Source organism: Juglans regia, chromosome 1 (assembly GCF_001411555.2).
Source record: "Juglans regia cultivar Chandler chromosome 1, Walnut 2.0, whole genome shotgun sequence".
Classification (NCBI taxonomy): Eukaryota; Viridiplantae; Streptophyta; class Magnoliopsida; order Fagales; family Juglandaceae; genus Juglans; species Juglans regia.
This window is the reverse complement of record NC_049901.1, coordinates 16,418,020-16,552,307: the sequence shown is the minus strand read 5'-3', so window position 1 is coordinate 16,552,307 and position 134,288 is coordinate 16,418,020. Positions and strand designations below refer to the sequence as shown.

At 36.0% G+C, this 134,288-nt stretch overlaps 8 protein-coding genes and 1 long non-coding RNA gene across 14 annotated transcripts; 6 read left to right on the top strand and 3 right to left on the bottom strand.

Moving 5' to 3' along the window:
- Nucleotides 1-18,573: 18,573 nt before the first annotated feature.
- On the top strand, nt 18,574-19,446 carry LOC109006009. The gene has a single exon (XM_018985145.2). The coding sequence runs from the start codon at nt 18,574-18,576 to the stop codon at nt 19,444-19,446; it is 873 nt and encodes a 290-aa protein (XP_018840690.2).
- Nucleotides 19,447-41,614: 22,168 nt separating this feature from the next.
- Nucleotides 41,615-45,605, top strand: LOC109006057 (B3 domain-containing transcription factor ABI3-like). 2 transcript variants are annotated; one of them, XM_035687230.1, is made up of 7 exons: nt 41,615-41,803; nt 42,540-43,990; nt 44,149-44,241; nt 44,387-44,487; nt 44,607-44,653; nt 44,760-44,836; nt 44,998-45,605. In XM_035687230.1, exons 2-7 carry the CDS (start codon nt 42,725-42,727, stop codon nt 45,157-45,159), a joined length of 1,746 nt encoding a protein of 581 aa, XP_035543123.1. In that variant the 5' UTR covers nt 41,615-41,803; nt 42,540-42,724; the 3' UTR covers nt 45,160-45,605. The 2 variants fall into 2 exon arrangements, with proteins under 2 accessions (XP_035543123.1, XP_018840752.1); XM_018985207.2 differs by lacking the exon at nt 41,615-41,803 and having other exon boundaries at nt 41,818-43,990.
- An 8,131-nt stretch (nt 45,606-53,736) lies between these two features.
- Nucleotides 53,737-57,701, bottom strand: LOC109006054 (LRR receptor-like serine/threonine-protein kinase RCH1). The gene is made up of 2 exons (XM_018985202.2): nt 54,674-57,701; nt 53,737-54,399 (listed from the first exon to the last, which is right to left on the bottom strand). The coding sequence occupies exons 1-2, from the start codon at nt 57,621-57,623 to the stop codon at nt 53,882-53,884; spliced, it is 3,468 nt and encodes a 1,155-aa protein (XP_018840747.1). The 5' UTR covers nt 57,624-57,701; the 3' UTR covers nt 53,737-53,881.
- A 3,639-nt stretch (nt 57,702-61,340) lies between these two features.
- On the top strand, nt 61,341-64,797 carry LOC109006056. Of its 3 annotated transcripts, none has more exons than XM_018985204.2 (4): nt 61,341-61,629; nt 63,956-64,017; nt 64,155-64,259; nt 64,446-64,797. In XM_018985204.2, exons 1-4 carry the CDS (start codon nt 61,410-61,412, stop codon nt 64,578-64,580), a joined length of 522 nt encoding a protein of 173 aa, XP_018840749.1. In that variant the 5' UTR covers nt 61,341-61,409; the 3' UTR covers nt 64,581-64,797. The 3 variants fall into 3 exon arrangements, with proteins under 3 accessions (XP_018840749.1, XP_018840751.1, XP_018840750.1); XM_018985206.2 differs by having other exon boundaries at nt 64,422-64,533; XM_018985205.2 differs by having other exon boundaries at nt 64,403-64,488.
- A 633-nt stretch (nt 64,798-65,430) lies between these two features.
- Nucleotides 65,431-68,666, top strand: LOC109006055 (pentatricopeptide repeat-containing protein At5g48910). 2 transcript variants are annotated; one of them, XM_035683415.1, is made up of 3 exons: nt 65,431-67,918; nt 68,052-68,113; nt 68,285-68,666. In XM_035683415.1, the coding sequence occupies exon 1, from the start codon at nt 65,547-65,549 to the stop codon at nt 67,464-67,466; it is 1,920 nt and encodes a 639-aa protein (XP_035539308.1). In that variant the 5' UTR covers nt 65,431-65,546; the 3' UTR covers nt 67,467-67,918; nt 68,052-68,113; nt 68,285-68,666. The 2 variants fall into 2 exon arrangements, with proteins under 2 accessions (XP_035539308.1, XP_018840748.1); XM_018985203.2 differs by having other exon boundaries at nt 68,052-68,666.
- A 2,606-nt stretch (nt 68,667-71,272) lies between these two features.
- On the top strand, nt 71,273-75,507 carry LOC109006053 (putative kinase-like protein TMKL1). Its single transcript, XM_018985201.2, has 2 exons — nt 71,273-73,289; nt 74,615-75,507. Exons 1-2 carry the CDS (start codon nt 71,858-71,860, stop codon nt 75,253-75,255), a joined length of 2,073 nt encoding a protein of 690 aa, XP_018840746.1. The 5' UTR covers nt 71,273-71,857; the 3' UTR covers nt 75,256-75,507.
- A 10,700-nt stretch (nt 75,508-86,207) lies between these two features.
- LOC109006051 (probable pectate lyase 20) lies at nt 86,208-90,459 on the bottom strand. Its single transcript, XM_018985200.2, has 7 exons — nt 90,319-90,459; nt 90,057-90,110; nt 89,425-89,490; nt 87,417-88,059; nt 87,194-87,297; nt 86,932-87,070; nt 86,208-86,847 (listed from the first exon to the last, which is right to left on the bottom strand). Exons 1-7 carry the CDS (start codon nt 90,426-90,428, stop codon nt 86,626-86,628), a joined length of 1,338 nt encoding a protein of 445 aa, XP_018840745.2. The 5' UTR covers nt 90,429-90,459; the 3' UTR covers nt 86,208-86,625.
- A 7,289-nt stretch (nt 90,460-97,748) lies between these two features.
- On the bottom strand, nt 97,749-123,268 carry LOC109004343 (sterol 3-beta-glucosyltransferase UGT80A2-like). Of its 2 annotated transcripts, none has more exons than XM_035692827.1 (14): nt 122,742-123,268; nt 115,024-115,226; nt 114,701-114,943; nt 112,443-112,554; nt 110,896-111,066; nt 105,789-105,852; nt 105,587-105,644; nt 105,162-105,339; nt 104,206-104,336; nt 99,650-99,752; nt 99,461-99,537; nt 99,169-99,216; nt 98,926-99,075; nt 97,749-98,243 (listed from the first exon to the last, which is right to left on the bottom strand). In XM_035692827.1, the coding sequence occupies exons 1-14, from the start codon at nt 122,908-122,910 to the stop codon at nt 98,076-98,078; spliced, it is 1,875 nt and encodes a 624-aa protein (XP_035548720.1). In that variant the 5' UTR covers nt 122,911-123,268; the 3' UTR covers nt 97,749-98,075. The 2 variants fall into 2 exon arrangements, with proteins under 2 accessions (XP_035548720.1, XP_035548724.1); XM_035692831.1 differs by having other exon boundaries at nt 97,752-98,243; nt 115,024-115,214; nt 122,742-123,267.
- On the top strand, nt 98,198-107,535 carry LOC118349216. Its single transcript, XR_004802170.1, has 2 exons — nt 98,198-98,275; nt 107,212-107,535. It is a non-coding gene; the product is annotated as an uncharacterized LOC118349216 (long non-coding RNA).
- Nucleotides 123,269-134,288: the final 11,020 nt, after the last annotated feature.

The following is a 134,288-nucleotide window of genomic DNA, read 5'->3' as shown; positions in this document are numbered from 1 at the left end:
AATCTCAAAATAATAATAATAATATTAAAAATAATATTCTAACAATATTTTATTCAACTTTCATCTCAATTGATCATTTCATCTCAACTCACTATCCAAACGGCATCGTTTAATGAGCCACCCAATTCCCAAAGTGGCAAAGTTAATGTGGCTCCACCCAACAAAAACCTACGATAGCAGTTGAGTCATTCTTGAAAAGCCTAAAAAGAATATTAACGGTATGTTTAGGAATACAATTATTCTAGTCAGATTACTTTACTACTATTCACAAATGATCTGAGATACTCTATAGCATCCAAACAGAGCCAAAGAGCACCCCTAGGAAAAAAAGACTTTGCAAACATCTTGGTTTGAGCATATCGATAGAAGTCTTTTAGACAAAAAGATTTAGACATAAGAAGTAACTTTTACTGTTTCCATGAGTAAGAAACTCACCACAAAAACAACCTTTTGCATAAAAAATAAGTCGTCGCAAATAATATCATTGAAAAAAGACCAACATGACATGGTCAAAAGTCTTTTACGATGTCACAAAATCACCAATAAAATTAATTTTTAGCACATATCGATAGAAAATCCCCCAACGACATTCCTTACTTTTTCCCATCTCTCTCTCTCTCTCTCTCCTCAAAAAATTTTGCCGACCCTTCTCACACTGTCCGCCGACTACCATGCCGTCACCTCCTTGCTAGAAAAAAGTGAGTCTCTCTCTCTCTCTCTCATCTCTTTCTTCGTCAATCACTCTCACTCTCGTTCTCTCTCTATACCTCCCACTCAGTCCTCTCTCCCTCCATGATTAGGCTACCCCACAGTGGTGTCGCAGTAGCCCATGGCAGTGCGCCACCACATCCACTCGATCCCTATTTCAGTAAGCTCTCTCATTCGCTATTTTTTCTTTATGTATGTTTCTCTTTTTTAAATAAATTCCATCTTGGTACAGCCCATACAATGAACAAGACATTTTCTTACCTTTAAAGGTATGAATAGATGCTTTTGTTTTTAAAAAGGAAATAAATAAAAAATAACCAAATCTTCATTCTTTTTCATTATGGCAAAGGATAATGATTTCAGTCCCCTAATTGTTATAACAACATTAATGGGGTCTTTTAATAGGTTTCCTCTTTCATGAATTCTAGTTCTTGTGTTGTTTTTAACTTTTACCTCTTTCTCTATACTAAATCAGCATAAAAAATAGATAGGAATATATATATTGTCCACATGGATAAGTTTTATATGCCCAAAGCTTTTACTAGTTCTCATATATAATTGGTACCACTCCATTATTAATTCCCTCGGCATTACAAATCCTTCAGCATTAGGTGACCATTTATCCTCATCATTACTAATATATATATATATATATATATATATATATATGATCATGTTCTTCATGGTTTTAAAGCTCCTTTCTCTAGATGAACTAGAGTCTCTAAAGAAGTCTCTGACCTTCATTTCAACACACATAGACAAGATTTTCGAGCTTAATACCATGATTCATTCTCCTGAATTCACAAATCCTCCTGTTAGCCTATGGTTTGTTTCAAAACTTGGGAAATATGTCATTATTGGTGTCTTTGGCAGTGGTGTATGGCCAGAGGCCGGTGAGAGTTCCAAACTTTGGACAAGATTTGGGAATGGCTATGAAAGTTCCAACCAAGTGGAAGGGAACTTGTGAGCTAGGTTGGACAAGATTTCAATTCCTCCTTATGCAACTCAAAGATTACAGGAGCAAGATATTTCAATAATGGTCTCTTAAAAGCTTATCCCAACATAAAAACTAGTTTGAACTCTGTTAGGGATACCATGGGGCATGAGACTTACCTTTCCTAATCTATAGTTATTGGTAATTTTGTGAGTGGTGTATCTTTTTTGGTGAAGCTAATGGAACAAAAAAAGGTGTAGCACCACGTACATGCAAGGTTTGTCATTTTCAAGGTCTTTTGGAGAAAGCCCTTGCTGATGGTGTTAATATAATTAGTTCATCCTTTGAAATGGATGATTTACCACTTGAACAAAATTTACCAGCAACAGCTTCATTAATGCTATGAAGAAGGGTGTACATGTTGGCTACAACTTCAGAAGGAAATGAAGGCCCTAGGCAGCAAGGTCTGGGACTTTACATAATGGATTTCCCTAGGTTTTGACTATTATAGCAGACTTCGTTGATCCTATGTTTACTGGCTCATGGATTCTCGAGAATGGTTTCATAATTGTTGGACAAACAGAGCTATTTCCAAGTAATACCTTTGATGTATTGGGATGTGTTTTGTGGGACTGTGTATCAGCATATGATGCATTGGGTGCAACCTCTAGGAAGATTTAGAAAAGTCAATTTTCACAAGGTAGTTTTAATATATTTTGCAGGATATGTTTCACAAGCTTGACAAGGAAGAAATGTTGGAGCTTTCATTGACTCTTTGGAATTTATGGTGGAGTTTTCATTGACCCTTTGGAATTTATGGTGGATGAGGAATGAACTGGTCTTTAGGAACATATTAGTTAAGCCAAAGAAAGTGATAAACAGAGTTAATCAAATGAAGACTAATTTAGTTGTTGCAAACTCCAGAGACCTCAACATCAACATATCTGCTAATATAAGGGGACTTAATTGGGAATGTCCCCCACAAGAATTTTGTAAGATAAATCGGAATGTGATTGTTGACTCAAGATTGTGTAAAATAGAAATAGGAGTTGCTGTTAGAGATGACCAATGGAACTTTTTGGCAACAATGAGGAAGAAGCAAGCTTCCATCCCAGACCCTCTAATAGCAGAAGCCATGGCTGCTCTTAAAGCAATCATTTTTTGCCTTGAACTGAGTATGTCAAATGTTGTAATGGAAGGTGACTCACAATTGGTGGTCAAAACAATTCAACAAAAGTATCAACAGAACAACTTTTTTGGAATGATTATCTCAGACATTAATGTCTCAGTTCAATTCATGTTACTTTAGACATGTACACAGAGAGGCCAGGCAACTTAGTCGCTCATAAGTTGGGAAAAAATGCTTTAATAGTAACTAAATGCATAGTTGAATTGGAGGAGTCTCCGAGCTATATTTACCATGTGCTTTGGCATAGTTTATCAATGAACCAACGAAGTTTTTTATTTTAAAAAAAAGTAATACCTCTTTACAAAACTTGTCTTTGGTTTATGATAGGAGCTTGTCAATATGTGATGACGTGACATTAACCACATCCCTAAAGGCATTATGGCATGCAACATTGAAAATCTTCACTTGCAAATATTTTTAATGATTGAACAAGATACAATAATTATTCAATATTCTTACATATTTCCTTTAGGAAAAGGAAGTCTAATCATTTTACTGATTAATATATATGGAAGGTTTACAAATAGGAAAACCAATATTCATGTTTTTTTTTTAATTTAAGTTAATTCTAGCCTTGTTGGATGCTAACAACTCATGCCATTTTTGTGGAGTGGGGCCCTTTACTTCGATTAAATGTACATTCTTTATGACTTGGCTCTTTATATCTCCAAATATTGTTAAACTTTTAGCTTTATATGTCTTTTACTATTTTTTTTTACCCATATATGTTTTTCATTGTAGAGAGAGAGAGAGAGACAGAGACCCTGCATGTCCTAAGTGGGCTTCTTATAAAGGTTGCCTTTAAAGACTGGACTTTTCTCCTTAGCTATATTGTTCACTTTTAATCTGTGATTCTTGATAGTTTACAGTTTGAATATTTCATCTTATAAATATCCAAATATTTCTAGCAATCAATAATAAGTTGGCTAAATTAATGGTTTCAAATTGCGTCCTGATTGACTTAACTAATGGGTCATGGGGGGATTATGTAAATATCCTACTAATATTTTTATATATACATGATTGTTAGCCTTGGTAATTATAGTCAAAGTTACTCACACATGAACATTAACTACCCAAATATGACAAATATATGATTTTGTGAGTTGGTGTTACAAATGATCCATTCAAACTAACATTATGCTCAACCCTATCGTAGACCATGTCCAATAAATGGCCTTAATCTTAACTCCTTTTATTGTTAAATTTAATGATTTTAATAACTTTTATTACTTATGCAAGTGCTGAATTAAATTATATCATATTAAGTTTTTAGTACATTCACCTCGTGGATATATATATATATATATATATATATATGCATCTCTATGAAATTCTATTTGAATGAAAATTGTGTAGCTTTTTAGACTTTGTCTAATTTTCGTAAAATGAAACTTAAGTTATTTCACTACTATTGGGCCCAAGTCTATTAGATGAGCCCCATATTTTTGGGCTACTTCATTACATAGAAGTTATCAACTCTGTGATTGACATCGTTTATTTCCGGCTCACCGACATTGCACCCATAGTACTCACTTTTCCATTTTTAACACTTAGCCATTCTTATCAATTTTTTAACCTATCAACTAGATGGCTTGACATAATTGTTATTGGCATTATATGCATTGATCCAAAATACCAATGAAAATTCAGTTGTAAACTACAATATTTAAATGCTATCAAAAAGAAATCCCTATTAGTATCTCACTACTTTGGAAACCGATAATTTTCATTATACACCATTATGCAAAACTTTTATATCTAATTTTCATACTTATGATAAAGACCCAAGGAGGCAATCTTACTACTTAATAGAGGTCTATTTGTTTCATAGATGGATAATAGTTGGATGTATATCACCTATAGATTTAGGCCCCATTTGGAAAGTAAAATATTCTAACAATATTTTATTCAACTTTCAACTTTTATCTAAAATCATCTCATCTCATCTCACTATCCAAACCACACTTTAGATCTAGGAAATATGCCAAAGGCATTACAGAGTTCATTACTTTGGCATGAACTCATGCTTTCGCCACAACGAAATCCATTGTCCACGCAGCCTATACTCAATTCTTCATATCTATAATGGAGGTAAAGAGTCATTTGTTCATTACAGGTATTTATAAAAATTACATGACAAGGATATTATGATCCGAGGAGTCGTCTTTATCTTTTAGTAATGATGATGATTTACATGATGCTGAACACAATGATAAATACATCGATGACCATGATGTGATGCTAGAAGACATTTGGGCTAGAAAATTCATAGATGTTGCTTCAACCGAGTCATTTCATGCTGGGGATTTCATGTCGGTATAAACTGAATCAACCAAATCTTTTGACTAGCTGTTGGTTGATGCCTGACGTCCTCTTCATGAAGGTTGTACAAAGTATTCAAAAACTTAACTCACAATCAAGTTGCTACACATTAAAACAATTGGGGGTTGGAGGATAAACTCGTTCAATATGCGTCTTCAATTGTTGAAGTCAGCTTTTCCCAATGCACTTTTGCCTAACTCATATCAAGTGTCACGCAACTTGAAGAGAAGCCTGGACTTTAATTACATCAAAATACATGCTTGTCTAAATGACTGCATACGTTTAGAAGGAAAATGAAAGAAAGAAGAGTTCTCTAAATGTAAAGTGTCATGGTGAATCTTTAGCAAAAGTAAGCAACGATGGATTCCTCAAAAAGTTCTACGATATTTTTCGTTGAAGTGAAGGTTACAAAGATTGTTTATGTCATAGAAAAAGGCAATTGATACGAGATGGCATAGATACAAGCGCATCAATGATGATGGTATTCGAAGGTACCTTGTCAACTATGAGGTGTGAACGACATTTGATAAAGAGTATGCTTAGTTTGCAAAAGATGCTCGAAATGTGAGACTTGGTCTAGCAAGTGAAGGTTTCAACCCATTTAATAATTTGAGTATATGTTACAGCATAGGGCCAATTATTTTTGTCCCTTATAACTTACCCCCGTGGTCATGTATGAAAGATCCATTTTATATGACTGTACTTCTTATTCCTAGACCAAGATCACCAGAAAATGAAATCGATATTTATTTACATCCACTAATAGATCAATTCATTGATATATGGGGAAATGGCGTAGGTATATATGATGCAATAGTAGCCCAGATATTCCAATTGCATGCAGGCTTTAATGTGGACAATCAACAACTTTCCTGCATATTGAAACTTCTTTAGGTAGAACTATCACACCCCAAATTTTTTAAAATATTAGAGGTGATTATATTGACACATAATGGTAACTTAAATATTAATAAGGGAAAACCTTAATATATAAATTGAGTATAAAACATGAAACCAACTCAAAATGATCTTAATTATTCCATAGACAACACTTATTCCATTACTTTTATTCTAATCCTCACATGTGTTCTCTAAGCCTCTTTTTTGGCATGCTCATTTTTAACATCTGTAAAATTAAGAATTTTATAGGTAGAATGTAACTACATGGCTCAGTAAGTAGAATTGATTAAACTAGGTGTACCATAAGAGCCATATTTATAAATTAAAAAAATAAATGATAATAAAAAATGATAATTGAAATCATGATACTAGCGTAAAAGGTCTTGTACCACAAAAGAAGCTCTTGCAAAAACTCTTTCTCATAGGGAACTACCCCTTCAAGGGTAGTTATCATTCCCATAAACTTATTTTCATTGGGATCTACTCATTCTCAATATCGCTTATTGTAGTTATCATTCACTTTTATTTTTTGATTTAGGGTCTACATAATCTTAGTGTAGTTTTCATCCCACTTCATTTCTCAATGAATGGGTCTACATCTTCTCCAAGTCCTTCAATGTAATTATCCTTCTCATACGTTTCTCATTGAGTGGGTCTACATCTTCTCAAAGTCATTCAGTGTAGTTATCATCCCAAACATAATTTAGTGTTGATGTCATATTAGCATAAAATTCATATATCATTTCATGTAACCATACTATAGATCACATGAAGTTTCTAAAATAAATAATCATCCATGAATAAGCCACAACTACTTACGTAAAAGTTTAGGCTCAAGTCACACATTTCATGAGATCATAATTTTGTTCTAACATTTACATGCAATGCAAAAATAATTTTCTGAGCAATAACACTTCATACATACTTAACAAAAATAAAGTTCTTATAAGCTTTTAAATATCAAATTAATTAAACCTACTTACCTCAATACACGAAATACCACTTGACAAAGACAACTGTATTACTCAAGATCTAAATGATGTAAACCAAACGTAAACACAAACTCACCATAAAGTCAAACCCAACATATTATCAACTGAACGTAAAAACAAACCTAAAATAATACTAATTAAATGTAAAACCAATATCAAAACACGTTCGACCATGACTTATAAACTAAAGGCATAAATGTAACAATTCTTGAGAGTCTATCCTATAGTATGAGTATTACGGAAAAACATGTGGAGGAGAGTCAAACATATTATGCACAATAGAAATTACATCGTCAATTTATAAAGAAACTCATTGCAAGGATTTGTTTCTAAGAATTTAAACCCTCAATCCCCACACTTCCTATACTAACGCTTCCACAACACTGATTTTCATCAAGACTGGTTTTTAATGTAAACTCAATGATAAGTCTTTTATTTTATAAATTGTCGCAAACTAGAGATTTAAATATCTACCAACCAAATAGAAACATATCACGTTTAACATTCAAAATACCCAAAGTTTTAGCAGCCCCACCACATTTGCCATGTGAGACCCTTCTTGTAGGGCCAATATAGGTGGATATATCCTTTTGATATGTATCTTGGCAAATTTTAGAAGTGACTTAAGAATAAAGCTAGCCCTGAATGTTTAGTAATTGAGGCCCAACTCGAGCTAGATCTTCGTGCACAAGAGAACCCATAAATACACCACCAGTTGCTACATTGAATCTTAGAGACGATACTTCATCAAGCTCGGATGACTCGACCGAGCCACTTAAGGTTATCCCGATGTTAGAAACCATTGAGGCCAAGGTCAATTCACCTAGAAGTACAAATGGTATTGGTAAATATAAATTATCATCTATATATACCTATATAAAAGATATGGATTCATTTAGGGAGGTATTTGATTGTTCATTTTTATTATATTATGGTGGTTCATAAAATTTTAGTACCACCTATGCGAGAATGCGGGCATGGATCAATTAAGTGCACAACTTTTGAGAAGCTTCTAAAAAAGACCAAGACTGACGAGACAACACCATGTTGTGAAAACGATACGATTTTTACAAAAAGCACTATATGGATATTGAAGACCATAGTGACTTGAGTCACGCTAGCTAGCACAGTGTACCAAATAATGAGAATGATAATTTGGCTACTTGTGTTCTGGTAATACCTCACCAACTCCATTGTTGTTCTAAAATAGGAGTTGAATTGTAGATGCCTCCTTTAAGTATTAATTTGGAGTCACATTTTATTAAATATTCATATAATTTTTTTGTAGGTTGACTTCATCCTTGACTGGTAAAACAATAATCATCACTCAACAGTAAAAAAGACACTTTGAAAGAGATTCAATGCAATTCAGTATTATCTATATAAAATGTATATGCTGGTCAATTGTCATGAATAATAAAATGATATTATTTGATTATGATTATTCAAATAATACAATGATCTAGTATTTGATAATGATTATTCAAACCAACCAACAAACTAACTATACTGCTGGGAGAACCTCATTTGTGCATCTAATGGTAATGAGGATAAGAATTATATATTGGTTGGTAGATATACATATTGGTCTTAACACCATACACTAATGCTTGGTTTCCTTACAATGGAATTGTATTTGCAATCTGAGACTGAAAGTCATTTTATTGATTTCTTTAAAGACATGCAATGGTCAAAGAAAAATGAGAAATTTGTGACTCTCATAATGGAAGAGATTTATGTGAGTGTATATAAATTTGTAAGTGTAGCCATTTAATTCCATTTCTTATATAAAAAAAAAATCCCATTTGATTTCAATGCAAAATCATTTTGCAAATTTGCATATAGAACTTGATGGTCGCAAAGTTGTTTGAGTTGGAGTCTGAGATCTGCAGTAAAGAGGCATCAACAACACTATTTAGAGAGGTCTTGGATTAAGGGGTTGGGAGAAATGGTTATTCCCAAGTCATCCATAGATCACACGAATAAATAATTGCAGAATTTACAACAGCTACAAAAAAGCATGAGAAAGATGCTCATTATTACAAGAGCCAACTGAATGCATTAAGGAGGATGTAAGGGAACTCTTGAAGAAGAAATTCGAATATGATAAGTTTATGAATACATACATGTCGAAAAGGCAGTCCCGAGGAGGGAGCAACATTGCCATCCTTGGACAAAAAGAAATCACGTTTTGCTATTTTGAGTTTGAAGATGACCATGCTGTCAAACCAGAATTCTTCAAAGATCTAATATTTTGTTGATCATTCAATTGTTGTGGGGGCAGGGTGCAACTTTTGGGAATGGTCTTTTGGAGCTTCCTAACTTTTGTGTTGGCATGTGCATAGCAAAGTTTTGAATACCGTTCCAATGACCGTTTCGATTGAAGCATTGGAATGAAATCTTTCGGTATTGACGCCGTTTCGGGATAGTTTATATATAAATAAACTGATTATATATATATAACTACATTCCAAAACACTTCAATAATATTTTTTATAATCTAAATCTTGAAAACATACATTTCAGAAAAAAAAAAAAAATGGTACAATTGTTCATTAAGATGATATGCTTAATTTGCGTGTAGGACTTAAGAGAGAGATTAGGGATTAGATTCATTAAAAAATTGGAGATAACTTGCCTTCACTAAAGCCTCTATGTGGGTAGGTGAAAAAGAAATAAGAAATTACAAGTGTCCCTCGTGTTTGCCTTTATCGCAGCCTGCCAGCCTCTATGGGTAGGTGAAAAGGAAATAGAAAATGTTAAGCGAGTCCTAATGTTTCAAGAAATTTACCAAAATGCTGTTAACATTCATTCCGGACCAAAATGCATATTCCGGCCGAAATATCAGAATTCGGCTGGAATTGACCGAAATATCCCAAAATGACTGAAATTTGACCCGGAACGGAACACCTACCTAAACTGTACTAGCTATTGTTCCGACACACAACAAAATTAGAAACCTTGGTGCATAGTGTTGCCTTTGGTCAATTAATGAGGGGATCCAACCCTATTTGTGCGTGGTTATGTTGTAAGTCAAACAAGAGTTTGCTCTATATAGGTAAAAAGAATTTTCTTCCAGCATGTTTTTTTGAATGCATTACACACCAATTGAACATTGCATAATTATTTTAACAGCCACATACATGATAGATTAAAGTTTTGTTAGTGCATACGCTTGTTCACATGTTAAAAAAAACTAAAGGTTGTAGTGTTAGAATGCTTGTGTTAAATTCATTATATGGTATGATTATTAGCAAATTGAGTATCAATGTAAGTAGTATTATTGTGTTAAATATTCTGTTTTACCAATAGGTATTATTAAAACCACACATGGTGGCACAACAAGTATTGGAAAAATTTACATACTCTAATCATAGGTTTTGTAATTGGATACATCATAACTGGACCATTGTGACATAGTGGTGGCCGATGTCGGAGGTATTTCTTAGGCTTTTTCATTATGTAATGTCACTCAATTTAATTTAATTTATATTTATTGTTAGATCATGATAATGTCTATTTTGTTAACCATGGTAATGTGTTTCTGTTTAATTTTAACTAGTAATGACTGCATATTCGGTAAGTTACCATTGTTGGCACCTAGTCCTTAATTCATATATTAGTTTAAATAAATTTCATGGTTTAGTGTAAATTAGAGCTTGTAGATTACAGACACTTTTACCTATTTTTTACATGGATTGCATAGGAACGAGTAATGACCATTAATATACTTCCTGTCCCAAAATTTTCATAGGAATAAGTTGAATGAGTGGGTATACTTTTTGTAATATGCTTGTTGATTTGCTGCCCTCACTTTTTGGTTTACAAAGAATGAGCTTATGGTTTCTAAACTATCTTTCTAATTTTTTCACTACAAGAAAATTGTTTATTTGTAACCAGTTATTTATAGTGAAATGACTATTTTCAGATAAAATGAGTCTATTTTCGTCGTAAATAGCCCTTTTCGTCACAAAAAATGGTCACAAATATCCATTTTTCTTGTAGTGTTTGTAATATGCTTTTGGTTTTCTGTTCTTGCTTCTTTCACTTTCTTTTTTAACATACTTATTCTAATTTTTTCAGCATTAACACTTGGTGTCTCTAAAGATATTTACCAGCAAAATAAGGTGTTTTTCAAAAGAGAAAAATCTACAAGGCATTACGGAATTGTTGACAAATTTCTTTATTTGTTTTGCATGATCAATTATTTTACTTTGTTCAAACTTTGCGTATATAGATAAATATGGTAGTTGTTAATCTTATATTTAGAGTTTTCACTTGGTTTATTTGGATTATAATTTGGAGGTCTTGGTCCACATTTGCACTGACATATTTCATGTAACACCACATTCCCAAGAGTTAGGAATGTCACGTAATTTTCATAAAATAAATCCAACAAGTAATAAATCAAACTAAATACTAATTAATTAATGCTTGGACCTAAATTCAATTGTTCCATCTAAGTCTAGTCCGCCAGCTCGTACTAATCTTCATTAAATACCTGGGTGGTTAAAAAATAAAATAAAACTAAAATGAGTCAAAAACTCAATAAAAAATCCATCACAACATAAACGTAATAAATATAGGATTTTTCGTCAAACATTTCATGCTGAGAATTTAAATTCATTCTCATTCATATGTATGCTCATGTTATGCATGACTCATCTTAAATTATATGATTTATCTTACTTATCATACTGGCCAACACACTTAATTCTGTGTGTGAGATTATGCACCAGTCCTGTCCTACATCCTATGGTCACATGGGAATCCGTTAATAGTATTCTAGCATACTATGGTAAATCACACTTAGGTCTGTGGCTCGCCCGTCCACTCATAAAATCGCATTGGTACCAAGCATTTACATGGTCATCTTATAAAGCTTAACTTATCTTACACTTAATCATAAGAAAGCTTTAGTAACTTGATCATTAAAAAATAAAAAGGCTTTCTTTTCTTTATGCATTGTGAGGTGCATGATATGCATAATACATACATAATTATAAAATGATGAATTAAATGTGATGCAAAACTTAACATGGTCATGAACTAAGATTAATGTTATGCTTGCATAACTCATGACATACGAGATACATAAAAAGAGGTTATCAAAAATTGGCTTTACTAATAATTTATCTAAAGCAGCATGTGATTACTCTAATTTGTGATCAAATTACTTAGCTCGATGCACTATTTCCTAAATCTCACTTCGTAACTCATTACTTATACAAAATATTAAATGTCACTAAATATGTCTAGGAAACATGTCCTAATAAGGCACGCACTTAATTAAATTCATACTATAGAAAATAATCCAATAAATATTCTGTTTAACAAGAAAATTAATGAATGTTGATATCTTAACTTATTTAATTACTAATAACATAATTTCACTTCAAATTGTAATTTAGTAAAGCATTTAAATTTTATATAAATCCATTAAAACAAGTTGTGAAATCTAAATTCTTAAAATAAGTTTACTTTCTTATACTTAATATAATTATTTAATATTACAAGAAATCTAATAAATATTAATATTATTTAAATATTCTTAAAATATTTCTTCATTTTCAATTTACAACTTTCATAGCATAATTATATCAAAATCTATTATAGTAAATAGTAGAGAATTCATTTCAAACGGTAGATATTGAACTTAAAGTAGTTAAAATAAAAGATTAAACACTTACTATTGGGAAAATTTAATACTAAATAATATAATTTAAATCCTTAATTTTTTTTTTTGTAGGGAAAAAAAGTTTCTAGACTACCTGAAGTAAATAAGCCCAACATAAAATATTAGGTCCAAACCAACTTAAAAATGATATCATAGTTTCTATAATAAAATAAAATCAAGCTCAACCCGATTTAAGAAAACTAGTCCAAATTTAAAAGTCAAACCCAATCCAACTCAATATGTATCCTGCCAAAGCTTACCTCTAAGGACAATAATGTAAAAATAATAAATAATTCTTCTAGATGCTTTATGGAAATCACATGAAAAAAGGGCTGGATGGCATTTTTGGGCATTAGCATTCACTTAGTCAAATGTCAATTTATCTTCAAAACTTAAAGAAATAGAGATGAAATCATTTGTATTGAAGTAGTCAAATACTAGTGGCTTCAAATATGAGCTACAATATTTCTAAGGCTTTCTTCATATTTGAAGATGTACAAAGTGATATTTTTATTAAAAAATATCAGACCCAACTATTCATAACTGATTCATATCGTTCCGCCACTCACTGCCTTTCTCTCGGTGATCCCCAGACCCTCTATCGCATGACATCTTTTCTCCCTTGGTGAGTCTCGAACTCCTCTTCTGTTGCACGATCGTTTTGCTTCAAGTTGAATGTTTTGCTTGTATTTTTTTAAAAGTGAATCTGGTACTTTGTTGTAAAGCTTGCTACAGATATCCCGGTGGGTTTTCCATAACAATTCTTCTACACATACCCCGCTTGGGTACCTTTTGAGGAATCGGCTAACGTGGCCGATATTATATATATATATATATATATATATATATATATATATAAAGAAAGAAAGCTGGAAGCATTCGTTGTTTAGGACCCAAGAACACCAACACCTCTTTTCCTCTCTACTTTTCGTTCTTTATCTTTTCCCACAATCACTCAGTTGCCAAACGAGAATATCAAAACCCATCAACTACCATTGACAAATTGGCTACTAAAAATCAAATATTTTCTTCATGAAAATCAAAGAACCATTGAAATCCTTGAAGATCAATCATGAATGAGACAACCCCAAAACCTAATTTCATCTTCATCAGAAGCAAAATTCCTCGAAGTTGAAACCCATCATAGCCCATCCAAACATAGACCTCCCAGACATCAGAATTTGCTCATCACGGCCAAACCCAACAAACCCTTTTGGCTTCAAAGTCAAATCCCACATTCCGTAAAAGATTGGAAAATTCCAAACAAATACCCACTAAAAAAATCAATAATAATACAAAAAAAACTCGTCTTCATGCTTCATCTTCGTGGTCATCTGTGGGAATGCTTGCTTCCGAAGTCGAATATGTTAGTATACGAAAGAGAGTTCTGCGTTTCAGATGAGAAGGTGAAAATGAGAAGTAGATGAGAAGAAAATGCGAAGAAGATGAGAAGAAGAAGAAGAAGAAGAAGAAGAAGAAGAAGAGAGGTATCCGAATTTGAACGAAACGCCCCGTTTCATTTTTACACGTGGATGGACGTGTATGCGGATGGTTCCCAACCCTGGGTGCGAGTAGAATTTTTCTCATAAAGCACATGTAAATCTAAAGTATTAGAGGATTAGCATTGGTTTCAACAATGTAATTTATAAAATTTAGCTAAAAACATATGTTTTCCATAAATTCAAAACTATTCAAACCATACCCTACATTGGATTAGTCAAAATAATGATATAATATTATTTTTTAATAATAATAATTATAACTTTTGTTTTTCATATTTTGCAACTACACTAACCATCTGTTAATTAATAATTTATTTTTTACTTAAATTATTGTTTCCCAACTATTTTTTTTCCTCAACTTAATTCACAAAATCAACTTATTCTTGAAGACTGCTAACTTCACAAAAGAAAGATTGGATAGAGGACTAGTAAACTGTGCATGGCAGGACCTTTTTTATTCTAATTCAGTTTCCATCCTACCTACCATTTGTTCTGATCACAACCCTCTTCTCATATCCAGTTCCTCATTTACTCCATCTTTTATCAGAAAAAAAAAGAGTTTTTAGATATGAAGCTTCGTGAGCCAAGCAGGAGGATTGTGAGTCTGTGATTAAAAGGGCTTGGCAAGGCTCACTACAATCGGGTTCCAAGGCAGATGTCACTAGAAGGGGACTTGAAGAGATGCTTGGCAAGGCTCACTACAATCGGGTTCCAAGGCAGATGTCACTAGAAGGGGACTTGAGATATGCATATTCCAATTGAGAGAGTGGTATGATTTGATTAGAAATTCTCATCAACAAGACCTAAATACCAAAACTGACCTGTTGAGATCTTTGCAAGCTTCCAATTCTGGGTTGGATAATGACCAGATTCGAATTGTTCAGAAGAAATTGGATGTGTCTTTAGAGGCAATGGACCTTAAGTGGAGGCAAAGAGCCAAACAGAAATGGCTCAAAGATGGTGATAGGAACACCAAAGTTTTTCACATATCTGCATCGATTAGAAAACAGAAAAATTTGATACAGAAACTCCAAACTGGTCTGGGACAGACCTTGACAAATCCGGATGATATTGGGTGTGAATTCCAATAAGTTTTTAGAGATCTCTTTACTACCTCCAACCCTACAGCCCCTGATTCTCTATTGGAAAACTTCAGACCAAAGGTCACACAAGAGATGAATTCTTCCCTAACAAAAGCTTACTCTAGAGAGGAGATTCAGCTAGCCATTTTTCATATGAATCCTCTGGGTTCCCCGGGACCGGATGGATTCCCTGCTATTTTCTTCCAAAACCACTGGCATATTGTTGGTGATGATGTGGTTGCTGCTGCTCTAGAATTCCTTAATTCCAAGTCAAATTTCCAATCAATCAACCACACTTTTATCACCCTTATCCCCAAGAAGAAACTCCCTTTGCTTGTTTCAGACTTTAGGCCCATAAGCCTTTGCAATGTTTTCTACAAACTCATTACAAAGGTTATGGCAAATCGGCTTAAATCCATTCTGCCTCTTGTAATCTCAGACACCCAAAGTGTGTTTGTTCCAGGAAGGATGATCTCTGAAAACACAATCGTGGCATATGAACTAATGCATTCGATGCAGAACCAAAGAAAGAATCACAAAGAAGGTTTCATGGCACTCAAGCTAGATATGAGCAAGACATATGATAGGCTAGAGTGGTCTTTTGTACAACAAGTGCTTCAAAGGATGGGGTCTGTCAAGGAGTGGATTGAGCTGGTCATGCAGTGCATTAGCACGGTCTCTTATTCTATTCTTCTTAATGGTTCACCTCAGCCTTCCTTCAAGCCCTCGAGGGGTATTCATCAAGGAGATTCACTCTCACCCTACCTGTTCATTCTATACTCAGAAGTTCTCACTTATGCTCTGAATCAATCTGAACAAAAGGGCTTAATATCTGGCTTCCCAATTACTAGAGGTTCTCTATCTGTTAACCACCTCTTTTTTGCAGATGATAGTCTGGTTTTTTGTAAAGCACAATTGCAGGAATGGAACAGGCTACATAACATCATCTCTTTGTATGAATCAGCTTCAGGTCAAAGGCTAAACCTAAAGAAGTCTTCAATCTTTTTTAGTAAAAACACAAGGCAAGAGACCCAAAATTCTATACTGTCTACTGCTGGAATTAAAGCCTCGGGGCCTTTTAAAAGATACTTGGGGTTGCCTTCTTACATAGGAAGGAGTAAATCAAGGGCTTTCTTTCCAGTCCTTGACAGAATCAAAGCTCAAATGAGTAGCTGGAAAACTAACCTGCTTTCCCTAGCAGGTTAAGAAGTCTTATTGAAGTCAGTCATTCAATCCATACCTACATATTGCATGGGCATTTTTCTAATTCCAAAAGGCATATTGAGGAACATTAATAAACTAATGCAGTCCTTTTGGTGGGGTATCAAAAACCAGAAATCTAAGATGCATTGGCTAAATTGGAAAGGTCTTGAAAAAGGAAAACAGGTTGGAGGTTTGGGGTTTCGAGATTTTGAAGACTTCAATAAGGCTCTTTTAGCTAAGCAAGGGTGGAGGATCATTACTAATACTCAATCACTGGCCTCTCAAGTTCTAAAAGCTAAATATTTTCCTTCTACTGACTTCTCCTCAGCTAGAGTCTGAAGGGGTGACTCCTTTGTGTGGAAGAGTATCCCAGCAGGTAGACAGTTACTCTTTGAGGGCCTTATATGGAAGATTGGTAATGGGAACAAAGTGAAAATCTGGTCAGATAGATGGCTGCCTATGCCAACATCTTACAAGTCTCAGGGTACGTTTGGGTGTTGAGAAGTGTTAAAAATATTTGTGAATAGTTATGAGTAGAGATTGGAGTGAGTTTGTGGGTCCCATTGAGAGTATTTTGAGTTGTTTGGATGTGTGAAGTATGTTGAGTTGTTGACTTTTGAGTAGGTAGTTGAAAAATATGTGGGTCCCATAAATATTATAGTGATTTTCATTTTAGTAATAAATATTATAATGATTTTATTATAGTGATTTTTTAATATTAATAAATATTGTAGTGATTTTATTTTACTTTTATATATAATAATGATAAATATTATAATGACTTTATTTTTAATTTATATATAATAGTGATAAATATTATAATGATTTTATTTATATATATATATAATAGTGATAAATATTATAGTAATGTTATTATTTATTTATATATTATAGTGATTTTATTTTTAATTTATATAAAATAGTGATAAATATTATAGTATTTTATTTTTTATTTATATATAATAGTGATTTTAATTTTATTTATATATTAATAGTGATAAATATTATTAATGTTATTATTTATATATATTATAGTGATTTTATTTTTTATTTATATATTATAGTAGTGATAAATATTATAGTGATTTTATTTTTTATTTATATATTATAGTGATTTTATTTTTTATTTATATATTATAGAGATTTTATTTTTTATTTATATATAATAGTTATAAATATTTTTTATTTATATATTATAGTGATTTTATTTTTTATTTATATATAATAGTGATAAATATTTTTTATTTATATATTATAGTATTTTATTTTTTTATTTATATTTAATAGTGATAAATATTATAGTGATTTTATTTTTTATTTATATATTATAGTGATTTTATTTTTTATTTATATATTATAGCGATTTTATTTTTATTTATATATAATAGTGATAAATATTTTTTATTTATATATTATAGTGATAAATATTTTTTATTTATATATTATAGTGATAAATATTTTTTATTTATATATTATAGTGATTTTTATTTATTTATATATTATAATAATTTTTTTATTTATATTTAATAGTGATAAATATTATAGTGATTTTATTTTTTATTTATATATAGTAGTGATAAGTATTATAGAATGTTTGTGAATAGTTATGAGTAGAGATTGAAGTGGGTTTGTGGGTCCCATTGAGAGTATTTTAAAATTTTTGGCATGTGAAGTATTTTCAAAAGTACGAAAATACTTGAAAAGTGTTGAGGAATGTTTGGTACCCAAACATAGCCTCAGTCTCCACCCAAGGTACTATGTCCTGAAGCTACTGTTAACTCTTTCATTGACCAAGATACCCACTCGTGGAACATGCATCTAGTTCAAAATGTTTTCACTCCTGAAGAGGCTATTATTATTTCTAGAATTCATGTTAGTCCTTACAACAGCAATGACAAGCAGGTTTGGAGGTGCACTAAGAATGGAATCTTCACAGTTAAATCAGCTTACCATCTCCAAGTTTCTATGAATGATATCAGTAAGGGATAAGCTTCAGATACTTCCAAACATGAGGCCCTTTGGAATCTACTATGGAAGCTTAAAGTGCCTAACAAAGTTAAAATGTTTCTCTGGAGATCAGTTAAGGAAATCCTTTCCACCAGAGTTAACCTGCACAAAAGGAAGATCATTGACTCACCATTATGCCCTATATGTTTACTTCATCCAGAAACCGTATCCCATGCTCTATGGATGTGTAAAGTAGTTCAGAATGTTTGGAATATTAGCTCAAGAAGAATTCAAAAAAGTAAAACTGAGGAGGCACCTTTCTATGATTTACTTTCAAACCTCCTATCCACACTTCCACCAGAGGAACATACTAAATTAGCTATCACAGCTAAGGAAATTTGGTTCAGAAGGAACAAGTTCATTTTTGAATCCAAATTCGCCTCTCCCCAACAAGTCTTAAAACTGGTCTCCACTAGCATTATTGACTTGGAAGAGCTTGAAAGGAACCAGCAGAGGACATCTCCTCAAATTCAACGCACAGTTAGGTGGTGCAAGCCTCCAAACAATTTCTACAAATTAAACTGGGACGCAGCCATTGACAATGCTAATTGCAAGGTGGGTATCGGGGTATCAATTAGAGATTGGTTGGGTCTCGTGACAGCAACTCTCAGAAGCCCTTGTAATTCCTTTCATGATCCACTCTGGGGAGAAGCTTTAGCTGCCTTGCGAGCAGTACAGTTTGGTATTGAACTTAGTCTGAAATACGTCATTTTCGAAGGGTACTCAAAACAAGTGGTACATGGCATAACTGGCGAAGCTGAAGACTGGAGCATGGTGGGGTTGATTTACCAAGATATCAAGAAACTTTTAGGCACTTACATTTCTTGGTCTGTTAACCACGTTCCTAGACAAGCCAACACAGTGGCACATTGTTTGGCAAAACGTTCTCTAGATTTATCTGAGGACTCAATCCATGTAGAAGATTAACCTCATTGTATTCACAGTTATCTCTATTGAGATTTTAATATGAAGTCTCTTTTCTCTCAAAAAAAAATAATATTTAACTAGATGCTAAAAATAATTTAGAATAGTATATTATGATAACATATAATTAGACACTATAGTATAAAAATAAGTTAGATATTGGTATAGAAGTAAATTAGTGGTCAATGATTTAGTTTTAGTTTTTACTTTTTTGGAAAAATTTCAATTTTGAAAGCCCACATTAAAAAAAAAAAGGCTAAATATGAAGCTAGAAAAGAGTCCAAAACTAAAATTTCAAATCTGACTCCGCTCCGACAAATCGGAGTCGAAGTCAGATCAGAGTCTACATAAATCGAAGTCAGAATCATAGTCAAATTTAAAGGAATTTGAGTCCTACTAAGTCGGTGCTCAACCCTAAATATTACAACCATATGTAATTTCAGCAAATCTTGAACAAATTCTATATTGATCAGATAGATCTAGTAGTGTGTGGTGTGGTATGATTAGCAGTTACTTTTCCTCAGAGCCAATCATGTGGGCTTAGTATCTTTGTCTTCATGACAATTAAGGCTAGCCGTGAATAGGCGGGCCTTGGCTCATGAATCAATCGGGGACCAATCCATACTCCCTTTGCAATCATGGGAAATGGGGAAATAAAAATGGAAGTTCACGGCTCCCAAGAGGAGATCATCCTAAAGTGGTCATTGTGAATTTCTGATATAGATGAAATGATGGCAAAGATAAAAGTGTTATAAAACATTAGCCTACTACTTCCTTCCGTACAAGAACAATAAGACTGGGCAGCACCTGTTAAGAGGTGGCTTGAATCTAGTTGAAATAGTGTCTCTGGTGTATGTTCACTCGAACGGTGGTTCTTCAGCTCGAACGAAATGCAAGTTCGAGAGTTCGCTCGACATCGCTCGAAATTTAGCTCGAGTGAAATGCAAGTCCTAGACTTCGCTCAACACCGCTCGACAGTCAACTCGAGCGGAATGCCAAAACCCTACGTTCGCTCAACAGCTCCCTAAAGTCAATGTTCTCAGAAATGAATATGCATTGTTTTCTATAAATAGGAAGCGTCACCTCTTGTTTTTTCTTCTTAAGTCATTTTGTTTTATAAGAGTGATTTTCTTGTGAGAGTTGAGAGCTTAGAGAGATAACTTCTTTGTGAAAGAAGTTTTGTATTAATTCTCCTGTACTCCATCATTGTTTATAGTGAAAGCTCTGATACCGACCCCACTAGTGGATGTAGGCTCACTTTGAGCTGAACCACTTAAATCTTGGTATTTTCTGTATGTGATTGTCAGTATTTTCTTTTGCTTATTTCCGCTGATATACTTCAAGCTAGTCTTCGATATACAATTATTCCCAGCAAACTGGTATCAGAGCGTGGCTCTGTGCGAGATCTGGTGGGATAGTTTGAAGTAGAGAAATTTGAAGGTCAGAACAGTTTCAGTTTATGGCGCATCAAGATGAAGGCTTTACTACCACAACAGAGCTTGTCAAAAGTATTAGAAGAGAAGGTGTATGATGATTCTCCGGCTCTTTCAAAAGAAGAAGAAGAAAAGGTACATAGTACTATTATTTTGTCATTATCAGATGGAGTTTTAAGGGAGGTTGTTGATGAGGAGACTACAACTGGTCTTTGGTCTGCACTTGAGAATCTTATATGAAGAAATCTCTCACAAACCGTTTGTATTTGAAACAACGGTTATACACTCTCAAAATGAAGGAAGGTACTCTAATCTCTGAACACTTAGATGAATTTAATAAAATTATTATGGATCTGAGAAATATTGACATTAAGCTTGAAGAAGATGATCAAGCATTAATTGTTTTGTGTTCATTACCCATGTCATTTGAGAATTTTGTGAATTCCATGTTGTATGGTAGAAATACAATTTCCTTAGTAGATGTGAAATCTGTTTTGAATTCTAAGGAATTAAGGGATAAATTGAGTATGAAGGGCACTAATGAACAAGCCAGTGGTTTGTTTGTTAAGGGTTCCTCAAGCAGGTGTAGATCCAGTGATAGGGGTTCAGAGAAGTACAGGGGTAAATCCAAGAGCAGTTCACAGTCGAAGTTTAACAAGAAAAATGTTAAATGTCATTACTGCCATAAGTTTGGTCATTACAAAAATGAGTGTCCAAAACTAAAAAACAGAGAGGAAGGCACTAGTTCCTCTAATGCATTTAGCGTTGCTGATGACAAGTCTAACGGCTCATATATTGTTTTAGCAATTAGGGACTCCAATAGTCGCTTCAGTGACAAATGGGTCATGGACTCAGCTTGTACATTTCACATGTGTGTCAAGAGGGACTGGTTCACTAATTATGAACCAATCAACGGTAGTTCCTTTCTGTTAGAGAATGGTATGGCTTGTAAAATTGTTAGGATTAGTTCAGTCAGGATAAAGATGTTTGATGAGATTGTCAGGACATTGTCTAACGTCCGACACATCCCAGAGTTGAAGAAAAATCTTATTTCTTTGGGCACTCTTGATTCTTTGAATTTTAAGTACACTGGTGAAGGTAGAACTATCAGAGTCAGTAAGGCTCAATGGTTGTGATGAGAGTAGATAAGACAAATGGTCTTTATTTTCTTAAGGACATTACAGTGATAGGTGCAGTTGTAGTGTCTATTTCAGATGATCCAGACTCAGATGTCACCCGTTTGTGGCACATGCGTTTGGGTCATATGAGTGAAAATGGGATGTCTATTCTGAGTAAGCAAGATTTGTTATGTGATCAGAAGATAGAGAAATTTGATTTTTGTGAACAATGTGTGTTTGGAAAACAGTGCAGGGTTCAGTTTTCTACAGGGGTTCACAGAACTAAAAGTTCTGTGGACTATATTCATTCTGATCTTTGGGGTCCATCTTCTGTTCCATCAAAAGGTGGAGCTTAGTATATGCTTACATTCATTGATGATTTCTCACAGAAAGTTTGAATTTATTTTCTGAAGCAAAAAAGCGATGTATTAAGTGACTTCGAACTGACAATGGTATGAAATTTTGCGGAGGTGAGTTTGATGAATTATGCAAAAATGAAGGTATTGCCAGGCACCGCACAGTTAGACATACTCCACAGCAAAATGGGGTAGTTGAACGGATGAACAAGACTCTCTTGGAGAGAGCCACCAGTATGCTTTTTAATGCATGCTTATCTAAAGATTTTTGGGCTGAAGCAATCAACACAACTTGCTTCTTGGTCAATCGTTCTCTAGCCACAATTATTGGTTTGAAGACTCCAAATGAGGTATGGTCAGATACTCCTGCTGATTATTTAAATTTAAAAATTTTTTGTTGTCCTGCATATTTTCATGTTAATGATGGAAAACTTGAGCCAAGGGAAAGAAATGCATCTTCATTGGATATGATAGTGGGGTTAAAGGATATAGGTTGTGGTGTATTGATCCTAAATCACATAGGTTTGTAATCAGTAGGGATATTGTATTTCATGAAAAATCTATGCTTAATCCGACAAAGGAGATTATTGTGTCTACAGGTAAAGAACAGGATATTGGCAAGAAGGTGGAGTTTCAGGTGGAAGTGCCACAAGGGCTGCCCAATGGCGCCCAAGATCATGCTATAGCAGATGAGCATGATTCTGATTCTGATAGTAGCGCACAAGGTGAGCAAGACTACAATATAGCTACTGTTAGACAGAGGAGGCAGATTAGACTACCGCAGAGATATGCTCATGCAGATATGGTGATGTATGCTCTTACTACGGCAGAGGATATTGTTGGTCAGGAGCCTTCCAGTTGTTCAAAAGCTGTCAAGAGTGAAGAATCTGCACAGTGGTGCGCAGCTATGATTGAAGAGATTGAGCCTCTTCACAAAAACCAAACATGAGATTTGGTTATGTTGCCAAAGAAGATGAAGACTGTTGGCTGCAAATGGGTCTTCAAAAGAAAAGAGGGAATCTAGGGTGATACAAATGCAAGATACAAGGCACGCTTAGTTGCTAAGGGCTTCAGTCAGAGAGAAGGCATCGACTTCAATAAAGTTTTCTCTCCAGTTGTGAAACACAGTTCGATCAGAGTGTTACTTGCTATTGTAGCATTGTATGACTTAGAGCTACAACAACTTGATGTTAAAACAACATTCCTACATGGTGAGCTTGACGAGACCATTTACATGCATCAGCCAGAGGGGTTCATTGTTGAATGTAAAGAAGATCATGTGTGCAGATTGAAGAAATCATTGTATGGTTTGAAGCAGTCTCCAAGGCAATGGTATAAACGTTTTGATTCCTTAATGATTGATCATGATTATTTGAGAAGTAACTATGATAGTTGTGTTTATCATAAGGAGTTATCTAATGGGTCTTTCATTTATTTGCTACTATATGTTGATGATATGATTATTGTTGCTAAAGGCATATCTGACATTGGTTTGTTAATAACCCAACTCAGAAATGAGTTTGAGATGAAAGACTTAGGTGCTGCAAAGAAGATTTTGGGGATGGAGATCCACAGAGATAGGAAAGCTGGAAAGTTGTACTTGTCCCAGGGAAAGTACATTGAGAAAGTTCTTCAGAGATTTGGAATGTCTGATTCCAAACCAGTAAGTACACCACTTGCTATACACTTTAAACTTTCAGCTTCCCTATCTCCTCAGACAGATGAAGAGGAACGGTTCATGGCTAGTATTCATTATTCCAATGTAGTTGGCAGTATAATGTATGCAATGGTTTGCACTCGTCCAGACATTTCACAGGCAGTGAGCGTTGTTAGCAGGTATATGGTTAATCCAGGTAAGACTCATTGGCAGACTATGAAATGGATACTCAGGTATTTGAGAGGAACTTTGCACTTTGGCTTAATATTTGATAGAGATGTTGATTTCAGTTCCAGAGTTAGTGGTTATGTTAATTATGATTATGCTGGGGACTTAGATAAAAGAAGATTATTGACAGGTTATGTTTTCACTTTGTGTGGGTCTGCTATCAGTTGGAAAGCAACACTGCAATCCACTGTTGCTTTATTAATTACAGAGGCAAAGTACATAGTAGCAGCAAAGGCTGTTGAGGAGGACATTTGGTTGAAAGGCTTGATCAGTGACTTGGGATTACAACAAGATGAGATTTCAGTATTCTGTGACAGTCAGAATGCAATACATTTAACCAAAAATTAAATTTATCATGAGAGAACGAAGCACATTGATGTCAGGTATCATTTTCTCAGAGAGATTGTTACAGAGGGTGTTATAGAGATTCTAAAGATTGCTACTACTGAGAATCCAGCATATATGATGACAAAGCCAATTGCAGTGTACAAGTTCAAACTCTGTTTGGACTTGATTGGTGTTTGGGGTTTGTGATTCCCTTAGGTAATTTGGTGGAGGGGGTGGGTTCTGTGGTCAGAGGTTTTTTGTCTTAGGATTGGTAGAGTTCAAGTCAAGATGGAGATTTGTTAAGAGGTGGCTTGAATCTAGTTGAAATAGTGCCTCTGGTGTATGTTCGCTCGAGCAGTGGTTCTTTAGCTCAAGTGAAATGCAAGTCCGAGAGTTCACTTGATATCGCTCAATATTCAGCTCGAGCGAAATGCAAGTCCGAGACTTCGCTCGACATCACTCGATAGTCAGCTTGAGCAGAATGCCAAAACCCTATGTTCGCTTGACACTCGCTCGACAGTTCACTCGAGCTAATGTTCTTAGAAATGAATATGCACTATTTTCTATAAATAGGAAGCGATGCCTCTTGTTTTTTCTTCTTAAGTCATTTTGTTTTATAAGTGTGATTTTCTTGTGAGAGTTGAGAGTTTAGAGAGATAACTTCTTTGTAAAAGAAGTTTTGTATTAATTCTCCTGTACTCCATCATTGTTTATAGTGAAAGCTCTGATACCGACCCCACCAGTTGACGTAGGCTCACTTTGAGCTGAACCACTTAAATCTTGGTGTTTTCTATGTGTGATTGTCAGTATTTTCTTTTGCTTATTTCCGCTGCTATTCTTCGAGCTAGTCTTCGATATACAGTTATTCCCAATAGAACCCACCATCCACCTCCCTGACCCCACAGGCTAGGTTACCCCACATGCTAAATTATATATATATATATATAAATATAATTCATTACTAAAACGACGCTATTTTGATAATGAATTTATGTTATTTTTTTCAAGTGAAACGAAAAAATGAGGTCATTTTGGGTAACATAATTCCCTCTCCCCCCAAATCTCTCTTTATCCTTCTTCTCTTGCGACCGTGTGACAATAAAGTCTCAAAACTATCGTGCTCATTGCCACAGCTCAGCTTGTTGCCTCATCTCCTCCTCTTCTCCGTCGGGGTTTGCTCACAATTTTTGTTTTTTTTTTTTTCCGATTTTTTTGTATTGTGTTGTGAATTTTTTGTATATTTTGTTGGGGATTTGTTGTTTTCTTTTAAATTTATTTCTCCTAGTTGTGACTGCCATACTTGGCAGTGGATGCAGTGGGGAGGAGGGGGGACCAGGGGTCTGCTCGCGCACTCTGGCACACGAACGGTGGGGCAACCCCCCCTCCCTTCGACCATGGGCAAGGTGAGGGAAGCAGGTAACCCCGCCCTGGGGTGTGCAGGTAGCACCCCCAAAGAACAATCAACGCAGAGTAGAAATTTAAAAATAATGTTAGACACAGTTTTATAGTGCACAAATCTCGCTCATTTAATTTTTTAAAAATGAAGTTTATTATTAAAAAATAATTTTTTTATTTGAGTTTTAGATTTGTCTATTTTTTTTCAAAATGAGTGTGTGATGTTTGTACATCTTAAGATAGTACAAACTATTTTAGGTGGATAAAAAATTATTAAAACTATTGTGTTGAATTAAGTTTTTTAAAATAATATTATTACTCGTTTTCTAAAATTTAGGGGGAGTTGCCGCCACTACGTAGTTCCATCCCATCCCTAAGAGCAATCCCAACCGATCATGTAAAACCTCTATTTTTGTATAATTTAAAGAAAATAGTCTAAAAGTTGCATCCAATGGATTATCTATTTCATCTCTAATTTACAATTGACTACAATATTACTGTAATGTCTAGAGGTAACTGTTCACGATTGTAAATTATTTTTTAATCATTTCTCTCTCGTCTATCAATCTCCCACGCACTGATATGCACGATATTGCACCTCTAACATTAATTTTCATATGAAATATACTTGTCTGCTACTCTCCTCAGCAACGCAACATTAATTTTAATATCAAATATATATATATATATATATTTATTAGAATTGCTATAGGTTATACAAAAATATCAAATATATATATACTCTGTCCGGAAAGAAAATACCCTCTAATTTGGATTAATTTAAAATAAAACATAATTACATGATATTATATATGAGGAGATATTATAAATATCAAAAGATATGAGGATATTATTAGTAGTTAGAAAAAATATTTGAAATGTATAAAAAAGATTAAAAAGTATAATATTTAAATGATATGAAGAAAAAATAGATAATCTGATTTATGGTATATTGTAAAAATTAATATGTAAAATAGAAAAAATAAATTTTAATGATGTATTTTAAAAGATAGGATGAATGATTCATTGAGAGTACTCTAAGGACAAAAACGACAAATCCCTCGTAAATGCGCCTACAATGAGTAAAAAGAATAACAGATCACAAATGCGGGTCACCTAAATTTAATTAGGGTTGTTTGCTTCTTAGAAATTTATAACAATTTATAAACTAGTTTCAACGGCAAGTGGGGGCGGAACTCTGTACCATGCCATTATAAGCCTTAAGAAATAATAATTAAAAACGATATACATATAATTATTTTTTTACAACTGTATTTTTTTTAAAATACATATATATTTTTTGATAAAATTATGATACTCTTGTAATTAGTTTAAAATTTATTTTATAAAAACATATTTAATTTAAAATAGGGTTATAAAAGTAATTAATAAAAGAACTATATCTATGTTATTATTAGAAAAATACCTGATCAACTTTAAGAGAAAAACAGAGCAATTACGAGAGAAAAAAAAAAAAAAAAGGAGAAAATCCACGGGTTGCATGCAACAAATTTTAACGTAATTGATTGTACAAAGACTCACCATTCATTTGATTATATAGATGAGATATGAAAATTAAAAATTAAATAAAATATTATTATATTAGTATAATTTTTATTTTTAAATTTAAAATATTAAATTATTTATTATATTTTATATAAAAAATTTAAAAATTATAATAATTAAATTAGATAAAATGATTTGTTTAAGCAAAGGAGAACTCAGACAAGTTACCTGTTCGTAACGGGCAGAATCCCTCTAAAACAAATCCAATGCAATCCTTCAAAGGCAGGCCCAAAAGTAAGGCCTAGTCTCTACAACAATGACATGGAGCTAGCTAGGGAAAGCTCCGAACACCGTTATTGCTTTAGATTACGCCTACTCTCACAAGTAAGTTGATTTGTCTTCTTCGTATTTTTGGTAAAATATGTACGAACGTGATTTATATCGCTTCAAAATGCATGCTAGGGCTTCAAGATTTGTTTTCTTTCGCTTCGATCTCTATATTCATGTGCTATGTTCTTCTTCATAATATATATATATATAGATATAAGTAATATTATTGCATTTTCATTGCACTGATTCCACTAATTAATAGTGGGATTTGAGGAATGAAAGATGTTCGATCAATACTAAAAATAATTTTATAAAAAAACTACAAAGTTATAGGACTTTATATTAGTCGAGTTACATGCTCCTTGCATAGAATCCAAATCACACACACAACTAATTTAATAAAAAAATTACGTAGAATTTGAATAATAATTTGTTGAGTAGTCTTGTTTATTTATTGTCATGCATTTTTTAAGTTTAATATCATTACAAAAATATGTATGTCTTGTGATCAGTATATACTAGAGATGTAAATTAATCAAGTTGGAGTAAGTAGTAGGTGATATTCTTTGCTCATTTAATTTTGAGTCGTCATCAATGTTTTGAATATCGTACTGAAAGTCGTACTGGTCAAAACACTGGAACAAAATATTTCGATACCAGTACCGTTTTGGAATAGTCGATATATGAATGAATAAATTATATATATAAATATATATAAAAATTATATTTTGAAATAATAGTCTATATATAAATAAATTATATATAAATACATATATATAAATTATAAATAGCTTAATCTGAATTGGGGGTTAAAAATAAACTTGCAGTTTGAAAAAAAAAAATTGAAGGCCTAAATATAGGCCGGTACATGCCGAAATTGACGTCGGTACAACCGGTACTGGCCAGTACAGCCGGTATTTGGGCCGGTATAAAACATATATAGTACCTGTTCTGGCTCAGCGACCGATACAAAAAATTTCAACCGTATCGACCGGTACAGTACGAAATTGAAAACAGTGGTCGTCATTCTATTTGGAAGTCAACATAGAGCTAGGACATACCATTCATACATTTCAAAATAGCAAAATTTGATTTACAAGATTTAAGATTTTAAATTTATCTTATAAATCAAATCATATCACATTAATGATATAATAAATATACGTGTTTTATCTACAACGAGTTACAACTAAAATATTTCTTTAATTTTTATTAGAATACAAGTCAAGCTTAAACTTGTTGACGAATTGTATTTTATATTCACAAACAATTTATTATTCAAAAAACTTCTAGATTGTTCACGAACTACTTAATTATAACATAAATAATCTTATAACCTTATTTACAAATTCTAAGAGAAGGATTTTTAAATATATTTGCATATATAGTTTAATACATATATTTATATTTACATATACGTATTGATTGTATTCATGATCTAGGATTAACATGTAAAGTATTAAAACCATAATTTTCTCTTATCTTTTGAAGTAATAAATATGAAATTATTTGACTTTATACGAACTTATACGGGTCAACCCAAGTTTTATATAAATTATATTGTTTAATAATTTATCATAATATTTTTGTTCACAAAGAATTTGTTTAATAAATAAATTAAACTAGACCTCAATGACTCAATTCGACCGAAAGGATCTCGAGTGACTTAACAAGTAGTCTCATTTATTTTCAACTATAATTGTGAGGTTTTTACCACATCAGAAGTTTAATCGATCATGTTAATGTATATCTTTACAAAGTCCCACATTGGTTTCGTAATGCTCTTGTATAGTCTTTGGCTTCCTATATATAGGCCACCTTGTACAACATAATTAATATATACATAATTGATCAATATAATTCTAACATGGTATTAGAGTTACTACTCTGATCCTTTTAATATAAGGAGTTTTCATCCATCTAAACATTCTTCCGCTGCCTCTTTCTTCTACGGCTAAACCATTCAGGTGTTGCTCCTTGCCATCAGATAGTTGCAATTGCTGTGAGGACTACTACAAAATTCCAGAATCATCATGCTTGGAGCTCTGGTTTGATTACGTGGCATATTGTTAGGAAGACCTCATTGAGACCAACTCAACACTGGCTAAATCAATCAAATCAGAGCTCGAACACGCCACACACTCTCTGCAGCTCCACTTCCACGCCGCCACACACGCACCTCAAGTCACTGACGTCAGCCCTAGTCTTGTCAATAGCCACATCATCCTGCAAAGTTAGCCTCTAGGTTCCATGTCAACAGTCGTCCACATCAGCACTGTTAACCGTTGACTTTTTCTATCCATGTGTTTTCTGCATATTTTCCTATGTAGATCTCATTATTGCAGTCTACTTTTGCATATATGATCTCATAATGGCTCAAAACAATGAGATTCTTCGTCCTATTCATGTTATATTAAATGGTAGAAACTATTTTGTGTGGTCTCAATCTTTTCGCAGCTTTCTTAAAGGTCGTGAAATTTGGTTCTATTGTCCGGGTAATTGGACCAAGCCAGTACAAAAAGGAGATAAACGAGCAGAACAATTTCTACAACACCTTCTCAAATGGGATAGCCATAATCACCAGATCCTTACTTGGATGTGCAACACATTTATTCTGACTATCTCCAATCTACTTGGTAGCTATGATGATACTCTATCTGCATCAACCATATTAGCCAGGTGTTATGCTACTCCTCATGAGTCCAGAGAGTACCAGCTTATGGTCGAGTTATATCAACTCAAATAGGAGCTTGGTCAATCCATCAATGACTTCTTTGATCGTCTTTGTCAAATTTGGAATCAGATTGATCTCTCTAACCCACTCTGGAAGGATTCCACTAATGCTGACATGTATGCCATTTGTCTTGATTAGCATCATCTCTATCAATTTCTCATGGTCCTATAGGATGCATTTGAGCCCATCTATGATCAACTGCTTAATCCCACTCCAACTTCTTCCCTAGACATTGCTGTCAATGAGTTGATTCGTGAGGAAACTCGACTACAGACGTTACAGACTCATAACAAGCTCAATAACTTAGTTACCATTCCGTCAGTTGCCTCCTCTGACCAACCTCAGTAGTCTAGTTCTGGAAAGGATGGTCCTAGCAACCGCTGCTCCAATAAGTTGTTTTGTCATTATTGTAAACATCATGGCCATGTCATCGAGACATGTTACCGTTGTAACAAGAAAGGAACTCCTACTACTGCTGTTGCTAGTTTAGACACTCCTCAGGTCTCTGAATCCTTTAGAGATGTGCCTTAGTCTTCTAGATCCACCGTCACTCTCTCTATAGTTGACTTGGAGAACCTCCTCAAACAGGTCTTGATCCGGTCTAGGAATGCATCATCCTCCTCTGCTCTTTCTGTTCCGCCTGGTAAGTCTCTCTCTTGGTTTATAGATTCTACCTGTCACAATCATATGACACCCTCATCGTCCTTGTTCTCTAAAATGCATTATGCACATCCACCAATTGCTATACACATTGCCAATGGATCCACTATGCTTACTCCTAGTAGAGGCCTTATCTCCACATCCAACATTTCCATTTCTGAAATGCTTCATGTTCCTAAACTCTCTTATAACTTGATATTTGTGGGGCAATTGGCTTAACTTGGCTATCGTGTTATTTTTTACTACTCTGGTTGTATTGTACAGGATCCATGAATGGGACAAGCACTTTGGACAGGCCCTAGAGTGGAGCATATGTTTCCAATGAGCACTTTGCATCTTCCCTCAATCAGTTCCTCTTGGTCCACCTGCTGGTGTTTTTGTTGTCACTTCTGTTTCTCCTTCCTTCACCCTCTAACACTCTCGACTTGGTCATGCATCCTCTTCCCAAATACAACAGTTAGTTTCTTGAGGTCTTTTAGGTTCTATGTCCCAAGACATCTTTGATTGTATTTCTTGTCAGTTAGGAACACAACTTGCATTGGTTTTTACAGTAGTGAGTCAGTGTCTACTAATATTTTTTATTAGTATCTTACAAACATATGGCACTAGGATAATGATAGGTTTATTACCTCCTACCACTTATTTAATACTCTCTTCATTTTTATTTTTATGTTTTTAATTAATGGTTAAGAAAGTAACTATTAGTAAAATTGTATATTTTTTAAATTTTTTCTTAGTGATTAATGATGTTAAAAAAATACTTAAAAGAAAATAATAAATAAAATAAAAGTTTCAAATACACTATGGAGAAGTAAATGGGTGGTAGGTGGTAGTAAGCTCTTAATTATCCATGGCACTATCCATCAAGCCTCCTGTCCAGACACCTCTTAGCATAATGGATGAGCTGAATGAAAATTTCGTCATATCATTGACATAGTTCGGACTCTTCTCCTCTCTGCTAAAGTCTCTGTCCTATTCTAGGGGTGAAGCTACCCTTACTACAGTTCATACCATTAAACACCTTCCAAGTCCAGTCATCTCAAATTAGTCTCCATATAAGCTTTTGTTTGGATCTCCCTTGACTATCAACACCTTTGGTCCTTTGGTTTTGCTTACTTTACCCTTTTCAGTCTCATGAACATACAAAGTTGGAGCCACGTTCTCAGATTTGTTGCTTTTTTGGCTATAGAGAGACTCAGAAGGGTCATTGGTGTTATGATCCTATTGCTCATCGCCTCTACATTTCCCGTCATGTTGTGTTTTGGGAACACCGTCTGTTTAGGAAGGTAGCTACTTTTAGTCCCTCTATTTATCAATCCCATACCTTATAGCTTTTTCTATATGAGCAATCTAATCATTCTCTGCCTGTGTCCATATTTGATGTTCCATACATTCCACCTACTTACTCTTTGGACACTTCTAGGCCAGAATCTTTGTCTCTTGAGCTGCCTCCCTCTCTGGCTACAATCCTTAAACTTGCCCTTCCTGTGGATCACACAGCCGAACTTTCCCTTCGCCGTTCTTCTCAAGTAAGATCTATTCCTACTCATCTATATGATTTTCATTGTTACACTACCCTTGCTACTTTGCACCAGCCTCACTTCTATCGTGAGGCATCCACTAATCCATTATGGCATGATGCAATGACTGAGGAACTTGATGCATTATCTAAGAACCATGTGTGGGATTTGACTGATTTGCCTCCTGGAAATTCTGTGATTTGTTGTAAGTGGATCTATAAGATCAAGACTCTCTCATATGGTTCTATTGAGAGGTATAAAGCTCGACTTGTTGCCAAAGGTTTCAAACAGGAATATGACATTGACTATGAGGAGACTTTTGCCCTAGTTGCCCGTCTCTCCTTTGTTCGCACTCTCTTGGCTGTTGTGGCCTCTCGTCAGTTGAAGTTCTTTCAGATGAATGTCAAAAATGTCTTCTTGAATAGTGATTTGTGTGAAGAGATCTATATGCAGCCTCCATCTAGTCTCTCTCTTCCACTAGCCATGGTCTGCCGCCTTCGTTGTGCTCTCTATGGCCTTAAGCAACTTGCTAAAGGCAACACACTTTTATTTTAATATCATCAATGATTCTTCACTCCTACAATGTAGGTCAATATATAGGTGCCCAAGACAGTAAAGAGATTCCTTTTAAATTGGAAAGTAACGACAAAATAAGAAGGAAATAAATCAATTTATTGTCCAAAGAAAATTTGCAGAAAAATCAGCACATAAGCGGCAATTTGGAAGATTCAATATATAACCTTGTCAAGGCTTAACTTAGCATCTTTCATCTTCAACGATCTTCCAAAAGAAATTCAAATGTGTTGCCACGTTTATTGCCTTATTTCCTTACCATGTTATCTCAACTTAGCTCGTGAACTTCATCAGTTCTCCCCCACTTAAAACAAAACTCAACCTCAAGTTATTGTCAGCATATATGGGTTCGTCTGGTGGGTAGTACTCAAAGAGGTCTGCCACATTAAAAGGGGAGGAAATGGACATGTTTCCAGGAAGCTCAACCACATACACATTAGCGTTATTTATTATTATTATTTTTAAATTCGGAAAGGTCTATATTTCTTGTTCTTCAACTTCCTGTAAGTGCGTGCAAGGAATTGAGACTTGCGTAAGTGGACCATCAATAAGTCGCCTTCTTGAAAAATGTTTGAGCGCCTGTGCTTGTCAATTGTGGTTTTATATCTTTCACTAGCTTTTTCCAAATTGTTATGAACTTCTGAATGCACTTGTTGGATGTGCTTGGCCATGTGCTCAGTTGCCACACTTAAGCCAGGGAGTTTGGGAAGGCGAACAAGGTCCAGAGTATGCTTCGGTGGTTGGGTATACACAACCTCAAAATGTGTTTTCCCAGTGGAAAGATTGCACATATTATTGAAAGCAAACTCCACCTGTGGAAGGGCAACGTTTCATTGCTTTAGTTTGTCTCCTGAAATGCAACTGATCATGTTGCCCAATGTGTTGTTAGTCTTATATATTGTATAATTAAAATTTTAAGTGTAAATATTCTTAAAATATTTAAGATTGCCCCCCAACACTCAAACACACAGTATATCACTCAAATATATTTAAATTCATTAACAAAATAGTCTTGATTTGACATATCTATCTCTCTTTATTTACCTTTGGTGTGCATTGTGCGGTTTGTTTAATTTCATATTAATAATATCATATAAGTTTTTCTTGTCTTTCCGAGCTTACATAGTTACATGATTTTTTATTTTTTATTTCTCATCTGGGTCATTCTCGGCTTCATTGAGTTTCTTGCCTATCACTTGTACATAATCTTCCTTTACAACATTTGAGATGTTTTTAACCATATATTAATTAGTTAACTAGCTAGAAGTTTTAAGAGAGGTTATCTAATAGTTAAAAAAAATATGGAAGATTCTTGCATATGGGAGGGAGGCATTAGATTTATTTAGCTAGATGATTAATGAGACGTTGCTAGAGAGATAGAGAGAGTATGTGAAAAATTTGTTTTCTTTTGTGAAGAATTTATTAGTTATTCACTTGTTTTTTTTTTGGCTCACTTATTAATAGTAATACAATTATACAATAAAAATCTAATAACTTTTATATTATTAGATACTTTTTCAGGTTTATTTTTTATCTATAAATTTTTATTAAAACTTAGAAAAATATGAGTAAGCCGAGAATAATTGTATAATTTTATGACGGATGATTATTATTTTTTATATAGTCACGTGCAAAAAGTACATATTACATATGCTGACACATACCACATACTTTGTTGATCACCCCCCCAATCACCAAATACTAGTTCCCTGCATTTGGGGGTGGTAGGTAGTGTTATATTTAAGCAAGGTGCCAAACTTCTTCCACAGTGTTACCTAAAAATGACTTAAAAACTTAACATCTCTATTAGAAATTATTGACTTTGGCACCCCGTGGAGGCGAATGATTTCTCTGAAGAAGAGATGGGCTATATTGGAGGCATCCGATATCTTTCTGCAAGAAATAAAATGCGTCATTTCGGAGAATCGATCAACAACGACAAAAACTGAATTGGCACCCCTTTGAGTATGTGGCAAGCCAAGCACAAAATCCATACTCAAATCTTCCCATATGTTCTCAGGGACTGGTAAGGGATTATACAACCCAGTGTTTTGTGTTTTCCCTTTTCCCCACTTGGCACACAGTGCACCTTTGAACAAACATACCCAAGTTGGGGCCAAAAGTAATGCTCAGCTGCAAGAGAGATGGTCTTGTCTTGCCCAATGTGACCAATTAAGCCTCATACATGCAAGTCAAGAAAAATATGCTCCCATAAAGAGGTCCTAGGGATAAAAAGTTGGGTGCCGCAAAAAAGGAACTTGTCTTGGATATGGAAGTCAGCCAGAGGTTGTTTTGTGATACACTTCCTCCATGTGTTAGCAAAATCCTCATCGTCGACATATAAATCTTTAAATTTCTCAAAGCCAGTAACTTTTGCTTGTAAAGTTGCAAGTAATGCCATAATGCGGCCTAGTGCATTAGTTACTCTGTTTTGCTTGCCAGACTTGTGTTTCAGCACCATGGTGAATTTCTGTATAGAAGTTATCCCACGAGCATGCATTCGATTTAAATGGCTTTAAGTGTTGATGAATTTCAAAGCTTGGTGGTCACTATACAACACAAATTCATGTTGAATTAAGTAATGCTCCCAATGCTTTAGAGACCGAATGATGGCATAAAATTCCAACTCATAGGCAGTCCATTTTCTTCTTGCTTCATTTAATTTTTCACTAAAAAATTCAACGGGCCTTCCTTCTTGAGAAAGAACAGCTCCAATGCCAATAACGAAAGCATCGCACTCTACTTCAAATAACTTTTCAAAATTGGGCAAGGCAAGTATTGGTGCAGTGGACAGTTTTTCTTTTAAGACTTTGAAGCAGGTTTCCTGGTCTTCTCCCCATTGAAACTTCCATTTCTTTGTGCATTCTATGAGTGGTGCAACAATAGTGCTAAGTTTCGAATGAAACGTTGGTAGAAGGTTGCCAACTTATGAAAGCTTCAAACTTGAGTAAAGGTGGTAGGATGTGGCCACTCTTGAATGGCACAAACCTTTTCTTGATCTACATGGATGCCTTTAATACTTACCACAAAGCCAAGAAATAACAACTTGTTGGTGATGAAAGTGCACTTTTTTAGATTGACATACAAATTATTACTATGTAAGACTAAAAATACCTCCCTCAAGTGCCCTATATGTAGTCGTTCATCTTGGCTATAGAGGAGGATGCCGTCAAAATGAACAACGACGAACTTTCCAATAAAAGGCTTGAGAACTTGATGCACGCATGAAGGTGTTAGGCGCGTTGGAGAGGCCATACGACATTACTAACCATTCATATAGTCATTCCTAGGTTTTGAATGTCGTTTTCCAATCGTCACTAGGCCAAATTATAATCTGATGATATCCGCTTCGCAAGTCAATTTTGGAGAAAACTTCGGAACCTACAAGCATATCCAACATGTCCTTTAGCCTAGAAATGAGAAACCTATATGTCATTGTAATTTTGTTAATAGCACGGATATCCACACACATCTTCCAACTCCCACCTTCCTTTGGTCTGAGTAATGATGGTACGACGCATGTGCTCATGCTTTCTCAAATCAAACCCTTGCGGATAAGTTCTTCAACTTGACCTTGCAGGATCTGGTTTTCATTAGGGCTCATGCGATAATGTGGGAGATTTGGCAGACTTGCTCTTGGAACCAAGTCTATATGGTGTTGGATCCCCTATATGGGGGGAAGGCCCTCGGGTAATTCTTGTGGAGCGAGTCCCTCAAATTCATCCAGCAGATGCTGCACTTGTGGAGGAACCTCAGAAACCTCAATCTTCTACTCTCACTTCACAATTTAGGACCATACTTCCCTAGCCTTTTTAACGTCTCTCATGAATTGGTCCTCAGCCACTGTTAGGAAGGACTTCTTTTCTCCCAATAAGATTTGTTGAATCATGCAGTTTACCATCTCACCCTCCTCTCCCTCCACCAACTCACCTAACTCTTCCTCGTCACTAACTTCTTCATTCGAGTCACTTTCTTCTTTTTTTATCATATTGACTGGTCGACGTGTGGGGCACTCATTGGAGCAATGCCCAAGTTGGTTAACCGAAAACACTCGCCTGTCATGGGTTTGGTGTATGGATTATTGCTGGAGTTTCCTCTCTGTATGGGCGGCACAACAAAGGTCCTTTGTGCTTGGTTACTACTGCAGCTCCTTTGTAGCCTACAGGTTGATGGCATCTGTGGGTTGTTGAGTTGTTGGTCTGCAACTTTGGTTGATGGCACGAAGCTTGGGGTTCACAGTGATGGGCGAGCTAGTTGCATGTCAATCTTCATGGCTAAATTGATAGCTTCCGACAAAGTCCATGCAATGTGCAATGTCACTTTGTCTTGAATAGCTACTTGTAACCCCAAAATATACCTTGCAATCTGTTGTCCTTCAATTTCAAATAAATTGTTTCGTGAGTTTTGTCGGTAAAATTCCTCTGTATACTTATTGATAATTCTAGTTCATTGTCGACAATTCTGATATCGTTGGTACAAATTTTGCTTATAATCTGGTGGAAAAAATCTTGCTCTCATTAAATGCTTCATTTTTTGCTATGCACGAATTGGTTGTTTGCCTTGACGCCTTCGATTATTTTGCATTTGCCCCCACCAAGATGATGCACCACCTCTTAATATTTACGCCACTAACTTCACTTGTTGTGCCTCAGGAATCTGTATGTAGTCAAAGAAATTCTCCAATTCTATCAACCAGTCAAGGAAGTTTTCCACGTGGAGATGACCATAGAAACAAGGCAGATTGATTTGTATTCGATAATTACTCATATTATCAGGGGCTTTCCTATTACATTGGTCTCCCCTAGCAGGGATTTCAATTTCTTCATCGCTGGAAGAGTCATTGACTGCTTGGTGCCTTTGTCATGATAAGTAACCATGACCTCCACCCAGTCGGTCCCGACCTCCATCATTGCGATTTCTGTTACCATCAACCTGAACATCTGTGATGGTCCATTGTATCTCCAATGGCATGCGCTCAATTCCTTTGAAACATTGTTGATTCTGTTGGCTTCACGTTCTGCATCACTAGAGTGATTGACCTCATCTCTCGCCATTAGGCCAGGTGCGACTTGCTCTGATGCCAATTGACATAGCGTAAGCTAAAAGAAAAACAAAAGCAGAGGAAGAACTTTGTCTTCCAGAGATAAAAAAAAAAAAAAACTAGCTAATGGCAACACACTTTTATTATAATATCATCAATGATCCTTCACTCCTACAATGAAAGTCAATATATAGGGGCCCAAGACAGTAAAGAGATTCATTTTAAATTGGAAAGTAACGGCAAAATAAGAAGGAGATAAATCAATTTGTTGTCTAACGAAAATCTGCAGAAAATTAGACGTAAATGGAAATTTGCGAGATTCAAGGTATAACTTTGTCAATGCTTATCCTAGCATCTTTCATCTTCAATGATCTTCCAGAAGAAATTCAAATGTATTGCGACGTTTATTGCCTTATTGCCTTGCCACATTATCTCAACTTAGCTCGTGTCCTTTATTAATTCACTTATACGATTTCTCACTTGGGCTACTCCCTTAGTTCCTATGACTCGACCCTCTTCATTCGTTCTGACCAAGGTCTCATTTTGCTACTACTATATGTGGATCACATGATTATTACTGGTAATGATCTTAATGTCATTCAAGAACTTAAGGACTTCCTCAATCAGTAATTTGAGACAAAAGATCTTAGTCACCTCCATTATTTTCTCGGCTTGGAGATCACTTCCTAAGCAAATGGGTTCTACTTCACCCAAGCCAAGTATGTCTCTGATCTTTTTTCTTGAGCTGGCCTTACTGACAACAAGGTTGCTGATATACCCATCGAGTTTCGTGCACATCTGACCCTCTCATGTGGGGAATTATTGTCTAACTTCACATTTTATCAACAGTTGGTTGGCAGCTTGGTTTACCCTAAAGTCACTCGTCCAGAAATTTCTTATGTTGTGCATCAGGTGGCCCAGTTCATGTCTACCCTCGAACAGCCCACTATGTTGTTGTCCTACACATTCTTCGATATCTTAAGGGCACTCTCTTCCATGGTCTGCATTTCTCTGCTCAGTCTCCTCTAGTTTTTTTAGCATACTCTGATGTTGATTGTGCAGGTGATCCCACTAATCTTCGTTCCACCACTAGTGACTGCTTTCTTCTCAGTTCCTCATTGATCTCTTGGTGTATCAAGAAACAGACTGCTCTCTCTCGATCTAGTACTGAGGCCGAGTATCGTGCCCTGGCAGACACCACCGGTGAACTCATTTGGCTCTGATGGTTATTATAGGATTTACGTGTACCTCTCACCTCTGCCACTCCTATTTACTGTGACAATCATTGTGCCATCTAGATTGCTCACAATGATGTTTTCCATGAGCGGACCAAAGTACATTGAGATTGATTGTCATCACGTTTGTCATCATTTGCTATAGGGTTCTCTTCAGCTACTCTCTGTCTCCTCTCAAGATTAGCTTGCCGACATCTTTATAAAGTCTCATCCTACAGCTCGGTTCCGTTATTTGGTTGACAAGCTCAATGTGGTTTCTCATACACCTTGAGTTTGAGGGGGACTGTTAGTGTATATCTTTACAAAGTCCAAATTGGTTTAGTAATGCTCTTGTATAAGTTTGGCCTCCTATATATAGGCCATATTGTACAACACAATTGATATATATAAAATTGATCAATACAATTCTAACCAATCAAGAGGTTCGATTGACAAAACTATCAAAGTCAATAACAAAAATAATAAAAATTAAAACCTCTAGAAGCAAAAACAGATAAACATATGAAATCTGGATATTTCATATTTGGTAAGAACACTGCATAGAATAAATTTTCATGACTTGACATATAACTTTTTGAGATATGAAAATTATGTGGTGTGTGGCTGGACCCACGTGAGAGGGAGCCCACCATCTGGAGAGAGAGAGAGAGAAAATTAAGAGCAATATTAGGTATAATTTTTATTTAAAAATTATAATGTAAGTTTAGGCTATTTTAATTTTAAAATTTTTTAAAATTATAAAATTATTATTCCTAAAATAATATTTTCTCTTATTTACTAATATACCTGGAATTACAAATATAATTTCTCGAAAATCAAACGACAAAAATCCCAAAGGTTTGCTGTAATGTACGGAAGTGTAGAAGCCCCGAGCCACCCAATCAAAGAAAAAAGCAGGTCGTCAGGTTAAAGACGTGGCAAGACTTTACATGTCCGTGAGATTAAAATATTGATGAATGCATGTGAAAGTATCGGCTCTGCAGCGTGGAGATAAAGACGGATTGAAACGGAAGAGAGCACGGTTATTGGTGGATAGGGTTAAAATAGGTTACGTCAGTGAGGGAAGAAGTGCATGGAAAGGGACACGTAGCACAAAACTACGCACTCCGCCGCTTCGCCCCCGAATCCATACAAACTACCTTACGTACTGACACCAATACAAACCCCCAACTCCCTCCATTTTTTCTCACACATAAAACTAGTATTTCTCTCTCTCTCTCTCTCTTGAGATAAACAAAACCGTGGCTGCATTTATGTGCTGTTTACTGTGTACAAATAAAATTCATTGGGTCCTCGGGCTCCATACAAAAAGAAAAAATAAAGTCAAATTTATTTATTTTTTATTTAGAAATTTAGATTTTTTTTTAATAAAAAGAGTAAAAATTTTAAATTCAAATCGGATTATATGTCATCATGCTATCAGATTCTTGATATTAAGAATTTAGATATTTGAACACTGAGAAACAAGGTTTTTAGTATGACTTTGGTACCTTTGTCACCTTATAATTATAATATGTAATATTGATAAATTCGAAATTATTTGAATATAACACCAATATTATTGCTCATGAATTTATATTTTGACATGCATATATATATATATATATATATATGTTTGTGTAATTGATGTTATTGTTAGGGTAAATATGTTTAAATATATAAATTTATTGTGAAATTAGAAGTTGGGAATTGTCATATATAATGGGAATGAATTTAGGGTTGCTCACATGGGTGATGGAGTTACATGACTACTAGTACTGCTTGAAAAACATAACCAATCGTACAAAGTTTTCCTGTAATTTTTAATTTTAAGTTGCGCCATTAACTCTGTTACTCTCTATCATCATGTTGCTCATAAAGGTTAATGCACCGTTGGTCGCACCACTCAGGTGGGAACGTATGGCTGGTGGCACAGAACCAGGAGTGAGGCTGAGAAACTAGTGGCACGAGGTTTTGTTTTCTTTAATTATCTCTCTCTCTCTCTCTCTCTCAAAAACAGACACTGAAGTTATTGCGTAAAGAGAAACCTCCTTAAAAACAAAAACAAAAACGTTTTTTGAACTTATCTGCAAAACAAGGGAAACTTCCCAGAAGAAACCAGAACACGCATGGCCGGGTGAGGTTCGAGTTTTGGAAATGTTTAGGCATGTGGGGGTGTCCCGAAAGCCGCTGCGTTGATTGGTTTGCCAGATTTGAAGCCTAGTCGTCCCTGCCGCGTTTCTCTTGATAATTCTATATATGTAAAAAGTAAATATCTTTATTTAATTTTGTTTCTTTCATGTGATCTAGTTTTATTGATCGGTATCGTATACAACTCTTTGATCACTCATGTCTCTCATAAACGATGCAATTAAAAAACAACAAAGTTGTGGGTTAGAGAAGAGAGGTCGCTTTCCTTGTTGCTATAATTGGATATAATTAATATTGTTTATGTTATCTTTGTTGTGTGGAGATAGACCCAGATGCTTTATGTTGTACTCTGTTTGAGGATCTGATCATGGGAAAAGCGGACCCTTCTCTCTCTTGCTTCCTTAATCAGATACAATAAAATCTCTCTTGCACTTCTCCGTACACAGAAAACATCCTTCCCTTTCTTTCATTTTCCTCTTCATTCATACTTTCTCTCTCTAAACTCTATCTGATCAGGGCAACAAACACAAAAAAGGGTTTCCGGTTTCAACTTTTTTTTTTTTTTGTTCTTGTTTGGTTGATTTTATCGTTTCTGGGAATAGAAAGATGAAGGGTGAGGAACTACAAAGTGAAGATCTCCAAGCAGGGGTTAGGAATTATGGTAACCCTACCGGGTTTGATGCCATGAAGGAAGAAGAGGCATTGAGTGTTGATGAGAGACAGATCTGGCTTTCAAATGAACAAGATCATCTGCTTGCAGATGTCCATGATATTTCACTCTTTTACACTGACTTCCCTCCTCTCCCTGATTTCCCTTGCATGTCATCATCTTCATCATCATCATCCATTCCAGCACCAGTCAAGGCTATCACGTGCTCCTCGTCATCGTCTTCGGCCTCTTCGTCTTCTTCCGCAGCTTCTTGGGCTCTTCTGAAATCAGATGCAGAGGAAGATGTGGAGATCAAGAAGAATCATCATCACAACGGCCTGCATGATCCAGTGGATGCGCCGCCTGGAGCCTTGTCTTCCACCGCCTCCATGGAGATCCCTCAGCCGCCTGACCACGGCCTTGAAGATGTGGACTGTATGGATGTGATGGAGACTTTGGGGTACATGGATCTAATTGAAAGCAACGATTTCTTCGATCCATCATGTATCTTTCAGAGCGAAAACCCCCTGGAGGATTTTCAACAGGAACAAATGTCTCAAGTAGAACATGCATTGCAACATGCGCATCGAGAACATGACCAGCTGATGTTACAGAGTAACAACGACAAAGAGACCGGCCATGAAGAGAAGGATCCAGATGACATGGCGGCAGTGTTTTTGGAGTGGCTTAGAACAAACAAAGAGACCTTCTCTGCAGAAGACCTGAGGAGTGTGAGGATCAAGAAGGCCACTATTGAGAGTGCTGCAAGGCGCTTGGGTGGAGGAAAGGAGGCCATGAAGCAGTTGTTGAAACTTGTACTGGAATGGGTTCAGATGAACCATCTTCAGAAAAGGCGCAACAAAGAAGCACCCACCCATTTTCCTGAACAATACCAAGACCCTTTCCAAAACCCTAACCCTAACGTTAATCTTAATTCTGAGTCCGTGACACCTGAATCAAACCCTTGTTTTGCTACACAGTCGTCGACATGGATCCCTCAACCACCTTGTGTTGCCGAGCCGACTGCCGTGCTGGCGCCTCCGGCGGCTTACCCACCAATGGTTGGGTATATGGGTGATCCTTACACACATGGAGCTTCCAATCTCAATAGCCACAGTCCTTACCCAGCTCCGACAGAGTATCACATGCTGGACTCCTCGCATTCATGGTCTGCATCACAGTTTTCTCTGGCGTCTCATTACAACGCCTTCCCAGAAAATAATCTTCACCAGGCTCCACAACCTTTTGCAGGGTATGGAAATCAACACCCCTACCAACAGTATTTTAATGGTCACGGTGAGAGGCTGTTGAGGTTAGGTTCTTCAGCTACTAAAGAGGCAAGGAAGAAGAGGATGGCGAGGCAAAGGCGGTTTTTATCACACCATAGGCATAATCACAATCATCATAACCAGCAAAATCAGCACCAAAGCCAGAATGCAGATCAGCATGCAAGACTTGGCGGTGACAATTGCAGTACCACAGCCGTAGCAGCTCAGGCCAATCCAGGAAACTGGGTATACTGGCCCTCTACTACAGGTGGGGTTGCTTCTGGCTCGCCGGTGATGCCAGCCGAGATGGCACTGGGAATTCCAGCGGATCGGATGGCCATGCATGGACAGAATTTCCCGGTGAGAGTTGCATCGGATAGAAGACAGGTAGGCTCTTTGCCTTGGTTTTGATTTTCACACCCAGAGTTAATGTTAAATCCTGTAATGCGGAATGAATATTGGGAAGCGATTGAAATAGTACTGTTTGATATTTTAGTGCTTCGAATAATTAATGATGCATGCGTTGTGTGGAATTGGTTGAATAGGGGTGGAAACCTGAGAAGAACTTGAGGTTTCTTCTCCAAAAGGTGCTGAAGCAGAGTGATGTGGGTAACCTTGGAAGAATTGTTTTGCCTAAGGTAGTCTTCATTATTAATTTCTTTCTTTGATACGAGACCGTTCCATTAAATAGAGATTTTTTTTTCTTGGCTATTTTTGCTGATATGTACGCTTTAATTTAAGGGCCAATAAAATTTCTTTTGAATAACTTTGGAATTTAATCAGAAAGAAGCAGAGACCCATCTTCCAGAATTGGAGGCAAGAGATGGCATTTCTATTGCCATGGAAGACATAGGGACCTCCCGTGTATGGAACATGCGCTATAGGTTTCCCAAGCTTTAACTAATCAATCCTATTAATTTCCCTTCCCGTTTATTTCATCTTCATTTTAATACAATCGAAATAATTAATCACGTCGTCTTCGTTCCTTCTCATGGAGTTGCAGGTACTGGCCAAACAATAAAAGCAGGATGTATCTTCTTGAAAACACAGGTGGGTAATTGCATTGTGCATGGCCGTCTAAAGCTTCATGATCGGTTTCATTTAAGTTTTTATTTGTTTTTAGTAATTATTTTGGTCATCAATATTATTATTTCAGGAGATTTTGTGAGGGCCAATGGACTCCAAGAAGGAGACTTCATAGTCATCTACTCAGACGTCAAGTGTGGCAAATATGTATATATATTTATATATGCACCCTCTCATTTTCTCTTCCTGCTATCTAGTTCAACTTTAATTAATTTTTGCTTCTTTTTATTTTATTTTTGACTGGTTGTTTCTAAGCTTTTCCTTATGATTCTAAAGTTATATTGTGAATATATATTTAAACCTCGCAGATGATACGAGGAGTGAAGGTGCGGCAACCAGGGCCGAAATCCGAGACCAAAAGGCCTGGAAAATCGCAGAAAAACCAGCATGCAAGTACTTCAACCACCACTACTACTCCAGCTGGTGCTGAGGATGCAATATCATCTTCACCCACCGCACGTAAAAAATAGTAAAGTGAGAGAGAAGAAAGGAGGAGCAAAGCAGCGCATGACACTTCTCTTTCGTGCAAAAAAGACTAATGGACAAATGGATGGCCATGCATGCAGTAGTACTTCTGGATCTGAAGCTCGGTCATTGGTTAATAATTTTCTGATCAGTCAGGATCGAGCGCCCTTTGAATTATATATATATATATATATATAGATGCAACTTATCACAAACTGCCGGCCGAGTGAAGATCAGTATTAATTAATTAAGGAGATTGGCCTGGGGACTCATGAATGCCTACGGAAGTTGATCAGGACATTTCTAGTCATCTTGTGATTATAAATTGGAAGTTAGGCTTAGCTTAATTATACTCGGTTTTAATTAGGTGTATCATCTCCAATTAATATTACGTACTGATCATCATGTAATGCTTAAAATTAGGTGTTATTTATAAGTATATAATTATATATATGCTGCATGCATGGGGTGTGCATCAATTCATATATATTAATATATATATATATAGGAAAATTTTATACACCATACTACAATCATACTTTCATCTCATTAAGTATCATGTGACACATTTATCATCATTAAATGATCATTTATTGTATTTTTTTTATCATCTAATGGTGATGAATGTGTCGCATACCACTTAATATGATCAAAATAGGATGAGAGTGTGGTGTATAACATTACTTATATATATATATATATATATATATAGTACTGCACTTGTATCATGTTTACTATTCATATATATTTGGTTATCATGATTGTCAGGGTTGCAGACATGTTTTGTATTATATCTACCAACGACTTCCAGTAACCTGCATTTAGAAAAAATTGAATGTTCATTCTTCAAAACAGCATGGTATTCTTATTTTCTCATACATTTATTATATGTCAGTTCAAACTATATATGGATTCATTCAGAAGTGACACTCGTACAAATTTAAGAGATGATGAGATTACTACTCCTTTAGTTTCAAACATTAACTTGTCTAGTGGTAGTAACATCATTCTCACTCCCAAAAGGAAGGCAAGTAAGGACCCCCCCAGTGGAGTGGGAACACTTCACAAAAATAGATGGATGTTTATTAAGTGACTCAAAAGTGGGGTGTAATTACTGCCACAAGACTAATGTTTGTCACCCCAAAAAACATGGTACATTAAGTATGTTGCATCATGTTGGTGTTTGTAGGAAAAGCCCTAATAGAATTAGACCCATGGATCAACAAACTACATATAAGTTTGATCCAGAAGATATACGGATGGCAATTGCAGAGATGATAACTTATGATGAGGTTCCGTTTAGGGTGATGGAAGCATAAGGATTTAGGAAGGTATGTAAATCACTAAAACGAAGATTTCAAGTACCATCTGGAACCACTGCAACGAGAAATTGTATTAAACTATTGAAAAAAGAGAAAGAGAAGTTGAGGAAAGTATTTAAGGCAGTTGGACGGGTTAGAATAACTACTGACACTTGGACGTCCAACCAGAACTTCAATTATATGTGTCTTACTGCACACTTTATTGACTATGAATAGAAATTGCACAAAAATTATAAATTTTTGTTTGATTCATAATCACAAGGGAGACACTATTGGAAAGCATGTAGAGTCATGTCTACAAGATTGGGGAATTAACAAGATTTTTACTGTTACAGTTGATAATACTTTCTCAAACGATGTTGCCATTGATTACTTAAAAAGGTTTGTGGGATGTCATTTGCTGGAGGGGAAGTATATTCACATAAGGTGTTGCACACATATTATGAATCTTATTGTGAATGATGGGCTAAAAGATTGTGATGATTCAATTACAAGGGTGCGCAATGCGGTTAAGTATGTTAGATCATCTCCTGCAAGAATGGAAAAATAAAAAAGTGTATAGAGAAGGAGAAAATCAGCTATTCAAAATTGGTGTGCCTTGATGTTCCAACCAGATGGAACTCCACTTATCTGATGCTAAGTTGCAAAAACATTTCAAAAGTTATTTTTGCGATTGGAGAACGATGATAGTTATTTTTCGCTTTATTGTCATAGTGTGAACTTGAGCCCTCAAAGCTCTAGTGATTAGCTGGGAGTTAAAATAATAGTTAAATTTTTTATGATGTTACTGTGAAACTTCATACCTCTTTGTATGTCACATCTAATGCATATTTCCAAGAGTTTTGTGACATCCAATCACATTTATAAAAAATGAGTCAAAGTCATGATCCAATGTTGAGAGGTATGGCTACGAGCATGAAGAGTAAGTATGAAAAATATTGTGGATCAATTGAAAAGACTAACTTGATGATATTCATTACTGCTGGTCTTGATCCAAGATGCAAATTTAGTCTTTTACATTTTTTGTTCAAAAATATATATGGTGATAACTTAGTTGAAAAAATGATTGTAAAATTGAAACAATTGATTATTGACATATACAGGGAATATAGAATTATGTATGGGAGTTCAAGTGGAGTTTCATATTTTGAACCTCCTTCCTCAGTTGATCCTTGTATGATTGATTCTAATTCTCAACAAATTTTTTGGGTTGAGTATAAGTAAGAAATTATTGAATGTAATTTGAGGAACAAATCAGAGATTGATCAATACTTGGAACATGGTTGTGAGACACGAGTTTCAAATTTTGATATTTTTGATTGGTGGAAGATCAATGACATAAAGTATCCTATTTTGGCGAGAATTGCACAGGATGTGATGGTCATTTCTATTTCTACTGTTTCTTCCGAGTCAGCATTCAGTGCATGAGGTCGTGTACTTGACTCATTTTGTTGTTCATTATCTCCAAGAAATTTCTGTGAGATAATTATGTTCCTAAGAGCATAGAGAGAAAACCTCAGAAGTTGAGAGAAAATCATTTGTATTTACACAAATCGATAAGATCTTCTCCCATTGTTGGCTTCCAACCATAGATCTACTCGTTCTCAAGAATTTCTTCATTCACTCTCACTCTATCTCTGGTTGAGCCTTTGTTTCCGATTTCTCTCTCCCTTAACTGAAAATTGTGATATTCATTTTTAGGCTTTTTGTCTCCCACATTCACACGCTGCACTTCCTCTATTGACGTAGCTATTTGTCATGTCTGTTGCTCTTCAATGTCAAATCTAGGGTAAATGAAGCTGATCTCTCTCTCTCTCTCTCTCTCTCTCTCTCTGTCTCTTTGTTTTGCTATCATTTTTATGACTATGATTTCAGGACGAAATTCATTTTGCTGAAGTTTTGCTTAATCTAGGGTTGATTTTCAGGTATGATTTTATGATTTTTATTTACTATTTTTTAAAGTTTTGCTCTCTCAATTTTAGGGATGATTTTAAGGCTTTTATTTACTATTTTTAATGGGTTCATTTTACACTTGCTATTTTGAAATTTAAGAGAGCAAGAGTGAGTAATGGGTCTTCTAGTTTTTACAAACATGTAGGAGCAAAAGGGTTATGCTTCAACTTTGTCCTCTAGTTTTGAATAATTTTTTGTTTGAAGTATGACCCTTCAACTAGTATTGGCATTAATATATGCTGGTTGGCATTAATATTGCTTTTTGCTATAATAGAATATTGATAGGGCCATATTTGTAGTGAATATGTAGGTTAGTTGCCATTAATATTACTTTTGGCTTTGGAACTATGCTTACTAAAACATACAAACAAATGGTTTTGGCATGTTTCATCCGAATGGCAATGGAACTATGACTAATACAATGGCATAAACAATGGGACTAAGGGTTTATTTTGACTTGCTAGTCGCTTACAATTGTGGAGAATTGATAATAAGGCAGCATATATATTTTCTGTTGTAATGTTGCTGCCTATTTTTGTTGTTTAGTAACATTTTGTTCTTCAATATTTTGTTGAAGAATGAACACACTAATTGATGAAGATTCCTTCTTTACCACACTATTACAAAGTGGTGAGGATGGTATTAACAATCCCTATGAATAGTGCACATGATAATGTTCAGATTGAAGCGACACAACCCCAACGGGAAACAAGGACACCTGTTAAAAAATCCCACCGAGGTGTGTCATTCATTGCAGAGGAAGATACTCTCCTCGTTTCAGCTTGACTTAACATTATCATAAACTCTATACGGGGGACTGATCAAACGTCCACACAATTGTGGAGTAGAATTTATGATCACTACAATACCTATAAAAAATGATCAAGCATTAAAATATGCACAAATAAATTTTGTGGTTCAGTAGCCCAAGTTGAAGGAATGCATACAAGCAGTGCGACCGAGCAAGACAATGTATAATTTTTTTTTTTATATTAGTTATTATTGTTCTAATTATTAAATCATTCCAATGAGCTACGTACCACTTCTTCAACTATTTTGTAGATTGAAAAGGAGAATTTCGTTCGGAGAGGTGCAAAAAACCAACTTCAACATGGAACATTGTTGGAATCTTTTGAGACACCAATCGAAATAGCAAGTGTACATGGAACTCATAAGAAGAAAAGAAAATGTGTCATGTTCAGGTATTATTCCAAACTCGATACGATTAGTGGAAGAAATTATTCAAGAAAATGTGCACGTCTATGGCGAGAGACCTCTGGGCAAGAAGGCTAAAAAAGAAAAAGAAAAATAAAGAAAAGGTAAGGAATCACAATGTTGTGAGTCTAGTGAGGCCTTAAGGCACATCAGTGATGATAGGAAGACAACGATAATGGGGAGAAGAGAAGCAATAATAAAGGCTGACATGGATAGATTTGACTTAAAACTTCTTAAGAAGAGAAAAATTAATATGATGAAATTGGATATTGATTTCATGAATGCTGTGCAACGAGAGTATTTCCATAATTTTCAAATGAAAATCATTGAGGAGCAAAGGAGTATGTCTCTATCTCATACATAGTTCTATGCTTGCTTATGGTTTATTTTGATTGGTGGACTTGCTGGTAGATTTTTTGGTGGGTGATTTTGTAATGATGTTTGACTGTGAGGTGACATATTTTTTTACTTGCTTGTGGGTCCTCTCGTTTTCTATTGTAAAGGACTTGCTACTTGGTCTATTGTAATGGACTTATAAATATAGTGAGGCATCATCTATGAGTTGCTAGTGGTTTACAAATTTAATGAGGCGGCATCTATTGTCGTAATGGACTTGGAGGTTGCTCAAGTGATTTTGTAATGGATTTTGATAAATTTCACTAATGAATTATGGAATGACATGTATCATGAAATGATACATATATTGTGAGAATTTCATTTTGTTGCTACCCTAATTGGAAGCCGAGTTTCCTTGAGAATTTTGAGCAACATTTGTTAATACTTATCAAAACATAAGATCTGAATGAGGGCATTTTCTCTCTCTCTAAATGAACTCCATTTTTCCTTTCTCTTTTCTCTATAGTCATATACATTGTTTAGTAGATGAGCAGATGATATACTATCGTTTGATCATAAGTTTCAGTTCAATTTTAAAGTTTTATGGATATCATTATATACATGGATGCAGGTGGAAAGAATAGTGTTGATAGGTCTCTTCTTGTAAATCTTATGTATTTGGTTTCTCAAAATCCTCCACCAGACCTCTCTTTTTAATTTCTGGTGACATGGACATTTCTAGCATTTTACATAGTTTAATAATGAACAACTACAATATATATTGCTTGGAAGTCGTGAAAGTGCACCTTGTGAAATTAATGGAATACTAGCATTCTTGTGAAATTAATGGAATACTAGCATTTTGGAAGTAGTACAACTAACCACAAATAACCACATAATCAGAATACTAGCATTTTCAAAGCATACTCGTCTAATAAATTATGAGCAGTCATGCGTACTCCATAAATGCTCGATCAAGTCAGCTTGGAGTTGAATGAGTGCCTCTGTCTCTAATACAATGGTGTTGTGCAATGAACTCCATGAATTCAGGTATATTATCACGTGAAATTGGTTCATGGACATTATCATCCATTTGTTCGTGAAAGAATTGGTCTGCATCGAGATATAGATGACACTCATCTTCAACTATAATATTATGAAAGATAATGCATGTGTACATAATGTCCTTTAAAAATCAATATTGGAGTACTCCAAATGCATGCTCCACATATTTCCTTGCAAACTCCTAGGCAGCAGCAAAATATTTTTTCTTTTTTTCTTGTGGAGTAGGAATAGTTTTCACTAATGTTGCCCAAGAAATATATATCATTAGCAAGATAATATAATATTGTATACTCATGGCCATTGATTGAGTAGTTGCACGGAGGAGCATGACCTTCGGCCAATGCAACAAAAATAGAAGATCGGTCAAGTACATTGATGTCGTTATGAGACCAAAGCAAACAAAAAAAATCATACCATATCCAAAGATCATAAGATGCAATCTCCTCTAAAATAATAGTTAGTTCATTTACATGGCTAGAGTACATACCTTTCCAAGCACTAGTACATTTTTTACATTTCCAGTGTATGCAACCAATGCTACCTAACATTCATGGAAACCCATGCCTTTGTCCGAAATCTAGTAACCTTGCTATATCACTGTTGTCCGAAATCGGTGCTTTCTTTGATTCTGACATACTCGTCCATAAGATCTGTCATTACCCCATATGCGTGCATCCTAATTGTTACAATCATCTTCTAAAAGAAAGAAAATCCAAGCCTTCCATTGGCATCTATTTTTTGGACAAAATAATCATCATGAGTTTCAGCTACATAATGGATGCATAAAAATAGATCACGGCCAATTCAGAACTTCCTCCTAAAAACATTGGGCGGATATATTGGTGGCTTAGCAAAGTAATCATTCCAAATGTGTTGATAACCTTCCAATGGATCACGTCTGATGAAGTACGAAGTTGAGAATTACGACGACGTGAAGCAGATGCTCCTTTGGTGGCCCTTCGTTCTTCTTCTACCGCCATTACTTCAAATCATATTGAATTCATGATCAGAATAATTGTCATATACAAACTGAGGGAAGGTAATTTGAAGAATTGGAAGAAGATGAGTGGGAAGCAGTTAGAGGTTGATCTATTTATAGGGTTTAATTTGAGGTTGTTAGTTACAAGAAAAAAGGTTGGCAAAAGAAAAAGGGTTGACAAAATGTTTTTGTTGGCCTCAAGAATTGTAGATGTGATTATTAGGTAGAAGAATAGTTGACAAAATGTGTTTGCTAGATTCAACAATTATAGATATGATTGTTGGATGATTAGATTGGCAAAAAAAAAGTTGGTAAACAATAATTTAATTATTAATTAACATATGATCAGTATAATTGTAAAATACGAAAAGAAAATTAGAAAAAAGAATATTATTATTAATAAATTAATAATATTTTTTTATTATTTTAGATAATAAATGGATAATCCAATGTAGAAATCTCTCTTGAATGGAATAGGCAAAAGACGAAACATTTGATTGTAGCCAGATTTTTCCTTTGCCATTGTCAACTTCATCTGCTCTTGCCTTGTGTTAGGTCAGACATGCTTCCTCTTGCTTAATGGCATCCATTTGCCTATTCTAATGCTAATGTTCTTACTTGTAAGTTGTTATTTGAGGCCTTGGGTGTTAGCTTGGGCCTTGGCTAGATGGTTAAACAATCATTTTATCTTTTTTAGTTGATTTGAGAGTACGAGACTCTAATATGAAGTTATGAGTGATAGTATATCAAGAATAGCCTAAAGAGCCTACTTTATATTTTTAATTTCTTTAAATTTTTATTTTTCAAGTTTGCATAGCATATGAAATATTTTAGTTATATTTTTGGTTTTTTCATATCTAAAATGTGTTTTTTTTTTTTTTTTTTTTAATGTTTTTAGTAAACTTGAAACTTGAAAGCCCACAAAAATGATCTATTATTTGTAAAGACTTGTTTAAAACTGAGCTAAATATAAAGCCCAAAAAAAGAAGAAGCTCAAATCCGACTTTGATCCGATAATTTGGAGTTTGACGAGTCAAATCGAAATCTATGTAACTCAAAGTTTAGATTTGAACTTCGACAAAGTCGGAGTCGGATTTCCTGGATACCAACTCCAACTTAGTCGGTGCTCAATCTTAGATAAAATTGGGTATCGTCCTTCTTTTTAAAAAAAAAAATTAATATTTGATCTTTACCCTACCTATAAAATATTGAACAAAGTTTCCACCCAAACTAGAAGGGAGGTTTGGAAGTAAGATGAGATAAAATTTTGTGAATATTATTGAAATAGTTTGTGAATAGTAGTGAAATAACTTGAGTTAAGATGTTTTATTAGGTTTTAGGAAATAAGAGAAAAAAAAAGTTGAATAAAAATATTAAAAAATTGTTTGAACATAATTTTTTAATGTTATTTTTGTTTTAAAATTTGAAAGGTTGTATTTTTTTTTTAAAAAGAGATTTGAAAAAGTTATAATGATTAGATAATAAAGTTTACGATTTGAAATTGAAAATATTTTGTATTTGAATGATGTTTGGGAAGAAAATTATGTGAAGTTTTGAGATGAGATCATCTCACTTCCCAAACATGACCAATTTATTGCTAGTACATAATTAGTACTCTACCCCAATGTATGATCTAAAAGGTCAACCAGACTTGACTAATTGCACATGTCCCTTGTCAGTTGCAATACGAATCACATATATATGAACCAAAGTTGAAATTTTGCTGATTCTGTTTATTGAAACATGTCTTTCTAACATAAAGAAACCAGATTGGTGAAACTCAACCGCATGCAGGGTCTAGAAACATAGTTTAATTAAGGAACTCTTTACTGCTTAGCAAGACTGACCTTCTACCAACTATTTGAAAGTTTTTTTAGCATTGGAGGAAGAAGAGTATAGCAATGAGGATGCAGAAAAGCTTGTGTTGTTGCTTTGGAGGTATGAGTGTTCCATCCCTTCTGATTTACCTCCACTGTGATTACAGGTTTCTTTTCCATCATTTGCAAAAGACCTCTGAAGATTAAGCATATCGATTTTCAAGCACTGATCCTCTCTCTCCTGCCTTATCTCATTGAGCATTGCTGCTACATCTTTCATGGATGGCCTGTCTTCCGGGGAAGGATTTACACAGAGCAAAGCCACACCTAGGGTCTGCAACATTTCCTCAATTTCAGATTCTGGCCGAGCAGTACTTAAGCTTGGATCCAGCACTTCAACTCCCCCTGATGATCTCTTCTGCCTTACCCAATCTACAATGTGAAGCCCATCTGGTATAGTCGGATCAATTGGTTGTTTCCCGGTTAACACTTCTAAAACCACAACACCATAGCTATATACATCACTCTTCTCTGTTATCTTCATCATGTATCCGTACTCTGCAAACCAAAAGTGCAGGAAAAGTACAGTGTCACATGGGAATTATCATTGTGAAATTTCTCAAATGGAGAGTAATTCATCGCTATGTATATATGAATGATCTTTTCTACCATTTAAAAGTACTTCACTGACATCTATGAATTTGTTAACAAAAAATCCAGGTTAGTTTTAATACGGTTTTAAACATATTGGTTCTTTTCTACCATTTAATTTAGGAATTATTAACAAATAAATACTTGAAAATCTCCAATCAAAATAGGATATTTTACTTACCAGGAGCAATGTAGCCGTAGGAACCTGCGACGGTGTTGGAAGACCGTGCAAAATCTCCATCATCAACAAGCTTGGCAAGCCCAAAATCAGCAATATAAGTTTCAAATTCAAGACCAATGAGGATGTTGTTGGCCTTGATGTCCCTGTGAACAATAGGAGGAACACAGTCATGGTGTAAATAAGCCAAACCTTGAGCTGCCCCCAATACAATCTGATATCTCAGGTTCCATTCCAAGCAGTTACCGCTTCGTTCATGAAGAATACTTCCCAAGCTCCCATTGGCCACGTAATCATACATTAGCAATCTTGTGTTTTGATTCCAACAGCAACCCAAGAACCTTACGATGTTCTTGTGTCGGATGGAGCCAAGAGTGTTTACTTCAGCTGAAAATGAATCACGAATTCCTTTATTGATTCCTAACCTTTCATTTTGGGAATTGTATCCGGCAGCCATTGTTGTTGGCCAGAGCTTCTTTACTGCAATCAATTCCCCATTTTCCATTTCTGCACGATAAACAATTCCTGAACATCCCTTTCCGATTACATTGGACTCAACTAGACACTTCAAAACCTGTTCAACTGAGAAGTTCAACTTTTGGAATGGAGTGAACTGCCAACGCAATGAATCCCCTCCCATCTCAGAATCATTATCATCTCTGATCATTTTCCGTGCTCGAAAAACTGCGACAGCCCCAAAAATTGCCAATGCCACGGTCAAGGAAATTAGCAACCCGATGGCTAATCGAACTCTTTGTGACCTCTTGAAACCACTGTTGTTTGGCATACCCATTGTTGTAGAGTTGCTTAGGAAACATGCATCGTGACCCTGGGAACATAATCCTTGATTCCCTGCCAACTCCTTTGCTGATAACTGTCTAAATAGCTTGCTGTCTGGAAGATAACCGGTGAAATTATTGTATGAAATGTTCAGAGAAACAAGATTTACAAGCCCAGATAGTGCCATCAAGTCGCCTTCTAGCTTATTGTGCGACAGGTCTAGTACGGAGAGTTTGTTGAGAGCTGAGATTTGTGGTGGGATGACACTAGACAGTGCATTAAAACTCAGATTTAGAGCAATGTCAAGAGCTTCAATTTCAAATATTTCACCCGGGATTGTGCCAGAAAGTGCATTGCTGCTAAGATCAAGCAACTGAAGACTTGAACAATGGCCAAGCGAGGAGGGGATTGATCCAGAGAGGGAGTTCCTACTAAGTACGAGTCTGCTCAGTGAAGTGAGTTTACCAAAACTCCCATGAATCTGACCCACAAACTGATTTGCAGAAACATCCAATACCTGAAGATTGGTCAGAGCAGATAAAGGACTAGGCAAAGTGCCTCCAAGGGTGTTATTACTTAGGTTCAGCATTTGCAGTTCAGCACAATTGCCGATCTCATCCGGCACTGATCCAGCAATGCGATTTTCAGACAGGTCAAGGAAACTAAGGTTATTGAGGAACCCAATTTCTTTTGGAATCTCCCCACTGATTCTATTATTCGCTAAACGAAGCCGGATAAGAGAACGGCAGTTACCAATCTCAGGAGGGATGGAACCCGAAATGTCATTAGAAATCAATAGCAGCTTTGTTAAATTTTGAAGATGAAATAGTCCGGGAGGTAAGCTACCAGTGAGTGCATTGTGTGACAAATCCAAGGCTTCCAAACTCCTGCAACCGGCCAATTCTGGTGGAATGCTTCCTTCTAGTTTGTTCTGCCAGGCTAAGAAGACTGTTAGCTCTGTCAACATCCCAAGCTCAGCGGGAATCGGACCTGATATCTGATTAGAATCAAGCTGTAACTGAAGGAGGCTTGAAGCATTTGAAAGCATTGATGGGACTGAACCGGAGATATTATTGTTACTAAGCATAAGCTCTTGAAGATTTGAGAGGTTTCCAAAAGAAAGAGGTATGCTTCCAGAGAAAGAATTCAATGAGAGGTCAATAGTTTTCAAGCTTTTGCAATTCCCGATTTCCTCAGGAATAGTCCCATCAAAATTGTTCTGCCACAATAACATCTTTTCCAGCTTCCGAAGCTTACCCAACTCTGCTGGAAGTGAACCTGAGAGATCATTTTCGTACAGGAATAAGTTGACAAGCTCCGAACAGTTGCCTATATCTGGGGGAATCTCACCCGAGAGCATCGTAGTATAAACTGAGAGTGTCTGGAGAGCGCTTAGTTTACCCAATGAAGCAGGTATTGAACCAGAAAGTTTAGTATCAGCAAGACCCAGAACCTTCAAATTCTGGCAGTCTCCGAGCTCATCTGGAATATTTCCTGCAATGTCTTTGTTCCCTCCGGCACGAATAACTTCCAAGTTTGACAGTTTGCCTAGTTCCACCGGTAATTTCCCACTCAAGTAATTATCAAATACAACAAGATTCTTGAGGCGGAAGCAATCACCGAGCTCTGCAGGAATTTGTCCAGTGAGCTGGTTGGAGTTCAAAATCAAGTCCTGGAGATTTTGGAGCCTCCCAATGCTGGAAGGAATACTTCCAACCAAACTGTTTGAACTAACATCAATCACTGTAAGTGCAGTGCAATATCCAACATCAGGAGAGATCGTTCCGGTGAGGTTAGCACCGGAAACGATGAGCTTTTGGAGGAAGTGAAGGGAGGAAAGGTTGGAAGGAAAGGGAAGAGCCAGCTCAATAGACTGTATACTGATCTCAGTGACAAAGTTTCCAGAAGAACAAGTTATGTAAGACCAGTTACAAGGGTCAGGGTCTGAAGGGTTCCAGCTGGAGAAAGCTGAAGTGGGTGTGAGCTGAGAACTGTGAAGCCATGAATGTAGTGTAACAACTTCACTGTTTCCTGTAGAAGAAGGAAATGATGACAAAAGTACAAGGACGAAGAGAAGGAGATGATAGCTGTGGTTGTGAAGGAGGGTGGTGATCAAGGATTGCCTCGGCATTGGATGGTGGTTGTAGGCGCTGTGCTGCCTCGGCATCGGCATTGTCAATTGCCTCAAAACCCCAACCAGTCTTGGTTTTTCATTGGGTCTCTCTCTTTTTTGCTTGATTCTTATCTCAAACTCACTCTACTATGTCACCAGTACTGCCATTACTATAATAGTATTATACTTTCTTTGCAGTCAAGCAAGAAAAGGAGAGACAAAGAAAGAGAAAACAGATTGAAAGATTTGGAGCCACTCCACCACCATCACTTTCGCCTCGGGGTTCTGTTCTTTGCTAGAAATTTATATATTTTTTAAGTCTCTCTGAATTGAATAGGCATTGTTAGAGTACGCATTAGCAGATAGTTTCATGTGTTTTTGCATTGTTTCCCTCGACATAGTGAGTGATATGGGCTGTTTCAGTTTTGATAACTGAGCCAACCCTTTGAAATTTGAAGCTCATTCACATTACCTTAATTCCTTTCTTTTCTCTGTGTTCAAGTTTGAAATTTTAATTTAATGCTGTTCCCCATGGAGCATTTCTTATCATCTGTGGAACTTTTGGGCAATGGATTTTCCATGCTTTGAAGTTTCATATCATTGTTTTTTCTTTCTTTTCTAGGCTTCATATTTTTTACACAAGACAATAGTAGACATGGAAGTGAAACTAGTGCTTTGTGGAATATACCAGTTTTGCAGAGAGCAATTAATAAATCCTAGTCCTAAAGTATTTTGAGATTCCCTAATATATTTTATTTATTGTTTTTTGTTCCTTCTATAGTGGGGTTCTGGGGGTGTCATGCTTCTCACTTGAAATTTCCCACTCCTCAGACATGCAACCATGGACAGAATTATTATATAAGAGAAAGCAATTCATTCAGCACAGAAAAAAATAATATAAAACAAAATAAAAATTCACGTGACACAGATAACAAGAGAGAAGCATCATCTTGATCTCTTCGGGACAAATTCATCACAGAATGCAAAGCATATTTTTGCGCTTAATAATAAGAGTTCTCTGCCACTATTTTTTTTTTCTTCCTACATTTCCCACATAAATTTTATCCCGAAAATATTTAAATTGCATTTAAATATTGAGATGAGTTAAAATGAATTATGAATAGTAATATTTTGTGAGTCTCGTTAAGATGTATTTAACGTCTTTTTATGAAAAATTAAAAAAATAATGAATCTTATCGATAATTAGTTTTAAATGAGTTGAGTTGGGTTCAATATGTTTTTCTTAAATAAATTGAAGCCTAAGTTTCTTCTGAACAGCGTTTAATTTGGTCATGTATAATTTATTTTACTCAATGAATGTCCTATTGATATGAGAAATGTCCTATTGATTGTCATAAGTAATTATTAATGTAAAGATATTCCTAATTTCAAGGCTTGAGCATGTGGTGGATCAACCTACTTTCACCCCCCCAATTGGCATTGTTTATTTAGCTACGCGTCTAAGGAATAAATGTGATCATATGACTTTTTACGCAAGTCTCTAAGCAAGTCAATTTGAGCAAAAGAAAGGGTGCTGCCCAATGCATGACCTTGGGAACCTCCCATTATGGAATCTAAACACGTTTTGTTTTGTTTTTAAATTTCGAAAATTTCAGAGATAGGTTTTTCTTGGATTTTATACAAAATGGTAGTCCAAAACAAATATGTTTGTATATAAATCTTTTTAAAATATGCTCTTGAAAATCATACTCATCATTACAATTTTTTCAAATTTCAATACAAAATATAATAAACAATTCAACTTTTTCAAATTCTAAAATAATAATAATATTAAAAAATAATATTATAATAATATTTTATCATCTTAACTCAACTTAACTTAACTCAACTCAATTCAACTTAACATTCAAATACAGCATAAAGTTTAATATTTTTTGGCTCCCAAATCGTCATCGTCGGCCGTCACCAATGACCTAAACTAATGAAGAGACCGCAGCTCCACCGACACCAAACCGATCGGTTCTTTACCCTCCCTTCAATTAATTTTGTCGGTTTGGGCTACTCAAAATGTTTGGTAGGTTGGTGTTGGTTTTGTGCTTAAACCGCACAGACCAACGGATTTTTCAATTATAAAATCAATGATCTTACTGTCTCACTTTTTTCATTTTTTCTAAGTAAGCTCGATAAATTATAATTAAGGGATACAAAAATACATGAGTATGGGGTAGGGACCCCAGCAAACACCCATTCTTAGCCAATTTAGTACTATGTAAAAAGAAAAAGAAATAGACCGTGGAAACAAATCAATTTTTCCTATCCTTCCCTGCTAAGATGGAGCCGCACAAAGTGGCGGTTTTTATACAATCCGAGAGTGGGATTATAGTTCCATGATCGTAGGCCATGGTGATGACTGCATTTTGTCTTGAAGTGGCTATTGAGAAATTCCTCTGCCTCGTCTTCATGATCCTATGGTCAAATAGGACAACTCTAATAATAAAAAGTCAATTAAAAAATCTGAACTCCATTGCGTTAGATGTTATCGCACAAATATTGTAGTTATTCGAATATTTTACTAAACTCTTTAAGTATAAAAGTATCCTAGCAAAATTTGAGAAAAGCAGTAAGGAAAATGATAAGGAAAGCATTAAGATAAATGTGAAAATGGATAGATTACAGTTTGGATCAACTCTAGTAGACTTCAGAATATGTAATGGTGCGCGGGGTCCACACGCCTGTCTCTTTGCATCCACAATAATTAGATCTGAAGGATCTGATGGTGGTGAGTCCATTGGTTCGACGTGTGTGGTGAGAAAAGTTTCGAGAATGAGCGACACGTGAGGCCCACTTGCAGTGATTTTTGCGAAACCACCACTTCTCTCTAAAAGATTTGCGGCTTGGGATCCTTCTAATGCCGTGCGTATCTCTCGAATATTGCCTAAAATTGCATATCTGTCTTTTTCGATCTTGGAGGAAGCAAAACAACTAAGAAAAGGACAATTAACTTTATAGACAAAATGAGTATATGGAAAAAGAAGAGAAGGTGAGTGAGAAGGAAGCCGAGGTCTCCCCCTCCTCTTCGGCAAAAAAACCAGATCTGGGTTTGGAGATTTTTTTTTTTTAGAGAGTGAGAGAGAGAGAAGTGTCATTTGGATCATTCTCCTATTTCGCTTTATCTAAACTATCAATTCAGCGCCTAGTTTGACAGTTAAAAATTAATTCAAAAATATCATTGACCCCAATTTTTGTTAAAAAAAAAAAAAAAGTTACTTCAATTCAAATATCTTTCACTCTAATTTTTCATTTGATCATTTTCTTATGTTTCAATGAAAAGAAACACAAAAATAAAAACCGATTTTACCAAATCTAAAAAAATACTACTTTAAAAGAATTATATTTATAACAACTTTTCAATTTGATCTACACAGTTTCACAAACTTTAATAAAAAGCATATTTCGAAAAGCTTTTACTTGAATTTTTCTGTATAATTTCACGAATCCAATAAAAATGTATCTCAAAATCTTTCAAAGAAAAATTCTAAAAAATTTCTCAAAATACTTCTTAACGAAACATACTTGATTTTATAATTTCTAATCACATCAGTTAATATAACATAGGTTAAGTCAATTAAATAAAATATCATGCAAAACCTGACATGTAAACTTATATACGACTGAAAACAAAAAACAAAAAATAAAACGTCATTTCTAACCCAATTGAGAAAACCCTTTTCCAAAATTCGGGCCGGGTCGGGCCATCCTTCTATGGGCCCTACCGTCTCAAAGCCTCAAAGCTTTGTGAGGTTCAGAGAAACGGATACGGCGTCTGAATTCCAAATCACCTTATGTATTGTAGCAGCGTGTTTGATGAAGTAAAGTTCAGCAAACATGGCTTCCTCAGCTATTTTCCATAGTATGTGCTTCATTTCACCGCGCACTCCAAAATGTTACAAAAATCAAGCCCTGCGTCTCACCCAGTCTCAGTTCCTTTCCTCCGAATCCTTTTTGAAGTCAAAGAAACAATCTTTGCTCTCAAGCATCCATCTTAGAACCCAGAAATCTCGCTCATCATTCGCTGTCTTCGCTGCGCAGTCTAATTTCTTGAAAGGTTAGCTTCACTTGGTTCTCTTTATTTGCTTGCTAACAATGGTTTTCGAATTTACTCCAACGTGGCTGAGTAATGATCCTATCTGTGTTTGCGGTATTTTGGTTAATTATGAATGTAATTGTCTGTTTTTTGATAAAGAATGGAAAAAAATTACTAGTGGACTGGTTTGTAGGGATAATTTGGGAGAAAATTAAGAGTAACTTCGCAACTTAATATCAAAAGAAAATTATCATTTGATTGTGGCATTGTTTATTGAGATTCCTATCTTTACTGGAGTGGAGAAAAATAAAAACGTGTGGAACTAGAAAATGCCATTATATTTTATGGTTTTTTGCCATTAAAATGAGGTTTTAATCGTTGAAATAAGATGTTTACCTAGCTTGTGAGGCAAGGTTGAATTGAAACGAGACTTGCTAGTCCGGTTGCCTATAGATGAATGGTTTTGCATTAAGTTCCTTTTTTGAATATAGAAATTAATAATGACACCGCCTTGGATGTTCATGATACACAAAATAATCTAACACGACCTTTCGAAGATACACGGTAATGTTAGAAACCCCTGTAATAGAATTGTTGAAGCATTGTACTAATTTGGGGCAACTTGATTACCTTGAGAAATTTAACCTGAATGGTTGAATGAGGTGCATGATATCTTGCAATTTCTGAATAAAACCTACTATTCCCCAAGGAACAGCATACTGCTGAAATCAGAGTTGTCTTCTTTCATCTTTCTGCAAGCATTCTAGGTTTTTTTAGCTTCTGCCAATTGCTGTATTCAAACTCTCTCTTAAAGCACAGCCTCGATTGTACAAATTAACTAAATGACTAATTATCATTAGTTTTTTAGTTTTCATTTTAAGTTACACCCTTGTTATTGAAACTATGCTCTTAATCAGGATCGTTTTGGTCTTTTTCTTATGTACTTTTGAAAACATTCATATGAATAACATAAGATAGTGCTCAGGAGAGCTTTATGCTAGAGTTTAAATGCTACCAAGTATTAAAAGTACGTTCACATTAGATAAGGAGGCTATACTCTCCTGCATTTGAAGCTCTTATTGTCATTCTATTAGATATCCCAACTGATGGAATTTCTCTTGTTTATAGCAAGCAGATTGCCATGTAGGATTTGTTGTTTGCTCAAGTAGAGTACCGATGAAAAAATATTTTGTTCCACCTGAATGTTGTGACAGAGTTTTTGCTTCCAAGTTTCTTCAGCATTCTAGGTTCTCTTGTAAAGGATCTATTATAATTGTTTCCTACCCTCTTCGCTTCTGGACTTTCTAGAACCCATGGAATTATGGAGGGCGAACTTTTTTCAGTTTTATAACCAATTGCATAGATTTCCCTACCCCTCTAATGTTCTGACATAGTTGGGAGCATGATGAAATAATGTTGTAATTAGATTTATTTGGAATTGAGGTTTCTTGAAGGAGAATAAAGGAAAAACCTCTTTTTGGGTGCTTAATAAATGGTAAGAATTTTTTATTTTTTGGATGACATGGAACCTCACAAGAGCAAGGCCTGAATCCATCCCCAGGAGTAAAATCTGGATACACAAATCCACCTGCCAAAATCATGTATCAAGGTCACAAATCACCATCTACAATTGCAAATGTGAACTCAACCCAAGACTTGTGAGTCAGCAGCTCATCCAAAGATTGCTCTTTGATCACTAGGTTTCATCCTGATGAGTATAGAAATGGTGCAGCTTTCAGAAGAATATAGAAGCTAGAGGGAATTTTTGTTTATAGTGAAAGGTCAGATATCCTTGGACAGCTGCCATAACTTCTACTTGTAAGAGGTTAAACCTTAAAACCAAAATCATAGCCCTTAATTAGGTTTAGCCCTATCCATCCATATGACCAGAATATAGAATTCAAAGGACTTAAAGTCTCTATTTTGAATAATATTTCTCTCATGATGTCAGCCTAGTTTCTTGGATGGCCCTTCTCCTTTCATGAATCATGGGGCTTTAGCATAACACCATGAAAGGTTGACATCTTGGTAAGAGCCAGTTTTAAAGTAACTTTGAGCTTGATATAACATGCTTTCATTCAAAAAGCCCATCTTATGATCTTGGGCTTGGTTTGTTTACTTTGTTTCATTGATTTATTCAGATCTATTGTGATGCATTCAGTTATACTAAAAGGATTCAGTACCAGCATTGAATTTCTTGTGGGTCACTCTAAATCAGAGTCGACAATTGGGCTAGCTTTCTATATTTCATGAGTTGACAATATCCTGCACTTTAAAGTAAACAAAATATCGATTGTTGAGTTTATGTTTTGATTGTACTAACTTCCATTTTGGTTTCGTTAAATAGCTCTTCAAACAGTGTGGAAGGTTGGGAAGGATGGAATCGAGGCAGGAACCAATCTGGTGCCTGTAAGTTTATATTGTTTCCTTTCCAAGTCTACCCTATCAAACTTATTGGCTGTTTTGTGTATGATCTAGACCTACTGTTATTCTTCATTGTGGCAGCACTTTGTTCTCATATTTTTTCAACATTTTTTTGGTTCTAGGATTCTGTACCAAGACCAATTGCAAGGATTTCTGTCACAGTAGCTGCACTTGCCGCTACGTTGTTTGTACTCTCGTCTTTCTTGTCTACAGCTTTCTTTGTACTGGTATGCTGTCTATTTCTCTGTGCTCAATGGTTCACTTTTTTGTGACGGAAGGAAAAGAAAGGGGAAAAGGGGCTGGGGTGCATTTTTCAAAGTTTAAAGCGATTACATTATGCAATATCAATGTTTCTAAAGTTTTTTTTTAGTATTTTATTTGAATGCAAGGAATAAAGCACCATATGATTGCAGGCCACCATGGGACTTGTATATTTTATATTCATTGCCTTCAATAGAGATGACGGGCCAAGAGGGGGTGGAGGCACCACCTCTACAGATGACACTACCCTAGAAGAAGCGAGAAGAATAATGGAAAAGTACAAGTAACACCAATGAGACTTTTAAGCTGACTCGACTCTCAATGATTCAATTTACACAGGCTACGATTTTTGCATGAAAGTTGTGGTTATGCACTGAGAAGAAGAACAAAGTATAAAGTATTTCATTTTGTTTTGTAATATTAAGTTGTAAATAAGATGCTCCTTTACATTGGCCCAATCCACTAGAGTTCTGCATTGCTTTATAGAACTTGCAGTGTTTTCAAGTTCTCCTTCTGGTTGAGCCCTCCCTGCCTCTACTCCGTTATCTAATCTTGGAGGAAGCCTTCCCTTTAACACGACGCCATGTTTTAGCTTCTTTTTGCGTTGAAGTGGCTGTATGGGGAAATTACACCAAACTTTCCATGCGTCTAGTATGTAGAGTGCCATGCACATATCGATATGTCATCCGTTACAAGTATCCTTTATCCCTTTGCCCGTTTGCTTTTGGGAATGCTGTATCTAATTTGACCAGCAGGCTGCTATGCCATTCCTAGGATTGTGCATCGAAGCACATAACATGGTCACATAAAAAGCTAATCCTCTTTCTCCCGGATCTGGAGTCGTTGACTCATTACTAGAAGGTAAACTGTTTCGACAGCTAACAATTGGGTTCCTCCCATGCACTTTTCTTTTTAAAGTTATTTATAGAAAGCAAAAAACGTTAAAATATATAAGATGTGTGGCGTAGGATGATGAGTAGTATTTATTGTTAATAATTAAAAATTAAAATAAGGAAGATATTCTGATATAATATAAATAAATCTTTATTTCTATATATATATATATAAATAAAATAAAAGTTTAAAACTTTGGAGATGACAAGTTGACGTGGCGTTAGACGATTGAAATGGCAGCCACAGTCGTAATAGTAGTTATCTCAGCTCCCACCCACGTCTTCGACTTCAACAGAAATCCAATCCACAAAGTTCAGTCTCTTTTCTTCTAAATCCCACAGAGTCTCAGCCTCACCCCCATGAATTCCACAATCTGCAAGCCCACAATTTCTCCTCTTCACCCATCCTCATTGTTCCCACAGATCACACTCTGCAAAACCATCAGAGACCTAAAGCAAGTCCATGCCCACATGATCAAGACCGCCCAAATCCACGACCCTCTGGCCGCAGCTGAAGTCCTCAGATTCTGTGCGCTTTCAAATGACCGCAATGTCGAATACGCACGGAAGGTTTTCGACCAGATACGCCAACCCAATTGCTTTTCGTGGAACACCATAATCAGAGGTCTTTCTGAGAGCAATGATGATGACAATCTATTGGGGGCCTTTTTTTTGTTCTGTCGAATGGTTTGTGATGGTTTTGTGCAACCCAATCAGTTTACGTTTCCTTCTGTGTTGAAAGCCTGTGCTCGAACGGCGAGGATTAGAGAAGGGAAGCAAGTTCATGGGCTGGTTGTGAAGTATGGATTGGATAGTGATGAGTTTGTGGTTAGCAATCTTGTTAGGTTGTATGTAATGTGTGGGATTATCGAGGATGCCCATGTATTGTTCCATAGGAATGTGATTGAATTTGGTAAAGGGGATGCAGTTATGACGAATAAGAGAAGGGATGAGGGGATGGTAGTTTTGTGGAATGTTATGGTTGATGGGTATGTGAGACTTGGGATGTTTGGTGCTGTTAGGGAGTTGTTTGATAGAATGCCTCAAAGAAGTATGGTGTCTTGGAATGTGATGATATCTGGCTATGCGCAGAATGGGTTTTTTAAGGAGGCAATAGAGATGTTTCGTGAGATGCAGATGGAAGATGTATACCCAAATTATGTGACATTGGTTAGTGTTCTGCCGGCGATTTCACGTCTTGGAGCACTTGAACTGGGGAAATGGGTTCACTTGTATGCAGAGAAGAAAGAGATTGACATTGATGATGTGCTTGGTTCTGCTTTGGTTGATATGTATTCAAAGTGTGGGAGCATTGAGGAGGCGCTTCAAGTTTTTGAGAGGTTGCCGAAAAAGAACGCAATCACTTGGAATGCAGTGATCGGCGGGCTTGCAATGCATGGGAAAGCAAATGATGCGATTGATTATTTTTCGAGGATGGACAGAGCTGGAGTGACACCTAGTGATGTTACTTATATTGGGGTGCTGAGTGCATGTAGCCATGCTGGCTTGGTGGACGAGGGAAAATACTTTTTCAACCACATGGTTAAGGTAGTTGGTTTAGAACCTAGAATTGATCATTACGGGTGTATGGTTGATCTATTCGGTCGTGCTGGACTTTTAGAAGAAGCTGAAAAGCTTATATTAAACATACCAATTAAGCCTGATGATGTGATATGGAAGGCCTTGCTTGGTGCATGTAAGATGTATGGAAACATGGAGATGGGAAAACGAGTAGCAGAAAAGCTGATGGATATGGCTCCTAATGATAGTGGATCCTATGTGGCTCTCTCAAATATTTATGCCTCTTCAGGAAATTGGGAGTCAGTTGCAGGGGTGAGGTTGACAATGAAGGAGATGGACATACAGAAAGACCCTGGATGCAGTTGGATTGAGCTTGATGGAGAAATTCATGAGTTTCTGGTAGAAGATGACTCCCATCATAGAGCCAAAGAAATACATGCCATGTTGGAGGAAATTTCTAACCAATTGAAGTTGATAGGCTATAGACCAAACACTGCACAAGTCTTGCTCAACATGGATGAAGAAGAGAAAGAAAGTGCCTTACACTATCACAGCGAGAAGATTGCAGTTGCCTTTGGCTTAATCAGTACAAGCCCTCATTCGCCACTTCGGATAGTTAAGAACCTACGTGTCTGTGAAGACTGTCACTCTTCTATGAAACTAATCTCAAAAATTTATAAACGTAAGATTATTGTGCGTGACCGGAAGCGCTTTCACCATTTTGAGGATGGGTCTTGTTCATGTGGGGATTATTGGTAATTTTTCAATTATAGGTGCATAATTGGCAGCCTATGGTGCAGTTGTAAATATGAATGAATCAAGATTTTAGGAAAAACAAAGGCATACAAATGCATTTAAATATCCTATTTCTTCAATGCTGAGCCTTGTTTGTATTCATTTGGTGGATGTATCACAGTTAGGCCTGCAACCCGACCAAACCGTGCTTGATTTGGGCCCGACCCGACATTCATGCTAATACAAAAAAATCCAACCCGACTCTAGTCGACTCAACCCGTTTCATATCGACCAATCTCCAGAAATGTCTTTTGAAACCCCTCCGAACCCACAACCTATACATGGGTTTCTTCTTCAATTGCTGTAAATTCTCTCAAAGCCTCCAAATCGTTCTCTGTGCAGTCTACTCCGAACTACTAGGTTTCGAAAGCGAGGGTGAGAAGGAACTTAGACATGGAATCACCATGAGGGCCAAGGTAAGATTTGATTGTAGTCTTATTGCCGTATGATATTTGTCGGACCCTACTATTTGCTCGATCTAAAAACTTAAAAATGGGTGTTTTTTAATTTTCCTAATCTCGTACTGGGATTTGCTCTTTGGTTTCACAGTGGAAGAAGAAGCGCATGAGGAGGTTGAAGAGGTAGCACCGAAAGATGAGGCAGAGATCCAAGTAGTTCTTTGCTAATAAATCGACGTTGTTTTGTGTCTAATCAATTTTTTATTAGAGAGTCATAGTGTTTTCCATTTCTACGTTTGGATTTAATATCTAAAAGGTTGGAGTTTTGTGCTGTTGAATGAGTTTATTCCTTTCGCTCTCCATCGGATCTATCCGAGTCTACAGCGCATCGAAGAAAATAGGGCCCAACGTTGCAACAAAATTGCGCCTCTGACCTCGCGAGCTTGGCTTACTATCAACCCTATCGCGTAGCCGCAGCACAGGCAAGGCACGGACTTCGCCGACGACAACGACTTAGGTGATAACAGAGAGAAAATATGAGTGATGGCAGCTATGGTTTGAGATTTAGGTATGGATGGCATAAAGTCTGTGATTGTCGGATTGAAACTGACAGTTAGCGGGTTTGACCCGCAAGTTCGTTCAACCCGCTTTTTATCTGATGGATCGGGTCGGTTCGTACGGGCAGATCGGGTCAGCACCTTTTCTGCATAGCCCTGATCACAGTTATACAAGAGTTTGATATCTTACAATGCACAATGATATATTCTTAAAGATACGGGAAAATTGTTTTTTATTTTTTTTCCCTCAAGTTTAATGATAAAAATTAAACTAGTGTTATTTGTCAGTTCTGGTAGTTGGAACGTGTAATTTGTTACAAATTGCACAATTTTCCCACCAATGTTACACCGCACGCTTATGTTAACTATCACCAATAAGGTTGGTTGATTGGTTTTGGCAGCGGTGCTTCAAGGCTAACTGATCTTTTAGACTTCTACAGTAAATGTGTTTTCAGATCAATTTGGGGTTTTTTTGTTGTTTGGGGACCTCAGCCATGAATTCGTCAAATGGGATATAGATATAAGACATGAAGTAACTTCCTTTGACCAAAAGTTGTTGTCCACAATTCTGGAGTGATGATCTAAATAATAGTTTGGTAAATAAATACATCATTTAGAAATAATGTTGTTGGGGACAAAACCAGTAAAGTAATCAGCATGTTTCTACCATGCTGATCAAATTTCAATGCCAATATGCTTCTGGTGAAAGAAATGTTGGTAAATCCGAGTGTCCTCTCTATGCATAAATGAGACTCTTAACATAATCTCTCTCTTTTGATTGTCCTCCTAAAATGCTAGAAAGCTGTTACCCCAAATGACACTAGAAAAGGGTGTTGAGTGGATGCCAGGACATCTACAGACAATAGAATGATCTACTCTCTCAAGAAAAGCGGCTTTCCAGGTGCATATGTGGCATCTATATATATATATATATATGAAAGCATTGACAGAGTGTTTAGGGATCTTATGGTGTTTGCTTTTTGCTCACTCCAAAACATTGGATGGCAGGCATGCCATGCAATACCATGAAATAGTTGCTGAAAAACCGTATGCAGTGCAGTGGCATCTGGTTAGAAAGATTTTTGGTGTTGGCTGTATATTCGACTAGCTTTGGAGGATATACTGCAGTTCTGCTGCGTCTTGAAGAGTAAATAAATTTGGTTGAAACAATGAGAATATCAAGTGCAAAACCCTGTTTATATAGTCCTTACCATGCATAGAGGAGAAAAAAAAAGTACTCAGCTGAATTTTTGTTATTTAGGAGAACAACACATTTTTTGTTTGATATTTTATATTCCAAATGATTAATACAAATATATTGTATCCTCAAACTTTCTAGATTGAAATTATGTTGCATTACCTATTTTTACATATTTTTTCATTAATCTTTTAATTAGAATTGAACTAAAATCCTATTTATCTCTTCAATTATAATAGTGTAACCTATAAATAATAGAAAAATATTCTAGTCACAAAGATTACACAAAAATAATTTTATAAACTGACGTGATTTGATGTGATTTGTTTGATTATAAAATTATTTTTATTATAAAATAGATTTAATCAATTAGATAAAATTATATTTGTTTATAAAATTAATTTTTATATAATTTATTTATAAATATAGCATAATCTAAATTATATGAGTTGGGTGAGAAAAAATGGCTTTCTCATTCCACTTTGAAACATTTAAACCAAGAACAGAGCACAGAAAGGTCAAAGATCATGATAAAAAGTAGGAGTGAGGAGAATCTTATTAGAGGGTTAAGGAAAGAAATGATTGCATATGCTGGCGTGAGTCTGCACAGTGAACTGCCAAGCAACATGTTATGTGCTGGGCTCTAATCGGGTCTCACTTCCTCAAATACCAACCACTTTTATTATCCGGATCCAAACTACACAACTTTTTGAGTAATAATACACTCATAATATTTTTTACTATTCTTTTTATATATTAAATTTAAAATTTTAAAAATAATTTTGATACTTTTAATAAAGATACCTTATCATATTACGGCGGTTTAGATTGAGAGATGAGATGTGATCAAATAAGATAGTTTAAGATGAGTTGAATAAAATATTATTCGAATATTATTATTATTTTGATATTTGAAATTGTTACATTGTTTATTACATTTTATGTGAAAATTTAAAAAAATTATAATGATGAGATAAGATGAGATCACTTCTCAATCCAAACGGCGGTCTTCAATTTTTTTTAAAAAATACATTATTATATTAATTAATTAGAAAAAAAAAAAGTTGTATGGATATGATTAGTTGTAACGGTCAATTTTATGTACATTGATTTCGCTTAGAGTACAGGCAAGCCTCTCTTAAAAGTCTCTGTCTTTTTCCTTTTGACAAGTCTCTTAAAAGCTGATATCAAATTAGCAACAATCCAAACAAATCTTAAGTGCTAGATTTTGCAACTTGGGTCTCTCCTATACTCTACTTTGATTGAACCACAAAAAAATGAGAGAGAACCAAATCATTTAAATGAGAAAATAATGAAACAAAAATAATAATTGCTGAACTTTGTTGAAAAGGATATTTGCTAACCCTAAAGTGAGACCCACCAGATAGATAGCTGGATCTCACTCCACGTGAACAACACACCTTTAAACTTTAAAGTCCTTACTTTATCCATCTCCATGCTCACACTCAATGACCCTCTCCTTCACGTCTGAGAGCTCACTGGCTGTGGAACATACATTCACAGATTCATATCTTTTCTTCTTCTTCTTCTTTAGGTTTGCACTCTTTCTTTGTACTCTGACCCAGAAGCACAAGGGCCCCACCAAGACCCACAAATAATATATATCACGGTGCATCTAGACAAGCACACACCCATCATACCCTATCACAGGTGTCTGATCAGACGTCAGGGGTCAAAGATCAACAACATGTGTATGGTTACAAAAACATTGGAGGACCAAGTGTCAAATGCACCAGTGATAATCCCTCAATCCTTGTCTTGAAAAGACACGTCTCGGTGTCGTCGTTCTGCAGTGCAAGCGTTTCTTCCTCAAAGAATGCAAAACTGCAAATTTCGAAGGAAAATAGTATAAAAGCAAGAGCAATAAGTTATTTATGTTGGCAAACCTGTCTGTGAGGGTTTAAGTGCTACCTCATCCCTAATTTGCCACTGTGGGAATCATCGTTAAAGTCCTTGGTTACACATCCAACGGTGTAGGACCAAGGTGGAGGATGCTTACACTTGCAATACAGTATGAGATGCATTCTCAAAATCATGACCGTAAACATTATTAGACTATCAGATTACTCACAGTCAACACACTGTCAGCTTTCCCAGGAAAAAGAGAACCTCTTTTGAGGTATACACCACCACCACGCTCACCCCCTTTGCGCTCTCTCTCTCTCTCTCCAGCTTCATTCGATGGCGCTTCTGAACCTTTTGAGTCCATACATTTTCTTCTTCTTCCTGCTTGTCTTCTTCACTGCAGGCTCCACACACGCTGAGTCTGCTTCTTTGTCTTCCGCTTCTCCGGATGTTGAGCTTCTCTTGGGAAAGATCAGAGCTTCATTGCAAGGTAACACTGAGAACCTTTTGCTATCTTCATGGAATTCTTCTGTACCTTTGTGCCAATGGAGAGGGCTCAAATGGGTATTCTCCAATGGCTCTCTTTTGCTCTGTAATCAAATCTCTTCCCCACAATGGAACAACCTCTCTCTCTTCAAAGACCCTTCTCTGCACCTTCTCTCCCTTCAGCTTCCCTCTGCTAATCTCACCGGTTCACTGCCCAGAGAGCTGGGTGAGTTTTCCATGCTTCAAAGTCTCTTCCTTAACTTCAACTCACTGAGTGGAACAATCCCTCTTGAGCTTGGCTATAGCTCTTCACTCTCTGAAATTGATTTGGGTAACAATTTGTTGAGTGGGGCTTTAGCACCGTCTATCTGGAACTTGTGTGATGGACTTGTTTCTCTTAGGCTTCATGGTAATTCACTGTCTGGGTCAGTCCCTGAACCTGCATTACCGAACTCTACGTGCAAGAATTTACAGGTCTTGGATTTGGGTAACAACAATCTTACTGGGAATTTTCCCGAATTCATAACCAGGTTCCTTGGGCTTAAAGAGCTTGATCTTGGGAATAATATATTTTCTGGTTCAATTCCAGAGAGTTTATCTGGACTAAACCTTGAGAAATTGAATCTTTCCCACAATAATTTTAGTGGGGCCTTGCCCATTTTTGGAGAATCAAAATATGGTGTGGAGGTGTTTGAGGGAAACAATCCGGGGCTTTGTGGATTACCTTTGAAAAGTTGTCGTGGAAGTTCTGGATTGAGCCCGGGTGCAATTGCCGGCATTGTGATTGGTTTGATGACTGGAGCAGTGGTTTTGGCTTCACTGTTGATTGGGTATGTGCAAAATAAGAAGCGGAAGAGTAGGGGAGAGAGTGGAGATGAATTTGAGGAAGGAGAAGATATTGAAGATGGTGATGGTGATGGTGATGTAGGCGTTGGCGTTGGTGTTGGTGGTGGTGGTGGTGAAGGCAAGCTTATTTTGTTTCAAGGTGGAGAGCATTTGACGTTAGAGGATGTGTTGAATGCAACCGGGCAAGTTCTGGAGAAGACGAGCTATGGAACCGTTTATAAGGCAAAGCTTTCCGATGGAGGGACCATTGCTTTGAGATTGTTGAGGGAAGGTAGTTGCAAAGATAGGAGTTCATGTTTACCGGTGATAAAGCAACTGGGAAAGATTCGCCATGAGAATTTGATTCCATTGAGAGCTTTCTATCAGGGGAAGCGAGGGGAAAAACTCCTCATTTATGACTATCTTCCTCACAGAACCCTCCATGATCTTTTACACGGTATGTACTTTTTTTTCTTCTGTGCTTTCCTCTGCTTGTTATTCATCCTGTATCTCATTCAGATATGGAATAACTGTAGCTCGTCATCACTGTGAAGTAGAAAAGTTAACATCGCTGTGTTGATTTAGTAAATAACCCTTATCAAAGAGTGAATCCTCGTTTGATGAAAACTTAATTCCCATCATTGTTCATATCTTACCCCAAGTCCGGGTTTGAGAAGATAACACGAGCACCCAAGAAGTTACATCATTAACAGTCCTTGGCTATCTGGCTATGGAACAATACTACTCTTTATTCTGAACCTAGTCATCCCCAATGCACATAATGATGTGTCACATTTCAAGAAACTTCTTATATCAACCACTTAAGTGGCTTCCACTTGGATGTGCCATATCACCAAGTGCAACTGGGGATGGCAAAGATTAGGATGAAGAAGAGCATAGAGTTATGTATTGAAAAGTTCCACTGGCATTAGAAAACATTACAGCATGAATTTTCTGAAATTTCTTATTAAAAAAAAAAAGAAGATTTTTTTTTTTTTAAACAGACCATAGGGATACCTGTAACGCTACATGATAACCAAAGAATAAAATCTTGGGTGCTAAAACACCAAGGAGGCAAGAACCTTCCTACGAGTTGTCTTCAGCCTCAAGTAGGGATTGATAGACCTCTCTCAACCCATGCCTCACAAACTAGTAAAAACCCTACCTAAATAATGGAAGTGGACCAGAACTTCCATTCTCATAACATTCCTGAAAACTGAATTTTCAGGACAGGAGCTGCCCTCAGGCTCGGTCATGAGATTTATGTAGACCTGGAGGGTGAAGCAATACCTTTTGATCCACTGTGTCCTTTCTCATTACTTATGCCTAGTCACTGTCAAAACTCATGAGAGCCTACTGTCACGGTGATATGTAAGTTTCAAATATGAGCTTGCAAGATGCAGCGAGCCACAACTTATGTGCAATGGAGAAATGAGTTGCAAGTTCCAGTCCTCATAAACACCCGAACTTTTTATTTTTGATCAGTAAAGAAGAATTTTATTAATGAGAATAGGCATAGCCCAAGTACACATAATGTATACAAGAGCAACACTTGTGCATGATTGTCTAAATATACAAGCACAAACACCCGAACTTAAAAGCTCTCCATTACTTGCTTAGACATACAATCAAAATTAAAAGAGAATAAGTGAGGCTGATTTAAAAAGCCATCTAAGTTGGTGCATAGTTTACCTGGGTGCTTCTCTATCATTTTCTTTGCAAATTTTGAGCCCTCATGGTAGTTCACCAAACTGTCATTTTATCTGTTCTGGTTGGCTACAGAAACTAGAGCAGGAAAACCAGTGCTGAACTGGGCTCGAAGGCACAAGATTGCATTGGGTATAGCCAGAGGACTATCATATCTTCATACAGGTCTTGAGGTACCCATTACTCATGGAAATGTGAGGTCCAAAAATGTGCTTGTAGATGAGTTTTTTGTTGCAAGGCTCACTGAGTTTGGGCTTGACAAGCTAATGGTCCCAGCCATAGCTGATGAAATGGTGGCACTTGCAAAAACTGACGGTTACAAAGCACCAGAGCTTCAAAGAATGAAGAAATGCAATTCTAGGACAGATGTCTATGCATATGGGATATTTTTATTGGAAATCTTGATAGGAAAGAAACCTGGAAAAAATGGAAGAAGCGGGGAATTTGTTGATTTACCTTCAATGGTGAAAGTGGCAGTTTTGGAGGAGACAACAATGGAGGTTTTTGATGTGGAAGTCTTAAAGGGAATCAGGAGTCCAATGGAAGAGGGTTTGGTTCATGCATTGAAGCTTGCAATGGGTTGCTGTGCTCCAGTGGCTTCAGTTAGACCTACAATGGATGAAGTCGTGAAGCAGTTGGAGGAGAATCGACCTAGGAACAGGTCTGCTTTATACAGCCCTACAGAAACAAGGAGTGGAATTGCTACACCATTTTGAGCCTGCCTTTTCTATACGCTCATCTATATATACAAGTTCCATTTTATTGTCTATCTGATCCGCATTAAGATGGTAACTGTAGTGTAATGGTGCTAATGTTTTTCTGAAGGAGGTTATATTTCTAGGAATTGGTAATGTGTAATTTATGAGACAATGCATCACTTAAAACAGCTATCTTGGAATGTAACAAAGGTTTGATATACCCCAATTATGCGTGCCTGCAACTCACTCCTATAGAAGTGCCTTTTAACACTTGATGAGTTTTCTTTACAAACCTCTGAAAAGATTGTGGTATGATATGCTAGATGTGTTAGAAAAGAAACATTTGGTCAATATAGATATTTTACGAAAACTTAGGAAGAAATATTTATTTATTTTAATTTAATTTTTATGTTACTTATAAAAAATTACAAATTAATATATCTTGATCTAATATGTTAGATTATAAAATATTTATTATTATGAAATAAATTTAACATATTAAATTTAAAATAAAAAAAATTTGTATAAATCTAACATTTATTTTAAGTAGGTTGATTTTGTAAAAGCCCTCGTTGTAGTTGGGCATGAAACCAACCTTTCTGGGCTGACTAAAAAGAAAACTTTCTGGACTGTACAACACCATTTACTTATTGGACTTGACCAACTTATCTTCAAAAAACTCAAAACATTATAACAAAAGTTCACTAAATAATTTTTTTTTTTTTTTTTTTAAGCAAGCTTGCATGTTATAAATAGGTAAAAATTATTACAAACTATTAAAGAGGGTCTTTCTCGCTATCAATATACAAAATAGTAGAAGGAATAATATATAATAGAATGCTACCAAACAAAGAGTTTGTAGTTCAAAAATTGTTTAAGTAGCGAATTAGACACCTTATAAGTAAAATAATGTTAGTTATGTAAGCAATTTTAATAATACGACATTATTTAAAAGAATAGAGTACCGCACCATCCGTATTTTAAAAAAGTACCTAATAATAAATAAGAAAATGGTGTTGCTACTCTGTCCTAAAAAGTGACTGCTCACTTTGACCTCTAGTGTAATTTTGTTTCAAATATTTAAAAAAGGATACCGCTACGTATAGGAATTTTCATGCACGAAGTTGACGCCATCACTTATTTTATGAATAAAAAAAGCAAAGAAGAAAGAAGATGAGGTTCTGTTTCTTTTTTCAGTGTGCAAACCCAAATCCAATCACAAGTTCCTCTATTTCTCTGTTTTAGTATTCTTAATGTCAGATCCTGAAGGTTGGCACACCTCCATCAAATCCTTCACAAAGAAGAAAGAAGACATGAGCATAGATTTTTTGTCCTCTTCCTACACCAACATATCCATTAATATGGCTCGTAACTACTAACCACTACTACTCTCATTCTCTCCTCGGAAAATGAGCTGGTGTGTTCCTAGCTGGGATTTCGATGATAATCCCAACCCTACAACTGCAAACCCCACTTCCAATTCTAAGTACACCACTTGGAAAAAGCCATGCACTAGTGGAACCTTAAAGTCCATTGTCAACCAAGCCACATGCTTGATTGCCACCTGAGCCCAAATAATCCTCCCTTTTACATGGTTGTAGCCAAGACTCGGTCCATCGTGAAGTTATTGCTACTACACCCTTGGCCACCATGACCATGGACGCTTTGGTGCCACGCTCCAATTTGACCTCCGAGGTCGACCAAGCCACGCAAACACAGGGCCAAGTGGTGGACAGACTCGGCACTTGCGTCGGGTCCTGCAGCCACCACAGTACAGGACAAGGACCAGGACGTCTTCCTCAGGGGAAAATGGGCTGTCGGGAAGGAGCGTGTCACCGCCAAGTGGAGTAGCAAAGATGAAAGCTTCACTGGCAATGCCACCTGTGGGAGGGACAACACCCAGCTCTCAACACATGAGAGAGGGACCTGGGAGTTGGATCGCCGGAACAAGCTTGCCCTCCTAGCAAACCTTCCACAAAGACCACCACTAGGCATCACCTTCGATGACCACGATTCCGTTTACCACAGTTCACCGCCGATAAGCAGGCGCATTTTTCTCCTTTTGTATTGTTGATATCGTGTTTCACCGGCGTGGGCAATTCCACTCTGTCAATGCTCGTACGATCACCTGCACAATGACAAAAGGGGGACCTCGGGATCCATTGATGTTCCGATGCTTAAGTCAGTATGGTGCTAAGGTTGAAGATGAAGTATATTGATAATGATTGTGTTAGATTACTTACCGGTGTGCTGCAAGTAGTGTTATTTATACTTGCCGACCTAGTCTCCATGGTAGTGGAGCGTTGTATAGCAGGAGATCATATATTCATGTTGTCCTCTTGCCGAGCTATGAAGTACTTAGTGTCACTGTGTTGTTTGAGCCTTGGGCCACATTGAATGTGGTGTATATTCTATCTTGGACCATTTCCATCTCAATATGAACGCCGCAAGTTTTCTCGTCTGGCATTAAATGCTATACTCCTTCCCTCTTAAGCCTTGCCTATGTTTCCAGATATAAGTAAGATCCGACCCGGGTCTTAACCGTTCGACTCAGACCATATTATGCATCTGGGCCCTAATCTGGGCCTTGTGTCCAGCCCAAACCCAATATTTGGGTTTTAACCTAGGCCTTACTTTTAGCCCAATCCAAGGGATTTTCCCCTTTCACAGTACCTCGCGAATTTTTAGTACACTTGTGGGTTGGAAATTAAAAGAAGAAGTAGTTTTTTTTTTGCGCGCTAATTTCCATGAAGATTTCTAACTTGGACGAACGTGTGAAAGGTGAACGGGTTTGCGTGCACTTACCCGTTCTTTTCCCATATCTAAGGGGATGCGAACCGATCTTTGCTATTAATGAGTAATCATTCACTTTGCCTTTATTAAATGGAGCTGATCCTCAGTGTGAACTCCAACGTTGCTCGGGATTGACCCGTTTCGTGCATGTGAGTGGTGGGTAAGAGTTGTTCTGTTTCTCTGTGGTGGATGTATCCCTTCGTGCTTCGTGCCATCATTTCAGACACCTAGTCGTTCCATCGTATTATTTTTATTCATTTCCTTCCCCCACTTCTTCTTCTCTTTTCTCCCTATCGTTTCTATTTCGCCCTCCTTCTTGATTTCTCTGAAAAGCAATATTCTACGCTTTCTGTCTACTTTCATCATGACCAAACAAGGAGATAAGATAAGATTTTTAGCTCAGGTCAGGGTTTCCCGTCTGGAGTCTTCTTTAGAAGAGGTTCGGCTTCATGCGGACCTTATTGATTCTTAACTCAGAAAAGCTCCCCACCTTACGTGATAAATCCTGGATTTATGGGTACAGGGAAGGTCTTGAGCGTCTCCGAGAGGTGCTGCTCGAAGATTCTCATATCGACCTTTGCACTTTAAATCTTCGAAAAATTGCTCCGAATAAGTCTGCCTATGAAGAAATGTTGACTTAGGGTGTAGACGACATGCCTCTGGCCTTTCGTGATGCTCCTCCTTAACCTTCAGCCTTTCTTTTTGTTTTTTCGTTTCCGGACCTGCATTCGGTTTTTTATGTAATTTTGAGAATTCTATGCAAATGAATATACCGTTGGCTTGTTTGAACTTGGTTGATTGAAGCATTTTCAAACTTTTCACCATAAGGGGTGACACCTTCTTCTATGGTGTTCAGGCTGTCGCTGATTATGGCGGTTTAAATATCGAAGAAGAAATAAGCTACTCATACTTCTTGTCCTTGCCCTTTTGCTTATGATGTCTCGCTTGTTCTTGCCCCTTGCATATGGGGGCCGACTCCCCGAAGCTGTTGTACAGGAACTCACTGCCTACGAGTCATGTACGAAGCAAGAACAGGACAGTGGCATGGCAGTGGAGACTGAGGTGGATAGGAATAGACGGTTCAAGGTGGCAATCAAATCTTTGGAGTTGATTTCTCTTGTCGCTCCACCATCCATCTATCCTCCACGATGTCCACCCCAGTCAACCCCGAACCCAGTTCGCTCTCCTGAGAACTTGGGTGAGGTGTCACTGGACTCCCCTCTTCCTAAGAAGGAAGATACGACAATGCTAAGCGTCATGTTCGATGCTGTGTGGGGGTGGTACTGCACTACTGAGGGCCCTATCTCTACTCAGACGAATCCGGATCTACCAGGCACCCATCTTTTTGAAGTTGAAACCGTTCTTCCGATCTTCCTGTTTGAACCTGAACAGAACGGGCTTCCACTGGACGTCCTTCTCCCTAATGGAGATATTGCACCGCTGATCATTCTACTCTTATCCAGACTAGACTTTTCTTTCTGTTCCTTGTAATCTTTGATGATGTAACATTCTTCTTTGTAATCTTGATGATGCAATAAAATGACTTTATGATACTTCTTTTTCTTTTCCCTGGCTGTATGGTTTCCTCTTTTCTTTATAGTCTTTGACTCTTGTCGCTTCTCCTTTTGCTTGATTTGCATTTCAACTGGCTCTTATAAATGTATCGCAGGCAACCTTGCACGAAACTCGACAAGTCATTGGGACTTGCATTTCGAATAGTTGTTAGCAAGGCAAAGCTCGTGGCTCTGGTCCTATGCTATATACTTTGTGGCTGATCTAGAGATCAGGCCTATATCCCGCGTAAGTCGGCAAGTCCAATTTCAAGACGGCCTTGTATTCCGATTGGCTCTTATAGGTTGGCAGAGCCCAAGGGCCTTGCTCTCTCACGAATGCATTTCGATTGACACTTATAGGTTGGTAGAGCCCAAGGGCCCTGCTCCCTCACCAATGCATCGCATGCAGCAATCTTGCACAAAACTCAACAAGTCATTGGGACTTGCATTTTGAATAGCTGTTAGTAGGGCAAAACTCATGGCTCTAGTCTTGTGCTATATATTTCGTGGCCGATCTAGAGACCGGGCTTGTATCCCGCGAAGGTCGGCAAGTCCAATTTCAGGACTGGCTTGTATTCCGACTGGCTCTTATAGGTTGGCAGAGCCCAAGGGCTCCACTCCCTCACCATTGCATTCCGATTGGCACTTATAGGTTGGCAGAGCCCATGGGTCATGCTCCCTCACTAATGCATCGCAAGCAGCAACCTTGCATGAAACTCGACAAGTCATTGAGACTTTTATTTCGAATAGCTGTTAGTAGGGTAAAGCTCGTGGCTCTTGTCCTATGCTATATACTTCATGGCCGATCTAGAGACCGGGCTTGTACTGATTTACTCTGTTTGTTGGGAACATAATAATGCAACATTCAAAATTAGTCCATACAAATTTAGTTAACAAATCACAACCTTACACTGTTTGAACCGGTCTTTGGGTTTTTTATACAAAATACTTCTTTAGGTGCTCAAGGTTCCATGGATGGGGCAATTCGCGTCCTTCCTGGTTCTTTAGTCGATAAGAACCAGGTCTCCCAGTTGCTGTTACCAAATACAACCCTTCCCATCTGGGGCCTAGTTTGCCTTCTTCCTGAGTAGTTACTCATATTTGCTTTGAAACCATGTCTCCCACTTAAAGGTGCGGGGTCAGACCCATTTGTTAAAATATTGTTCAACTCTTCATTTGTTGGCTGCTACTCGGCTTACTGCTTCCTCCCACCTCTCCTCTAAGAAATCCAAGTTTTCTCTCAATTTCTCGTTATTGCTATTTGGGTCAAAATGTTGTACACGATACGTGGGCACTGCCACTTTAGTTGGTATTATGGCTTCAGTGCCATAAACGAGGGCAAAAGGAGTTTCCCTGGTGGAGGTTCTTATAGATGCTTGGTATGCCCATAATGTGCTGGGGAGTTTCTCATCTCACTCCCCCTTCTGGCTTCCCAGTGTTTTCTTCAATATGTTAAGTAACGTTTTGTTAGTTGCTTCTACTTGCCCATTGGCCTGCAGATGTCTAGGAGAGGAATACTTAGCTTTGATTTTCAGTTCCGAGCACAATTCTCGATAGTGGGAGCAATCGAACTGTCTTCCATTGTCTGATGCAAAATTTTGGAGAATTCCGAAGCGGTAGATTATACATTTCCATAAGAAGTTTGTAATTGTCCATGTTGTGATCATTGCTAGAGCTTCTACTTCGACCCATTTTGTGAAGTAATCCACTACTACTATGACAAACTTTACTCCTTATTTGCCTGTAGGGAGAGGGCCATAAGGAAGTTATAGAGGTGAGCTTTTCGGGTGGGCTATGGAGAATAGGAGCGTACTCTTGGCATTTGAAACATTTTCTTACAAAATCTTCTACATCTCTGAGAGAGTTAGGCCATTAATACCCTACCCGTGTAGCTCGTGCAGCTAGCGTTCTTCTGCCGAAATGATTCCCATAAATCCCTTCGTGCATCTCAGCTAGTACATACTGGGCTTGCTCGGAAGAGACATATCTTAAAAGAGGCTCAGCAAAGCTTCTTTTATACAAGGTTCCTTCTATTATTGTGAAGTGAGCCGCTTGGTTCCTGATTTTTCGTGCTTCTTCTCGGTCCTCTGAAAGAACTTCCTCCTAAAGGAATTTTAGAATATCGATGGCCAATTCTGGTGGTTGTAACCCCTGGATTGTGGACATTCGAATCCCGATAACTGCTACGTCAATGGTTTGAATTATGGTATGATCCGGGAGGGGCACTTCTTTTTTACCTGAGGCAGCTTTTGCTAGACGATCTGCTTCCTAGTTTTTTCCTCTCGGGATTTGATGGATGGAAGAATATTGGAAGAGATCATGCTCCTCTCCTACCCATTGGAGATATCTCTTCAAATTTCCTCATTTCTTGAGGAATTGTCTTGTTACTTGCCCCACTACTATCTGGGAATCAGCTCTTACTTTGACTTTGATGGCGCCGCAATTTTCAGATCGTACAATAGTGCTTCATAGTCAACCTCACTATTGGTGACCATGAATCCGAGCTTGAGTGCGTAGTCAAGCTTTTCTCTTGAATCTGTCATTATATGCACCCCCACCGACGGTCCGGCAAGATGAGCCATCGACGTAGACCTACCAAAGCTTGCCCTGGGGCATGATGATTATATCCTCCAGAAAGTTCGAGAATTCAGCTACAAAATCTGCCAATACCTGGCCCTTAATTGCGGACCGTGAAAGGTATTCGATCTCAAACTCGCTTAGCTCAATTGCGCAATTTGTCATCCGACCAGGTGTATTAGTTTTTGCAATATTTTTCTCAGGGGGACGTCAATTTGTACTTTTATTGGGTGATCTTGAAAGTAGGGCCTTAACCGCCTAGCAGCGATTACTAATGCAAATGCTAGCATTTCCGTTCGAGAAAATCTGGCCTCTGCACCCTAAAAGGCTCTGCTTATATAGTAAACAGGCCGTTGAATTCCTTCCTCTATTCGAGTTAATACGGCGGACACTGCATTGGGTGATACTGCCAAGTAGGCAGTCAAATCTTCCCCTGTCGTGGTTTGACTGAGCAAGGATGGATGGGCCAGGTATTCCTTCAACTCGCTGAAGGCCTTTCTGCTATCTTCATCCCATTCTTGCGCTTTCTGCAGGACTTTGAAAAAAGGGAGGCACCGATCGGTTAATTTTGCAATGAATCAACTCAGGGCAGCTATCCTCCCTGTGAGTCTTTGAACTTCATTCATTGTTCAGAATGGAGGCATATCCACAATCACTTTCGTTCAGGGTGCGAGTCGTGTTTCTCGGGCCTGGGCAATTCCACTCGATCAATGCTCGTACGATCACCTGCACAGTGACAAAAGGGGGACCTCAAGGTCCGTTGATGCTTCGATGCTTAAGTCAGTATAGTGCTAAGGTTGAAGATGAAGTATATTGACGATGATTGTGTTAGATTACTTACCTGTGTGCTGCAGGTAGTGTTATTTATACTTGCCGACCTGGTCTCCATGGTAGTGGAGCATTGTATAGCAGGAGATCATATATTCATGATGTCCTCTCGCCGAGCTATGAAGTGCTTAGTGTCACTGTGTGTTGTTCGAGCCTTGGGCCACATTGAATGCGCGTATATTCTATCTTGGACCCTTTCCTTCTCATTAATGATGGGTATGAACCAATATTTTGAATACCGTACCTGGACGTTGTACCGGTCAAGGCACTGGAACAAAATATTTCAGTACCGGTACCATTTCGGGATAGCGTTTCGGGATAACATTTCAGAATAGTCGATATATAAATAAATAATATACAAAAATTATATTCTAAAATAATAGTCTATATATAAATAAATTATATATAAATACATATATATATATATAAATTATAAATAGTCTAGTCTGAATTTGGGGTTAAAAAATAAGTTTGTAATTTGAAAAAATGAAAAAAAAAAAAAAGAACACTGGCCGAAATATCAGCCGGTACAAGCCGAAATTGAGGCCAGTACGTCCGGTACCGGTCGGTACAGCTAGTATTTTGGTCGGTACGAAATAGATATAGTAACTGTACCGGCCAGACGGCCGGTATGAAAAATTTCAACCGTACAGGCCGGTACGGTACGAAATTCACAACTATGGTATAAATGCCGCAAGTTTTCTCGTATAGCATTGAATGCTATACTCCTTCCCTCTTAAGCCTTGCATGTGTTTCCTGATATAAGTAAAATCCAAAGCGGGTCTTATACCCGAGCTTTGACCCAGGTGCTACCGTTCGACTTAGGCCATATTGTGCACCTGGGCCTTAATCTAGGCCTTGTGTCCAGCCCAGACCCAAGATCTAGGTTTTAACCTAGGCCAAACTTTTAGCCCAATCTAAGAGATTTTCCCCCTTCACATGTACTTTAAAGATTCAAAAGCAGTCTTCATTTTACTAACATCAATAATTCAATTTCAGTGCTTTCAGTTCATGGAAGATTTCCTGTTCTCCCATAAATGCATCATTCCATTGATACACCCTGTTTCATTTTTGAGCTGGCATGGTTCATCTGCAAGGTTTCTGCTATGGGTGTAACCGGTTTGGTCTGGTTCGATTTTGGACAAAATCTAAGATCGAATCGGTATATACCGGTTTTGCATTTTTCAAAACCGATTACGTCCCAATTACCCTCCTAAACTGGTACATCCGGTTTTACCGATTTCCAGTCCGGTCCAGTTTTCCAGTTTTTTTTTTAATGTAAAAAATATATAATAAAGTGTTACTTCTTATGATAAAATGTTATTAATAATTTAATATAAATATTATGTTTAAAGCATATGATCAATTAAATTTTCATCTTTAAGATTAAACTTTTATTTTATAAATTATAACAACATTATCTTATATATAATTATATTAATAACATATGATCAAACAAATTATAAATGTTCATATTTAAAATTAACATTTTATGTTATAATTTATAAATTATTATATGAAATTATTTCATATATGATATATAATTATATATATTATATATAAAAATTTAATATATAATTATATATTATATATATACATATTTTGTATAATATATAAAATTAATTTATATATATATTTTTCCAACCAGTCCAGTCCCGGAAACTACGGAATCGAAACCGGACCGGATCCGGCTAGTTTTCATAAAATATGAACCGGTTTCGGACCGAACCGGTTCAAAACCGGACCAACCAGTCCGGTTTAGTCCTGTCCGAACCGGTTTTTCAGTTTAAATTTATACCTCTAGTGTTTACAAAATGGACTGAGCATAGAATTTTCCTTTTAAAAAACTAATTTTTGAACTAGCGATCAAAGTGAGCTGTCACTTTTGGGGAGGGGGCAACATAGCATTTTTCATAAGGAATTGCTATTTATACTTATAATTTTATTTACGTAATTATACGATGTGTCAATTGTTAAAAATGATAAAAAGTTTAAAATTTGAAATTTGAAATTCAAATAAAAAAAAAAAATGATAAAAAAGGCTGATACTACATATAATATTATTGTACGTACGCATAACACTACTCTAACAAATATTTACTTGACATGAATTCAAGGAGTGAAAAAAAGTTCCCACCCCTCCAAGAACAACGGTAGCCCATGGCGGTAGTGGCGTATTTATGGCCTTTAGAGGAAGCCAAATTCTGAGCTTATAAAGTCTTATATACCCCCCATTATTGTTGAAACTTGAATATCTGCCTCTCCACTTTGACGCACTCCAAAGGTAGTGTGACAAAACTCTCCACCGTTCATATCAGTATTGATTGGAATGGGTTAAAAAACTAGAGTACAGTTCTTTATACAAAGCTCTGAAATTTGTTAAAAATGAAAACCAAGCCCAGTGTACATTTACAACCTTTACATCCTGTCCTATATCTGCAAAAATATCCATTGATAATCAACTATCTTTGTTGTAAAGAACGTACTGTCAAATCAAAATATGGGCATATCACTCCTATACTAGTCTTAATAGTCATCACACTCGAAAGGTCAAGTACTTTTCTTTGAATATATTCAATTATTTCAATTTGAGAAGTGTTACTTTATAAAAATAAATTAGTTCTATTTTATAATAAAAAATAGTGTACATTATTAATGATCTCTATAGAAAAAGAGCATCGTACTAGGACTAGGATTTATGTGACGGGTATTGATATAGTTATTACTCTATTACTATCCATTTACTCCTTACATGTATTTGAAAGTTTTTTATTTTTTTATTATTTTCTTTTAAATATTTTTTTAACATCCTTAATCATTAAGAAAAAATTAAAAAAATATATATAATTTTACTAATAGTCACTTCTTTAACTATTAAATAAAAAAAAAAAAATTTTAAAAATTAAATATAAAAAAAGTAGTAAATAAGTAGTAAGAGGATAATAACCCTATCATTTTGCTTGTATGACTACATAGATGAAAAGTATGAGAATATTAAAACACTTATGATAGAATATATTCATAATAAATATTCGACCCTCTTTCTCTCTTCTCCATCTCTTTTTCTATTTGATTATATTTTCTAACAATAAGAAAAGAACATTCATCTATTTAATTACAACGGAATATGATAAAAAGTGCAGATGGCTCAATCTGGTGCTTACAATATTTATTACAGAGCTTACGCCGTTCAGTTTTTGTTTTGATCTTCTTTCTCTATTTTATCTTATTTTTCCCTTCTTCGGGTATTGAAGCCATACTGGAACTGACATTGCGTGAAGGAGAGAAAGGCCCCAGTACCCATTAGTCCTTGACTTGACCAACTCAATGGGAACGCTTGAAGACACTTGAGTGAGACATAGAAAACGCTTGGGTACCTTTAGCAGCCTGACAATTGAGATAAGCCACTCTGCTGAGTGGAATAATGGATATTTACGTGGCGAAAACTTGGTACATGTGAAAATTTACACCTTTCAAATATTTTGATTGGGACAAGTTCAAAGAAGCAATGTGTGTGAAATAGCTGCACACTCAATGACTGACTAGGTGCTATGACAATGATAAAAGGAAGAAAAAATGGGTAATTATTCTCTCTCTCTCTCTCCTCCATTCTCTATTCTGTTGATGAGATTGGGAGTCAACACTGGTAACCCCTGCGGCAAGTAAGGACACCAGCACCGGAAGTAATGGCACCAACCACGGAAGAGGACTTGGCCCCCAAACTTGAGGCTCTGGCATAGCTGGCTGTAACTCTAGCTCCTGATGGAATGAAGTAGGCTCCATTAAGCAGAAGATCTCCTTCTGATCTCCAGTTCCAGCGCTTCCATGTACCATTTTCTTCGCACATCCTCTTTGTCACCTGCCCAATCATTATTGTCAATGATAAATTATCACCGTCATCATTAATGTTACAAATTCTGCTCTCTTTTTAATTTTTAGGTACCTCCTTGGCAAAAGGGTTGGCAGGTGCAAGATATCTATTGCCCTGACTGTTAATGGTAGGATTAGCACTTCCACCAATGGCATACATTTCCCAATGTGTGTAGTCATTGTTTACCACATGGAAATGTCCATGCCTACACCTGTAAGATTTTGATTGACACCCAAATTAAAAAACTGAGTTAAAAATTTAGACGCATTTAATATCAATCAAAAAGCATGCAGGAGAAGAAATTGAGGACTAACAATGATCATGTGTATGTTACCTTGGCATTCTCTGGATTAGTCCCTTACCAAAATGGTTGTAGGCAATGGTCACCTGCATCTGCTTATCTCTTGTATAGGAGTCGCTGTGACCCAATAGCATAACCTGTTTTTCATTAACATGTAAAAACAAACCAAAGAATAGAAAATGAGTCTCCCAATTACTTAACTTTAACCAAAATCATTAAATGCAAAATGAGGAAATGGGGTGACGACATATGGGACCTCATTGTGGTGGGTGAAGTGGTTGTTAGAAATGGTAATGGCAGTGGAGCCCATTACAGCATCGATAAGGCCATCAGCACAATTAGAGAGTGAGTTGTGGTCAACCCAAATATGGCTCGAACCGTAAATAGAAATGGCATCCCCATCAGCCATTGTCCTCCACCCAAAATGGCTTGGCGAGCTCCGCACCATGGCGTTGCCTGTTGGCTTGCAATCGTGGATGTGCAGGCCATGGATGATGACATTTGTAATGAATTGGATCGTAATGCAAGCCCCATAAGCAATGTGGACATTAGCACCCCGACCATCAATGGTCTTAAAGCTGTTCATAATAAGCTCCTGCTTGAGTGTGATCACCATATCCCGCTTAAACACAATCCACAAAGGCCTGTCCTGAATGACTGCGTGGCGGAGCGTACCCGGTTTAGGGTTAACAGGGTCATCATCACTGGGGTCACTAACAACGTAGTATCTGCCGTCACAGCCGCCAACCGCATTCCTTCCAAACCCAATGGCACAGTTGGCTAGGTTCTTTCGGCGGTGATACCAGCGCCTGTCACAGCGCCAACAGTCGTCGATCGGGTTCCCTGTTCCACATGAAAAATATCCCAAGTTCCTCTTACGAGTGCTATTGCTAATGCTCCTGAAAAATTTAAAACACATAATTATTACAATGCTTGCTATCATTAATCTATTATTACTGATGGAGCTATTGTTCTTAAAGTATTCATGTTGAAATCATCACCGAGAGACATGCGAAGATCAGAATCACAAATATGTGAGAAAACAATATTGTTATAATATTGTGCCCTGTTCTGAGTAGTCCATGTGCTCATAATGTTTGTTGTACGTGGAGATGGATACGTGTCCGTGAGCGACTTCAACAAAAATGACACATTCAATGAGGTCATGGGGATCTCATCGATTAACATGCTAATTAAAGCAACTGTTGGATGAAGGGACAAAAAAAGTTCTGAGAAGGGTTGCGGTATGAAACCAAATCGATCTGTTTCATTACCCAAAAAGAGAAAAACTGAGACAAGATCTGCAATTTATGGTGAGCTGATCTCATACGACTCTAGACAGGCTGGAGCAACTATTAAGGGTTCGAAGCAGAGAGACAAGGGTGATTTCCTTTACTGCTTTCACTAATCCGAGGTAAGGACAAATAAATCATATATATGAAATGGATGACAAGAGTTCAAAGCATTGCACTGATTACATAAAAGCATTGGATTCCCACTTCAAAACCATGCAATTTGGTGCATATGAGTACAAGACTTCATCGTGTAAATTAGCAAATCCTTGTTTTTTTACCCCAAAAAAAAAAAAGGCCAAAACAAGAAAAAGATTGCAGCCGGTTGGTGCATTGACAAGGTGTGGCGCGGAAAGACCGAAGTAGCAAAATCCAGTATCTCCAATCAAAGGAGGTGACAACATTGGCTTTCTTTTGTCACCATACCATGTTATATGTTGCGAGTGGCATCTTTTTGCTATTTTTGTAAACGTATAGATAAGGGGCCTGAGTTTCCATGAACGTACAGTCAAGGAATGGCTTTTACAAAAGCTATTGAGATATATGGAAAAGTTCACAAAGCTGCTGGATCATTGGTCTAGGTATAAAAAGGTGATGTACTTTGAGAAATACCAGTGTATCTCTAAAGTTTAGCTAAACCAATACCAATGCTTTAAGAGCATGACAAGCGGATACCAGGACATGGGCACGTGGGTAAAGCTGGCAACGAAGATTATAGAATTTGGGGGAGAAGGAGAGCTCACAGAATTATGAGTACCATATATTTTAGATGAAAAGACGATGCCGTACGAACAGCATATTGGCATATGATGATCATGGACCACCGACCAAATAAGACGATTTAGCGCCACTAATTATCTAGTACTCTTCGGCCGTTCATTTATTTATTTTTTCTTTGGCTATATACTCTGTCAAGAAATAGCACGAAATACACGACAATGAAGATTGGGAAATGAAAAGATAGAGACTTACAGATCAACCATAGAAGCTACCTCCTCTGGATCCTGGACAGCGTGCTCATTCCATGCATCCTCTGACCTGAAATTGGAACATAGTAATATGTCTTAGCAACGTGAGATTAATTTGTTAAACACAATTGTTTTCATATCTTCTCAAATTCCTTCGCTATTATTCACAAAATATTCACGAAACATGAGATATTCAAATGGAGCCTAAACTGTTTTCCTTCAACAGAGCTGAGTCTGACTTGACAATTGACATTGGTGAGAGCAGAACACCGCACCATGTCATGATCGTTTTGTTTGTTGAATGGTACGTTCTACGTACACCGTACATGTATGGTGTCCAATTAACGATACTTTTTTTTTTTTTTTCCCTTTTGTTGAGATATTAATATATTATCATTATAATTTTTAAGTTTCAATCTAAATATAAAAACCGATCGACTTATAGAACGTAATTGACGACGCGAATTCTTTTCAGATCTGATCCGAACGGTCCAGTTTATTCGGATTTTAGATTAAATATCCTGCATTTGAATATATCTAGCAGCCTTCGTACAGCTGTTGCCACGTGGTCCGTCAGGATTAGTGGTAAAATCGAAGCTGAAATTCTCGGTACCGATCGAGTACTACTTGACTGACCTGTCCGCCATTGACGCATTTTTGGAGCTTTGCAACTCCTCTGCCTCTGCAAACCTGTCACCGCCAAATCGCAGGAAGTAGAAATTCACGTCAGAACCGCTAGTACTGTTATCTGAAACAGAAGGATAACACGAGAAGACGGCGTTCCAAAACGCGAACACATTTTCCAGGAAACTTTGTGCTTGTGACAAAGCGTATTCAAGAATCCTGACACATCGCGTGGAGGAAAGAAAAGATAAAAAATTCAAGTAAATTAACTAACCTTGACTGTACAAGTTGATCATTTTCTTTGGAGGCCATGACGCTTATAAAAAGCAGCGTTAGAACCAGCAGCAATGAGCCAACAGAAAACCATCTCAGAGATACCGCCATTGTTGCTCTCGGCTGGGAGGAATGAAGAAAGAAAAAGAGACGGAGGCAGTCAAGGAAAAGAGTTGAGGGAGGAGCCAGGTATTTATAGCGGAAGAAGCAGTCCATGTGTATACTCACTTGATCAATATCTAATAAACCATGGTCTATTAATAATATTCGGCTCTAATAACTTCTTAAGTGTATACTCAATAAATACAATATGGTATTTAATATGAGTAATTCTACATATAACCGTGAAGTGCGTAACCGCCGCGTAATCGCTTTGAAAAAGAGTGGGGTCCACTATTAAAAAATTAATTTTTTTCATGTGGGTCTCATGTTTTATTCATTTTTTTCAAAGCGATTACGCGGCGATTACGCAATTCACGGTTGTAAGTATATTTTCTCATTTAATATCATATCATGTCAGCTGCTTAATTAATTACTCATCAACTGATAATTACATAACAAAAGCTATGCATTGCTTGGATCTTCTCATATTACAAGTGAAAATCATGAATTCTAAAGTCTAAAATATGAGTTCAAATGAATTTTATATGTGTGTGTATATATATATAGCAAATTTAGGTTTTCTCACCAAAAACCTGACCAATTTGACCAAAATTGTTTATAAAGTTTTTATATATTCTGAATGTGAAATCACCACTTGTCTCAAAAGCTTAAGCTAATGGAAAGAGATAGATTTTATTATTTATTTTATATTTTAACACTCTCCCTCACGTGTAGGCTAGACTCTCCCTCAATGGGTGACCCAACACTTGAAATATTTAATTAAATAAGATAGAATGTAGAGTCAGAGTTAGAACTCAGGACCTCTGTTCTGATACCATGTAAAATCACCACTTGTCCCAAAAGTTTAAGCTAATGGAAAGAGATAGATTTTATTATTTATTTTATATCTTAACACTGAAAAAGTGGGCGTGTAAAATATATATAATATAATTTTACATTACATATATAATTTGATTTAAAAATAAATTTTAAAATTTAAATCTTTAAAATCAAATATTATCAATAAAATAATTCAATTGTTTTAACAAGATTTTTCGATTGACAATGGTCTGATCTACTTATCTTGTATATTTGTACTCACTTAATTGATTTGTTTTTGCTAGACAAACGACAGAGAATGATAAGGAATTTGAATCAAGGATCTAAATATATAGTAAGATATGGAGATCGGTGACATGACTTGGATCAAAGATCACAGCTGATCATGATCGAGTGGTTGTTAAATGTTGGTGTCTGGGACTTAAATATGCTGAACTGAACTACCTGAAAATTTGCTGAAGTTGTTAGTAGGGTAGGGTGCGCCCACGTCCCCGTGCCAGCGGGTGCACACTCCCTCTCGACTGTTAGAGTGCGGTTAAAATGGGGTTCTGGCCCCACATATCCTACATGGAATAAATCATATATATATAAAAAAAAACTACGTGAAGCCACGCTTCGTGCAGGTTTTTTGAACGCTGTTAGAAGCCTCTCGTAGTTAAATAGAAATGAATTCCCCCCACCCCCCGATTCCCTCCCTCGGCCTCACTCACTCTCAGACCCTCACTTCTCTCATCTCTGTCTCTGCTGCCTCACAGTGACCCAGCTCCGCTCAACCCTCCCTCTCTATGAGTTTCTGGCGCCGCACCCAGCTACCAGCGTCTTCTTCAACGTCGCCGTGCGCATCCGGTCCCTTTCTCTGCATCTCACCGAAGATCCGAATCCCGAACTCGAAGGTAAGAAACTCAAACCCTATCCTATTTTATTTTGTTGTGATTTATATTTTTAATGTCGATTGGAGGAAGGATGGGGTTTATCGGAGATGGAGGATGGAATTTTTGTGAATTGTGTGCTGTGGAGCTTAGATTGTGCATGTGTTTTGGTTTGAAATTTGAATGAGTCCGTGAAATGCATGTGAATTGTGTTTGTTTTCTCATTTCTGTAATTATTTCGGTTTGGATTGGAATTGATTGTGTAATTAATTTGGATTGGAACCCCTAAATTAATTTAGGGCTCAAATCCGAAACCCTAAATTAATTTAGGGATTTCAATCTTTGAAACCCCTAAATTAGATTGAAACTCCTAAATTAATTTAGGGTTTCGAATACAGTCTGTCTCTAAAATAATATTAATATATATATATATATATAGGATTATTAATATGACTAATAATTAACTATATATTAAAAAAATTACGATAAAAAACTATATATTATAAAAATTTAATCAAGAATTTCTAGTCATTATACGTGATTTCGGATCGACCATGTTTAAAATCTAGTACTTCTGTTCATGCATAAAAAATAGGTTGAAACCAAACTAATTAACTCTCTTATATAATTAACTCTCTTATATAATATAACTAATTAACTCTCTGTTGATGTTCACGTACAAAAGCTATTTATAAAGACCAGTTGTCTGGGAATAATTCGTTCCTTGCCACGGGTAGATCAACAACATATAATATATATATATATATATATATATATATAACTGAAAGCAACATAATGCATGTTTGTTTAATTTATATTTATTTTTTTTTTTTTTATTATAACTCATATATCTGAAGGTTTCTTTTTCAGATTTGGGGGATTTTTTTGGTAGAATATTTATTTTCTTGTATTAAGATCTTAGCTCTAATATTTTGGTAGAATATTTATTTTCTTGCAACTTCTTACAGATTTGATTTTTTATTCTTTAGATCTGTATTTTTTTTTATTTTTTAAATTTTTTTCATGCAACTTCTTACAAATCCAAAGGTTTATTCTTTAGATCATATTCGCTCTAATATTTTGGTAGAATAATTTTTATCTTGCAACTTCTTTCATATCCGAATGTTTATTCTTCAGATTTGTGTTTGTTTGTTTTTTTTTATTGTTTGGGGTATGATTTGTGTTTGTTTGTTTTATTTTTAACTTATTAATATTTCAGGTTTTTTGACTTATTAACTTTTATTTTTAACTTATTGATTTTCAGTCTCACAGCAATCGACATTCGACACAACTCAGTGAACTCACAACTACGGCTCCACCCCCAAATTTAATTTTCTTAATTTACAATTATTGTAATATTGCTACAATAGTTAATTATACAATTTGTAATATTTATTTTTTTTAGAAGAGTTTGTAATAGTGTAATAGTTTATTAGTTCTCTTAATTTGTGTAATTGTAAACTATTTATTGTAGCATAGTGTCTTACTACCTTAGTGATGAATATTACTTAATTATTTAATAGTTAAAACTTAATATCTACTTATCAAAAAAAAAAATTTCTTTTCTGTTTTTAAATTTATATTTTTTTTAATATAAATAATGGGCCCAAAGTGGCCCAAAACGAATTCTGGGTCCAAAGGGGCCCAAAAACTGATTCTGGACCATTTAGAGCCCAGAAAAAAGTACTGGGCCGGAGGCCCAGTACCATGTGCGGGGGTGCGGACGGGTGGGGGTCCACCCCCGCACCCCGGGCCGGACGGGGGACCCATGCGGGGGCGGAGTCCGGGGAAAAAAAATCCCCCCCCGCATATGCGGGGGCGGGTGGCGGGGGAGGGGTGGCCCCGCCCCGTAGGGGGCGGGTATCACCCCTAGTTGTTAGTTAAGGGGCCGTGGGACAATCTAATTAACTTTATTATAATCTAAGCAATACATATAATATTGGTTGGATCAGGAGATAAGTACGAGAGCTAGCAATATGCATGACAATTTTTTATAATTTTTTCCTAGACTCTACGGCCAGGAACTCATGATCGATCATCACTCGATCTTCAATAATTTTTATTCCCAACGTGTGTTTGTGTATATATGAAATGATAGTCATAAAATATATAAACGTCTATATTATTTTTAAAAAAAATAAATAAATATAAAATTCATATAAAAATAATTAATTTTTTAATAATAAATACTACTTATTTTTAAATGAAATATACTATATTTAGACAAGATGGTATGTAACTCATTGCGTTGCGCTGTCACCTGCATGCATATTTCCAATTATGAGTGGGGCTTAATTACATTGAAACACGGACTGATTGATAACCTGCGAAATTTAATTTTCATTCAAACTTGCAAATTTTGTTGCTTAGGCCGATTGGTCCGTGTTTAGCTCGATCTGAGTGTTAATTGATGAGTAATGTTATATACGAGACTTGTTTGGAATTGCATTACGAGTCTTAAAAAGTGACTATTTAATGAAAAAAAATAGATTGTTTAAATATTAGATATTAAAATACTTTTTAATTTTAAATAAGTTAAAAAGTACGATTGATCGGGAAAAATTATCACAAACGCATTTTTTCAGAAAATTCGGAATGAATCTCAAATTTTAAAAAGGCTATCAATAGGCGAAAATACAAGTATTTTTTTAATTTTTTTCCAAACAAATGTAACATATTTGAAATTACTTGAAACAAATGGTTACTAAACAATAAATAACTTTTAATAGTAAAATTTATTACTTAAACTATAAGTTATAAGCTCTAACGCTATAAGTTATATTTTTCACTGCAATCCCAAACATACACACAGTCTTAATATGTTTGTTCGATACATCCTCTTTAAAAAAAGAGTTAGTTTACATACAGTCCCCAAATAGGAATTGTTCATGCAAGCTCATACAGTTATGTTTAAAAGAAATTAAAATTACGATAATATCTTTTTTAAAATGATAATTTTTTTCATTTTACCTTATTCATTAATGAAATTGCACACGAAATCTCATACTCAAAACTGCAAATAAAATTTTTCTTAAAACAATGGGATCAAATATTAAAAAATAATTTTTTTTATAATGTAAATTCTAGATTTATCCACTTTTTTAAAAGAAATGTGCGATGCTTACATACATACCCTAATTAAGACTGCAAATATTATTTATCATAATTGATTGTCATCTTTTCTTCCTGATTTACTCTTTCATGTTACTGGATTATCCTGAGGAGTTCTTAATTAGTATTTTAATTTGTTACATATCTAATCTTACTTTTAAATATATTTTTTTCCTCTATATTTTTCTTCAGCTAGCTCGGATCACCATAAATTTGAAAATATATACACAAGTCGCATCCATTAATCTATTCCACCAAACAATATTACAAAAAGAAAATGAGTTTCATTAATTAATTAATTTCTTCCAAAATTAAAGACCTTGTGTCAACATATTATTTATAGAACTCGACATACAAGATATATATATATATATATATATTTATATATATGTATGTAACAAGAAGTTGAGTCAAACTGATCATTAGGAAATCTAATTATAATATGATCAGCGTTTATATATATTTTGAGCGTACCTAATAATTTTAATATATATCCTTAATTATAAGCTAGACACTCGACCTTGTGATCCTTAATTAATTAATATAAACCAAAGCTCCTGAATAAGTGTGTGTCCATTTCAACAAGATCAAGAAGTTCAAAGTCAAAATGATTGCCCATAACTAAATAGTAGTATTGGAATTGTTTGGTGAGAAAGAAACTAATGAAGGTGGAAGGAGCACAAACACTTTTTTCTTTACCGGGGTTTGGAAATCCATGATCAGCTAAGAAAGTGAATCCTTTTTGTCGTCTACTTTATGTTGGGTAGCTCTGACAAATAGATCAAACTTGGTTAGACCTACCTATGAGATCACCAACTGATGATATTGATACCTTTCAAACAAAAAATGAAGATCGATCGATCATGAACAGGTGGGATTAAGTAGTAGTGGCTGACTTTGAAACTATATATATATATATATATATATATATATATATATATATATTGGTCTAACTAGCTGATCATCAACAAAATCAAAAAGTAGTCCAATTTGAAATAATTAGGCACCATTAAGACAACTTCATGCATGCTCCATATACGCAGCCTCCGGTTATTGGAACTGACATCAGATCAACGTAATAGTGATTATTATTTCTGCATCTGTTCATTTGTTTTGCCAAATATTAATGTTCTTATATTTTTGTCATGCAGGTTGTAATCGTAAATTTTCTATCTTACACAAACTATGCCCGAAAGTTGCTCTTCTTTTTTTTTGGACGAGACTTTTTATTCTAAAAAGTTCCTGATGCTGTGACAACGAGAAGAAGCAGTAGGTAGTACTACTATATTTGACAGAATTATTGATGTAATTTAATGTAATTTGATATAATACGTTAGATTAAAAATTTAGTTTTATTATAAAACAGATCTAATGTCGTATAAATATATAACATGGGTTGTTTTCAAAATTTAAGAAATCCCTTGAAGTTGCTTATTTGTAGTGGAGTATGGATCAGAAGAAAATAGAGAAGGGAGAGTACTGTTAGAATAGCTAAGCTTACGTGATCAGGTCTGTGATCTTGGAATTAATGGATAATTGGGTAAAGTTTGGGCGACTTCAATGCTAAGTTCCCTCTCTCCCTGCAGCAAATGTCACTCCTGCTGCATTCAGCCTTCCTCTACACTCCAATCCATTGCAATTTGTAACCTTCCACCCATCCCTTGCCTTGGGCGCAAGTTAGGAAGTCCAAGGCATAATTTAGGTGAGAATTGCTATTATCATCTCCACACCACACCAATATATAATTTATCATTTTTATCATTCTATTTAAACACACATATTTACACATCAATATACGCGTGTTTAAATAGAAAGATAAAAATGACAAATCACGTGTTGGTACGTGGTGTAGGAGATAATAAGTAGAATTTTTCAATTTTGATAGGATAAGGACCATGAATGTAGTAGTAGCATTTAAGTTTTCTTACAAATCCACCTTAAGCATGAAAATTGAAAATCATGGAAAGCCATTACCAATTGTCCTTTTATCACATCTCAACCAGCTGGGAAACCCGTGGAGCCTTATTTTTTCATTCATATCTTTCACTACCTCATAAACCTCCTCCTCGGCTTTCAGGATCCAACCAATCACCCTTTCAAATGGGTCAGTTTCTAAAGTGAGCGTGTGTTAATGACCATTTTCCAAACACATTATTAATCCTGTTTTTTTAAAAGATAAATTAGGCATAGCCACGAGGATTATTAGATTTAACAGTAGTGAAGGACAAGCTATACAAAAATGCATACCAAAACGTTAATTTGAGGGAATGCTTAATAAAATCACGGAACAGGGATCACGTACCTGGTAAAGTTTCATAATACCACTGCTGTGCGAGTAAGACAGTACAATAATTCCACGAGTCTGTGATTTGTTTGGCTCTGCTCTCTCCCACATGATCTTGATGTCTATGTGCATGGATTTATGCTTTTGGACTTGGCATACCAGCATACAATTTGACCACCTGTGGTAAATGCCAACCATAATGGAACCCACTAAAGCAGACCATTCAGAGACACGATTTCACGTCCAAGGTATGTATGTATCAAAAAGAAACTAGCAAGCAGATCCACGAAATAAATGGTTACATAATCATTGAACATTTTATTTTCGGAGTAACAAAATAAAAGACAGGGAAGAAGAAAGCATTTCTTGAAATGAATATATAATGGCTGAAACAAAAATATATAATCACAACACTGGAAGCAGTAGGAATCGGATTCTATGAAAAGAATACCCAAGTAATTTGCTTTTCATTTTTTTCCTTTCTTTTTCGTCGAAATCGTTTTTTGGGAGAGAACTCGCGTTTTGACTTTTGAGGACATTTTATCACCAATTTCACGAACAACCAAAACATCTACTTATAGAGAAAAGACTCGATGGCACTGGTTCTGGCTCTAGTCCTGGCTTTTTGCGAGGAAGATGCTTAAAGAAGGCTTTCACTGCTCCAGCCACACCATCCTCGCTTTCCATGGCCTTTGCAAGCTCCACCGCATGCTGTTTCACCTGAAATGATTCTCAGATAAGTTCATCATGAGGTAATTCAAACTTGGTGAATCCAGAATATGTGATTTTTTTTTTCCCCTTCTGAGAAGTAGAGTAGCTGAAGTTTACCTGCTAGGCAGGCACAAAAAATTAAATTATTTAGCTATTTTTTGTCACAACAAACCCAATTTGCTTCTCTTCGCATGGTGTAAAATAGGTTCATCATAAAACGTTAAATTCAGTTTTCAGCTCCCAAGTTTGAAATGATGTTGGAAATTCTTACTCCAACAAATTGTGGTACACAGATATCTAATTTAGAGCCTCCTCGAGGAAGTACTCTAAAGACACTAAAGGTATGCAGGTATTATCAAGACATCCCCATCAATCACACTGAAGGTAGAAGAGAAAGACAGGAATAACACACTAGCATTTAGCGTAACAAGCGAAAACAGATTCTACAAAGTGAATCCAAATTTTCTTTTAAACTAGTCAGTTTGCGCATTTATATTTTTGGTGACCTGAAAACTCACCAAGGTAGCCTTTTGGACCCACCCTTGGGGAGTAAACCCTAGAAACACTATCCCACCCACCAGAACTATGTATCAAGTAATCTGGAGAACTCCAAATGCGAAATTAAACCCAGGATGTCTGAGTCCTAGGTAACATGGATAATTTCATCTACCTTCAGGATATTCAGAATTACCTTTGGATCTAGCATAAACTTTATTGCATCAACCAACTTGGGAAGTGTAAACTCATCAACTGGAATAGGTGCAGGACCCACTCCTCTTGCATGTACCCGCTCTCCCCAGAAGGGTTGGTCACCGAAGAAAGGTACAACAGTTGTTGGGCACTATATTGGAAAAACAACATGAATCACAATAAACCAAAAGCCAAGTACATGGAACAGAAGCACCATAAATACAGTAAGCTATGAAACTATTACCGCAGCTCTGAGACCCGCAGCTGTCGTTCCAGCACCACCATGATGCACCTGAAAAGAATGGAAAAAAAGGGATAAAAGATGCCTGTTAAATAATAGAAGACTTTTGAAAAGTACAAGCACATGGAAGGACAAGGCCAACAGCTTTCAAGCAAATCAAGCCTGACCATGGCACAAGACAAAAGTTGGCATTGTAAATCTGGTCAGGGCCAGGTTGGTTTGGTTCATTGTCATATCTAGGATGATTCTGTAAACTACAGATTTGAAACGATAAAACTACACTTTTAACTCTCACCACAGCCTTGCATTGCAAGAATAGCCAGTCGTGAGGAATGTTGTCCAATAAGTAAATGGAGTCCTTTGGTTCTGCCACTGGGGAGAAACAAAATTCAGCTAAATAAACTGGCATACTGGTGATCAGATGGTAATAGAGTTCATGATAAGACAAGAGCATGCAAAGCTTTAACTGGAAACTAAAACTTACAGTTCCCAAGGCCACCCCAGCCTTTGTTGATGATGCCCCTCTGTCCAGTCATTTCCAATGCTTTCACAATAATTTGTGTCATTTTTTCTGGCTCTTGAACCGGCTGACAATAAGAAAAGGATAAATAAAACACAATTCAGTAAGAAATCAAAGTCAGAAGCCAGGAACATGAGAAAACATTTAAATTTTGCTGGGCGCTTTTAAGACCATCATGAAATAAAATTATTGCATATAAAGATAGAATTCTAAAGAGTGCTAGCCACATTGCATTGCAAATAATAGATGATCAATCATTTCCCCAATCCAACACATACAACACCAATTCCTCACCAAAACAATCCCCTTCTGCAAAACTCAAACGTACAAGAGAAAAAGAAAAAGAATATTAATTCTTCTAATTGAAATTGACAACATTAATTTTTGTCTTCTCTTAACAAAATTATCAGTTGAAAACAATTTGCTCAGTGATTATTGTTGAAACCAAAAAATCAAGACTAGGCAAATTAATCTATTACCAAGATTATTAACTTCTGGCTTTTCAATTTCAATCAGTTGTCTACCAGTGAAGCTGTCCACTCAGTAACAATGCTCAATTGTTGCCTTTTATTGTTGATGACAGTAACTGACGTTGTCAGCAGTAAAACTTTCATTTTTCCATTGTTAGCCATTGATTCATGGTATTTTCATTTTCTAAAAGAAAGAATGTTAATAATACGAGCTTACTTTTGTCTCTTTACTTTGGAGAAAAAGAGCATGCATGAAGATTTTAATCTTTTTCTAAGAGTAACTCGATCTTAACAAAGGCACAATGAGGCACAACTCAAGTACTCGGGGATGGGAATATAAAAGAGAAAGCACCCTATTAGAGAGAAGGAAAACACAAATTAGGTAAGTTAGAGCTACTATGAGCAGACATTCAGACACAGTGTTTTCAACATAAATAAGCTCCTTCACTGGCTTCTCACAATCTTCAACAGAAATGAGAACTTTGGGCTAACTGGCGCACATTCTAACTCCAAACAGCCAGTAATACCATGACAATTTTGGGCATCATCCAAACAGTGCCAAAAAGATTGAAAACTGGACTCAAACTCTTCTAGCTACGTATCAGTAGCTTTGAATGGAAGAAGCCAAAGGGGTGCGATAATGACCCATAAGAAAGAAAGATGAGCAGAGCAATACATTCTTGAATAGGAATAAGTACTCTCAATCGCAGCTATGATATTATAATTTTCTTCATCTTGATCATAGATAGATCATATCGTTCTACTTTCTTTGTGTTACCTAGGGATCATCTCAACCAGTATTGATGAAGCCGAGATCCAATAGTCTTCACTTCCAATCGGCCAGTCCAAGAAAAAAAATCCAAGAAAGCCAAACCCAGTCCTAGTGCACCTAGAGGAGTCCAGAAGCCCAACCCGAACCACCGATTTACAAATTTCATTAACCACATAATTTAGTGAGCTGTGTCAAATCTTTCTATGGATTGCTGCCCTAATTCTGACAAGACATCACAAGATAAAGGCTCAGATTCAGACGATCAAGGAGCAACGCTTGATAGCTCACCCAGGTGGCTCGTGGTGAGAGGTTTGGAACCACCCCGCTCCGCCAGTTAACATAGAGGACTAGCCTATCGTATAGAAGATATAGAAAAAGCTGATCGATCGGGGTTCAAATAGATATCGTTTGTGTTTAAAAGGTGATGAATCGAGGTCATAGAGACTATTTTTTATTCCTTTGTCTCGAACTTCTCTCGCGTTATCTATAGATAAGAATGAATCGGATCAACTTGATGGATATGATAGATGGAATGGGTTGGTCATTCCTTCTTCAGGTCTTGCTGAAATCACTCTTTTCCGAATCAAAAGAAGGCTAGGAGCAAGGAATCCATAAGGTTAAATTCGATATTGCTACTTAGCAATGCAACAATAAATGCCTAACTATTTCCCCACTCTTGCACACGCAACACCAATCCATTACTAATATTCTCCTCTCGTAATTTTCTTTTTTGGATGAAAAAGAAAATTTTATTGAGACAAGTAACAAAGAAAAGCCAAGTACATAGGAAGTATACAAAAACTGAACCTAATTACAAGTCAGGAACTAGAAAAAGAAACAAGAAAATCATGTACACTAGTTCCATTAAACACAATAGCCAAAGCCCACTGAAATAAGGTATTAAAGAAAAAATGTCAAGTTCATCCACCAAGCGTTCCTCATCTTCAAAGCATCGGCCACTTCTCTCAACCCAAATACACCACACAGGCATAAAAGGATCATATTCCAAACAGCAGCAATTTGCACATTACCCCTTAACCCTTTCTAGCAAGCAAAAAGATCCACCACCCTCCTAGGCATCAACCAAGCCATTCCACGCCTATTGAACACTTCATACCATTACAGCCTAGTCACTTCACAATGTAATAATAAATGATCCGCCGATTCGCCAGATTTCTTGCATAAGAAGAACCAATCCAAAACAATTAATCCCCGCTTCCTGAGATTATCCAACAACAGAATCCTTCCTAAAGAAGCAGACCAGCGAAAGAACGCACCTTTGAAGGCACCTTACTCTTCCAAGGAAAAGAGTGAACCCCATTCAGCCTAGACAGTGTCATATACCAAGAACGAACTGAAAACTTCTTGTTACCACTGTGCATCCAGACCATCTTATCCCTCACATCCCACCCAAGCTGAGTAGCGTACAATAAACCAAGCAATTCAGAAACTGCCCTCATTTCCCAATCATTCACAGCTCTAGAAAATAGAACATTCAATGGGATGAGCCACTAGAACAATCCAAAATGTCAGCCATAGAAGCATCTGGATTCTGAGAAATACTAAAGAGATCTGGAAAAACAGCACAAAGAGCCCTACCACCACACCAAGGATCATGCCAAAAACGAATTCTGGAGCCATCCCCAACTACAAATATGATATCTTTTACAAAAACATCCCCACCAATCCTAATATTTTCCACACCCCTACACCATAAGTACCTCTTACCTCATTAGAACTCCCTGCCCAGGCACTCCCATATTTAGAATCGATCACAGTTTTTTTTTTTTTTTTTATAAGTGAATCGATCACAGTTCTCCATAATGAATAACAATCCTGATGATACCTCCACAACCACTTCCCAAGTAGTGCTCTATTAAAGAAATTCAACTTCCGAATCCCAACCCATCACACGACAAAGAAGTACAAATCTTATCCCAACTAACCAAATGAAACTTAGCTTCCTCCCCTATACCTCCTCACAAAAAGTCTCGAAATAACTTCTCCAACCGATTTGCCACACCAATTGGAATGGGAAATAAAGATAGAAAATATGTAGGAAGGTTAGACAAAGTACTTTTGATAAGGGTGATTTTCCTCCTTTTGACAAATACAACCTTTTCCATTCCGCCAACCTTCTCTCTACCTTTTCCAACACCCCATCCCAAACTGTACTCGCCTTGAATGTAGCCCCCAAAGGAAGCCCAAGGTATCTAATCGGCAAAGAGGAAACCTGGCAATATAGAACACTTGCCAACCTACTCATAGTTCTCACCTGGCCCAAAGGTACCATCTCACACTTACCAAGATTTACCTTAAAGCCCAGCACAACCTCAGAACAAAGTAGAAGCGCTTGCAGAGTTTGCACATGACTTGGATTCACATCACAAAATAGCAAAGTATCATCTGCAAACAAAAGATGAGAAATCGTAACCAAGCTGTCTTGAGGCCCTCCCACCTTGAAACCTGACAACAAACCACTGCCAACCACAGCCCCCAACATAAGACTAAGAGCATCCATCACAATGACAAAGAAAGGGAGACAACGGGTCCCCTGTCTCAAACCACGGGAACTATTAGAAAACCCCTCAGAAGATCCATTCACTAAAATTGAGAAACGCACAGTTGAAACACAATGTCTGATCTAACTACACCACTTTCCCCCAAAACCACATTTCCCTAGAAGATAAAACAGAAAATTCCAACTGACACAATCATAAACTATATACGTGTTAAGATTTAGCTAAGATTTTTTTTAAATGCCAAATGTTAAAAAAAAAAAAAATTCTCAAAGCCAACTTAAACATATAATATATATATACACACACATATATATTCTTTAAAACCCATTATGCTTTATTTTTCAATATCTTTTCTCCTAGTCTCTTCATTTTTTCCACAACCATAATTTTGAAGGGAAATGACAAGTTTTAGATTGGAGATGGAAAACCATCATTAGGAATTAGTGTCCTTAAAAGATAATTTTTTAATCAGTAAGTAAGAATTTTATTGATGAAAACTAGGCATAGCCCAGGTACATGGGGTCCTTCAAATATAGTTAACAATATCCTTGTTTTCAATGTGGTTCTCAACAAATTTACAGTGTTTTTAACAAGTCAGTCATTCAATGACTCAGTTGATTTGTTATAAATCCTAACATGGATTGAGAATTTCGAAAGATTCACCTCTGAACTGTTTATAAAATCTTAAGCTTCGATATATAGGAAACACTATAGGGTAAGTATATATAAATGCGAGAAATAAGAAGGAAAACTCACAAGGCTGCCAAATCCAATGTAAACAGGCTTTTCACCAGCTTCAAGCCATTTTACGAGTGGTTCAGGAGGTTCATAGTTTGATGCGAGATCAAGGAAACAAAATCCAACCACATCAACCTTAGGCCCCCAATCTGCAAGCCAGAAGGTAAAAGAACATCATAAATTCACTGTCAAAACTAATGACTGCCAATTTTGCAAGGATGATGCCTATTTTGGAACAATGATGCACAATATGTTGTTTCAAGCAGAGTGCTGTCTCACTTAAACAAGGAATAAGATAACAATAAAATCAAAAGGAATAGGAAAAATGATATAAAAACGAAAGTGAGAGGTTGCTTTGAGTAAGAACATGCTTTTTTCCACACAAAAAAAAGTGTAAGAACTTGCATTTCCAGGGAATTAGCTGTCTTCTAGAGATACCATGATCCACTTACATTCCAGGAAAAACTAATCAAATGGACCAATACTAGAGGAGAACACTAGAATAGTATATGCAAATGGCACAAGAGTGCAGACTAAAGGAGAGGCATCCTCTCAGCCCCAGGCAACTCTGCCCAAACCCAACTCCTTTTTATATCAAATCAGATTCATAAAACATTGAAACCTCTGATTCTTATAGCTGCAATTAACAAGGTAACCTTCAGATAGAGATATGGGAAAATATGCACTTAAAAAAAGAGGATCGAAAACAGCATGGTGCTACAATCTTCATGGGCTCAACAAATAAAAAATTGCGTGCTGTACCTGACATGGTAACAGATGGATTCCATATAAATTTCTTCGATGGGATAAGTTTTATGAATGATAATTAAAAAAGAAACAAAGGTAATATTAGCGTAAACAGCGAGTATACATCAAACTGACAAACACACCAAAGTAGAGAAACATGAGAGATCAAGAAAATCCTGGACCTAAGTTAGGACTCCAAATATATGATTGAAATAAAAAGGAACCACCTTTTGGTTTAGGAACTAGGTGAGGACTCCAAATATATCCATGTGGGATATCAGAATCAGAGCCTTGTGAACCACTTAAATATGTTACAGGACGAAGCTTCAGCTTTTTCTTCCTAACATCATTGATCATGTCGCGAATCCCGAGCCAAATCAAGGAGTCAACAATTTGATATGACAGCTGGAAAAAAAATTAAAGCATGGTGCCAAAAGTTAACTAGAAATTACCAGAGCCGGAAGAGGCATAGAAGCTACCAAACAAATTAGACAGGAAAGAAAAACAACAGAAAGAAAGAGATCAATAGACTGCACAGAGCCGAAATGTTAACTAGAAATTACCAAAGCTGGAAGAGGCCGAGAAGCTACAGTATAAATTAGGCAGGAAAAAAAGAAAAAAAAAAAAGAAAGAGGGAAAACAATAGACTCACCCTATATCCAGATTGCTGCTTCACACGGGATAAAGGATGTGGAAATTCGCTGGTTGGCCTGGTATTAGAAAAGGAAAACATAAGCAATGCAGTTCAAAATTCTCCATAAGTAATATTACAAAGCGTGAATAGAACTATACATGTAAATGTACTTGAAACTAGAGAACACTTGATAAGATTCCATTACCAAGACAAGACTTACGTCCATGGCATCGTGAAAAATATATGAATCGGTACTTTTAGTGCCTCTGCCACATGGATATGCCCTAAAGAAGTATTGTGATAGTTACTAGGAGAATAGGAAACAAGGAAACAAAATCTCAAGTTCAATAAAGTGCATCAGAATTATGATCAGGTGCTACCACAATCAATTCCCAAGTGATGACAGAATATACAAAAGCTTTAGCCTAGCTTACCTTCAGCGCAATCAAGAATTTACAATTACGTTTCAAAGTTTGCAAATTTCAGTTAAAAACATTTTGAAATGCAACCAAAAATCAGTCAGGATGATGGTTGGGTAAACAAACTTGGCTTCAAATTCAAAATATTCTGAAAGTAAAAGTTTAGAAGTCAACTTAAAAGTTGGGAAGTTCTGTGTCTTCTAGAGCAATTCATCCAAAATTCAACCTAATTTTTTTTTTTTACAAGTAAAATGAAAGTTTTATTGATACAAATGAAGTAGGCGAAACCCGTGTACACAAGAATTATACAAAAGAACAACTAAATTCATTCTAGGAACCAGAAATTAATAGGGGTGGGCAAAATTTTCGAGCTCTGAACTCCGTCCGAGTTCCGACAAGACTCCGACTCCAATTGAGTCAGAGTTTGCGGAATTCGGAGTCAGAGTCGGAGTTACTCCGACTCCAGTAGTTGGAGTTTGGAGTCGGAGTCGGAGCCCATGGGGGCTCCGAACTCCAAACTCGTTCTTTTTTAAAAAAAGATACACATGATCAAAACGACGTCATTCCTCTTCAAGATCGCAGGGCAAGGTGACATTTTGTCTTGATCAGGTAAGGAAACGACGTCGTTCCGCTTGAGGAACAACGTCGTTTCATGAACGAAGGGGGTCCAAAATGCAAAACCCCATTCTTCCCCCCTCACTTCCGCACAACTCAATTCACCTCCCCCGCCGTCTGCCATCACCGGAGTAATTGTAAGAATGATTTGTAACTTCCTCCTCCAATAGATTTGTTGTTCCTCCGAGTAATTGTAAAATGTGAAATGTGATTTGTAACTCCCTTTGTGAAATGTGTATGATTTGTTGTTCATTTAAACTTTTTTGTTATTTTCATTTCAATGATTTCGGTTTTTAGGTTGTTAAATTTAAGAATTGAGAGATTTAGGTAAAAATCGGATTTTTTGTTCCAGGTGAAGTTCGCTCGAGTGGCGCTCAAGTGTGGCTCGAGCGACATCACACAGATTGTTCAATCGAGCATTCGCTCAAGTGTGGCTCGAGCGAACATCACACAGATTGTTCACTCGAGCGAACGCTCATTATTTGGTGCTTTATTTATTTTTAAAACCACAAACATGACTAAACACATGTTTTTTCCTTTTCAATGTATTTTCAATTTGTAGATAATTATCATAACATTTAAATGACGGTTGTTTGTTAATTGTTTCAGATTATTTACTCAAATTATGGATGCTACACCATCTCATTCTCATCACGATTCTCCACAAGAGGATGACGCATAACCATTGGTGTCACCAACTGGTACTTCAGGCCGTAGACCCCCCTCTTGAGCAGCTACCTCCTGCACGAGTAGTCGAGTCTCAATAGATCTAGAATACATTGATATTCTTAATGAGGAGAAGTTGATGAATGTTGAGGCCGATCCTTGACCCCCGATATAAGTTGGCGATTGTAAAGGATTGAGGACGGGTGATGAGGATGCTGAAAAGTTTATTAGATCACTTAAATGTAATATTGATGATTTATATAATCATTACAACAGTAGTGGTTAGTCTTCAACCGAATGTGGTAGCTCCTCTCGTCTGACCGGCTCGACATCTACTTGGGATGACACATGCAGAAAGTTCAAATTTATTGCGACGACGACAATATCATCAAAATCGTCCATCGAGGAATATTATGCAGTATAAATCTAAGGTTGAGTGTTACTTTATGGAAGATGTCGAGGTACCTAGTGATACATTCCAGATATTAACTTGGTGGAAGGTGAATTTTGGCAAGTCTCCAATCCTTTCCCGAAGAGTAATGCTACTCATTATCCTCTTTCTCATCATCCTCTCATCATCCCATAATGTGGCATTAGATAATTGGTTCACAAGTAAAATAAAATAAATAATATCCAATTATCTAATGTCACATCATGGGATGATAGGAGGATGAAAAATAGATTTGTTGTTTCCCAAATAGTCAGGGATATACTAGTCATTCCTATCACTACGGCTGCCTCTGAGTCGGCGTTTAGCATCGGAGGTCATGTCTTGGATGCTTATCGGAACCCCTTTACACCATCGTCGTCGCCCAGTGAAGTCAAAACCAACCCATACCCCGATGAAATTGCCCCCCCTTGAGCCCAGATGAAATCGCCCCCATACCCAGATGAAATTAACCAACGCAGTCCCCCTCACCCCACGGTTCCAGTTCAAGCAACCGAGCCCCACTATTGTTTAAATTAATCACCCAAACTCCACATTTCAAACCCACTATTGTTTTGCAAAACCCAAACTAGACATTTCAAACCCACCATTAGGCTCCAAAGACATAAATTAAAATGAAGAAAAGTGATCAAAATAATATGAGAGGGGAATAAACCAAAAAAAGAAAAAAAAAACTTGAGAAAAACAATGGAACAATGGAGCTATGCTTTGCGTCAATGGTGGCCAAGGAGGTTGTAGAAACCTTGAGGAAAACAGTGGAAATCTGTTGGGGCGTGCACAGAGGTCAAAACCATATTCCAGTTTCATTGTTTTTACCTTTTTGAGCTGCTGCCTCTAGTGTTTTGTTTGACAAAATTATGGTGTCATTTTCGTTGTCTATAAGTTTAAGTCCCTCCCACATAGTAGAGAGATCACTATCAGACATTCTTACAAGCTCCACTAACCACTTAGGAAGACAGAGCTCTTTGTCAAGGCAGAGAGAAAAAAAAACCTTTCTGCAGCAAGAAGGACCCAGTTTCAATGTTTTGGTTTAGGTTGTAGAAGAAAAGGGGTGATGTAGTCAATTCAAGCCTAAAAATAGAACAATTTGGTCCTTTCATATATGGGTCTGCAATACAGTCCTCCTTAGAGGACTGTATATAGCATGGCTCTTCCTCCCCCACACCACCTCACAAGAAAGCTCGAAATAATTTCTCAATTCTATTAGCCATCCTTGCCGGCAAAGGGAATGAGGATAAAAAATAAATGGGGAGGTTGGAAAGAGTACTCTTAATTAAAGTGAGTCTACCCCCTTTCGATAAATACATCCGTTTCCACCCTGCCAGCATTGTCTCAACTTTCTCAACAACCTCATCCCAAATGACGTTAGCCTTAAAAGTAGCCCCCAATGGAAGATCCAAATATTTCATAGGCAAGGAAGCCACTTTGCAATCCAAATAACTCGCCAAACTATTAATACAACACACCACACCCATCGTAACCATCTCAGACTTGCCAAGGTTAACCTTGAGACCCGACACAGCTTCAAAGCATAACAAAGGTGCCCTTAAAGGTTGAATATGGCCACGATCTGCCTCACAAAATAGGAGGGTATCCTCTGCAAAAAGGAGGTGGAAAATTATGGTGGAACCATTAATAACATTTCCCACCAAGAATCCAAATAAAAATCCTCCCCCAACGGCAGCCTCCACCATCCGACCAAGTGCCTACATAACAATAACAAAGAGAGGGAGATAACGGATCCCCTTGCCTCAGGCCACGAGAACTGTTAAAAAATCCAGTAGGAGTGCCATTTACTAGCACTGAGAAACAAGCGGTTATTACACAATGCCGAATCCACAAAATCCACCTATCGATGAAGCCACACATCCCAGCTTATAGAAAATGAATTCCCAATTTACATGATCATATACCTGGAACTCCCTACCTCAATCTCCTATCTAAGCATTCATTGACTATGAGGACAGAATCAAGAATTTGTCTCTCCTAAAAGGCATTTTGAGGCTTAGAAATAATTTGATCCATAACTGTGCTCAAACGATTAGCTAGAACTTTCGAAATAATATTATAAATCCCACTCACAAGACTAGGATGAAAATCCTTAACTTCCGTAGCCCTATGTTTCTTCAGGATGAGAGCGATAAAAGTCACATTAAGGCATTTCTCAAACTTCTTAAAAGAATAGAACTCAAGAAAAACCCGCATCACATCCTCTTTCACAATATCTCAACAAGCTTGGAAGAATCCCATAGAAAAACCATTCGGACCCAAACCTTTATCTTTCGCCATTCCACCAATCACCTGATAGTTCTCAGTTTCTTCAAAAGATCTTTCCAACCAACTTGCACTTTGAGGAAAATTGTCTTCAAAAGGTCTTTCAAATCTATAACTTCATCCACAAAAATTGTCATTGACATCCGCAATTTTTTCAACAAATAATTGTCACCATAGAGTATTTTGCTTGTAATACCATAGTAGTATTTCTCACTACCATGAAAAAAAATACGAAAGCGCAATCTAAAATGTATTATGGCTAAAATTAATGAATGGGAGGGTTCAATAATTTATGATACACTAAAAGCATGTATCCACTAAGTGAAGACTTTTATTTAACTAGTTACTAACTTACTAAGCCCTTCCCACCAAGTTCATTCTGAAAAGCATCCCCATCACCAAGAAGCTAAGGAAATACTTGCAACTCCTTGACTTCCAAAGAAATACAACCTCGACAACCAATTAAGCAATAAATGATCATAATGATTTACTCACTTTCTTGCCAAATTTATTAACCTTTTACTTCTAAGCAACCAATTAATCAATATCAAAACTGATTAACAACTACGTCAGAATTGCTTCTGAACTAAATGCAAAAACAGAATTTTATATGGTAATTTCTTTCTTTTATATATAAGTAAAATGAAATTTTTATTGATAACAATGAAATAGGTGAAGACACAATTTAATATGGTAATTCTTATGCAAACCTCTTGTTTGCGCCCTATTTACCAGAACATTCTCTACTTTACAAGTATGATAAGCATTAGTATCTTCCTTCGAGTAAGTAAAAAGAAAAATTATTAGTTATCGAAATAACATTTCATAATGCTTACTCAAAGGAAGAAATGAATATTCATCATACATGAAAAGGTACAACAAATAAAACAGAGACAAGATCTAACCATATGCTGGGGGGTTGGCAATAATTGCATCCGCTTTAAAGGGGATACCACAATCCATATCAGGGTCTTTACAAGCTGGAAGTAAAGAATAAATAATTTCCTTCATTTGATTTCGTTGAACAGGAATCTCAGAAGGCCCCGATGGCAAGAACCCTTTATTTTTAACCATATCTGTTTAAGAAATGAAATCCGGAATCAGTAGAGTAAAAAAATTCTTTCAACTTCCAAGGGTAAAGAATAAATGAATCATAAATAATGATGATAATGATAATCCTATCATCAGTAATTATTATCCATGATAATGATAATAAATAATATCAACGACAATAATGATAAAATCAGCCTCCACCCACAATAAAAATACCACAAGCAGAAGTAACAATCAAAGAATCTCTCCAATATGCATGCATTCATGCCTATGGCTCTGCTCCTCCATAGGTACCCATGTGAGAGCAGCTTCTTTAGATAACATGTGTTTGGAGAGAGAGAGGAGGGGGGGGAGGGAGAGCTCATAATGGATCTTTTTTATAGGTAACATAGAACTTTTTTTTTATAGGGGAGAGCTCATAATGAATATCATAAGAGTAAATTGTATAAACCTGAAAATATTAAGCAAATCATTATAATTTTTAGCCAAAGATTCGACTTCAGGACCTAAGTTTGGATCTGACTTTCACTTATCAAAAAAAAAAGTTTGAATCTGACTTTCATTTTCTTTCATCTGAAATTTAACTTTCCACTTTCTTTTCTGTAGTTTATGGATGGACCATACACCCCGTGTGCTTTGGTTTTGCCCTCTTTTAATTTTGTTGAAGTGATTACTATTTATCAAACTAATTATTACTTTAGCATGCAAAACTAATGTGTGAAAAACTCCATAAATTGAATTAAAACAGATTCAAAACAAGGAAATAAGGGGGGAGAATAGAGAGAGAGAGAGAGAGAGAGAGAGAGAGAGATGGGGGTAAAAAAAGACCAGAGACAAGTAACTAGGTAAAAACATACAGACATTCATGTACCAAACTATTTGGCAGAGGATAGGATCAAGTATCCATTCACAACCAGAACAAGTGAAAGACACGAAAGTCTCAATATTCCATGGCTGAGAAAACCATATAACATATTTCTTGAAAAGCAACAGCACTGCTTATTTTGGCACGCAGCATAGCCTCTAAACTTTGCTAATTCATTTCTGTTAGTTATGTTTTATTAGTTTATATACTCTGCTTATTCATGGTGACATATTCCTAATGAGCATAAAAAGCAATCTAAAAAACCAAACATATATCTTATTTAAAAAGGAGCAATGGTACGGTGAACTTTTTTCATTTTAGCTACGACAAACTTGAAAGCACCATAAGAGCACCTCAACTACACCAATAAAGCACCATAAAAACCATTTATGCATCCACACTCAGTGTAAGCAATTTCAAACCAGTGCTTGTCAATCAGAGATAAGAAACTAATTTCACAAGACAGCATAGTCATCATTAGATCAACCGAGATCACCCAGATAATTCCAAAATAAATGGCGCTTTGGTACATACAACCAGCAAGAACTTTTGGATCTCCGCCAAGAGGGTAAAACTCCAACCCAGCAGTCAAGACAAAATCTTTGAAATTTGAATGAGTTGCTAGTCTAACACGATGGCCATAGTCCTGCATGCAAAATACTCTTGTAAATGGACTCGAATTACCCTCAGTAATATCTTGAATGGCTAACATTTATGTAAATATAAATACAAAAATATAGACAAATATGCACACATAAATCCAAACATCGAATTGTTTCTCCATATCTTTGATAAGTGAAATGTCATCACTTTTTCCATCCATCATATGGTGGTCTAGCAACCTGTAGGAATAAGAACCTCTAATTGGATGATGTTAGCCCCAAGATACATCTTTAAGAAAGTGGAGAGTTCAAGATTCATTTGCCAATGTATATTAGCACTAGGGACACCACTGAATGGCACTTACATATTAAGTTTGGATGGTTGTTACGGGTTGGGCTAGAATATCAATTGACAAAAGAAGTTCAATAGAATAGACTCTAGATGAAAATCATATCATAGATCCCACACAATACAAAAGATGTACTCTAGTACAATTAATTTCAAACTCACATTTTTAGAGTAATAGGGCGATATTTAGGGATTAGGTACTCTGGATCACTTTTAGTTTTTCTAGTTTCATCATTACTCTATTGCATAAGTGGACTTGATAATTAGCAATTGCATCACAATGTGAGCTGCTATATTTTACCCCTTTACGTCCAATTTAGGTTTTTTAATAACAAGATCAGAAATTGACTACTAAACTAGTCAACTAAACGATTCTTACATTTTTAAGTATCATCACCTGTGATACCCCATTCTAAATGATAAAGATAAGTGGTGTATGAGATCGCACATTACTTAGGAACGAGAAATTCTTGCTCTTTATAATGGTTCCAATGGAGCTCTAACTGTATCATTGGCAGGTCATTTTGGAGTATAGGCCCAGATGTGGCTTGGGCCTCTCTTGGGGCGTTACAAATGGTATCAAAATATATCACAACAAAAAATGTCGGACTTGAGTCATGCCACCTACGACGAACATGCCCGAAGAGAATGCCGGGAATTTAAAGGGGAGAGATTGTGATACCCCCATTCTGGATGATAAGGATAGGCAGTGTATGGGATCCCGCATTGCTTGGAAAGGAAAAGTTCTTGCTCTTTATAATGGTTCCAATGGAGCTCCTATTGTATGATTGACTAATCATTTTAGAGTATAGGCCTAGATGTAGCTTGGGCCTCCCTTGGGGCGTTAATTCACCATCACTGTAACATATACCTTCCATGTAAGTTAGTCTCTGTCCGTCCTCATTTCATTGTATCATGTGTCTACTGTCCATGTCCACACAAGACGTCCAATCCAAACCCCACCAAATTTCTTATTCTCCCAAAAAATGTATTATCTTTTTACAAAAAATATTACCTAATTCCAAGAAAAATAAATCCTATTAGCACTTAATCGCATGTCCCAGCTGAAGACAAGTGAAAGAAGTCTTCATATCTGTAGCTCTCAGTTACCCCATTTCTTGAATCTTCTTATTCTTCTTTTCATTTTGTTTCTTGTTGCTCATTCTTCATGGACCTAGTAATTGCCTTCCTTGAAGGAGGCAATTGTATCCATCATTATAACTAGCCTGCTTGAGCCTCATCCTTTCTATCATGATAATGATTAGAAGGAACAAAGAAAAATGCTGACCCATGAGCTCTATTGCATTTAACGATGACCTCAAACTAAAACTCATTTACTATCGTTTAATGTGCAACATCGGTGAATAGTTGGGTAATATGTAAATTGGCCAATACACTATAATGAAAACATTATCATACAGTGCTCACACGTTTAAAAAAGCTTCAAACCCAGCAAAACAAATGTGTACCTTTTTTTTTTTTTCTTTGTTTGTCAGAAGAAATATTTAGTATACTACAGTTACAAGCTAGAATCCTATGACATATCCTTTATAAAGACAAAAAAGGGTGAGAGAAGACACATGAGTTGGGTTAAATCTCACCTTTGGTATGTATCTTTTCAGTTATTGCCTAAAAAGACATGCACATAAGCTACAGCTTGTATAGCCTAACGAAAATCACAAAGATTGAACCTGACTTGCATTTGCAGCTTATATTCCTATTCTAAGTATTCTGCACCACTCTAGTAGATGAAACATAATCGTGTAAAAAGTAAACATTAAAGTCAAAAGCTTGAAGTACTACCCACACATAACTTAGAATAGGAAAATAAGTTTGTAAACCTGCAAACGTTTGCCGATTGCAACAAACGGCTGAACATCCCCGCGAGTGCCAACAATAAGCATTACTATTTGCAATGGCGGTATGTCCGGAAGGTCTGTTGCATCTAAAGTCTCATCATCCACAGCCTCATTGCAAGCATCAATAGATCCAGCAGCAAGCACTTGTGGCGCAACATCTGCAGGAACTTCAAATTCCACAGTTCCATCATCTTTTACAGTAGCCATTCTTTTCAACAGTTTTAGCTGCACAGTTTGGAAATTTAATAAAGACCTAGGTAATGCTATGCGAAACCATAAATCAAGCAACATAATAAGAAGTTCACCTTCTGCTGGACAGATACTTTGGCATCAAAAATTTGTGCTGCCTCTTCAGCACGTATGTTGTTATGTCTTTGCCTCTCAGTTTTTGATCTTTCCAACTTAATCTGACCCTGACCCTTAGATTCCAATTTGTCAATGTTTGATACCCCAGCCGGCAATGTGTTTACTTCAGAGACATTCTTGCTTGCAACCCCTGAAAGAAAACCTGGATAGATCATTAATATATACCCAGATATGCACAAGAAATAAGTAAAAATACTAAATAGATCCTCTCTCTCTCTGTTTCTCTAGTTTTTAACCTAGAGGCTTATCCCCATTACACCAAGTGAATTTGCCACCTGACACAAGATGCAGGATAGAAGCAAACAGGTAGATTCTATGGGCAATATACAGAAAAATGACCAGATCAACAAAGAAGCTCAAGTTTCACTGGCAAACAATTGCTACAAACAGAAGACCAACTAGCCCAAGGTCATTTGTGTATAAAGAACAAAAATGCACTGAGATTTTTTTTTTTTTCTTTCAATGTTGAAAAACAGACTTTGCTTTATACCCTTCTATATTTTTCATATAGGTCGAACAAATAGAACGTGTCAAATGAACAAAATAAATTTCCTCGGTGTTTCTACTTGATTTCTGATTTTCTAAATAGATATTCTGTTCACAGTATTATAGGTCAGCTCCTTTAGCATCTGCTTAAATATTCATTCATGTAATATTCTCAACATATTGGCAATCCCAACTATTTGCATCGTATAAGTTTTTTTTTTATCAGCAATCAAGAATTTTTATTCATAAAAAAAAATAAAAAAAAAGGAGTATACATGAGAAGTACCAAACTAGAGTTTACAATTGATAGTAAAAAGTCATGGACATTTAGTTTGTTACAAACAATGGCCCCCACTCATACGAACAATGTTTTAAAGAAGAAAACATCCAACTCCTCCATACATATAGGACCCATTTTCCAAATTCTTGCAACTTGTGAATTACCTCGAAGGCCTCTCCAACTTGCTAGAAAATCCACCAATCTAAGAGGCATGACCCATGATAATCCAATTCTTGCAAAAGAAAAATCATCCCACATGGTCCTGGCCACCTTGCAATGTAGAAGCAGATGATCTATTGATTCACCATTCTTTTTACACATGCAACACCAGTCCAACACCATTACCAGACGTTTCCTTAAATTATGTGTAAGAATTTTGTCCAGGGATGTTGTCCAAACAAAAAAAGATGTTTTTGAAGGAGCTTTCATCTGCCAATACTCTTCCATGGGAATGTTGGCATGCATGGGCTCGTTAAAACTTTGTGAAATGATCTGACAGTGAATTTACCTTTCTTGGAAGGGCTCTAGATCATCTTATCTATGGTACCCTCAGTCATACTTGCAAAATACAGTACCGCATCTAACTCTGTGATAGCCTCCAACTCTCAGTCTTGGGCTGCCCGAATGGAATCAACATTCCATTTAGGGGGAGCCACTAGAAAAGGCCAAGAGGTCCGCTATCGTTGCATCCTTTGCTCATGCGAGCTAAAGGCCTCATTTGGATAGTGAGATGAGATGAGATGGTTTTAGATGAAAGTTGAAAGTTAAATAAAATATTGTTATAATATTATTTTTTAATATTATTATTATTTTGGGATTTAAAAAAATTGAAGTGTTTATTATATTTTGTGTGGAAATTTAAAAAAGTTGTAATGATGAGATGAGATGAAACCGTTTCTGTATCCAAACGGGGCCTAAATATGGCAGGGAAAGTGCCTTGGAGGCTTCGTTCACCACACCATTTTTCATACCAAAATCTGGCACGAGTCATCACCCACTATAATATGTGCATGTCTTTGGAAGGTCTCCCTGTCCCAACCCTTTCTATCTCATTCGAGCACCATCCACCTCAAGCTCCCAACTTGTGCATCTATAACGGATTTCCACAAGGCCCTCCTTTCGTGTTGGTATCGCCACAACCATTTACCCAATAGGACTTGGTTGAACTTCATCAAGTTACAAATTCCCAGTTCATCCCTAGAAATTGGAGTAAAACAATTGACCAGATGAAATTTGAACTCGTCCCCAATCCACTCCACACGAAGTCGCGTTGTAGCTTCTCAATACGGTTGGCAAGCTTTGCTTGGAGCAGAAGCAAGGGCAGTGTGATATCCCATATGATAAGAATAAGAGTAGGTGGTGTATGGGATCCCACATTCCTTGGGAAGGAGAAGTTCTTGCTCTTTATAAGGCTTCAATTGTATCATTAACTAATCCTTTTGGAGTATAGGTTATGTGGTTTGGGCCTTCCATTGGGACGTTACAAATGGTATTAGAGCCTATCCCAACTAGAAATGTGAGGCTTGAGCCGTGTCACCTACAACGGACGACACGGTTCGACGAGGATGTTGGGAATTTAAAGGGGGTAGATTGTAATATCTCATATGATAAGAATAAAGACAGGTAGTGTATGAGATCCCACATTACTTGGGAATGAGAAGTTTTTGCTCTTTATAAGGTTCCAATGAATCTCCAATTATATCGTTGATTAGTCTTTTTAGAGTATAGGTCATGTGATTTGGGCCTTTCATTGAGAACGTTACAGACAAAAAATAAGTGGGTAGGTTAGAAAGAGTATTTTTAATCAAAGTGAGCCTACCACCTTTAGACAAATACAACCTCTTCCAAGATGCCAATTTGCACTCCACCTTCTCAATCACAACATTCCAAATCTGCTCTGATTTAAAGGAAGCGCCCAGGGGTAAGCCAAGATACTTCAGGGGTAGAGAAGATGCCTTACATCCCAAGAGAGAGGCTAAAGTCACCACTTCGGGGAAAGTCCCCACCGGTACCAATTCAGACTTTGAGAGATTAACTCTCAAATCTAAGACAACTTCGAAACCGAGAAATAAAGCCCTCAAAGATTGGATATGCCCAAATCAATTCGATCTTAAATGATTGTATAAGTAGAGCTCTCAAAGATTGTATAAATTAAGCAAGAAAACTTTTTAAATGATTTCAACTGTGTACAAGCTACATTAGAGAATGAGAAAGGCTGAAAATGTCCAAGGTAATCCAGCGAATACATGTACAAGAAAAGATCAGGCACATGCAGAAGCAAGTTTCTATGGCAGCTTTGTTTCAAGCAATATGTGCTAAGTAACATATCTGCTAAACCATATTTCTTTATGGTTTCATGCTCTAAAGTAGGCAAATCTTAAGCACTTTTGGTAGTACCTGAAATGTTACTTCTAAAGATCTTGCTTTCACCAGGATGGTACATGTGCATCTTGAATGGTAAGACATGAGCAGCTTTCAAATGTTATTTGACAGAGTCACCAAACAAATTTTTGCTTCAGATTTTTTTTTTTTCAGTTAAAAAATTTTATTAAATGAAATGTAATAGGCGAAACCCAAGTACACAGGAAGTATCAATTAGTTAATTTCACTTCATATAAAAGGGTGCTTTCTGGAATTATTATTATGATACATAGGGTTGCTTTCTAGAAATCAAAAGGCAAAACGAAGAAAGGTCTAACCAAAAAGAGGCTAAGGTGCAATTTGGATAGTGAGTTGAGATGAAAGTTGAAAGTTGAATAAAATATTGTTAGAATATTATTTTTTAATATTATTATTGTTTTAGAATTTGAAAAAATTGAATTGTTTATTATATTTTGTATGTGAATTTAGGAAAATTGTAATGATGAGATAAGATGAAGCACTTCTTATATCCAAATGGAGCCTAAATGTTTTTATATTACTGTTCAAGGAGCTATTCCTTCTAGAATGATAAAGTGATCTTTAAGGTTACATAGCAGTGGTACAATTAATCTATTGTGGGATATATTTATCCTTGTTTCTTATAAGTAAGAATTTTTAATAAATCAAAAAATGAGGTGTTAGCCGCGTAAGTAGGAAGTACACAGAAGATACACCTAACCAATTGTCGGGATCAATTCCATAGTGTCGGGATCATTCCCATCATTTACCTCCACAAACACCACATCAGTCATAATTCAAGAGAAGCTCTCCAAGCATTTGCTCTCCTTTATGCTTACAAATAGGGGGCTGCTTACTCTCTTCAACTGCATTCGAACAAGAAAATCTTACTGATCATGAAGCCAAAATCCTTCTGAGGTTTACGTCTTGGGATGAGTAGGAGAAGTCCGTTGTCTAGATTTCAACCAACAACTAGACGATTGCTTTGGCGGTCATTGTGACATGACTGAATGTCAGTCTATGTGATGCCCCATACTGAGTAAGTGAGTATAAGTGGTGCATAAAATCCTACATTGCTTAGGAGAGAGAAGTTCTTGCTTTTTATAGTATTCCAAGGGAGCTCCAAATGTATATAGGCCCAGATGGGGCTTGGGCCTTCCTTGGGGCGTTATAATCTGCCCCTACAGCATTTGATCAGCATTTGATCAGGGGTAAAAGCATTAGGCGCAATTAAGTACAAATGCCACCTGGAGCCTAGGCGCATGCACGCGCCTAATTGAAGAAAAACACGTATCTTAAAAAGATGTACAATAAAAAAAAAATTCATAAAAAGCAATAAAATTGTTTTAAAAAAAATACAAGATTGTAAGATATTTAGCCTACAAATTTAATTTATTATAGCATTATTCAACATGATAATCAAGTGATCACCTAATTACACAAAATTTAAAAATTGCATTTTATACAATTATCCTACGCTTTACAAAATTTATACAGCCATGATATTTGAAAGCCAAATCAAGATTAAGTAGTTGTATCAAAATAAAAACATGAAAGGAAATGACCAAAACAGCACAAGAATTGTAGGTATTGACTTCCATGCTAACAAAAGCAATATAATCCTAAACCATATAATCAACCTCATCATTAATCATAGTCCCATCATCTTCCTCGTCTATCTCATCTAAAGTATTAGTACAAACAAACAGTAATAGTTAAAATTAGAATTATATACTCTTCAAAAACCGAATACAGAAGCGCAAAAGGTAAACTTTAAGTTCAGTTAAAAAAAGTGCCAAAACAATGTGTTTGGCTTTTGGTAAGCAACGCGCTTTGGCCTTAGAGCATAAACTTGTTAGAAAGCCATTGCAAGTTAGCACATTCATTGTCTTGCTCGTTAGGACGTTAGAAGGATTGAGGGCCCTCTCAATAGAGCCATCAATTTTGTGTTTCAGAATATATACCTATCTGCAGACAACCGTACATTTGCCTCTTGGAAACATCCAGCACTCTACCTCATCTATAATATTATATTATACAGATAGACATCTTGAAGGGTGGCAGTAAAAGCCAGGTGTCCATTGAAAACTGTAAAGTAGCCCTACTCCAGCGTTAACAGACCTGCAGGTCATCCACTAAGATTTCCCATATGAGGATTTGCTGCCAACCCAAAACCTCCAATGGTGACCATGACCTCACCATTGGAGAGAACCAATGGAGCTGTTGAGGAGGTACGGGATTTGAATGCAGAAGATGGTTGGGGGGGGGGAATATGGGTTTGTCATTGGTGCCTTGCGACAATGAATGTTTAGGGCCTGGTGTACAGTTGGGAGCTATTTCTGGGGAAGATGTCCCCTTGTTATCTCTTCCTCCGATAAACAATATAGCTAGATCATCATCGGATTGGGTTTTGCAAAGGTTAATGAGATATAGCAGTATGTGGGGATTACATGTGGAGGATTTAACGACCAATTCACAACACTACTCACTACAATTGAGGCGGGTCACTCGCTTGAAACAAAATCAACATTTAAAAAGAGCAGAGAGTTAAAGCGTCTTATTTGGCAATCAACTACGATGCAAAAGGGGATAGTACAAGTCGAGGGAGGACTAGAGGGAGGGCATAAAGCCTTCCTCTGTCCTCGTAGGATCATTCGGGTGGAGTATTAGTTGTGTGGGAAACAAGGGGTTGGGGTAGTTATAGTGACTTGCTTTGCTTTGGGGAGGCTTGTTTTGTCCCAATAGGGTTTGGTGTATATTGGGTAGGTTTCTAATTTCTCCCTCTTGGGTGATGTTCATTAGGAGCTCTCTATTATGGGCTAGGTGTTCACTCTTGTATACACCCAATGAACTTGGTTACGCCTATTGATATTAATATATTTTTACTTCTCAAAAAAAAAAAAGATTTCCCATCTGAGGAAGCAGTAGAAGATTTTAGAATTGCCTTCCACAACTAGCATCGATCAAACAAGGTCAAGCACACGATAATTTGGCCCCTACAGAAAATAAGTGCCAACTCATTCTTGACCGAAAATTCCCCATATAATATTAATTTCCAATATCTCCACACTCATTTACCTAGCACGCTAGCGAAGTCACATTTAACATGAAGACTTAGGGTATGTTTGGGACACAAGACAAAACACAAAATTTTCATCTCATCTTATCTCAACTCATCATTACACCTTTTTCAAATTTTCATACAAAATATAATAAACAATTTAACTTTTTCAAATCTCAATACATCTTTTTCAAATCCCAAAATAATAATAATATTAAAGCATAATATTTTAAACTTCAAAACAAAACACAAAATTTTCACCTCACCCTCCAAACCTGCTCTTGAAAGACAAATGCATAATCTACCACTTCCCTTTTCAATTCCTAGACCTTCTCTAAAATAATCCCAAAAAGGGCGATTGCCAGTTGAAACAACAGCCAAAAAAAGAACTTAAAAAATAACATATAAACACCATTAGAAACCAAATTCAAGATTCCCCCAATAGAAGTTCACATTAATACAGTTCTATACCTCGGTACAAACTACAAATCAATGCAAGCCCTAGAGTTTTCAGAAAGTAAATTAACTAAGAAATTACACTTAAAAAATAAGAAATATAAATGCATTTTTTTATAAGTACAAAGATATTTTATTGAAAAGAAATATAAATACTTTATAAAGAACAATTTAACAAGCTCGCATTCTAACTCTAGTCATTTCTTTCTTTCTTTTCTGCACGTCTTTAGGCTTCTAAACTAAGCATACCAATACCAAAATTTGATAGGTAAAAAAAAAAAGACTTTGGAATCAAAATTGGAACATAACTTTCACTCCTGTATTTGTTTCAGCTGAAAATATTTTCTGGAAAAACATTTTTATCTCTTGACTTGTTTAGGAAGGACGGGGAAGAGCTGTTAACGGAAAGTGGCTAGTGGATTAAAGGGAAAATCATGCGCATGAGATAAAAAATGACTTTAACATTCTTCAGGGTTGTCAATCATTTTCCACCCCTTGCTTTATGAAATTTTCTTCACCCAGGCAATAAATAGGCATCGTTTTTTGTTCAAATAAAATTAAAGAAACGTTTGCTAAAAGAGTTTTATTATTGTAAAAGATTATTAGATTTGACGATTTCTTTCCCTCGCATGCGCTCTCTTCATTCCTTCCTTATACATTTACTAGAAATAAAAAATACTTCATTATTGTGAATAAATTATATTGGAAATTATTAGATTTATTTTCTATTATTCTAGGGTATATTATTATCATGAATCAAAATTAGAAGTATATGAAGTTATAAATTATTTTCAATGCAATCAAACAACCAAATAATATTTTTTTTCAAGGGGTAAACCAAACGTGGAAAAATCAGTAATCCTTCTAAAAAAATATTTTCATCTGAATAGGTTTTCCTATTTTCCTCGTAAGTCCAAACAAACGCAACCTCACATCATTTTCCCGGCCTCCAGGAGTCCAAACACAGGATCAAATGAACAGAAATTTTCACAGACCTGGAGAGCTACTGCCACCGTTGTTCAAGTAAGCAACATTGCCGACCTCTTTGCTCTCCACTTCTTCGCTATCACTGCCACTTCCCCCAGCAATATCACGCTCGATCTCAACAGAAACCTCAAGGGAAGTCTCGGTATCACTCCGACGTTTCTCCGGAGAGTGCGCCATCGAATCCGGAGAGCTTGCCCGCGCGACCCGGACCTGCAGGTCCTGATCCCGATCCGCAGAAGTATCCAGCCTCGACACGAACTACTACTAGAGAGCGTGTTTGGACAACGCTATGTATAGTCAAAGAAAAAGAAAAAGAAAAAAGTCGACGATTATTCAGGGAAAGAATCTTTTATTCTCTGAGAGGGAGATATCGATCAAGGGAGAGACCGGAGAGACAGAGAGAGCACGTTCGAGAGGAGTGAGATGAACGGTGTCTGTGCCCGGTAACAGGAGTTGGGGTTTGAGTTCGAGACACATACGCGACCGTTCACGTGAGAAATGAGAAGAATTTCGTAAACTACAAAACGATCCAACTGTGAAAGCCGGTCGGGTAGTCGTTTTTCATATTATAAAATATAGAGCATTGCTACTCATTTTATTAAGCATCGTGATTAAATATTCTATTCTTTAAGTTGTGTTAAAAATATAATAAAATATCTCGGGTAATGCTATTTGGCCATTTAAAATGTATTGTTTAGATAGTATTTTTAATATGACGATACTATATGTTTTATCAAAAAATTAAAACATAAACACAAAAAGATTGAGAAAATTAAAAATTTTAGTATTCTTTTTTTTTTTTTTTTGTATTTTTAGACTCCATTTTGTGTTTGAATATCGGTTTTTTATGTTTTTCATTTTTAATAAGTCACGTGACATTATGTGTTGGTGCCACATTAAGAAAACCATCTGAACAGTAAGTTTCAAATGATCCAATAGCATATTGCTCAATATATCTTTATGAGTCGCCTAATGTAAATTTCGTACAAACCTTAGTTTATTTAAATATCTTAATCTATCTTATTTTTTATTAAATGATTATATAGAACTTATACTATTTGAAATTATAATAAAAATAAAATTTCATATCATGAAATGAATTAATAGCGTCCTAAATGATGTTGAAGGGATAAATACTTATATTAGTTTTCATTTTTTATGAGTGATGTAAGGGATGTTAACAACTTAACATATCTATTTTGCCTAACTCAAAAATCTTAAAATCTTTATTGGCTTTTTAAATGTCCATAATGATTATTGATCCCCCAAAAGAGAGACAAATTGATGGGCTAATGCTCCTCCCAAAATTAATCCCTAATACCAAAGTAAGAGTATACCCAAAATAATTATTGAAGCCCAAGGCCTTATCAACCTAAATTAATATAATTTTATTTGAGTTGGATTATTCAAAGGATATTTACAGACATAACATTAAGGTTTCGTTTGGATATAAAAATGGTTTCATCTCATCTCATCTCATCATTACAACTTTTTTTAAATTTTTACATAAAATATAATAAACAATTCAACATCTTCAAATTTTAAAATAATAGTAATATTAAAAAATAATATTCTAACAATATTTTTTTCAACTTTCAACTTTCATTTAAAATCATCTCATCTCATTTCACTATTCAAACGGGACCAAATGTGTATTGGGAATTTAATTATTTGTTTAAATTAGACAAATAATTCAGTTTTCTCGAAATTTATAGTTCATCAAAATATGTGTAGATGGTGCACATTGAATTTGAATTATTAAAGAATTTAGGTTTCTTCCTTTGTGGATGGATCTTGCACGTGGAATTGGATTAGTTGAAGTGTTTGTTACCTAACTCGCTTATATAGTATACTTTCAATGAGTCCAACCATGAAATGCTGGGATTTCTATTAAATATTGAAAAAGGTGACAGCCATTTTGTATTTACAATAGTCAATAAGGAGGAGAATGGAATCAAATGATGAAATTTGTTGTGACAGCCTGACGATCGAGCGAGCAGCTTCCGCCATGCTGCTTCAAACTAACAAATTATACGCATGATCAATGCTTATGTTATAGGGAAACTTTAATGTCACATCTAGCATGCCTTGTGTCTTTGGTCATTTTGATTACACCATCCATTTTAAGTTTTAATTTTTTTTTTTTAAAAGGAAAAAAAAAATAGATATACATTCTCAGTTGGAAAATACTATTTCGACATAAAGTTTCTATCGAAATGTATTTTTTTTTATTTATTTTATTTTTTTATTTAATGATTAAGAAAGTGTTTTTATGTGAATTTGTGATTTTTTTTATATATATTTTTTAAAAATATTTAAAATGTTTAAAAAATGATTGAAAAAAAGCAACAAAAAAAAAAAAAAAACTTTTACTTTCGGTGAGGATTGAGAATCAATCCTCTGTTGGGTGCAGTAGAGTCCTTCTCAGTTTCTCTCTCATTTTCTGTCTATCTCTTCTTTCTCCTCACTTCATCGTTGGCTCGACTTTTATGGTGTAAAGCTTGAGGTTCGACGCAGAGAAGGAAGTGGATGCCGGAAAGAGAAGCGAGAAAATTATGAATGTGTTATTGGAAGATGGCATAATTTAGATTGTGGGATAAAATAAGATAATTTTAAATAAAAATAAAAATTAAATAAAATATTATTATAATATTATTTTTTAATATTATTATTATTATAAAATTTGAAAAATTAAATTATTTATTATATTTTTTTATAAAAATTTAATAAAATTATAATAATAAGACGAGATCATTTCTATATCTAAACAGATCTAAATAGTTTTTTCTAGACTAAAATGAAACGAAGGTTATTTAACTATAAGGGGAGGGCCAAAACTTTAGTTTTACATAAAAAAAAAAAAAAAAAAATGTAATCACTTTAATTAAAAGATCAAAGTTTCAAAGCATGAAAAGCGTCGGGTACTTTTTTCCCATCATATATGGCAACATCGGCAAACTTCTTACTACTTCATATAAAAGTGTTAAGGATAAAAAATAAAGAGAGAGATTACCACTTTCAAGTTGCAAGATTGTTAACAATGCCTCGTATATATATCATAGCAAAAGATAAAGAAAAATATTATTATGCACACTCCTTTTAACACCTTTATTTGACCGTTGGTCAATTTTATTTTATTTTTTTTATTTAGTAATAAAAGAAGTGATTTTAAATGTATTGATATATTTTTTAATTTTTTAAATATGTTAAAAAATATAAAAAAAAAAACAAATTTTATGCCGAGCGATATGCCAGTGGTCAAGATGGAGCGGCATAATAACCGCGCCCAAAGAAAAAGGAAAGTTGTAGTTTTTTGTTTTTTGTTTTTTGTTTTAATTACTTATGTTTTTATTTTTCCTTGTTAAATATTTTTTTATTTTTTAAGTCCTTTTGTATTGTTTTTTGCCTACAATATATATTTTCCTAAAATCCAAAACCTAACAGTATTTTGGAAGCGATATTGGGATTGAATAATATCATTTTGCATCATTCTTTTGGGGAGAAAGCGAAGGGCATTAAAAAAAAATTGATTTCGTGGAGAAAGATAAGTAAACCTGTCGAATAGGGTGGTATGGGCATAAAAAATTTATACGATATTGTAAAAGCTTTACAATGCAAACTTGCTTGGAATTTGAGAAGTTCAACTTCAACCTCTATTTGGCAGTTTATATAAGGCAAAAGTATTTTTCTAATGTTGTACCGTTATAATCAATTTCAGCAAGACCATGACATTCTCATATTTAAAGATCTATGTGTATATCTATCATTCATACAATCTGAAAGTCATTGGAATATTATAAGTGGTAATATCAGTTTTTAGCATGATAATTGGATGGGTAATGGGCCCATTACATCCTTGGGTTTTCCTGTCACTTTACCAAATATGAGATTAAATTATTTATATTTTGTTGCTGGTTGGCAGAAAGATAAGCTTGAAATTCTTCAAAACCCTGTATTGATGCATCATGTTTTAGTTTTCAAATAAAGCGAATAAGTGGTGATGATGATAGATATTGGAAGCATACAAATGACAGTAAATTCACTACGGAGACATCATGAAACACATTCTGGATTTTTTGCTGCTAAATATATTTGGAGTAAGAATCTTCAACTAAAAATCTCTGTTTTTATATGGAAAGAAATTGTGGAATAATAGGGCAACTTTGGACATAAATATTTAAAAAATATGGCATAAGCTTGGCCTCTAAGTGTAGTTGTGGCTACGAGGTTGTAGAGATTGATTTACATGTTTTTAATGATTGTGATTTTGCTATATTTGTATGACGTCACTTCTCACATATTTTTGGCGTCTTTGACCTTCCAACTTTGGGGTGGAGAGATAAATTACTAACTTGATGGTCAATTTTCCATGGGACAAATAAGATTCATATAATTGCTCAATTCTTGTTTAATACTTTGAGAATTGTGGCTAGCAAGAAACTCACACAAATATTAAGGTATAATCAAACCTACTTCTTACATTATTTAGAAAATTGTGAAATGGTTGCATGAATTAAGTCTGATGACTAAACCATCAAGGGGCATAAAAAGGTTGGATGATGTTTCTATTTTAAATTTCTTAAGAATTCCATTGATAAAAACTAAACTAAAAAAGTTTAGTTTAATTCACTGGTTGATCATCTTACTAGTAGAATGAAACTTAATATCGATGAGGCCTCAAAGGGCAATCCTAGGCTTGCTGGCTGTGATGGTATTATTTGAGATCATTGTGGGTAGTTTATACATAGATTCTCCATTCATTTGGGTGTTTGTACAAGTTTTTTTTGCAGAAATTTTCACAGTTAAAGTTGGTCTTTCTCTATGTTACCAGCTTCATTTTTATTATGTCATTGTTGAGTTTGATGCATTGTTGTAGTTAATTGGTACAGAAAAAGGAAAAAGCCCCTCCAGGTATGTAAATATTTGGGAGGATATACTTGACTTTAACAAGTTTATAAGTTTTGATGTGCATCATATATATATCAGAATGTAATGGTATGGCAGATGGATTAGCTAATTTTAAAGTTTTAAGTATTACTTTGTCTTTCTCTTCTATTTTACAATTACCTAGAAATTTATAGAAAATTTTTGTTATTGATAAACTGGTTTACCAAATTTTAGATGGAAATAGTTCATTTGGATATTTGCTTTATTTCTAATATAGATACTTTGGAACAATTAATGTAAGTGGCAGTTTTTTTTTTATGAAAGGTTTTTACAAGAATTTTGGTTTTGGGATTTATGTAACCCTCAAAACTCTTACACCGATTGTAAAATGCATTTTTCCTCCATAAGATATGACTATTAATAAAATTGGGAGTACTATCCCTCTTCTAAAAAAAAATTGACTTCATTTCCTAATTGTTATAAAATTGATTCAGAATTGCAACCTATCATGATCAAGGAAATATAGATCAAATTATCTATTGAAGACATCTGGTCTAACTCATGGTATGCTTGGAAATTACATGGAACTATTTACAAAAAACGATATAATAACTTAGTACATTTCTGTCTGTAATGTAATGTGCTGTGTCCCAATTTACTGGTACGGCGATACTCTTTCCTTCCATTATTTTTTTGAGCAACTATTTATTCCATCGTACCAGCAAATAGCTTAAAACATAAGCACAACCATATATATACTTCCCACGTCTAGTGCTAACATTTGCTAAAATAGAATACAAGTAAAAAATCCAACCTTCCCCTAACGATGTTACTCCAAGTCATGGAAGTTCTTGGTTTATTTTATTTTATTTTTACATAATGAAAGTTCATTGTTATCGATTTAGAATACACACATATATATATGTAATTTGTGTGTGTACCCTATATACACATATTTGTGAGGAGGGTTGCAACCTATAGACCCTATATGAATGAGTAGTAGTTGCCTTCCTCAATTCTTATCCATAGGCCAATAATGCTTTCCTTCAGTAATTCTAGTGTAAATGGGTCAAATGGAAGAAGAAGCTTTGACGAAGAGTGTGAGAAAGTAATAGGGAAGGAATGGAAAAAGAGTTACTAGAAGAAATCATATTTCAAAAGTGCAGCAGATGATGAATTCTTGCAAAGTAGCTTTGATAAAATGGTACAAATAAACATCAAAGAATAGAGGCAAGGCAATTCAAGAAAAGACATAGTTATTACAAAAGTTGCAAGAAGAAGAATGAAGCCATTATTATATAAAGGAAATATGTAGACTGCAGAAGGATTTGAGAGTTTTGTCAGACCAGGAGGATTTAAAATGGAGACAAATGGCAAAGAAGAATTGGTACCAACATGGAGATAGAAACACAAAATTTTTCGAAGCTTATGCCAACCAAAGAAGGAAGAAAATTTTTATAAAACAAATCTGTGAATCGTGATTCATAAAACAGATTAAGGAAAAATCCAGAGGACATTGGGAAAGTTTTTAAGCATTATTTTGAGAATCTGTTTACTTCATCAAAGCCTACACCTGATGACATTGTTACCTGTTTGAAGAATGTGGATCTTAGAGTAATTGCTATTATGAATGAAGAACTTACATAGAGTTTCGCCAAATTTGAAGTAGAAACAACTCTCAAACAAATGGCCCCCTTGAAGTCATCTGGTCTTAATGGGTTTGGTGCTTGCTTCTATCAAAACCATTGAAGGATTGTAGGAGATGAGGTTTGTCAAGCAACTTTATCTTTCTTAAATGGTAATGTATTGAACCCCTCTAGTAATTACACTTTTATAGCACTTATTCTAAAGGAAAAAAAAAAATCTCCACAGTTAGATAGTGGCTTTAGACCTATTAGCCTTTATAATGTGTTGTACAAATAATGTCTAAAGTTCTACCCAACATATTTAAAAGAGTGCTATATGTTATCATATCTCCTATACAGAGTGCATTCATACTAGGGAGGCTTATAACTGACAACATTATGGTTGTTTATGAAGTTTTACACGCCATGATGTTGGGCAATATAACCACTTACAAAATTAAATATATTATCAAAACAGATAACTAGAATGATTAAACAAGCAAACAATCAAAACAAAATATAGTAGATTTTTTACATGGAAAAACCCTCCAGTGTAGAGGGAAAAAATCATGGGGCAATTCTGATCAAATCCACTATAATAATATAGAGTTTACAACACTCAAGTTTATGCCTAAAACTTGAGTTCTCAACAAATTGGAAAATACAACAATGATCAATCTCTAAGAAAACAATAATCTCACCCAAATCACCAGTTTGATAATGCATGTGAGATACGCACTTTGAATACTAAAACTCTCTGGAGTACCCAAAGAAAAATCACCACTTAGAGAAATTCTCAATTTGTATTGTGTAAAGAAATACCTGAGTGAGATCCACACCCAAAAGATAAAAGAAAACTTTTTGCCTTTTTTCCTTTTCACTTGCTGCGCCGTAAAGGACCTATCTCTATCTTGTTATTTTGTTTTGTTGTTTTTCCATTCGCCACCGTAAACTACTTCCACTTCTTTTTTATAATTGCAAGTTAAAGCCCTAGGCTATCATATGTAGGCTGGAACCACTCAACAATCTCCCCCTCCAGCCCATCATAAGAGGAGATTATAATCTAACATCTTAGTTAGAGTCCATACTGGCTGATTCAGCACAAAGCTCCAGCTTCTCCCTGGTAACAACCCTTGTCATCGTGTCAGTTGGGTTCTTCTCAGTGTGAATCTTTTTCAGCAGTAATGCTTATTCCACAACTACCTGGCGTAGCCAATGGTATCTCACATCAATGTGCTTTGTACGCGAATGATATGTGGCGTTCTTGATTAATTCTAGTGCACTTTGACTATCACAATGAACCACATACTCATCTTGCTTCAAACCTAAATGTTGTAGAAACCGTTTTATCCAAAACATTTCTTTATCTGGTTCAGTTGCTGCAATATGCTCAGCCTCAGTAGTAGATAAGTTAACACACTTCTACAGTTTTGACTGCCATGATGCAGCTCTCCCTGCAAAAGTAACCAAGTACCCTTAAGTTGATTTTCTACCATCAAGGTCACCAGCCATATCTGCATCTGTATAACCCTCTAAAACTGGTTCTGGAATGCCATGCACGGAAGCAAGCCACACGTGCGGGTCAAGCACTGACATTTTTGCCGCAGTTCCCTGTCGTTCCAATAGATCGACAGTTTTAAGGCTGCATAAAATCAAACCAAAACTGAACCAGTGGAAGGGAGAAGGAAAAAAAATTATCATAAAAGCATATACACTAAGTGATTTCGGAAAGGGAACGGAGAGGAGGGTGAGAGACACAACTCCACCCTTCTCTCCAGCGAAAACACTCGGAAGGATTAAATTTTCTGAAGAGAATGAAGACTTTCTCTTTCTAAAAGCTAAAGGCTTGGTTGATGATTGTGATATACACTAATTCACTCCTTCTAGGTGCAATATAAATAAGTAATTTTAATTTAGGCTCTAGTGATTTGTTAAATCAACCAAAAAAAAAAAGAGAGAGAGATAGAAGGAGAAGAATAGAAGGAAAAGATTAAGAAAATGCTTGTGATATAAAGTGATTTGTTAGTAGGTGGATTTTTTGCCTGTTTTCCTACAATCTAAGCAAATTCAATAGCCAAGTTGAGTGCAAGGCAACCATTGCCCAACCTGTTATATTTACACCTATATATGTGTGTGTATGTGTGATATATAACTAATATAAGGTCTAAACTTGATTGTTATTTGAATTGGACTCATTAAATATAGGATGCGTCCCTTGTAATAGAACATAAAAAATAAATATCTTTCATCCAACGGATTGGGTTTGTATTATATATCCATATATATATATATATGTATATATTCTATTGCAATATCATATTCCGCACGTATTGTTATAAGACCTTTACACATGGATGGTGTGTGGTGTGTGGTGTGTAACATTTAAAATTTAAAATTTATTCTTTATATCAAATTATGATACGTAGTGGTGTAAACACTTTCAAATAAAATTATTTATTATTATAAAACTGTTTTTGATCCGACCATAATGGTTGGTAGGAATTGTAGTACTGATCTACAAGTGATGACGCCACAACCAAATCATAAAGGTGTCGATACAGAAAAGGTTGGAGCTGCAAGGAATATGTCTGTACAAAAATCAAGGAAATCGACCGTTACCGACGTGAACCGGCCGCTAGAGTACTAAATTGGCAGAAACCGATGTAGAACCGGTCAGTCGGCGGTAGAAACAACTTAAAACCAATATCGGCCGGTTCGATTCCGATTTGAACCAATATAAAACCGCCGAACCGGCCGATTATATATATATTTATATATCATATGTATATAAAACGATGACGTTTCACTTAAGTGAGTGAAACCATGTCGTTTAGTTTTGACTTTAAAATAAAAAAAAAAAAAAAAATTATGTGAAACGGTGTCGTTTCGATCTAAAATTAATAAATCCCCATTTTTTTCTTCTTCCATATGCTTCTTCTTTTAGAATCAGAACCATCGACGGCACAGCCTGTCGCTCCCCTTCTCCTTCATAGCAACACTGACGACAAACTGAAGAACCACATCGACTCATGCTGACACCGAGGTTGTCGGTTTTCTCTCCCCTAATAGGCCGATTCAGAACATCTCAAAATGTCGTTGGTGCAGCATCGGTTTTAGACCGAAACCGCACTGATGACGTCGATTTTCACCCTTGGCAAGGACTGTGCCAAATCATAAAGGTTGGAACAAGCGTTGCTTTACATGGCACCATGGCTTATTAAAAAAATTTAAACACAAATATAAAAAGGTAGCAAGAGATAGAGTCAGATTTATAGAGTGAGCAACCATCACATGACTCGTTACATAAACAGAAAGAGAATAGTTAAATTGTACCTTCTTCAACTCAGTACAGTCACGAGTGAAGTGACATTTCTTTCTACAGTTGAAGTAATCCAGTTTAGACTTATTCTTCATGCGCTTGTCTCTCTTATTACACTTGAAAGTTTCTGACTCTTTTTGCACACGTCCAATAGCTACCCCAATCTTGTTGTACTTGCGCTAAAACCTAAATGCCTTACGCAAGCCAAATTCAGCCATATAATGAATATTTGGGCTTAGTAGCCTCTAGGTGCTCGGCCTTAAGTTCCAGATTCAGTATAGTCGATTTAATGTTCTCATTGTGTGTCAAATTCTGGCTCATTGTTTCCCAAGAATTGGGTAGTAAGTGTAGCACAGTCTAGACTTGTTGCTCATCAGTCAGATTATTTTCGACCACTTTGGGTTTACAAATCATGGATGACATCGTTCTAAGATACTACTTTATCGTGTGTTTAAAGCACATCTTGCAGGAGTCAAACCTCATAGTCAATTTGCGCAACCTCGTGGTAGAAGTTCCCCTGAACTTCACTTTCAATGCTTGCCAAATATTCTGAGCAGTGTTGTACTCCTCGAACTCCCCAATAAGGTTATTGTGCATGTTGCTTAACATAGTAACATGCATCAATCATTCTTGAGCCAACTCTCAAAGCCCTCGCGACCCTTTCGGTGTTGTTCTGAGTCCCTATTCTCAGGCTCAGTTAGGGAGTGAGTTAAGGTCCCCAAAACTTTTTATTCATTCAAGACATATTGGATCTTGTGATGCCAAATGTCATCATTCTCCCCATCCAGTTTCTCCCCTTTATTCAAATCGACAACACTACCTTTGGATGTCATTTTACTATAAGAAAAACACAAATTAGATATAACACACGCCTTAAAAAAAAATTCCATGTCAATCTAAGTTAAAGAAAAAAACCATTTAGACATGTCGCAAGATCGAGAATTCGTTAGGCTTCCTAATCATCTATTGCGCTACAATACCTAATTATTAACTTTCAACTTAATTTTCATGCAAATTTAAATTGTATGGGAAACTAAAACCCAATTTAATTTCAACCATACTCCCACTATTTATTACTTAAGACATATTGGATTTTGTGATACTAAATGTCATAATTCTCCCCATCCAGTTTCTCCTCTTTATTCAAATCGATAACACTACCTTTGGATGTCATTTCACTAAAAGAAAAGCACAAATTAGATATAACATACGCCTTAAAAAAAATTTCCATGTCAATCTAAGTTAAAGAAAAAAATCATTTAGAAATGTCGCAAGATCGAGAATTCGTTAGACTTCCTAATCATCTTTTGCGCTACAATACCTAATTATTAACTTTCAACTTAATTTTCATGCAAATTTAAATTGTATGGGAGACTAAAACCCAATTTAATTTCAACCATACTCCCACTATTTATCACTTTCAAAAAAAATATTTGTGGGCCAAAACAGATAAATAGCCTAACAAATTCAATGATAAAATAATTTTATAAATCATATATATGAAATAATTATGCCAAGAATCTCTTTTTCCAACTCAATTAGTAAATAAATAAAATAAGTGCCTCAGCCATTTTCAAGGAAAGCAACAACCCAGTGGTGCGCCTACTCCTTGGTTCCCACTAGGTTATGGGTTCAAAACTCATACTGGTACTTGTTTTTCATATTTTAACACAACCACACATCACATGTTGGCTCAGAGAATAATCCTTGCTTATTGGGCTATG

Bases quoted from the DNA above. Each gene is read 5' to 3' on its own strand.
- LOC109006009 (XM_018985145.2), top strand. From the start codon at position 18,574: ATGTTTCTCTGGAGATCAGTTAAGGAAATCCTTTCCACCAGAGTTAAC.
- LOC109006057 (XM_018985207.2), top strand. From the start codon at position 42,293: ATGAAGGGTGAGGAACTACAAAGTGAAGATCTCCAAGCAGGGGTTAGG. The intron at 44,488-44,606 runs GTTTCCCAAGCT...ATGGAGTTGCAG, and splicing joins GTATGGAACATGCGCTATAG to GTACTGGCCAAACAATAAAA. The intron at 44,654-44,759 runs GTGGGTAATTGC...TTATTATTTCAG, and splicing joins GTATCTTCTTGAAAACACAG to GAGATTTTGTGAGGGCCAAT.
- LOC109006054 (XM_018985202.2), bottom strand. From the start codon at position 57,623: ATGCCGATGCCGAGGCAGCACAGCGCCTACAACCACCATCCAATGCCG. The intron at 54,400-54,673 runs GTAAGTAAAATA...TTTGGTTTGCAG, and splicing joins CTACGGCTACATTGCTCCTG to AGTACGGATACATGATGAAG.
- LOC109006056 (XM_018985204.2), top strand. From the start codon at position 61,410: ATGGCTTCCTCAGCTATTTTCCATAGTATGTGCTTCATTTCACCGCGC. The intron at 64,018-64,154 runs GTAAGTTTATAT...TTTTGGTTCTAG, and splicing joins CAGGAACCAATCTGGTGCCT to GATTCTGTACCAAGACCAAT. The intron at 64,260-64,445 runs GTATGCTGTCTA...ATATGATTGCAG, and splicing joins CTACAGCTTTCTTTGTACTG to GCCACCATGGGACTTGTATA.
- LOC109006055 (XM_035683415.1), top strand. From the start codon at position 65,547: ATGAATTCCACAATCTGCAAGCCCACAATTTCTCCTCTTCACCCATCC.
- LOC109006053 (XM_018985201.2), top strand. From the start codon at position 71,858: ATGGCGCTTCTGAACCTTTTGAGTCCATACATTTTCTTCTTCTTCCTG. The intron at 73,290-74,614 runs GTATGTACTTTT...GGTTGGCTACAG, and splicing joins CCTCCATGATCTTTTACACG to AAACTAGAGCAGGAAAACCA.
- LOC109006051 (XM_018985200.2), bottom strand. From the start codon at position 90,428: ATGGCGGTATCTCTGAGATGGTTTTCTGTTGGCTCATTGCTGCTGGTT. The intron at 90,111-90,318 runs GTTAGTTAATTT...TGGCGGTGACAG, and splicing joins GATCAACTTGTACAGTCAAG to GTTTGCAGAGGCAGAGGAGT. The intron at 89,491-90,056 runs GTCAGTCAAGTA...TTCCAATTTCAG, and splicing joins AATGCGTCAATGGCGGACAG to GTCAGAGGATGCATGGAATG.
- LOC109004343 (XM_035692827.1), bottom strand. From the start codon at position 122,910: ATGGCGCACTCTCCGGAGAAACGTCGGAGTGATACCGAGACTTCCCTT. The intron at 104,337-105,161 runs GTGGTTCCTTTT...TCTGGCTTGCAG, and splicing joins CCTAGTTCCTAAACCAAAAG to ATTGGGGGCCTAAGGTTGAT. The intron at 99,753-104,205 runs GTGAGTTTTCCT...TCTTATTGTCAG, and splicing joins ACATTGGATTTGGCAGCCTT to CCGGTTCAAGAGCCAGAAAA.